At 34.4% G+C, this 144179-nt stretch overlaps 2 protein-coding genes across 5 annotated transcripts; one reads left to right on the top strand and one right to left on the bottom strand.

Annotated features, from left to right (window-relative positions):
• Positions 1-27402: 27402 nt before the first annotated feature.
• On the bottom strand, positions 27403-81865 carry LOC127561578 (uncharacterized). Its single transcript, XM_051996754.1, has 4 exons — positions 81825-81865; positions 80782-81619; positions 48446-48629; positions 27403-28324 (listed from the first exon to the last, which is right to left on the bottom strand). Exons 1-2 carry the CDS (start codon positions 81863-81865, stop codon positions 80914-80916), a joined length of 747 nt encoding a protein of 248 aa, XP_051852714.1. The 3' UTR covers positions 27403-28324; positions 48446-48629; positions 80782-80913.
• RCOR3 (REST corepressor 3) lies at positions 81625-131741 on the top strand. 4 transcript variants are annotated; one of them, XM_051998442.1, is made up of 12 exons: positions 81672-82032; positions 82418-82474; positions 89216-89293; positions 95472-95524; positions 98172-98333; positions 100083-100207; positions 102807-102885; positions 106338-106556; positions 108825-108902; positions 113463-113520; positions 127979-128220; positions 128663-131741. In XM_051998442.1, exons 1-12 carry the CDS (start codon positions 81864-81866, stop codon positions 129005-129007), a joined length of 1665 nt encoding a protein of 554 aa, XP_051854402.1. In that variant the 5' UTR covers positions 81672-81863; the 3' UTR covers positions 129008-131741. The 4 variants fall into 4 exon arrangements, with proteins under 4 accessions (XP_051854405.1, XP_051854402.1, XP_051854403.1 ...); XM_051998443.1 differs by having other exon boundaries at positions 81673-82029; XM_051998445.1 differs by lacking the exon at positions 127979-128220 and having other exon boundaries at positions 81625-82029; positions 128663-128987.
• The last annotated feature ends 12438 nt before the right edge of the window (positions 131742-144179 follow it).

Below are 144179 nucleotides of genomic sequence, written 5' to 3'. Positions count from 1 at the left end.
GGTTTCTTGGGGAACTTCTAGAGGCAGCCTTAGTTTCAGTTCAGAGTAATAATTACCTCAAATGCAACCAGCTGTTAAAGTCCAGATCCTTTATTTTCTCTTTCCTTCACTTAGATCTCGGCTAGCTTTCTGGAGGCCTTTCAGATTTTGGTTTCAGTGTTTCTCCACAGGACAGCCTGCCACCTCTTCTCTGTCTTCCTTCATTCTGCCCAACTGAATCCTGGCTTCTGAATCTCCCTGATTGTTTCCAGTGGGCTTGTCCTTTTACATGCTCTTTTAGAGGTGTGAACTCAAAGGTTGACTCCTCCTCTGAGAGTGGGATTGTGGGCTTCTGATTTGTGAATCTTCTCCACTCCTCTCTGACTTGTGAATCTTGCAGAACTCCAATGAGTACTAAATACATTAGTGAGTTAGAGAACTGTTAAGTACCATGCTAAATTAGATAATTGACAGCACCTTGTAAGAATTCTAACAATTCTCTTTTTTTTTCTTTACTGGTTTAATTTGATTTTTCTTGTGCAGCACAATAATTGCATAAATATGTATGCATATATTGGATTTAACTTTATTTCTAGCATGTTAAAAAAAAAAAAAACTTGCTCTCCCACTACTAGATGAAGTGTCCTCAATTGGGCAAATAATTCCACCGAATTTCAACATGCCATTGGGGATGGGGGAAAAGAGAGGAAAATTCCTTTCAATTCTTAAGTCTAAATTTACCTGAATTTCTGAATTTTTGGACCACTGGGGGGCGCACATTCAAAATGAGTAGCTTTGCTTCTAGATATCATAGTCAATCACCTCCTTGCCTTAAGAGGTAAAGAGCTGGGTTCTTTTTTGAATGAAGCAACTAACTCAAACTGACTAAGCTGTATTTTAATGATCATCTGAGGGTGTAGCCAATCATTATTTATCCAATGGTGTTGCTTTTTTTTTCTTATTCAATCAGAGAGAGGTGTTTCTACCTTCCAAAGGGATAATAGGATAGGAAATCTCTCTCTATTTGATTAAAATTTCTGAGATAACAGGAAAGCAGTCTGGCATAAATTAGGTTTAGGTTAGTATCTTATGCCACATTCTATAATAAATTGAAAATGAATGTTTGACCTTAATATTAAAGATCATACCATTAAAATTAGAAAATAAACAGAATTTATGCCTTTCACAGCTATAAATAAACATATAAGAAACAAAGTAGAACCAATGACAAAATATAAAACATCATTTTTATTGCATGAAATTGAAAAGTTTCTATACAAATAAAACTGATTGACATAAATTAAGAAAGTCAAACGGGAAACATCTATGTATTAAACTTATTAGAGTTTGACATCCTACACATATAGACAACTAACAGCTTTAAATAAGTGCATGTTATGCATAGATTTTAAGTAGTTTGAAGAGAGTGAGGAAAAATAGAAACAATTTGCTAACCCCCTTGCAGGTTAGGTTAATTTTTTCCTTATTAGGAATTAATCTTCCTTCTTCGAGTCTTCAAGACTCGAATGGCTCAAGGGACAAAGGGCTCAGACTGATACTGATATCACTTCTTCAGATCTAAGTACAAAAGGAGGCATGAAGAGTTGAAGGAGCTCACTTGTGTATGACTGATGAACCTCAATGGCACCTTTGCTTAGCTGAATCAAGAAAGTACTTCTCCTTACTGAATGTCTTCTTCTTGCTATGGTTCAGGAAATTCCTTTTGTTAACAGTTCAATGGCCCACAAGTGTCTCTTTTAGTTCTAATGTTAAACCTAAATAGTCAAGGGATTGGCCTGAGTCAGAACAATACTGGTCCAATCTGGAATAAGGGTCTCTCAGTTACTCATGAGATCAGGGAAGATTCCATATAAGATGGCGTATCTGAAGGGACCCTTGAAAGAAGATAAGAGTTCTAAGAGTTAGGGATAAGGACAGAGTATATTCTAATTATAAGGAATAGTCCAGATGAAATCATAGAAATAGAAAATATGTATGAAATACCAAGTTTCAGGAAATAGTCCAATTTGATTAACTATAGAATTCATAAAGGATATAGTAAGTTATATTGGTCTTCTCTGTATATTTAAATGTTTATTTTTTTATTACTGATTAAGTTCTTAATAACAAAAGAAAATGTAATTTTTTTAAAAGTAGAAAAACAATAAGAAGATAGGTTAAAGCCAGGCTGTGAAGAGCTTTAAATTTTAATCTGAAGAGTTTATATTTTATCTTAGAAGCAATAAGGAATCACCAAAAGTTTCTGATCATTAGAATGATAGTCACATCTGTGTTTTTTAAAAAGTTATTTTGGCATGTGGAGAACAAATTGAAAAAGAAAGAGATTCGAATTAAGGAAACCAGTTAGGAGGCTACTGCAATAGTTAAAGCAAGTGGTGATAAATCCCTGAATTAATGTGGTAGTCATTTAAATGGGGAGAAGGGAACAATATGTGGAGGTAGTTACATATGGAGAATGAGGGAGAGAGAGAAAGAGAGACAGACAGACAGAGAAAGAGACAGAGAGAGAGAAAATTTATTAATCACTCAATATCTGCCAGACATTGTGCTAAGAACTGGCAACATAAACATTAGCAGAAAAGATAATCCAAAGTCTTTGAAGGAATTCATGCTAAAAGAGAAGGAGATGGATAATATCCAGGAAAGCTGATCAAGTATAGTAATCACTATGTAGAAAGAGAACCAACAGAGTGAAAAATTATGGAAACCAAGGAAGGAAAATATTCAGGATGGAAGAGGATGTTTTGTCCAATCTCTTCACCTAAAAGTTTTGAGAGTAACTGAAGCCAGAGAAGTAGATTAGTCAAAGTTATATGGGTAGTAAGTAGCAATTTGGGATATGGACCCATAAATCCCAACTTCTTGTATAATGGAATCAACACTGGATTTGGACTCAGAAAACTTCGGTTAAAATCCCATTTCTGATTTTTACTACCTATACAATAAAGGTCAATCACTTAACACGGTTCCTGGAACAAAGTAAATGTTTAATGGTTGTTGACTTGAAATTATCTGCCAAGGTTTCTGTTTCCTCATCTATCAAGTAAAGATATTTGGCTTCAGTGATCTCTAAGATAAATCGGTGGTCCTATAATTCAAAATCCAGTGCTCTTTCTACTACATAATATTACCCTCCAACATATAACAGGTCCCAAATTGTATGATTCAGGTTAAAAATGCTATGAGATTTCAACAAGATTGCAACCAAAAATCTTTGGCAGTTAAAAAATAATAGTGGAGATCAAGTTCTCAGAAACTACTTGAAACATATTCAACTTGAAATTTAAAAAATGAACTAAATAAAAAATAAATTGCAATCTTGACCATAAGTGCTCTGACCATATCTATCAATTAGGATTAGATACAAAAGCAATATATTTCATCTAATATTTTCATGATTTTATACAAAATAAAATTACTAGTATATGATTATCAAAGCAATGAGGATTTTAAGGATGACATTGACCTGGACAGGTCCATATGTTGAAAAAACATAGGTTATAAAAGATATACAATATTTATGAAAAGAGCACTACTCTTCAAGACTACGATTATTGGTTTAAATTCTATTTCTTCTATTTACTGTATATGTGATGCTGGATAAGTAGCTTCACTTCTTTGTGATTCAATTTCCTCATCTGCAATATAAAGAGATTGAACTAAATGTTTTCTAAGGCTCCTTCTGAATCTAAAGTTTTATGTTTCTATGAAAAGAAACAGAAAAAACAATGTTATTTTTTTAAAGTCAGAAGATGGATTTTTTTTCATTTTTTAGTTTCAAGTTAAGATAATACAATAAAATCCTTTAGATAATGTACCTTTTAATTTTTAAATTACCTTTAAACTGTAATACTTAATTAAAAACAAGAAATAGTAAATTATTAATCTATAGTCAAGTCACAACTTGTCCTGACAACCAGTTAATTTTTTATTAAAATTGCTTAATTTAATTTTGAATTTATTATTTTCTTAAATGGTGTTTAATTTAAAGAATAAAAACTATAAATACATGCTTGTTCACTGCCACATGAATTCAGTTATTTCTAAATCAGAAAGCATTAGCAGCCGAGGATATCTGTCAACAGCTGAATCTCTGGCAGAATATCAAAAGAGGCAGGGCTAACAACCTTAAAAGAGAATCATTGTGTTTATAGAGCCAAATGGGTCAAATTGGGAAGTCTTCATTTTGGATGAGCACACAGTTTGGATAACCACACCTACTAGTCTTGTCCCTTCAAATCCCAAAGCTCCCAAATTGCTAACATATATTTACAGATCATGGATATACTTTCTTTCATCTGGTCCTTACCTAATTGTGTGGATAATCAATTCTTGGCCTCTTGTAACCTGTAGTTATTTCTTAACACATAATATCTATGACCATTAGAACCCTGCTTCACAGAGTGTTTCTGGACTAGTCCCTGGTTCATCTTAACCCTGATTTCATTTCTGAATGAAACCAATTGAATCCCTACTGTTTTATGGGGAGGCAAAATTTGCAAGTGATATGGGACAATTAATAAGCCCTAAGGGAAAGAGAACATTTTTGAAGGAAAAAAAGAGATGGTTCAAGTGATGACTTGAGAGGATAAATAGAAAGTTGTGTATATTGCTGATCCAAACTAGAATCTATAGGGTAAACAAACCCTGGGGACAACGTACATGCAGGATAGTTTCCCTGGTAGGTGACTACCCCAGGTTCAAGGTACACTTGATAATATCATGGGGTATTCATTATGTTATAATTCATAAACTCCCCAACCCCCTAGATCTGTTTACCTTGACTCTAGTCAGCCATAAGATACAAATAATTCAAAGAAAAGACATTTACTGAAATGGTACAGTAAAAACAGTAGTAGCAAAATTGCTTTCCCATAAACATAGGATTCACATTCTTACAAAAACACATCATGGCAGTGAAAAGAGTGGGCACATATAATTCACTAATAGAGAGTTATATAGAATTCCAACAGTCTCCTGGTGATGCTATATATGGCTGCAAATTGTAGAACACCAGGATGTCAAAAGAATAATTTCAGATTACCCAAAAGGAAATGTAAATATGGTGAATTTAAATAGACTACCACATATTATCAATGATAACTCGTAAGTAAGAAGAAGCATGAACATATCATTAAGATCACATACAATTGGAAAAGGAAATAAAATTATTTGACAAGAGTAAAAAATAACAGATAGGCTCCCAAGTATTCCCAAAACATTAAAAAAAGCCAAAAGAAATTTTCAGCTAATTATTGCTTCACATTTCTTCTGCTTTTTAATGGCTAAACTTCCTGAGAAGGTCATCTACAATGAGGTTATCCATTTTCTTTCCTCATTCTTCTTAAACTTTTATGATCTACCTTCTGACTTCATCATTCCACCAAAATTGCTCTGTCATAGGCCCTACTGTCTCTTGTTCCTTTATGCTACTTCACTTGGTGATATCATCAGTTTTCATGGATTCAATTATCATCTCTATGTAGATGATTCTCAAATCTACTTATCTAGCCCTAATTACAATGCTGACCTCCAGTCTAGCATCTCCAACTGCCCAATGGACCTCTAGAACTATATATCCTGTGAATATTTTAGACTTAACATATCCAAACTGAGTTCCTTTATCTTTTCTCCAAAATTCTCCCTCCTTCTAAAGATATTTATTACTCTCAAGAATACCACCATCCTTCCCAGTCAGCCAGGCTTACAAACTGCTATTCCTTGACTCTTCATTCACTTTCATCCCTTATATCCAATATGTTGCCAAAGTCTGTCGATTTTACTTTCATGGTATCTCCCACAAGTTCCCCTCTTTTTTCATCTAAACTACCTCCACCTTCATGCAGGTCCTCAGTATTTCATACTTGGATTATTGTAATGACTTTTGTGTTTCTCTCTCTGCCACAAGTATCTCCCCACTCTAGCCCTTCTTCCATTCAACTAGCTGTCAAAGTAATCTTTCTAAATTCCATGTCTGATCATGTCACTCCTGCTCTCAATAAAACTCACTGGATCCTGATTGCCTCCAGGATCATATATAAACTCCTGTTAGATATTCAAAGAGCTTCATAAGATGCCTCCTCTATCTTTCCAGACTTCTCCCACCTTATATCTCTTCCCACCTATTCTGTGATCCAATGATCTTACTTCCTGTTCTTTGAGCAAAACACTTCATTTTCTGACTCTGGCAGTCCTTTGTGCATGGAATGATTTCTTCTTCATCTCTGAAAAAAGGTAGAGAAGTCTAGTTCTTGACTTCTCTGGCCTCAGTCAAGTCTCAACTAAATCTTACTTTCTATAAGAAATCTTTCCTGATTCCCCTTAATGTTGATTCCCCTTATGTTGATTATTTTCCACTTATTTTGAATAGCTTGTTTGTTCACTTTGTCTCCCCCATTGGACTATAAGCTTCTTGAGAACAGAAGCTGTCTTTCATTTTTCTCCATATCCCCAGCACTTAGCACAGTGCCTGGCATATGGTAGGCACTTAAGTGTTTACTGACTGGCTGACTGGAGACAATAACCTCACACAGAAACATTGTGTAAATTTCTTTGGAATAATTAATTATCTCAAAAGAAGCAAAATCTCTAGCTTTCATATAGAAGATGAATGGTTAATTTTAAGTGGAAGTATAAAAATGTAGAGACAAGGAAGAAGGACCAGTTTGGAAACTGCTTAAGGAGAGGCACAAAAAGATAGCATGCATTCCAAGAATCCTATCATATCAAACCATATCAAAAGTCCAGACAGGAGACTGAATTAGGTTATTTTATTTTCATTTTAATTCTTATCATATCTTTAGTTATCCTGCACATTTATCTAGGCTCTCCTAATTATTGATACAAGAAAGAAGTTAGCCAAATTTAGCTTTTGAAATTGGGATCTAAACTTACTTGATTGGACCTCTTACCCAAACTGGAGAATTTACTTCATCCAAAATCTCCAAGTATGCTGTGTATTATAAACTGGATATAGGTTGAATTTTTCCTTGAAAAGGACATAATGGTAGATATGTCCTATGAAATATCCTTTTGATGTGGACCCATTTCTTTTTTCAACATATTAAAATGTTAGGTTAGTTCATTATAGTCATAGAAAATATTAGTAATAGAAAAATAAATATACCCATAAGAAATAAATGTGGATTTTTTGTGAGAGTTATATTTTACTTTCTAGGAAATGGGAAGCCATTGGTAATTATAAGCATTGCTTTAGGGAGATTAATGTGTCAATAGAAAGTATGCTGAATTGAATAGAAAGAGACTTAAAGACTGGAAATTTATAGTCCAGGTAAGAAGAGATAAACTACTGGACAAAGGTTAGTGGAAACAGGAATGGAAAGAAAGAGATGAATTTGTGACCCTTTGCTAAAGATAAATTGGCAATGCTTGGTAAATGACTGTATGTGAGGAAAGAAGAAATAAAACAAGTTAAAATGACACTCAAATTTTAATAATGACTAATGGAAATAATTAGGTCTAGAGGAAGATAAATTTCGGGGAAAATGATGAGTTTGGCTTTAGATATAATTAGTTTGAGGTCATAATGGGACACTGAGATGGAGATATTCAGAAGGAAGTTAGGATATGAAATAAGTTCACAAAAGAATTCAAAGTTCAGGATCATTCGTACAGAGATAATAGTTGGTGGTTTAAAGGGATGAGACATTTAAGAGAGGAAACAGAAAAGAATAAGAGCAAAGAACTAGAGCAGCTTGAGTCTTGGAGAACATTTGTATTTGGGTTTTTTTTTTAAGTAAAGCCAGAGAAGAAGGCAGAAAATAAGTATCTGAGAGGTAGCAGGAGAACTTGGGCTCCAAGAGAGGAAAAAAATATTAAGAAGGGGAAGGAGGTCAGAGAGAAGGGTCAATAGCAGTAAATGTTTCAAAAAGATCAAAAAGAATAAGGATTGATTTTTTAAAAATATAAATATTTACATATAACTTTTACCACTTAGATCCCCACTGTGTCCCCGCACCTTCATCATTTGGAACAAAAAAATTTTTAAAGAAAAAATGTTTGGTACAACAGCAAAACATCAAAAAGTTATATGAAGTATTCTTTCTCCATGATATAATTTTGTGGCATTCAGTTTCAATTTTTGTGGTTGCTGTAATCAGGTGTATACTGTTTTCCTGGTTCTACTTATTATATTTGACATCAGTTCACAGAAATCTTTCCATGGTTCACATATCCTAATTTGTTTGTCTATCCCACAGGTGACGGGCATCTGCTTTGTTTCCAGTTCTATACTACAACAAAAAGAGCCATTATAAATATTTTTATTATATAAGACATTTTTCCCTTTGATCTCCTTGGAGTATATGTCTCACAGTGGAATATTTGGGTCAAAAAGTACTGACATTTTATCCACTCTCTGTATAATTCCAAATTGCTTTCCGGAATGGCTGAGGATTTAGTGCACAGTTTCGTCAATAGCACATTAGCATACCATATTCACAAGATGTGGAAAGCATCTTTCTATAACCTAACATTCACTATTATCATCTTTTGTCACCTTTGCCAATTTGCTGAGGATGAGGTGAAACCTCAGAAGTGTTTTGGAGCATTCTTTCATATGGTTGTTAATAATTGGAAATTGATTGGAGAAATATTTGTTGATATACTTTGACCACTTACCTACTGGGGAATGTTGTGGGGTTTTTTCATCGACAAAATGACATTTTATTATTCAAAGAACAAGAAAGGCTAATAGAAGAAATTGTTGTTCTTTCAATATATAAAGAACAAGAAAGAAGGTCTTCTAAAAACTGTTTAGTATAGTTTTTAATTTTTATTTAATTTTTAATTTATGGAATAAAACAATCATTTCAATAATATGGCACAATTTCTTTTAAAAAATGATTGCACATGAAACTAAAAGGCTATTGTGTACAACTTGCTGTTCCTTTTAAATATATAATAAAGTTATCATGTAAATTTCTTTTTTTCTTCCCTTCCCTCATATTTCCATCCTAAATATGACTATCATTAGATACAGATATGAGGACTTTTAATCTTATATATTTCTCTTAGTTTTCTATATATTTTAGATACCAGATTCTTATCAGATATATTTAACATGAAGTTATTTTCTCAATTATTTCCCTTCTTGTCCCAGTTAAATCAGTTTTATCCATATACAAGTTTTTCAGTTTCATGAAATCATATCACCTATTTTATTTTTTATATATAATTATTATCATATTTTGTAATTGCCTCAATCTCTGGTTTGGCAAGTATTTCACCTTCAAATTATATATATAGGAAAACAGCCTTTCTAATTTTTTATAGTAATGAGTTTTAATATTTAAGTCACATATCTATTTTCAATTTAATTCAGCATGTGATATAAGCTATTAGTCTAAACCCAATTTCTTCCAGACTATTTTCTAGTGTTTCCAATTATTTTTTTTATCAAATATGGATTTTTATTAAGTAATTTATATATTAGGGTTTATGATATTCAATTATTTCAGAATCTTTCTTAACTTTTCAGTTTATCTACTTTTCTATCTTTTAACCATTAGCAAATAGTTTTGATAATTACTTCTTTGTAAAATAAACTGTAATCTGAAGGTGCTAGTCTCCATTCATTCCTACTTTTTAAAAATAATTTTCCTTGACATTTCCAAATAAATTTTAAATATTTTGGGATATGTAAAACAACCCTCTATTAGTATGATATAGCTTTAATTCTGTACATTAATCCCTATAGTGTTGTTATATTTAGTATATTGACATGCCCTAATGATGAGCATTGATTACCTCTCTAGTTAAAGTAGTTATTTAGATTGTGATGGAAAACTATTGTGCTATAAGAAAATATGAGGAGGAGGATTTCAGAAAAACCTGAAAAAACTTACATGAACTGATGAGAAGTGAAGTGAACAGAACCAGAAGAACACTGCACACAGTAACAGCAACATTGTTTGATAATCCATTGCCAATGATTTAGCTTTTCTCAGGAATATAATGATCCAAAACAATCCCAAAGGACTAATGATGAAGTATACTATTCACTTCCAGAGAAAGAACTGATATGCTGATATTGTTGAATACAGACTGAAGCATGCTATTTTTTACTTTTTTCTTTTATTGTATCTTCTTGTACAAAATGATTAATTTGGAAATGGTTTACATAATTGTACATATATAACCTATATCTGATTAGTTACTGACTCAGGGAGAAGAGAAAGAAGGGAAATAGGGATAGAATTTGGAACTGAAAGCTTTAAATAAAAAAAAACTTTAAAGCAAAAAAAAAAAGTAGTTCTTTATTTCTTTAAGGAGGATTTTTGTATTTGCCTCTATCTAGATATTGAATATGATTTGATATATTGATTTTCATGTAATTTATGAATTTTATAGTTATTTTGAATGTGATTTATTGTCTCTTAAGTTTTACTATTAATTATATGAGTTCTGTTGTTTTATAATTAGAAGCTTTATTGAAGTAATTATTTCAATTATTTTTTTTTGCCTTAGATTTTCTAACTAAACCATCATGTCATCAATGAAGAGAGGTTTTTTTCCTCCTCTTTATTCTTTTGTATGCCTTCAGGTTTTTTCTCTTGTCTTATTGCTATTGCTAGAATTTCTGCAATGATGCTAAATAACAATGGGAAAAAGTAGCATCTTTTCTTTACTGTTGTATTTACTGAGGAAGTTTCTAATGTTTACCATGTCATATAATGACAACTTTTGGTTTTAGATAGCTACTTTTTTGCCATACTTTAAAAAGATCCTTCTATATCTACACTTCACAGAATTTTCAACACAAATGAGTGCTATATTTTGTCAAAGACTATTTTTGTTTCTATTGCTATAATTTAAAAATTGAATTTTTCAAGTGGGAGGTAACTGGTGACTTCTAGAAATCAGTTTCAGTAGAATAATATAGATAGAAATCAGATTTAGGGGAATTCCTATCCAGAATGGTATAGTGAATAGAGTCAGGAATACCCAGATTTGAGTCATATCTCTGACTTATTCATTGTGTAACATTCAGCAAGTGACAATCTCTGAGTAGTCCAGGTAATTTTCTAAGACTATAAATTGGTAAGTGAGATGCAATTTGCATAGAAAATGTCAATCTTCTTTGGGAGCAATTTTTCCCATTGGAAGTTCCCAATATCCAATGGAGTAACAGATTCATTCTTATCCGAAGATCAGGTAAAAAAAAGATCATTGAAGAAATTGAGGCTGTGGAACCAAATCTCTCAGAACAGAAAATTCTAACAAAGAAAGTGGAGAATGTGACTAGCCTAGATAATGGCCACTATTTAAGTTTTTCTTGAGTCATTAAAGTTCAAAGTCAAAGGAACTCCTATTTTTGTAGCTAGGTGCAAAGTACAGTACAGAAAGCACCAACCTAGAGTAGGGAAAACCTGAATTCATATCTGGTCTCAGATATCATATTTACATATGACTTTGGGCAAATCACTTAATTTTTATTTGCCTCAGTTTCCTCATCTACAAAATGGGAATAGTAATACATTTATCTTTCCCTCCCCACCCCATGGCATCAACTTTTTAATATGTTTGTGAGGATCAAATGAGATAATATTTGTAAAGCAATTAACAGTCTCTGGCACATAGTAAGGCTATAAAATGTTTATATTTATTATTATTATTATCATAGCAAACCAATAAGATGGTTACAAAAACTACATTGTTACAGCATTTTCTTACCTGTTCTTTCTTTGACAAAGAGATTTCTATAACTGTCTGTTCATGGTTAAAATTCTAAGTGTTAAGACATAAAACATTTTGAAATCAGCATAACTGTTATGAATCAGCAGCAACAAAAAGACTCTAGGGAACTAACAAGAAAAGCTATTTCTGATGCTCAGGCTCCCTTGGTATTTCTAATCCTTGTCATCACACCATGAATTCTACTGCAATCCAAAAACAGATTTATTGCCACTGACTGTGACTAGCATTGAAGATCATATGGTGGGATGTAAATTTCAGAAGTTTTGTGATTAAAATGGTTGCTATTAAGCATATTAGAAGGAAAGTTCAACCAGTATCCAGAACTGGAATTCATAAATTATGAATTTGATACTCATAGTACTCTGAGATTATTTTAAATTTATTTAAAGAATGAGCAAAAAATAAATTAATAAATAAAATTACAAGACAGTTATATCATAAAGTATTTATCACAATTATTGACTAAGAATGTTTTAATCAGCTATGGTACTATATAAATGCTAATTCACAATTACAGCTTGCATATGAATTTTTTTGTAACATATCTTCTACCTCAGTGATAAATGTTAATATCCTTTTAAAAAGTAAAGGAGAGTGATACTGCCTTAGTAACTTCCTGGTAATGCAAACTAATGAGATTCAAGAGTGAGGTTGGGAAAATTCCAGTATGCAATAAGGCAAAACTCTTTCCTAGGAAATTTTTGAACATATAACTATTAAGAATTTTCAAACATACCTTCAACCTAACTTAGAATGGACACAAGTACCCAAATTATGCCTACACTTCACACGGTCTATTTTGTGGTCCTTAGACATTAAAGGACCGATGGCTATAGTTCTCTCATATATTCACTTTCTATTTCCGCTATATGTATTTTTACATGTGCTTATTTTCTCCCCCATTGGAATGCAAATTTCTTAGGAGTAGAGATTATCTCATTCTTTGAGGTTGTCTACCAACACTTGGTACACTTAATAAATACTTGATTGTCTATACTTTAAGCAACTTTCTGCAAAAGCCATGACCTCCCAAGTAAGTTCAAAGACAAGAACAATCTCAGTACCAATAATAAATGTCACAAAGGTCAAAAGACTTAAATTCCTTGAAGACTGAGACTGATTTGTTTGGGCTTTTTACCTTTGTCTAGTGTCTAGATAGTACTTTGTCTAGTGTTTAGTGTCTAGATAGTACTTTGCACATCAGAGTAGCTTAATAATGTTGAAGGACATCCCTTCTCAGGCACAGATCATGTTATAATTAATTTTATACTCCATTCTTTGTTATTCAATTTGCCTTGGCAAGCTTTCTGTAGCAATTTGAAAAGGGATAACAACCTTTTTGTGTGGCGGGGAAGAGAAAATTGAGGAAAAGAGGGCATAGAATTCTCAGCTGAGAGAAGACTGACAAGTGGAGAAGAGAAGCAATTACAAGCAAGAGATAGAGGTACCACCACCTAGAACAGCACAGAACCCCAGAAAAGCCTTATCAGTGTCATTCCTATGGTATGTAAAAGTCCATGAAAAAATTTGAAGGAGGTTCTATCTTTACAAACAATTTGATTTTAAAATGTATAACAGTGACAGGTTCCCACTGCCTGAAGGCCAGATATGTTACATTTTGCCCCTCTTTAAACGTTCTCCAGTACCCTTAAATGAGGCTTATGAGTGTCCCCACCAATCATGTTGCCTAAATTTGAGGAGTCTCTTGCCCCTCACTTTCACTTAATTGCTTAATAGTAAGATTCACTTATGCAAAATATTTATTACAAAGATATAGCAAGAATAGACTTATAAATATCATCCCTCACCCACCAAGGAGCATAATCCTCATCATTACCACTACCACCTCATATTCTAGAAAGAAGAGAGGATTAAGATCACAGTTTAGCTTAGTTCCTGTATAGCAAAGTCTGAATTTCTAAGTCCAAAGTCCCCCTTGGGAACTGGAAATTGAGTGGATACCCATTATTTGAGAAATGGCTGAATGAGTTATGATATATGAAGGTAGTGGGATATTATTGCTTTATAAGAAATAATGAGCAGACTGATATAAGAAAAGCCTAGAAAAACTTCCATGATATGTTACTGAAAGAAATGAGCAGAATCAGGAATACAGTATACACAGTAACAAGAAGATAAACTTGGCTCTTCTTAAAAATGCAATGATTTATGGCAGTTCCAATAAACTTGGGATGGAAAATGCCAATCACATCCAGGAACAAAACTATAGAGACTGAATGTGGATCAAAAAATAGTATTTTCACCTTTTTGTTTCTTTCTTTCTTTCTTGTTTTTTCTTTTGATCTGATTTTTGTGCACTACATGACAAAAATGGAAATATGTTTAAAAGGATTGCACATATTTGACATAAATGAGATTACTTGCTGTCTTGGGGAGGGGGAAAGGAAGGAAACAAATTTTCAAACATAAAGATTTACAAAAATGTAAAATTATCTTTAAGTGTATTCAGAAAAATAAAATATTATTGAAAAAAACAAAACAAAACACCGAAGTCCCCTTTGGACTTGAGTTCCAAGCATCTTTGCTTCTCAGGGCCTGCCTACTAGCTACAAGATTTGATTTGAAATCATGACTCTAAATGTTGCACTGATGTAATTACAATGTGGTGGGATTCCACTGCCTGAACCTAGAACTGGAAAGAACAAATAAAATAGAACTAACCAAAACCCAGAACCTAAAAGAGGGGAGAAAGCCCATATTCAAGTCATTTATGATGCCTAGGCTGTGCATGAACATGACTTTCAACTTTTCTGGACACCAGGAAAAAGACTGTTCCAATATGGCAGTTTTTAAAGACACAATTTATTTCCGTTATCAAGCCACTAGTAGGGAGTTACTTTAATCTATGTGGTAGGGAATTCACACCACAGGGTATGTTCTCTCCTAAGCAGATCCCTGACATCTCTTAGATGGTTGCCTTCATTTTATGTGATCTGTGCATGCATAAAACCAAGTTCCAATTACAAATACATTACAAAATTCCTGGCCTATGTAAGGTATTCCGATTTCTTGATAAAGATTTAAGAAGAAAGGATAAAGAAAAATAATAGGTAGAAAATGATTTAAGAAAAATGGGCACATATGTTTGTTTATTGCCCAATTATACTAATGCATACAAATATTCTTCATAGTGTCCCTATAAGGTAGAGAGGGTTTTAAGCTGTTTTGATTGGGAGACAGGTCAGTCTCATCAGGATATGGTATGATTAGCTGCTGGTTGATCTCACCTTGATATGCCTCTACTAATGGACAGGTAACCCAGCCATAAGAGTCAGATCCCAGGACTGATGTCAGCAAAAAAGAAGATCTATGAGTTCAGGCAGATTACAAGGGTCACCCCTAATGACCCAGGAAAGATGGTGGAAGTTAGTGGTGACCAGATTTTAGATACCTGTCAAAAGCATAACCAATTTTAAAATCAGAAGCTGGTGGTGATGAGGAATAGTGAAACAAGAAGGGCTCCAAGTGACTGGTTAAGAGATTGGTTTCAGATCAGGATCACTGGAGTGCTAAGAAGGTGCTATTAGGGATCAGGATTCTGAGGTTCAAGCCTCTGATGGTCAGGGACAGGGGTCCAAATTAAATTCTCTAACCAGGAGAGGAAAATTATTTGAGGGAAGGCTGATGGAGACATCCATTTTGTTCTATGGTAGACTATTGTAGGGTCCTGAGGTTCCTATGAATAGACGGGAATGATTTAGTGCGGGTGAGAATAGATTTTGCAATAGTTCTCCTCAAGGATGGGGAGGACCTCAAATTTCTCTGAGGGGGACCTATTCTGTCATGGCATGGTATGGAGTGATTAAGAATGGTTGGTAAGGGGAAGCTAGGTGGAATTGTGAATAGAGCACCAACTCTGAAGTCAGGAGGACTTGAGTTCAAATCTGGCTTTGGACACTTAACATTTCTTAGCTGTGTGACCTGGGCAAGTCACTTAACCCAACTGTCTCAGCAAAAAAAAAAAAAAGTTGGTAAGGGTTGCATGGTCTTATGTTCACCTCAATTAGTAAACAAGTCTCCTAACTTCTGTGTCACTCTCCAAGGACTGATGTCAGCAGGTAGGCAGCTCTCCAAGAGGATCAGACAGGGTGCAGGGGGTTGTGACAATGAATAAGTGGTGCTCTTAAAGGCTGCCTAACATCTGCTCACATACCTATTTCCCCCTGTTCCACATCCCCATCTGAGTAAGTTTGCGTACAGCTGTAGAGCCTCTCAGTAAATGTAGTAGGAGTCAGTGAGGACCCTACTCATCACAGTTCAAGCCAGAAGCCCAGGATGAAATATTTAGGGTTTTCCTCTCCTCACCACATGAAAAGTACTGGGGGTACTGAAAGTCAGTCACTTGGACTCCTCCAAAGCAAGGGGAGCCCCTGAAGTTTGACCATACTTACCCAGATTTAAAGGTAAAGTCCTGATCCTTCTACCAAAAACAGTAGCTTACAAGGCTTATAAAAACAAAAGTACAAACTAGAATAATCTGGGGGTTGATATGCAAATCACACATTTTCAATAGCCTTTAAGATTGCAAAAAATAACTAAGTTGAATAATTATAACTGAACAGTCAATAGAATGCTATAGTTTATTCTATATGACGTAGTTTGTCCTTCACTCTGGAAGATGACCACGAGATCAGGGAGATGATGCCATGACATGAAAGTGAATTGTATTTAAGTGAGGGAAGACTGTGCAAAGTCACCTGTCTCACTTTCCCCTCCAGAGCCACAGGAACCCAGTGGCAAGATAAAGAAAAGAATAACTGGAGATGGTCCTGGATAAAATGTCTTCTTCAAGAGGTCTCAACTTAACTGATGCAACACCCATTCAATGAATAGGTCAAAGTAGCAATAGAGACAAAGAATCTCTTCTTTCACCTAGTGCAAAAAAATCTAAATAAATAAATGAATCTGGGAGAGGAAGAACCTCAGGGTTTCTAGCCAAAGCAGAAATGATTGCTATTTACATTCAATCTGAGTCAATCAGGACTCAAACAATGAAAGCAGGACAGTACCAATTGCATTTTAAAAAGATTTCCATCAAAAATCCTTTAAACTAGGGTAGCTAGATGGCACAGTGGATGGAGTACCAGTCCTGAAATCATGAGGATCTGAGTTCAAATCAGTCTTTAGACATTTGCCACTTCTTAGCTATGTAACCCGAGCAAGTAACTTAATCTCAATTGCTTCCCAAAAAAAGTCACTTAAGCTTATAGTGTCTATTCTTAAAGATTAAATTTTAGTTACTGGAAAATGGACTGACTCATAATCCTCTTTACTATAGCTGCCAAATAAAAATAATGGCAACTATATTGGAAAAGATCTTCATCTAATGCCAAAGTGAATTCTTTTTTTCTGATATTCTTTTGCAAGGATGACATGGAAAATTTCCAGAAGGAGCATAGGAAAGAGCTTGTATGTCAGAGCCAGAACTAAGGAGAGGCAAGCTATCCAACATGGGGAGGGGGTAAATAAGAAATCTCTTTTTAATATTTTTATGCAATTTTTAAAAAAACTAGACCTGAGATTTTGTTGATGTAAGGGGATTCTGGGGAAGAATATTTTCTACCAATGTAGATAGGAATGTCTATGCAACTTAAGAGTTTAAGAGAGTTATCCAGGGCAATGAGAACTTAATGTGACCTGCATCAGGGTCACACAAGCAGTATATGTCAGAGGCCAGACTTGAATCCAGGTTTTCCTGACTCCTTCTTCTGTGTGCAATGCTGCCTCCTTTCATAAATTCACTTCTTATAAATTAATCAATAATTATTTATTAAGCACATATTATGTTCTAGACCAGGGATGGGGAAACTTTTTCCTGCCAAAGGCCAGAAAAAATGCCCACAGTCAAGAGACAGAATACTTTGTTTGAGGAAAAGCAAAGAGGTCAGTGTCACTGAATCAAAGAGTATATGATGGGAAATAAAGTGTAAGAAGGCTGGAACTGGAGATGAGAAAGTTATAAAGGGCTTTGAATGCCAAAATGATGATTTTGTATTTAATTCTAGAGACAATAGATAGCCACTAGAGTTTATTGAGTCGGTGGAATGATGTAGACAGATCCAAATTTTAGGAAGATCACTTTGGTGGCTGAATGGAAGATGGATCAGAGTATAGACTTAAGGCAGGCAGACCCATCGACAGGCTGCCACAATAGTACAAGTGTGAGGTGATAGGGGCTGCTGCAGGATAGTAGCAGAAACAAGGACATATTTGAGATGTTGCAAAGGTAAAATGTACAGATTTTGGCAACAGGTTGATGTGGAATGTGAGAGTTAGTGAGGAATCCAGGATGTCTCTCTATGGTGACCTTGGGAGATGAAGAGGGTGGCTGTGCTCTTGAAAGTAGGGAAAGTAGGAGGTGAGGAAGATTTAGAGGGAAAGATGATGCATTTAGTTTTGGGTGTGTTAAATTTAAAATGTTGGCTGGGATATCCATTTCAAGATGTATGAAAGACAATTGAAGATGTGAAAGTAGAGCTCAATGGAGAGGTTAGGGCAGGATAGGCAGATTTGAGAGTCATCAGCATAGAGATAATTAAATCCACTGGAGTGATGAGTGAAGCAAGTGAGGAAGAGAATAAAAGAGTCCAGCAGAGTCTTGTGAGTTCATTTTAATGCCATAAATTTTGGATCTCTGTCTTTTGTGATAAGTCGTTGCAGAAGAGGCAGCTAGGTGGCACAATGAACAGGCACTGGTCCTGAAGTCCAGAGAACTTGAGTGCAAATTTGGCTTCAGACACTTAAGTTTCCTAGCTGCGTGACTCTGAACAAGTCACTTAACCCCAATTGTCTCACCAAAAAAAGAAAAGAAAAATATCTACAACTCAAATCTAATAAACTCCCTGCACTATCCTCTCCCTCGGCCCTGCTTCTCAGTTTATGCATGCTAGAGTCTGAACAGGCCCTTGGACCACGCACAACATGTCAGTGTCTCCTCATTTCCCAGCATATAATCATACACAGGATGCCAGCCTAAATCCCACTATGGGAAGAGGAAAGTGTTGGTTCTCTTCTCTTTCAGAGGGAACTGGTTTTTTTTCCCTCTCAATTAGTTCATTGGACAATGCTGATGCTTGCAGGGAAAGTCAAGCTAAACATGAAGGGAGAATAGAGTAACAGCTGAATATTTGGTGAGTGAGCTGAATGAAATATGATGAATTGAAGTAAGATATCATCAAGCAGAGGAGGCAAAAGAGATGCCAAGAACAATACTGAAGTGACATATTACTTATGGCATGGCTCCGAGTTGCTCTTTGACCACTATATAGCAATTGGAAAGAGAACAGCTCTTCCTGAGCAAACGCTGCATACAGTCTGCAAATTTCAAAGCTGCTGCTGAGTCCTAAGCCTTGGCAACTCTCCCAAATCCAAGGATTTTCATTTGCTATCTCCCATAAAGCTCTCTCCCATCTTATCTACACCCCTATTGTTCCCTGGTTTCCTTCAAATTTCAGGTAAAATTCTGCCTTCTACAAGAAGCCTTTCCCAATCCTCCTTAACATTAGAACTTTCTTTCTGTTGATTATCTTCAAATTATCACATATATATATATATATATATATATGTTTTTAATACACACACATACACACACACACACACACACACACACACACACACACACACACATTTGCACTCAGTTCATTGATTTGCAATGCAGAAATGAAACAACCACACAGGATATATCTTGATTACTGACAGATGGTATGATCTACCCAGAGTCCTATGAATTACTAAGTAACTATTACTAAGTAACTAAGTAACTAACTTCCTCCCTTGGGGTAAGAGGTAATAACTATCAACTAAAGATACTTTATAGATATTTTTTACCCAATAAAAAGAATTCAACCCAATCACCATTTTACTCTAAAAAATCGATCAAAAAAATCCCCTTCATGCATTAACATCATCGTTATTATAGATTGATAAAGCACTTCAAGATTTGCAGAGTTTTTCTCTGAGATATCACTACACACCTGTCAGATTGGCTAAGATGACAGGAAAAAATAATGATGAATGTTGGAGGGGATGCGGGAAAATGGGGACACTGATGCATTGTTGGTGGAATTGTGAACGAATCCAGCCATTCTGGAGAGCAATCTGGAATTATGCCCAAAAAGTTATCAAATTGTGCATACCCTTTGATCCAGCAGTGTTTCTATTGGGCTTATACCCCAAAGAGATACTAAAAAAGGGGAAGGGACCGGTATGTGCCAAAATGTTTGTAGCAGCCCTGTTTGTAGTGGCTAGAAACTGGAAAATGAATGGATGCCCATCAATTGGAGAATGGCTGGGTAAATTGTGGTATATGAATGTTATGGAATATTATTGCTCTGTAAGGAATGACCAGCAGGATGAATACAGAGAGGCTTGGAGAGACCTACATGGACTGATGCTAAGTGAGATGAGCAGAACCAGGAGATCATTATACACTTCGACAACGATATTGTATGAGGATGTATTCTGATGGAAGTGGATTTCTCTGACAAAGAGACTTAACTGAGTTTCATTGGATAAATGATGGACAGAAACAGCTACACCCAAAGAAGGAATACTGGGAAATGAATGTGAACTATTTGATTTTTGATTTTCTTCCCGAGTTATTTTTACTTCTGAATTCAACTCTCCCTGTGCAGTGGGAGAACTGTTCGGTTCTGCAAATATGTATTGTATCTAGGATATACTGCTACATATTTAACATATATAGGACTGCTTGCCATCGAGGGAGGGAGGGGAAAAAAACGAAACATAAGTGATTGCAAGGGATAATGCTGTGTAAAAATTATCCTGGCATGGATTCTGTCAATACAAAGTTATTATTAAATAAAAAAAAAAAGTAAAAAATTAAAAAAAAAGATTTGCAGAGTTTTTTACAAATTATTATCCCCATTTTACAGATAAGGAAACTAAGGCAAACAAAGCCTAAATGATTTGCCCAAGGTTATATAGGTAGCAAGTATCTGAAGCTGCATATGAATTCAGATCTTCCTAACTCCAAGTCCAATGCTCTATCCACTATACCACCTAATAATAGATTAAGCTTCCCAAATAGCAGATTTGCAAAAAGAGACTACTTCTACCAATGACTAAAAAAGAAAACAAACAAAAAAAGCAGAATTCATGTCTCCAGAGTTTTCTATACTGTGGAGTGCAATTAGGCATAAGATCTTTTCAGGAAGGACACAAAGCAAAAGCCAAAATTTTTGCATATATTTGAGTACAACTCCCACACAAATGCATTCACTTTTTTTAGCACAACAAAGTTTTGGTCAAAGTTAACAAAAGCAAAACTGGCAGAATGAATCCACTCAGATGACAGTGAATGCAGAACAGCAATTATCAAATATGGTAGGAACAAATTAGGTCAAATCTGAGTTGGCACATGTAGAACATCAACATGGCATGATCTGTTACCATCAGCTGGCATAGCATCATAGCATAGACACACTGTACTGGGATAACATTTATTGTGTTTATCAAGTGTATCAACTTGAAGTTAAGCAATCTTTGTGTGGAAATTAAAAGTACTGTAATGCCCATTAGATTTCTTAACATTATTTATTTTGATCTCCTTCTATTCCTCACAATAGATACTCCTTTTCAAATCCAGTTAATGTTAGGACCTATTTAGAATTAAATACTTAAATAAAATATTAAATATTAAATATTACTTAGTACCTAGTTCCTATTTTCATTTGCTGTTCCCCCTAAAACTTTCTCCTTCCTTATTTCTATTTCCTAGCTTCCTTGACTAAACTTTCCTAGCCCTCCTCAATGTTAGTGATTTCTTTCTGTTAATTATCTCCAAATTATTACATATATCAGTGTGTAGACACATTTTACACACACACACACACACACACACACACACACACGCACACAAATATGGATAGGCACATAGTTTGTACATAGTTGTTTGCGTTCTGTCTCCTCTGTTAATCTGTGAGCTCCTTGAGAGCAGAAAAGGACTGTCTTTTATCTTTCTTTGTATCCCCAGCACTTAGCACAGTATCTGGCACATAATTGGCACTTGCTAAACACTTATTTGTTGACTGACTAATAAGTATATTATAATAATTGAGATTATATAAAATTCAGCTTAAAAGATGAAACAACGAAATAATAAGCTATATATAATCTCCAAAATTTTCAACAGTTAAATCTAAATTTAATTTATTTAAATTCTTTATTGTAAATACAACAAGCAGTTTAAAAGGAAAATCCATCAGAACAAGTGAACTAAAATAAAGATAAAGGGTATAAATTGAGTAGCAGAAATAGAAAACAAAGTAAAAAACACAAACCTGGAGAACAGTCAACTGCACTTATTAAAAACACAAGTACTGTTACTGATGAAAAGGAAGAGATAACCATGTTTGTTTTATGTAAATGTTTTGGTTGCAGATAGCACAAAATTTAATAAGTTGAAATAACATCCTGAAAGTATACCTAAAGAACACAATGGCAAGATAAATTTCCTATTAAAAAATAGGTATTTTTAATAATAGGAATAAACTTTTTTGAAAACTGTATTTATGGCATCAAAAGATTTCCTCACAGCTCATAAGCTTATTCACAGAATTGCTAAGTGCAAAAAATATCATTCAGAAGAAGAAATATTATTGTTATCTATAGCTATTGATAGAATTCAAATTCTACTTAGGGAACAATATTTTGCTGTTTCTCAGTTTAAAAAATATTTGCCTTGCAAATAAATAAAGAACTGATTATTAATCACTTGATTGATATATAGAAGCAATTCTCAGCTATTTAAAAGACTTAGATATTTCTAAATATGAATGAATAAGGAACTTTTTCCATCAAGAAACATGATGTTTAGAGTTATTTCATCTATACAAGGAAAATGGATGATATACATTTTATAATAATAGGCTTTTGAAAAAAGAGCTTAAACCTGAAAATCTTATATTTTGGCTATATGTGAATAAAGTATTCCCTAGCTTATAAAAGTTGTACAAATTTCACTGTCATAATTCATAACATCTAATTTATGTGAAATGGATTTTCTGCTCTACTGCTGTTACAAAGGAAAAAAATCAGTCAATTAGGGGTTGTATGAATAGCAGTATCAAGAATGACACCATGTTTGGGAAAACTACACTATAAAAAACAAAACTAAACCAATTTTATCACATGAATATGTTATTATTAGGATTGTTTTGTAAATTATAAGTATAAAATTTTAATAAATTTATTAATGAATGAATATAAATTTTAATAAATTCTTGATCTTATTTTAATTAATAATCTAATAAAGATATTTGCATAGATTATTTTGGAGGAAGGGAGGAAAGAGTAATAGTGTTTTTCTAAAAACATTGCATCACTATATAATATTTGGAAACCATTGCCATGATATATATCATAGATGTACGCACCTGGATAAGAAACAATGTCATTCCTTCAAATACAAATTTGGCTAAGATAGAGAGATTTATAGGAGTATAGTATGCATTATAATGCTTTTACATTACCATCTGACACAGTGGAAGTTTAAGATTCAGATTAAAAAATGTTAATGTTTTCATTTAAGAGTTGATGAGAGGAAAGTAATTATTTTAACAAAATAACATGACTGTAGGTGATGAACACAAGCCTTGTACTAATTAGTTCTACTTAGTACCTTGTTTCAGGTTCTGGCCCAAAACATCTTCTTGTAAGATCAGATCAATAATCTATCAACTCTAATGAGTTAGCAGTTTGTAAAGATTCCAACACATGACTACTGATGAAATGCCACTTATTTAAAGAAGGAAGCAGAACAAGCACTTATATGGTGCTTATTATGTGACAGATACTATGCTAAGCATTTTATAAAAATAATAGTAATAGCTAACATTTTTATAATACCTAATTTCCAATTATTAACTCATTTTGATCCTCAAAACAACTCTAAGAAGGAGGTGATGTTTTGATCCCTATTTTAACAAATGAGGAAACAGGCAAATAGAAATTAAGTGATTTGCCCAGGGTCATCCAGATAATAAGCGTCTGAAGCTAGATTTGAACTCAGGTCTTCCTGATTTCAGGCTCAAAATTCTATCCAACACTCTATCCTAGCTGTCACAAACATTTTTGTCAGTAAGTTCAGTAATATCAATGACTAAAGATAGTTCATGGTCCCAAAAGATAAAAAAAAAAAATCTAGTCAAAATTCCATACTGATTTTCAAGCTGAATCAAAACAGGAATTAGTTCTTCTTAGATTTCTACTCTTTATGAGGACATCTCCTATCAGAATTTTACTTAAAAAACATAAAGTATGCTTTTTTTTTGTTTTGTCTTGTCTATTTAATTGTATTTCTGTTTTTTATTTAATTTTTAAAACAAAAATTTCTCTTCCCTATGTTAGCTGGTGTGCTGAGGAAAGCTTCAGATCCGGAGTTAGAGTTCCTAAAGCACAAACTCAACTTACATCTTCTTACTCCTATGAATGTAGACAAAATCTCCATCTCTCTAGATATCCATGCCCTCTTCTCTAAAATGAGAGGGGAATAGGCCAAATAATAGAAAAGGTTCCTTCCAATGTCAAAGCCTGTCATTTTAAGATTAGTTTACCCATAAAAAGGACTCACAGAAAACAGAAATTGGTGATTTTCTTTGAACACTTTAGAGCCTTTCTATGATCCATGACCAATTTGTTGACCATGTAGTCTGAAAAATGCTGATTAAGCTTTAAGTTAGAATTAAACTTGGTAGGGTTAGATGAAATGACCCCAGAGTCTTTGGACTACCAACTAGAAAAAATAAATGTGGATGTAGTTTTCTCATCAAACTATGTAAGAAAGAGCCCTATAAAATATACAGGCAAGCATCATAAACTTGAAAGAACTATATGGGAATACTACGAGCAGAAGGATGATAGAGCTAGCTTTAACTGGCACAAGAGAACCAAGTTTTAAATTTTCAGTGTAAGCATTTACACTTTGGAAATTGGCAAAATGCTACAAATCAGGGCTTGCTTTATTGTCTTTAGATTTTAAGAAAAAGAGAAAATGTTAGCACAGATTAAATTTAAAAATATGTCATACATACAGTTGTTTGTTTTTAGAGATCTGGTTGTTAAACACTTACTAACCTATCCTTGTCCATGGCAACAGGGAATAAAAGGAACAGCAGTGAGACAGAGAACTATGGGACCATAGAGAAGGCTTTTAAAGAGGCTTGACCATAGTGTAATAATTAAATAACTTCAGCAAAAACTCAGCATTTGTTGGTTAAGCTGTGAGTCCTCAGAATTGGATTAGTTTATAAAATGCAATACGGATGTCATGTATGCAATTGTTAATGTCAATGGTGTCTTTCTCTTACTATAACAGGGAAGTAGACAGATAAAAGGAAAATTTGTCTATCACTCTTCTAAAGACTTGGAAGAGGGCATCCATTTTGTACATAGGATCAAAAAATATTTACTATCTTACTTAGTTCTTTACAATTTCCCTTCCCATGACCTATAGACCAAATGCCTTTTTTTCTTTGGAATCATGGTATATACCTAAGATTTGGTTGGGACTAATTAATGATCCAAAATAGGACACTGACAAAAAGATACAGTGTGCAATTAAAATAATTCTTCACTAACTTATTTAAATAAGCAATTAATAATGAAAAATGGGGAATAGATGGCAGAAAGAAAATCTACTCCTATGAAAAATTTCATCCAGAAAATTAAATAATGTAAATCAATTGCCATAATGATGAGTCCCAAAGAGCCTACAAATTGTCTTAGTCATTGTAATGGGGAGATTTAACAATGAGGGCTCAGCCCTCAGAATATATAGTATATTTCAGTCTTTAATTTTCTCCAGTATGCTAATGATCTTATTAATAAAATCATCTTCACTTTCCTTTTGGCAACTGCATATTTTCCATTATGTGCAGGAGAGACAATGTCAGAGTATCAGAGATGTTGTCAAGACCTCTCCCATTTCAGTCTTCTTTGAACAAATGAAGAAGTTGTTGAAGGCAAAACTTGGCTTCCTCTTTTTGTTTCTACCAGCTCAGCCTGAAGCCAAACTCTTCTGGGAGAAGAGGAAAAGAAGAAAGGAAAGAAAAAACATAATTATATGGCCTCAGGTGGTTAGCAAGGAGTGGGGATGCTCTCTCCCTATTGTTTGTCCTTCCTTCTGGAAAAGGGTCATGGCATCAAGGAGGTAGTGCCATGATATGAAAGTAAATTGGATTTTAAGTGAGGGAGGGCTGTACAAAGTCACCCGCTTCACTTTCCCCTCCAGAGCCATCCAGGTTTAAGCTCCTGGTAAGCACTTCCCAGTATTGCTGGAGCACTTAAAAGAGGCTGGAATTGGAGGCCTATGGAACTGGCCATGCTGATGCTGGCCAATAAGACTAATCTAAAGACCTAACAAATTGTACCTTGGTTTTCAGAGGAAGGGCAAGATAGAAAGATTTACATAAGTATAACATACAGTACAATACCTTCACACCACCATTTCATACAGCAGAAGATAAAATTTAGGTTTAAAAAAGTTTTCATTTTAAGAATTTGATTTGCTATACAGTATTTATGGTACTGTAGGTTTCATGTATTATGAAAGGTAAATGTCTAGAATCATTGTGAGTTTTTTTTTTGTTGTTGAGATGTTAGCAAAGAGCACAGAATTCTAGGAAATTACTAGCAAGAAAAAATGTTTTGCATGTTACCGATTTTATTTTGGATACTTTGTTTTAAGAAAAGTGTATACCCTCAAAATTAATGTTTTGTTAAAGAATTATTTTCATTTGTATTTTCCATCTCTGGTGAAAGATTATAGTTTTTGGTTATCACAGGAATCTTCCCCCCTTATTTCATGTATATTCACTGTAAGAATATTCACATTTTTTTACATTTCTTCAGTAAGAACATTTTTCTTTGAAAGTTGAGATTTGACTATACTTGGATTTTCCTTTTCCATTTGGTTTTACACAGAACATATTATATTCCATTTTTGCTTCCAATCAAACAATCTTTGTAACTGATTGGGTGACTGGGATGGTGACAAGGAAGCCTGTGGTTGCCTAATAACTTGGAAGGCATGAAGGATGAGGAGGCAGAGAGCCAAAAATGAGTTTGTGCACACTAAACCTCTGCAGGGGCCCTTTTAGAGCTTCTCTTCTGTGGCCCCTTTTGAGAGAAAATGACTACTGTGAACTGAAGGGGAAGAGAAGGAAGCTGGTTACTTCCCATTCACTGACCCCAAAACTGGCTGCTTTTTCAACCATCTGGCTGCCTTATGTCCCAAAGCACATGGAGGTTCTATTTCTTTATGCTTGTTTTTCCTGATCATAAATGAATGAGTATTCTGAGAAGGGAGTGTCCAGGTGATTAGTGACACTGGGAGATATATGACAGCCATCTGAAGTCCAACCAACACCTGGAGTCAATAGCAGCAGCAACCAAGTATGGTGAGAACAGGGAATAATATGCATTCAACTTACCAGGAGAGGAAAAATTCCAGTATGTTCTAAGAACTAGACCCTTATTGGCCAGGACTGCCATTATATCACTAAACATTTATCTTTCTTGACAGCAGAGATATGGCAGCCAAGGGCAACACAGCTTTAGAGTAGATTAATTTGAAAAATATTACAAAGAAAGATTTGAACAGTACAATGAAGACTTGAATAGTATCATTTCATAAAACAGGGAAGTAAAAGATTTATTCAAATACAGCTTAATAAAAGATACAATTACAATTATCCTGGGGACAGTTAAGGATGAAAGCATAATGCTACCAAGACTACAGAAAAATGAAAGGTATATATTATTTCCCTTCATTTACTTGATGGTCCAAACAAGCTGACTTTCTTTCTGAACTTCATACAGCACATTTTATTTCCTGATTGCATACCTTAGCACTGGCCATCCTTCACATTTGCACACTCTCAAATCCATCTTCTGGAATCACTTTTTTCTTCAGAACTCAGATCCAGCACCACCTCTGCACCTTTACTAATCATTTCTTCACTCCAGATTGCTAGCACTTTCTTCTGAAAAGTTACCTTATATTTATTTTCATGTAATGAGTATTCTGCCCTCACTCCTCCTGAACAAGAAGGTTCTAAGGAGTACTCTTGGGGACAGAAATATCTCTATAATATTATTGGTTCATGCCCCCATTCTGGATCATTTTACTAGCACCTCAGTTCCACTTAAACAAGTAACATCAATTATCTTTTACAAAGGGATATTTATTACAGAGATATAAGAACAGAACCAGAAACATTCCTTCCAACACTTTAGGGGCACATTCTCCCCTATATCACCTCAGTATCCACAGAGTTTGGAAACAGATTTAACATCATTTCTACATAGTACATTGGTCCCACTAAGTTCACCCGGTAGCATATCTTTTGAATCGGTTCTTACTCTGTTAAGACTGGACTGGATCTCAAAGGCCTTTCCTTGATCCTCAGGATATCCATGTTGGGGTAAGAGATAGGAGGAGGGCTAGGGTGGATGTCAGAGCTGGCTGCAAAACTTGGCAGATTTCATGTCCTTCTAGACTTCAGATAGTTCCTTCTTCCTACCTCTCAAAACTCACAAGGCTGTAGTTTCTGATCTTCTTCATCTAAAAGGAAAAAAAAACCTCTGAGACAGAGAATCTAGGCCCAAGAGTATTTAAAAACTATATGTCTGCATCATAAGGGTAAGACCCAAGATATCTCCTCTGGCAGCTCTTCTCTCACAAGAACATCATCAGGCAGAAAAAAATCATTGGAAGACAAGGGGATGATGTCAAGTAGCATATTTCGAAAGCCCTCAGTTCCTGTGTATTACCTTAGTACAACCTCAGTAAATCCTAGAAGCATAATGGAAGCAGGTATGAAGTGTCTAGGTATACTCTAAATGTCTCCAAGATGCCTCTATTATACATCCCCATGATTTTCTGAAAAATAGGCTTCAAGCCTCTTCAAAATGGAGAATTCTGTTTTCACATCTTCATTGGAGGGGGTCACTGTTGGAGTAGTAAGCTCTAATGGAGACCAGGAATTCACTCTGAAGTATGAGCTTTCCACTGGGGAATAGTTCAACCAAAAGGCTGAAAAGGGAAGTTAGAAGTAGCTGGTTGCCCTTTTCCCTTTTTTATCTCAAAGTTCTTCTAACCTTGTGGACCTTATCTTAGCCCTTGACTCTCTTCATTCTTTCTGGTGTTATCTCCCATTTCCCCTGCATCTTATGGATTATTTCATAGATTACTGTGTTAGGAAAGGTATATATTAGCAGAAGTAATGTTTTGTTATAAAGAATCACATGCAGAAAACTGTGCTTTCAATGATTTCTAGAGAAATATATAATTTTGGGTAGTAGCAAAAACTGAATCCCCTATTTCCCAAAGGTTCAATGTAATAGCCTTCATGATTTTTTACTTTCATGCTATTTTCTAGGAATGGAAGCTTTTTAATGGAAGAGACCATTTCACCTTTGTCTTCATAACTGTAACACTTTTCACAATTACCAGCACTTTGAATAAGAACTGGAGTTGTGATTTTATTAGCATAGGGAACTCCTGGGTAAGGAAACACCCTCTACCAATGCAAGTCAGCATCTTCTTTGAAACCTAGAGTTTTAGATCTAGAGCTCTGAGAAGTTAAGTGAATTTTCATGTCACACAGGCATCATATGGCATCCTTCTGATTAGAGTGTTTGGGAAACATATTACAAGCTTGATATAACTTAATATTGATAGGAGACCTGAAGTATATAGAACACTGTTGAAACTTCCTAAAAACAGAACAATTAACAAAGTCATGGTCACAGAGGGATGTTTTGATTTGGGAAGTCACAAGAATAGTGATTGGAGCTGTGAGAATGTTGACTGACAGGCCTCTTCCAGCAGCAATAACAGAATTGACTTAATTATGGTTGTTGAGCAAGAACAGTTCATCTGGAAAAGCTGTGTTAATTTTAGTGGACTACGAGTCAATATGAGTCAAAAATATTCTATGGCAGTCAAGAAAGCTAATGCAATTTTAGATTTCATTAAATATATTTGATGTCCAGGACCAGCAAAGTGATAGTATTATTGTATTCTTCTTAATAATGTGTCCAGTTCAATTTTTGAGGAAGGACATTCATAAACCAGCAAGTATTTAGAAAAGGGTAACTAGAGTCATGAATTTCATATGAAGATTAATTAAAGGAACTGTGGGTGTTAAATCTAAAGGAACAACTGTCTTCAAGTATCTGAAGAGATAGCATGAAGAAAAGAAATTCAACATTTACTGGTGTCAGAGGACAGAAGTCCAATGAGTGGGAGTTAAGAGGGAAAGATTTAGGCATGATATAAGAGAAACTTCCTAAAAATTAAAGCAACCTAAAAGTAATTTGAGCTGCTCCAAGACATTAGAGACATGTCCTACACAGATATGGGCAAGATCTTTTGGCACAGCAGGAACAAAGTCTATGGGTGCCAGGAAGTGTTGGAGGGTCAAGTTAGAGCAAGTGTTAACTTTCTTGACTTCTTCCTCTACTATCTGCACTACAGATCTGCAATGTGGTCATTGATACCATTTGAATGAGTAGGAAATTGCCAACTATATTCATAGTATTATAAATTCAAAGGTGAACTGGACTATACATACATTGAGTCCAATTCCCTGACTCCTCCATTTTACATATAAATAAACTAAGGCACATATGACATGCCCGATGTTAAAGCTAGTAAGTATCTTAATAGGATTTGAAAGAAGATCTTTCTGACTCCATACACTCTATTCACTACTCCATTCACTAATTTATTCTTCCTTCACTGACTATGAAAGCATAGGATCAATGGTCATTATTTGCCCTGTCTCTATACCCTATATATTCCCTAGCCTTGCCATCTTTCCTGCCACAGGACCTTATGAAGCTTTTTCTTCTTCACCTAAACACCTAATTACAGTGAGCTTCTTGGGAGTAGGGATGTTTCTATGCTCAACATGGAACACAATACTTGGCATATAGTAAATGCTTAATCAATTTTTTGTCTCAAGGATGTCTCAGGGTAGAGTCAAGATGGTGGAAAAAAGACACATCTTTTTCTGAGCTCTCCCCAATGTCCTCAAATTGACAGTCAATCAAACCTCTGAACTAGTTTTGGAGTGACAGAGCCCACAAATATTTGGAGTGCAACAAATTTCTAGCAGAAGATAATTTGGAAGAGCTTCATAAAAGGTCAAGCATGGAGGGAGGCAGACTGAACACAGAAAGCCACGCTCAGTTACTTGAAAGCAGGCAGTATAGAGACCCAGGGTGGTGTAGTGTGGGGAATATATCAAGAGAAATCTATAGCAGTATTGGTTACTCTGTCCTGATTGCAAGCCAGATCAGTAGATTAGCTGTAAGACATCCAACAAAAATACAAAAGGCAAATAGCAAGCCCCTGAACCCCAGAATATCACAGGACTTGGTCATGCCAACCAGCACCAGAAGATAGTCAACACTGACCCAGTGCAGCCACTGTCACTTGTGGGGAAGCTTGGACAATCTCCCCTTTTCCCTAAAAGCAGACTTTTTTTAAAAAATGAAAAAAAAAAAAAAAAAAAGAAAGAAAGAAAGAAAAAACCCAGACCATAGATAGTTTTTATGGAGAAAGAGAAGAACATATTCCAAACCCTCAGGACACTACCAGCAGATTATCTCTAGATGAAGTCCCTAAGGGTGATATGAATTGGTTCCCATCTCACAAGACTCTCTTGGAAGAATTCAAAAACGATCTTAACAGGGAGTTAGAAGAAAAATGGAGAAAGGAAATGAGAATTTTGAAAGAGAGTTTGGAAAAAGAAACACAGAAATTATCTTAAGAAAACTCCTTACAAAATAGATTTGACAAAATGGAAAAAGAAAACAACTCCTTAAAAAAACAGAATTTGTGAAATGGGAAAAAATCCATAGAACAAAACAATTCATTTAAAAATTCAATTAGCAAAATATGCAAGGAGCTGAAAAAGATAACTGAAGAAAATAATTCACTAAAAGTTAGGACTGAACAAATGGAAACAAATGACTCAATGAGACATCAAGAATCAGTCAAACAAAACCAAAAAAATGAAAAAACAGAACAAAATGTAAAACCCCTCATTGGAAAAACAACTGACCTGGAAAACAGATCTAGAAGAAATAATCTAAGGATTATTGAACTTCCTGAAAGCCATGATGAAAAAAGAGCCTATACATTATTTTCCAGGAAATCATCAAGGAAAACTGCTCTGATGTCCTAGAACCAGAAGATAAAATAATCATTGAAAGAATTCACTGATCACTTCCTGAAAGAAACCTCCAAAATGAAAATTCCAAGAAATATCATAGCTAAATTCAGAATTACTGGAACAAGGAAAAAATACTGCGAGCAGCCAGAATGAAACAATTCAAATATCAAGGAGCCACAATCAGGATTACCCAGGACCTAGCAGCTTCCACTTTAAAGGCTCTAAGCCTAAGAGACTTACACGAACTGATGTTGAGTGAAATGAGCATGGCCAGGAGATCATTATATACTTCCACAACAATACTATATGATGACAAATTCTGATGGACCAGGCCATCCTCAGCAATGAGATGAACCAAATCAGTTCCAATGGAGCAGTAATGAACTGAACCAACTATGCCCAGCGAAGGAACTCTGGGAGATAACTAAGAGCCATTACATTGAATTCCCAATCCCTATATTTTTGCCCTTCTGCATTTTTTATTTCCTTCACAAGCTAATTGTACAATATTTCAGAATCCAATTCTTTTTGTACAGCAAAATAACAGTTTGGTCATGTATACTTGTTGTATATCTAATTTATACTTTAATATATTTAACATCTACTGGTCATCCTGCCATCTGGAGGAGGGGGTGGGGAGGAGGGGAAAAATTGGAACAAGAGGTTTGGCAATTGTCAATGCTGTAAAGTTACCCATATATAGAACCCGTAAATAAAAGGCTATTAAAATAAATTAAAAAAAAAAAAGGATCTAAGCCTAGAAGCTGATATTACAAATGGCAAAGGAATTTGGATTGCAGCCAAAAATCAACTATCCAGCTAAATTAGCATTATCTTTCAGGGAAGATTCAATGACATTCAATGATACAGGTGAAGTTCATTTATTTCTGATGAAAAGACCAAAGATGAACAAAAAATTTGATCTCCAAATACACAGAATTCAAGAGAAGCACAAAAAAGGTAAAAAAGAAAGAACTCTTGAGAACTATATCTCTGTTATGAATATATCTAGAGAGTACAGGTATAACTTGATTTTACTATGATAATAAAAAAAATAACTAGAGGTAGAAAAGGGATTGTACTGGAAAAAAAGAGGAAAGTGGAGGTAAAATGAGGGAAATTGCATTTCATGAAGAAGCAAAGAAAACTTATTACAATTGAGGGAAAAAAGGAAGGAGGGTGAATATTATGTGAATCATACTTTCATTGGATTTGGCTCAAAGAGAGAATATCAGACATATTTAGTTTCACAGAGAAATTTGTCTCACCTTATGGAGAAGTGGAAAGGGAAAGGGAAAAGAAAAGGGAGAGACAAATAAAAGCGAAAAAAGAAGTGGTAGGGGAAAGGTATAAAAAAGAGGGAGGGGTTGTAAAGGGGGAAGCCTGTTTGAAAAAGGTGGTAGTCAGAAGCAAAATACTCGGGAGAAGGGAAAGAGGGAAAGGAAAGGGAAAAGCATAATTTGGGGTAAATAAGATGATGGGAAATACAGAATTAATCATTTTAACTGTGAATGTGAATGGGATGAATTCTCCCATAAGTAGACTGGATTAAAAGCCAGAATTCTACAACACATTGTTTACAAGAAACATATTTAAAGCAGAGTGATACATTTAGAGTAAAGTTAAAAAGCTGGAGCAGAATCTATTATGCTTCAGGTGAAGTAAAAAAAAAAAAAAAAAAAAAAAAAGCAGGGGTAGCGATCCTGATCTCAGATCAAGCAAAAGCAAAAATAGATCTAATTAAAAGAAATAAGGAAGAAAATTTCATCTTGCTAAAGAGTACCATAGATAATGAAGCAATATTAGTACTAAACACATATGCACCAAGTGGTAGAGCATCCAAATTCCTAGAGGAGAAGTTAAGAAAGCTGAAAGAAGAAATAGACTGCAAAGCTATAATAGTGGGGGATGTTTTCTCAGAACTAGATAAATTGAATCACAAAATAATAGTAAAGAAGTTAAGGAGGTAAATAGAATTTTAGAAAAGTTAGGTATGCTAAATTTTTGGAGAAAACTGAATAGAGACAGAAATGAGTACACTTTTCTCTCAGCGGTTCATGGAACCTATACAAAAATTGATTGTATATTAGGACATAAAGACCTCAAAATCAAATGCCAAAAGGCAGAAATAGTAAATTCAATTTTACAGATCAGGAAAATTACATGCAATAAAAGGCAAGGGGAAAACAGACCAAAAATTAATTGGAAAATAAATAATCTAATCCTAAAGAATAAATGAGTAAAACAACCCAATCAATAATTTCATCCAAGAAAATGACAATAATGAGACAACATACCAAAATTTGTGGGATGCAGCCAAAGTGGTTATTAGGGGAAATTTTATATTTCTAGAGAGAAATTCCATTTAAAATAATTCAATAATATAAAATATTTGGGAGTCTATCTCTCAAGGTAAAGTCAAGAACTATAACAATACAACTACAAAATATTTTCCACACAAATAAAGTCAGATCTAATCATTTGGGAAAATATCAACTGCTCATGGGTAGGCCAACTGAATACAATAAAAATGACAATACTATCTAAATTAATCTATTTATTAAGTGTCATGTCAATCAAACTTCCAAGAAATTGTTTTACAGATCTAGAAAAAATAATAACAAAGTTCATCTGGTGGAACAAAAAGTCAAGAATTTCAAGGGAACTAATGAAAAAATGCCAATGAAGGTGACCTATGCCAGATTTAAAACTATATTATAAAGCAGTGGTCAACAAAACTATTTGGCATTAGCTAAGAAATAGAGTAATCGATCAATGGAATAGTTTAGGTTCACAGGAAAAATAGTCAATGACTATAGTAATCTAGTGTTTGACAATCTAAAGATCCTAGCTTTTAGGATAAGAACTCACTATTTGGCAAAAACTGCTGGAAGAATTGGAAACTAGCATGGCAGAAACTAGGCATTGACCCACACAACACCATATACCAAGATAAAGTTAAAATGGGTTCATGATTTAGATATAAAGAGTGATATTATGAGCAAATTAGAAGAACTGGAGCATATTATTGAACACAAAATAGGTAATTTTGATTATACTAAATTAAAAAGGGTTTGTACAAACAAAACTAATGCATACAAGATTAGAAGGGAAGCAATAAACTGGGAAAAGATTTTTACATTCAAGGGCTCTGATAAAGGCCTCATCTCTAAACTATATAGAGAATTGACTCAAATTTATAAGAATTCAATCCATTCTCCAACTGATAAAGATATGAATAGATAATTTTCAGATGAAGAAATTGAAACCCATTTCTAGTCATATGAAAAGGTTCTCTAAATCACTACTAATCATAGAAATGCAAATTAAGACAACTCTGAGGTACCACTACACACCTCTCAAATGGGCTAAGATGACAGGAAAAGGTAATGACAAATATTAGAGGGGATGTGGGAAAATTGGGGTACTAATACATTGTTGTTGGAACTGTGAACTGATCCAGCCACTCTGGAGAGCAATTTGCAACTATGTTCAAAGGATTATCAAACAGCACATTTTTGATCCAGAAGTGTTTCTACTGGGCTTATATCCCAAAGAGATATTAAAGAAGGGAAAGGGACGCACATGTGCAAAAATGTTTGTGGCAGCCCACTTTGTAGTGGCAAGAAACTGGAAACTGAATGGATGCCCATCAATTGGAGAATGGCTAAATAATCATCGTACATGGCAACAGCAAGATTATGTGATTATGAATTTTGTTGGATGTAGATTTCTCAACAAGGAGATGATTCAGGCCAGTTCCAATGATCTTGTGATGAAGAGAGCCATCTACACCCAAAGAGAGGACTGTGGGAACTGAGTATGGATCACAACATGCAAATTTTAAGCAAATTCAAGCAAATTTTATTTTCTTTCTCATTTTTTCCTTTTTGATATGATTTTTCTTGTGCAGCAAGATAATTGTATAAATATGTATGCCTGTAGTGGATTTACATATGTTTTTATCATGTTTAATATATATTGAGTTACTTGCCATCTAGGGGAGAGGATAGGAGGAAGGGCGGGAAGAAATGAAATACAAGATTTTGTCAGTGTTGAAAAATTATCCTTGCATAGGTTTTGAAAATAAAAAGCTTCAATAAAAATTTTAAAATTAAAAAAAAAATTAAAAAGTGTCTTAGAGATTACTTTTTTTCAGGTATGAGTTGGATTAGATAGGCAATGAATTACCTTTCAATTCTTTTATTCTGTTAAATCTATGACTTTGTTCCACAGAAGGCAAAAGAGTTTAAGATTTCTAGAGTCATTCTTGATGATAGTTAACCTAGTACTAAATTAACCTATGAGGAAAGCAGATTTCATACTATGAAATGAATAGGTCTAGCTTCTTTAAAACTGCATCTACTCCAATCATATTTTATATGCATTGTGAATTCTAAAGTAAAATCTTAACAAAAGTTTAACCACAGATGCCATTTGATCATTTGGTGAAGGCACTCTCTCCTATTAAAGGCTTCATTTCGGCATATGGACTGGATTCAGTGCTTTAAAGAGTCTAGTCCCTTAAACTCAAACTCTTTTTCATTGTTTCTGAGGCTATGGAGCCCCCCCAATCTGGAGGCCCAGGAAAATCATTTGGAAGCACAACTTTGGCTCAAATCCAGGGTTTCCACAGAAGGAATTAGAAGGTACAAGATAGATCTCCCACATAAAATAAACCTAAAACACAAAAGATTCACAAGTATGTATCAACAGACTTAAAACATGACACAGTAACTCATAAATCCTATTGCACTCTCCCAGAAGTTTGATATTTAAAAGATGAATCATTTTGCAGGATTCACTTTTACCTTAGCTCTATGTTTTTTTGGCAAGTACGTCAAGGTTAAAATTTTCTGATAAGCCAGAGCATGTTAAGTTTGGACTTATTTTTCTGCTGGTGATCATTGTCTCCAAAAAGGAGACAAAAAGTTGGAGAAAACTCCTGCTAACAGTTATCCCTGCCTGGGGAAGGTAAGAACTTCTGGACTCCTAGGAGAGTCATTCTCAAAAATGTGGCACAGTAGACAGAGTGCTGGGTTTGGTGTCAGGAAAACTTGACTTGAAATCCTGAATCAGATACATATTCCCTATATAACCCTGAGCAAGTCACTTTTCTTATCTCAATTTCCTCATCTGCAAAATAATAATAGCACCTTTTCCCCAGGATTCTTGTGAGAAGCAAATAAGATAAGATATATCAAGTACTTTGTAAAACTTAAAACACTGTATAAATTTTAGCTGCTATTATTGTTTTTGTTATCATTATTATCATCAAGATTATTATTTAATCATCTGTACTTAGAGAAAGAAACAAAAAGGAGAAGAAAAAGCCAGGGGCCTGAGGTCCAGTCTCAAGTTTGCCTAGAAATGCTTAGTTGACTTGAGTGAGCATCTATCATAATTGCCAGAATAGAGCAAGAAACCATTTTCCCTCCATGTGAGGTTCAAGAGAAACACTTATGGTGTCCCCACATGCTCAAGAGTCAGGAAGAAAAAGAAAAAAGTTGTTGCCTTTCTCTTCAATGTCTACTGAGCAGGCAATCATTTCTGGTTTACTGACCAATTATTTTGAACACAGCCTCCTCCTCTTGCTGACATCACAGGAACCACTTGGGATAGTTTTGTATTAACCCCAAGTCCTTCAACATTAAATTCGCTTGTCCCCAGAAGTTGCCAAGAGGAATTGAATTCATTTTCAGCAACGTTCTATGAACGTTCAAAGGAAAATTCTAAAGCAAAATATCTTTCTAATTTATAATTAATCCTTTTCAGATTTGAATGTTTAAATATCATTCTTAAAATATGGTATAACTACACTGCAGTTTTTTAAATTCATATTTTTTAGTTTTGAAAGAGATTGTATATTTCAAATTTTTTTTTTACATTTTAAAAAACATAATCTATATTTCAATGTTTAGCATTCAAAAGCCCATTCACTAAAAACTTAAAACTTTCTTAATTAAAAAAAGCAATTTAAACAATTTTAAAATATAACTATAAACATTAATTAAGTATCCATTATGTCCAGAGTGCTGTGATAAACCCTAAGCTATCTCAGCTACAATTTTCAGACAAAACAAGCTCCGAGTGGTGCTCTAAGTTTGTGTAATACATTTTTATATACAAATGATTATGCAAATCACTTTACCACAAAATAATACATTCTAAGTCATAACTTCTCTGAGTCTGACTTTGCTCATCTTTAAAATGAAAGGGTTGGCTTTGATAACCACTTCTCAAACTTTAAATCTATAATCTAATGTGCATGAGAAATACTATACAAAGTTCTTTGTGAGATTCTGAGGTAGGAATGGAGACAGTGTTGAGAGTATGTAAGATCATCATCAATTAAGGATGATTTCATGGAGAAAGTGACATATATGATAGGCTTCTAGGAACACTTTAAATAAAAATTGGAATTCGATAGGCAAAAGTGGGGGAGGCATTGTAGGCATACAGAACAACATGAACAAAGAAAGCAGGCAGGAAATGTCAGGACATATACTGGAGAGAGTGAGTAGTTCAACTAGTCTTCAGTTAACTGAGTTCTGCCTCCTCTCCCACTTGCTGTACTATGAAGTGTTCAGTTATATGAAATAGGGTAAAGCAGAAAAACTCAGTCTCAGGATTAAATGGGATTTCAGAAATTACCAAGTTCAACTGGTATATGACTTGGAATTCTCTGTACAAAATTTTTCTTTTTTTAATTCCTTTTTTGTGTGTGAGAGAAGCAATTGGGATTAAGTGACTTGGCCAGAGTCACACAGCTAGTAAATTAAGTGTCTGAGGTTTAGATTTGAATTCAGGTGTTTCTGACTTCAGGATTAGTATTTTATCAACTGTGCCATCCAACTGCCTCCCTCCCCAAATTTTCAACAGGCAGCAATATATAATATTGAAATCTACATGAAAAAGAAAGGGTAGACAAGTAGAGGTAAAGTTGCACATTGGGAAAAAATAAAAACCAAAAAATATGGCTTATACTTTCATATTTTGAAATATTACAACGAAGTCTTCATAAAAACTATCTAATACTAGGGGAAATAGAAAAATATAACAGTAGAACAGAAGAGCAATGTCAGATATCTAACTAAATACATACTAAAATACATAGGATTTGATAAACCTATAGAAAATAAAAACAGAGAAATGGATTCTATATAACAAATCTTACACAGCATTGAGGGTTTTTTTTCCTTTTTAAAAGTATAACTCTCTGCAATATAGCTTCTGAACTTACCATTGATTGAAACTGCTGTATCTAAAAGCAGTCTGATTCTTCTGACCCTGTTGACCATAGCATACCAATATTTTCCATGAGGTTTTCCTAACAAAGACACTGAACTGAATTGTCATTTCCTTCTACAGTAGTAAGGCAAACATAGTTTAAGTCATTTGCTCAGGGTCACACAACTTGTGTCTGAGGCCATATTCAAACTTGGTTCTTCCTTACTCTAGGTCCAGCACTCTTTCCACTGAGCTCTATCTACTTGAAGACATAAAATGCTCTGTAATGAGAGCTCACACTCTAGAAACATGCTATGTGAACTCAAGCTGATGCAATCTCCAAGTGGACTTTGGAAAATGCACAGGTATTATATGATTATTTCTATCAAGAACATGTTAAAGAAATGGTCTTTTGAATAGCTGCTTAACTGGAATTTGGAGTATACATAAAAGACTCCTGTGAAGGATAGTTTGCCTTTTTTCCCCCTTCCCTGGTATTTACTGAGTAGGATGAGATACAGTAGAGTCTCTGGTTCCCTCTCATTTAGAATAGATTTGAAGCCTTATGCCCCTGACCCCATAGATGCTGAAAAAGGTAGAACCATTGCCAGAGGTCTGCTCTGCCCGATCTTAAGTCATGAGCACCAGGCCTTGTTTCTCCTCTTCCTGTTGAGTATATTTTTTCCTGCCAGAGATAAAGGAGTATGGCCAAAAACCACATGGACTCCAAAAGTTTGGGAGAACTACCAAAGGTCCAGAAGCAGAATCTGCACAACAATTTGACCAAAACAGAGCACAAGTAGCCAGCATAGCTCTAATGATGGGATTCAGCTCAAAAGTAGATTAACCTTTCAATCAAGATGCTTTGTCCTACAAACAAGTGGGCAACTTTGTCCAGTAACTAGCAGCTTTATGAATGGAACTTGATGGAATGAATGTCTTATAGCAACTGCTTCCGGGTTAATTCTTCTAAATGGTTAATTCTTTTCAGAGACCAAAGTTCCATAAAGGAAAGTGTGCCTTTGCATGTCAGAGGGAGAAAAAAAGTTTATACTTTTGTTCTTGTTTTTATCTTCTTAGTAAATGTTAATTGATATTAATTAGATGATATTGTGACATTTGATGTAAGAGTGAACATACTTGATTGGGGATTAAATCTGTAGTATTCGAGAAGGTACTCAACAATTTCTTAGGAAAAACCCTAGAACTCTAAAAGAAAAATCTTTTTCTGGAGACTCAACTTGCTTGGGAAAGTGGCAATTGGGTTAAGGACATCCAGAGCTTATAAGGGCTACAAGTGGAAGAAGAAGAAGAAAGAAGAAGAAGAAAAAGAAGAAGGAGGAGGAGGAGGAGGAGGAGGAGGAGGAGGAGGAGTAGAAGGAGGAGGAGGAGAAGGAGGAGGAGAAAGGAAAAAGAAGAAGAAGAAGAAGAAGAAGAAGAAGAAGAAGAAGAAGAAAAGAATGAATGCTAATTATGACTAGTAGAAAAGTGAAAAAAAATGAATGGGAATGAATGGACAAAAGAATCCTCATAGAGGAAAAGAGAATGACTGAAAAATTGTACTTATTCTATCCTGAAACACATTTACTTAAATGTGGTTGAAAAAACAAATTTAATTAGTTATATTGATGTTTAACGATTCATTTAACTTTCAGAAAAATTATCAGAATATATTTAAATTCATCACATTGAAACAATATGAAAAATAACTCTATATCATTATTGGTTAGAGAAATGCAAATTAAAACAACTCTTAGTTACCACCTCACACCTATCAGACTGACTAAAATGACAGAAAAAGACGATAAATGTTGGAGGCAGAGCCAAGATGGCGGAGAGGAAACACATCTTTATCTGATCTTTATCTTTATATTCTCTCTAATATCTCTCAGATCAACACCAAATCAAGCCTCTGAACTGGTTTTGGAGTGACAGAACCCACAAGTATTTGGAGTGTAACAAATTTCCAGCAGAAGATAATTTAGAAGATCTTCATAAAAGGTCTGTTTCAATCAGGCATAGAGGGATGGTCTAAGTGCAGGCACAGTCTGGAAAACCCAGGGTGGTGTAGCATCTACCACACCCCAGGCTGGAGGAATCTACAGCAGTGTTGGCTACTCTATCCTAATTGCAAGCCAGTAAATCAGCAGACTAGTGATAAGACATCCAACACAAATACAAAAGGCAAATAGTGAGCCCCTGAACCCCAGAATATCACAGGACCTGGCCATGCTCACGCAGCACCAGAAGTTGGTTAACACTGACCCAGTGCAGCCACTGTAGCCTATAGAGGAAGCTTGGACAATTTCTCCTTTGCCCTAAAAATAGACCTCAACTTTAAAAAAAAATGAGCAAAAAAGCAAAAAGAACTCTGACCATAGAAAGTTTTTATGGAGAAAGAGAAGAACAGATTTCAAACCCTGAGAAAACTAAAAGCAGATCATCTCCATATGAAGCCCCAAAGGGTGATATGAATTGGTCCCCATCTCACAAGACTCTCTTGAAAGAGTTCAAAAAGGATTTTAAAAGCAAGTTAGAAGAAAAATGGAGAAAGGAAATGAGAACTTTGCAAGAGGGTTTGGAAAAGGAAACACAGAAATTATCTGAAGAAAATTCCCTAAAAATAATTGATTTAGTGAAATGGAAAAAGCAAATAACTCACTAAAAATAGACTCGATAAAATGGAAAAAGCAAATGACTCCTTACAAAATAGATTTGACAAAATGGAAAAAAATGATAAATGTTGGAGAGGATGTGGGAAAATTGGAACATGAATGCATTGTTGGTGGATCTGCAAATTGATCTAACCATAAAACTATTGATCCAATAATATCACTATTAGGTTTTCATCCTAAAGAGATTATAAAATATAGAAAAGGTCCCACATTTACAAAAATGTTCATAACAGTTCTTTTTATAGTGGCAAAAATTGGAAATTAAGAGGATGCCCATCAATTGGGGAATGACTAAACAAATTGTGGTATATGAATGTAACAGAATATTATTGTTCTATAAGAAATAATGAACAGGTGGATTTCAGAAAAACCTGGAAAGACTTAACATGAATTAATGCTGAGTAAAATTAGCAGAACCAGGAAAACATTTACACCATAACAGCAACATTATGTGATAATCAGCTTTGACAGACACAACCCTTAGCAGCAATACGATGATCTAAGAAAACTCCAAAAGACACATAATTGAAAATGCTATCCACAGAAAAAATTATGGGGTTGAAATGCAGACTGAAGCACACTATTTTCATTTTTTTTTCCTTTCTTTATTTTTCTTTCACAACATGACTAATGTGGAAATAGTTTTAATATGATTGTACATGTACAACCTATATCATATTAGTTGACACTTTGGGGGTGGAGGAAGGGAAATAAGAATAATATTGTGGACCTCAAAAATCTTATAATAAATGAATGCTGAAAACTATCTTTACATTTAATTGAAAAAAATTGAAAAAAAATTCCATTAAGTGAGTAGAGAGATAACTAAAAAAAAAAAAAACAAAAAAAAAAAACTAAGCAACAAAGAATTATCCAAAATCACAATTCCCAAGAAACATAACAAGCCAGAATGAAGATAATATGTTAAAATTTTTAAAATAAATAAAATAATATTATTTTATTATACATTATCTTATATAATATATATATATGGAGGGCACAGCAACTCAATATATATAAATATAAATAAATATATTATTTTAAAAAATAAATAAAAATAAAATTAGAAATCCAAACAAGTTACATCTCCTTTTAAAACAGGAACCACACGAAGATATAAACTTACTCTGATGCTACCATTGCTGAATATAAGTATTTTTAGAACTCCAGTTTCAACATTATTTTCTGAATCTATGTCATGTTCTTTAAAAGCTCCTTAATATGGCAACAAATCTGTCTTTTGTGATTGAATTTAATTGAAATAGCCAAGTCTAGTAAATAAAGTCAAATAGGGAGCTAAATAGTATATAGATAGAACACAGGCTCTGGATTTGTTCAAATCCAATCTCAGATACTGACTAGCTGTGTAAACTTAGGCAAATTACTTAACTTGCTTCAGCTTTCCATCTGTAAAATGGGGATAATAATTACCTGTCTTCAAAAATGTGATAATATTTGCAAAAAAAGTTTGGAAATCTGAAAGCCCTATATAGAAATGATATCAGAGGAACATTATTTTAGTTAAAAATGAAATGTGACTGACTTTAATAAAACCAGTTTTCTTTTCTAATTCATTAAGCATTTAATATGTGCTAGATAAAATGCTTCATATCTTAACAGTAGCTTTCAATTAAGTATATAGTTTCATCTAGACATATACTTTTATGGAAGAATCATAAAATGTTGGCAATGATATGATATAGTGGAGAGAATCCTGAACTCAGAACCAGGCAGAGCTAGGATCACATCTGAAATTTGAAAACTGTGTAGCAAGTCCACAAAGTCTTTCTGAACTTCATTTTCCTCACATTTAAAATGAGGGGGAGAGGAAAAGAGAGAAAAGAGAGGAAGAGAAAGAATGCACTGTGCTAAGCTCTTTACAAATACTATTTCATTTCATCCTCACAATAACTCTGGGAGGTAGATGCTATTATTATCCCTATTTTACAGATCAGGAAACTGAGACAAACAGGGGTAAGTGACTTGTCCAGTGTCTAGTAAGTAGCTAAATCCAGATTTTAACTTAGGCCTTCCTGATTCCAGACTCAAAACTCTATCTATTCCAAAAGCACCTAACTGCCTTTAGGGTGCAATGAAGTACCATTCCAGGCACTATAGAGAATGCAAGCATGAACAAACCACAATTTTTGCTCTTAAGGAACTTAATATAAAATAAACATATAAATAAGCATGATTAATAAATGCCATAAAAATGGCATGTTCTCTTTGAATGTGCCACATGAGTACAGAGTATGTGTACTAGAAGGAGGAGGGAGAGGCCTCTGTGGGAACTACCCAGTGCTAAGAAGGAAAATGACCTTAGATTCAGCAGAACATGAAGGAAGCCCAGAGAGATTGATGCTAGACTTCAAATTTCCACTGATCTGGAAATGATGAGAGAGAGGAAAGCTACATGACTTTTTGGCCCAACAGATGGAGAGGAAGGTTAAAGAGCCTCTCTGGTGATCACTGGCAAAATAAATCAATAGATTTTTAAACAAATATTCAGGAAGTCTTACGTGAATTCCAAATAGTAATTAGTAAAGATTCATAGTTATTAGGATATAGTCAATTAAAAGCTAAAATATTAAATATTATTATAGAATGATAGCATTTAAAGGGTGGTTATAAAAATGAAGTAAAAGTAAGATATGTCTTATTCCTTTTCTGGGAGAGATTAGCAAGGAGTGGAAAAGGGAACAATAAACATAATTCTACACAATCAAGAGAATTCATGTGGCAATAAATAGGGGCAGATATGAGGAAAGAAACTTAAGCTTCTACTGGTCACACACATGAGAGGAGGAAGGACTAGGGAGGACCACAGCAACTCAATCAGACTATTGATTTCAGTTGCCCCCTTAAATCTGCCTCTCTGCCTCACCCTCAGAGAACCTTGTCTTCTTGGAGAGTGATCTCTACTGATTGATTTTTTAGGAGAGAGATAACTGCTGCCATCGTTACAAACACTGGAAAGTCTTGGCTTTGAAGAAATCATGGTCATAATACAACCGAGACCTTATGAACACATCTATTTTTATATAAGTGGTAGGGTAGATAGTAAACAGGGTCTTTCAACCATTCCTATTTTCCCCTTTCATCTTCTTCCTGGTTCAATATCTAAATGGATGTATCAAAGTGAACCACTTCTCTACTCTGGAAATTCTATCAAAGGATCTATTTTTACTACCAAAACAACAACAACAACCTAGTCAGACACAAAACTCTGGCAAAATATCTGTGTTAGAACTTCTTTCTCTGGAGATGCTCCTTATCCCCACCATATCCCAATCCTAACTTCCTCTTCTGATTTCTGATCATTACATTCAGAGGAGCAAAGTCTTGTAGTTAATATTATCTCTAAAGACAAAGTAAACATTTAAAACAAACAAAAAAAAAAGTAAACAGTCTTTCCCAATGACCCAAGGAAGAGATTTGGGCTTAAGAAAGGAAATACAAAAGAAAATTTAAGGGGAGTGGGAAGGATGTGGTCAGTTTCAGCAATACAGCATCTGTCTTGACATTTCTTAGAATGGAAGCCCACACATGCAATCTCCCTCCTCATGTAAGAATTACTCCTCTTGGAAGCTACCTCTCTCTGCACTTGATGACAAACATTGGAGGGGATGTGAGAAAACTGGGGCACTAGTACATTGTTGATGGAGTTGTGAACTGATCCAGCCATTCTGGAGAGCAATTTGAAACTGTGCTCAAAAAGTTATCAAACTGTGCATACCCTTGGATCCAGCAGTGCTACTACTGGGCTTATACCCCAAAGAAATCTTAAAGAAGGAAAAGGGACCAACACATGCAAAAATGTTTGTGCAGCTCTCATTGTAATGGCAAGAAACTGTAAACTGAGTGGCTGACCATCAGTTGAAGAAGGGCTGAATAAATTGTGGCATATGAATGTTATGGAATATTATTGTTCTGTAAGAAAGATCAGGAGGATAATTTCAGAGAGACCTGGAAAGACTTACATGAACTGAGGCTGAGTGAAATGAGCAGAACCAGGAGATCGTTATGAATGGCAACAACACAATTATACAATGATCAATTTTGGTGAACATGACTCTTTCTAACAATGACATGACTGAGACCAATTCCAATGATCTTGTGATGAAGAGAGCCATCTACACCCAGAGAGAGGACTGTGAGAACTGAATGTAGACCACAACATAACATTCTCACTCTTTTTGTTGTTTGCTTGCATTTTTTCTTACTCATTTACTTGTGCAGCAAGAGAATTGTATAAATATGTTTACACATATTGGGTTTAACATATTTTAATATATTTAACATATATTTAATTGCTTGCCATCTAGGGGAGGGAGTGGGGGGGGGGGAAGAGGAGAAAATCTGAAACATAAGGCTATGCAAGGGTCAGTGTTGTCAAATTATCCATGCCTATGTTTTGAGAATAAAAAGCTTAAAAAAAAAAAAAAGGAACATCAATTTGAGAGCAGATAGAGAGACCAGTCACTAGGCCACTGCAATAATCTAGGTGTGAGATGATAAGGGCTTGCACCAGGGTGTTGGAAATGGAGAGAAAAGAATGGAAGTGCATAAGAGAGTTATTTGAAATACAGAAATGTTAGGACCTGGCAAATGATTGAATATGAGGGAGAACAGGATGGGAATTCCTTCAATAATTTACTGCATACATTTAGGAAAATAAAATTTTGACTTTTCTATACCTTAGCATGTTTGTCTTTAAAACTGAAATAACATGTTTTTCTTTTGAAAATTTTGTAGACCCTTCCAGAAATCAACTTCATAAATATGAAGTACAATACTAAAAGTACAGATTGTCTCTTTTTAAAGATTAAATAAGCCAGTGAACTCTTTAAAGACTTTAAAAGAAGAAATCTTCTCTGCACCTAGAATAAATAAGGGTTATGATAAGCTTCAGGTGGAGAGGTAATTTTCACAAACTTATCACTGGTAAAGAGACAATTGACAAAGTGGCTAGAAAAACATACGTTGAGATCTGGATCCAAGTGCTACTTCTGATAAATACTGGCTAAAGACTTCAAAATGAGATTGAATGTTGTTCTCTTGTGAAGAATCAAATATTAGATTATAAAACTTCTAGAATGAGGTTAAAATGCAGATTGAAGACTTGAAATTTCAATGTAAGCAAACTCAAATAGGTTGGAAGAATCCTTCATAGATAAATGCATAAAGGTTCTTTGAAGAAAACTTTTTGTCTATTGAAATGCATAAAGGTTCTTTGAAGAAAACTTTTTGTCTATTGAAATGCAATTAAGTATTTTATGGGATTGGTTAGAGGGGGACAACTAAAATATATGCTTTCTTGCAAGTAAAATTGTCCATTTTAAGAGATACCAAATAGTCTGTTAGGTAAAAGTAATTAACCTCAGCTGGATGCATTTTACAAAGGTAACATAATGTTTTACTGATCTCTAGTCTAATGCAGGATTAGGCCTTTTTATATATTAAGGGATTTGGAATTTTATCATTTAGAGCTTTGTTATCTGAAATTTTACTATTGTCATGAAACATATTTTTGAAGTCCATTCCATTTTATACATATAATATATAGGGTTGTTGTAATAATAATAATAATAATAATACCTTAAGGTTACATATAGGTGCACTTCATTATTATCATTTGGTTTTCTTAGTATTTACCCCATAGGAGTGTTAGATTTTTGTATCTTTTGGAGCACCAGGTTTTTCATCTTCTATTTGAGTTCATTCCACTATAGAGTGAAACAGCTAAATTGTCTAGCAAAAAGAACTCTAGAATTGGTTGTCAGGAAGACCTAAGTTCAAGTTTTGATTCAGCCTTTGTCAAATTGAAGGATAAACAACGATATGATCCTAAGCAAATTATGTAAGCTCTTAATGCCTGTAGCAAATGCTCTAAGACACTAAGCTACCTAGCAGTTGCCAATCTGCTTTGGTAGGTTTTTTTCTCAATATGGGTTCCCTATACCAATAAAGTCACAGGAACAGATAAAAAAATATAAATCACTCGTAAAGAAACATTTAATTGACTACACCAAAACCAGTTGTCCCCCATGCTTTCAATGCACTTCCTCTTCATTTATGCCTTTCATAACCCTTATTTTTCTTCAGGCAGTAGCCATATCCTCTGTGATTATGATTTTCTCAATTATTTGAGTCCTTTTTAAAAAAAATTAATTTACATGCATTTACAAACTATTCCTCCTACATCTGTCCCCCTCATTAAACAACCAAAAGGAAAATTATCATAATAAACATTTTAATTCAGCAAATTAAATTCCTGCAATTTGGGCATGTCCCAAAATATATGTTTCTTTCTCTATCTTAAGTTCATCATTCCTTTGTCAGGAAGTGAATGGCATGTTCCAGATTATATTTTCTGAAGGACTCATGCTTTATCATTGAATTGATCAGAGTTCTAAAGTCATTCAAAACTGTTTTTCTTTATAATTGTGCTGTCATCTATAAATTACTCTTCTGTTCTAGTTGCTCTGCATTAGTTTATAAAAGTCTTACAAATTTCCTCTGAAACTGCATTTTTTCCATTTTAACAGCATAATATTCTGCCACATTCCTTTAAAATAATGTTAAGCCACTCACCAACAAGAAACCTCCTTAGTTTCCACTTGGGAGATAATATGAAAAGAGATGCTTATATGCATAAGCCTTTTCTTCTTTTATTTCTCTGGAATAGGTGTTACACAATTTAGTAAGTTTGGAGGTTGTTCCAAATTGCTTCACAAACTTCTATATATTATTTTCTTCTTTTGTCATCTTTGTCAGTCTGTTGGATATGAGAAAGAACCTCAAAGTTACTTTAATTTGAATTTCTTTAATTGTTGATTTAGAGCATTTTTTCAAATAGTTTTTGATAACCTGGATTTCTTCCTTTGAAGACTGCCTGTTCATATCTTTTGACCATTTATCTACTGGAAAATACTTCTTAGTTTTATCCATTTGAATCTTGATATATAGTGTTATGTGAGCTAAATCTTATTTCTGTGAGACTGCTGCCCAATTTTCCCTGCAATTTTTGTCAGATAGTGAGTTCTTTCCCCAGTAACTAGCGTCTTTAGGTTTACTGTACACTATACTACTATATTTGTTTCCTTCTGCATGTCATATACCCAATCTGTTCTACTTATCTATTGCTTTTTCAATTGTTTTGCACCTAATCTGATCAGCTTTTCTGTTTTTTTGGTATCTTTTAATGACTGAATCATGCTTTCTTCAAAATTTTTGAGTACTTTGATTTCTCTTGTCCCTATCATACTCTATCTTGTAGTTATTTCTTTATATATATTTTGTGCTCACATTATAGAGGATGTAATAAAATCCAAATTCCTTAAAGACAGGGTCTATATCTTTTGTCATCATATTTTTTATCATCTTACACACCTACATGTATATAGTAGATACTCAAATATACATTTTTTGACTTTATGATGCATACTTGCCATCTTTTTTGATACTCTACAATATACCATGTACCCTATTTGGGGCAACCTCATAACCACAATTATTTTTTGAAACTCAGAAGCAATTAGTGAACCTTTCAAAAAATTCCCATTAGAAACTTTTCAAAGCATGGTTCATACCTCTGAAATAAACCTCAAATGTCCAGTTCCAGGATTAAAAATAATCAGATTCTAGAAAACTAAAAATAATTTTCAAATTAATACTACTGGCAATCAAAGTTTGCTCTGTTTATTATATTTAGCATCACCAATTGCAGTACCATCTCTACACAAGAAAAACAATGATATGCAGCTAGATCTGTAACTAGGGGTTAAATACTTTCTATCATTGCCTCATTGTTATCCTACCCACAAAGCCTAAAATCCAAGGAGAACAGAAGGAATGAAAGGGAGTGAAAAGGGATGTGACATACTCCTAAGAGACCAAAGACCTGAACTCAAGTTCAAAGAGGAAAGGGCAGAATGTCAGCAGCAGATTCTCCTTGGTAGGGTTTGAAATGGAATTCATTCTTCCTGTTCCATGACTTATGAGCTAGCAATGAAGAAAATCAATCAGAGGTCCCTACCAGTGACAGGACATTGAATAAAAAAGCACTGCCTTTAGGATTTCTATATCTGAGTTTATGCCCCGTGAAGTAAAGAGGTGCTGAAACCTGGAATGGATTCATGAGTCCTTCATCTAATACTTGACATTTCTAGATGCTGGGAGCTAAATATAAATTGACAGCTGTGCTATCTTTCCTACTTTTACTTACTCAAGAAAAGAGTGGCTATTGGGATGCTCAACAAAATGAAAGGTTTTTTTTTTGTTTGTTTGTTTGGTTTTTTTTTTGCTTTTTTCTGGCAACTCTTGAGTTCAGCATATAAAGTAAATTCTATATACTGCTTAAAAGAAATCTGAATGTAGAGGAGCTATGAGATCACAAGATGTTCTGTTTTGTATCATTTATTTCAATTATTGATTCTATGTTAAAAGTAAAATACTGTATTACAGTATCCAGAGATTTGTTCATATAGGGGCCGATTCCCTTACGTCAAGGTCATAAAATAAGATCTCAGAGAAATATAGCAGATACAAGGAAAAAGTAGAATTCTGGGAAGGGGGGGGAGTTATTCTGATTAAATAAATCTATAATAAATATAACTCATTCTAACAAAGGAGAGCAGTAACACAATGAGAGATGGATCTGAGGAATAGATCACTTACCATGTCCCTTAGTACCTATATTTTGGATACACACTGCAAAAGAACAATGAGCTAGGCCCAGAATTAGAAAAAGAGAACAGGCTCATGTAGGAATATTGTATAGGAAATTGTGCAATGATTCTGACGATAACAAGTAGCTCCCTGAAAATAAAAACCTGTGTTTGACACTAATTTTCTTCCAGTATGCTATATGGCTGTAAAAAATGAAATGCCATAATTGCCTAAGAATCAAATATCAGGTAATTCAAATGTCAACTGAGAGATTTCTGGTAGGTATAAGTAGATTGCTAAATATTACTAATAACATATTCAAAAGGTTCTTTAAGAATATGATTATGCAGATGATATGATGGTATACCTAGAGAACCCCAGAGATTCTACCAAAAAGCTATTGGAAATAATTCATAATTTTAGCAAAGTAGCTGGCTACAAAATAAATCCCCATAAATCCTCAGCATTTTTATACATCACCAACAAAACCCAACAGCAAGAGATACAAAGAGAAATTCCATTCAGAATAACTGTTGATACCATAAAATATTTGGGAATCTATCTACCAAAGGAAAGTCAGGAACTATATGAGCAAAATTATAAAAAAGTCTCCACACAAATAAAGTCAGACTTAAATAATTGGAAAAATATTAAGTGTTCTTGGATCGGCCGAGCGAACATAATAAAGATGACAATACTCCCTAAACTAATCTATTTATTTAGTGCTATACCAATCAGACTTCCAAGAAAATATTTTATTGATCTAGAAAAAATAACAACAAAATTCATATGGAACAATAAAAAGTCGAGAATCTCAAGGGAATTAATGAAAAAAAAATCAAATGAAGGTGGCCTAGCTGTACCTGATCTAAAATTATATTATAAAGCAGCAATCACCAAAACCATTTGGTATTGGCTAAGAAATAGATTAGTGGATCAGTGGAAAAGGCTAGGCTCACAAGACAGAATAGTCAATTATAGCAATCTAGTGTTTGACAAACCCAAAGCCCCTAACTTCTGGGAAAAGAATTCATTATTTGATAAAAACTGCTGGGATAATTGGAAATTAGTATGGCAGAAATTAGGCATGGACCCACACTTAACACCATATACCAAGATAAGATCAAAATGGGTCTATGACCTAGGCATAAAGAACGAGACTATAAATAAATTAGAGGAACATAGAATAGTTTATCTCTCAGACTTGTGGAGGAGAAAGAAATTTGTGACCAAAGATGAACTAGAGACCATTACTGATCACAGAATAGAAAATTTCGATTACATCAAATTAAAAAGCTTTTGTACAAATAAAACTAATGCAAACAAGATTAGAAGGGAAGCAACAAACTGGGAAAACATTTTTACAGTTAAAGGTTCTGATAAAGGCCTCATTTCCAAAATATATAGAGAACTGACTCAAATTTATAAGAAATCAAGCCATTCTCCAATTGATAAATGGTCAAAGGATATGAACAGACAATTTTCAGAGGATGAGATTGAAACTATTACCACTCATATGAAAGAGTGTTCCAAATCATTATTGATCAGAGAAATGCAAATTAAGACAACTCTGAGATACCACTACACACCTGTCAGATTGGCTAAGATGACAGGAAAAAATAATGATGAATGTTGGAGGGGATGCGGGAAAACTGGGACACTAATGCATTGTTGGTGGAGTTGTGAACGAATCCAACCATTCTGGAGAGCAATCTGGAATTATGCCCAAAAAATTATCAAATTGTGCATACCCTTTGATCCAGCAGTGTTTCTATTGGGCTTATATCCCAAAGAAATACTAAAGAAGGGAAAGGGACCTGTATGTGCCAAAATGTTTGTAGCAGCCCTGTTGTAGTGGCTAGAAACTGGAAAATGAATGGATGCCCATCAATTGGAGAATGGCTGGGTAAATTGTGGTATATGAATGTTATGGAATATTATTGTTCTGTAAGAAATGACCAGCAGGATGAATACAGAGAGGTCTGGCGAGACTTACATGAACTGATGCTAAGTGAAATGAGCAGAACCAGGAGATCATCATACACTTCGACAACGATATTGTATGAGGACATATTTTGATGGAAGTGGATTTCTTTGACAAAGAGACCTGAGTTTCAATTGATAAATGACGGACAAAAGCAGCTACACCCAAAGAAAGAACACTGGGAAACGAATGTAAACTATCTGCATTTTTGTTTTTCTTCCCGGATTATTTATACCTTCTGAATCCAATTCTCCCTACGCAACAAGAGAACTGTTCGGTTCTGCAAACATATATTGTATCTAGGATATACTGCAACATATCCAACATATAAAGGACTGCTTGCCATCTAGGGGAGGGGGTGGAGGGAGGGAGGGGGAAAAAAATCGGAACAGAAACAAGTGTCAATATAATGTAATTATTAAATAAAAAAAAATTAAAAAAAAAAAAAGAATATGATTATAAGAGGTAGGCTTGTCATGTAGAGAAAATTAGGGATAGCAACAAATGGACAGCCTGAATGCTATAATGTTAAAATGTAATGTTAGAAGATCTAGATCTAGAGAAACAAATACATTGACCTGATCTCCTGTAGGGGATTTATTGGAGGCTATGGAAAAGAATCTGAAAGGATTTTAATACATGAATGGGGCTGGAAGAAATGTGCCAACATTGGTGAAATCACAGCTCTACTGAAATACTGAAAAAGTATCCTATATACTTGGTCCACAACTTGAGTTTTGCTACTAGAATGACACTGGATTTGAAGGAGAAAGATCTGGTATTTTAGGATCATTCTAGATTAACATCTCATCAAAGCACTTAAAGTTATCATAATAAACAGTGCTTTGGAATAGGAAAAAGAAAGGAAGAGCCTATTCATGTTTCAAAATAACATTTTGTATTGCAAAGATGCTTTCTTACTTCTAATGATCCTAAGTTGAATGGATGACAAAGGTTTACTAACATTTGAAATTGACTATTCTTAAATTTTGTGAATATTTTATAATACTCTCCTAGCCTCGATTTAAAAAAAACAAAAGTACATCATGTATCAACTTTTTAGTCACTGGAAAAATATCTCTCATTTACAGAATTTAAAAACTAAAATAATGTTTATAAACTGCCTAAAATCTATGTGACTAAACATGTTTTGCCTGGCTTTCTGCCATTCCAGACTTAATGGCTTCAAGAAAAGTTTGATTACTACAAATAGACATACAAGACTGAGAGTCATTTGAAAGTTTCTTTCATATGTTTCATAAATTGACATGGTCAAAAAATTCATCATTTAATAGTTAATTTTCTAATAAAGTTTGTATGTCCATATTCAGTTAGTCTATGCTTGGATAGCAATATCTAAAATTTGTGCTATTTTTGTATTTGTATTTGAACCTCCATAATCACTTCCATGTCACAATGAAAATTTGAATTAAAAGTTTAATAAACACAAACTTGTTTCACAAAATTAATTACATATGTTTGCAGGAGAATAATTTATGAAATATATATGCATTTTCTTTTACCATTTCTCCCTTTTTTGGTGATGAATAACAATAAGAGGTAACAATTACATACTGCTTTACAGTTTTCACTTTATCTCATTTGATGCTCACTACAAACTTGTAAGGTAAATGCAAGTATTATCTCCATTTTATAGAAGAAGGAACTGAGGCTGAGAGAAGTAAAATTAATTGCCCAGCATCACACAGGGTAATGTCTGAGGCAGGATTTCAATTCAGGATTTACTGATTCCTATTCCAGCACTGTATGTAGCCATTAGCTAACAAAGAAAATATTGTTCTAACAAAACTTGCAAAAAAAATTTCCAAAATATTCATAACAATAGTAATTCATATATATATATGTACATGTATATATATTAAGTATTTTCCTTAAAACAGCCTTTTAAAGTAGATAATGAAATATTATCCCCATTTTACAGATGAAGAAATTAAGGCTCAGAGGCTTAGCGACTTATTCATAGTCAACCAGTGAAGCCTCTGAGATCTACTGGAACCAAGTCCTATGTTCTTTCCAAATTACCTACCTCCCATGCTCAACTTATTGAATATTCCAATAGTTGTTTCCCAGCTTTGATATAAATTATCATAGCATTTTCAATCAATAGTATTGATTAGATTAAAATTTAATTAGAAAAGAATAAAGATAACATTATTTCAAAGCATATAATATGCACTTTTTAACACACATCTCTCTCTCTCAACATTATAGTTATATCAAATGAATGTATTTTGAGGGGAAGACAAAGAACTAAATTAAGTCTTCACAACCAGTGATTTTGTCATAATTTAAGTAAATTTTATTTAAGTCAAATCTCTCTCTAATCACACTGAAATACTAAAAAGGGAAAAACACAAACAGCAATGTAGTATATGAAAGATGGAAGTAAAAAAAAAATTTAAACACTTGGTGTAGTTACTATGCAGATCTGCAGAATCTTTCCCTAAAAGACTTAAAAATAGGACAACTTTTATCTGTATGAGATAATTTCTGTGTAATCCTACTTAAAAGCAAAGAGATATGATAAATAATATATGTTTCATCCACTCTCATTTTCCTTATAGTTAACTTCACTAAATTCTATAACCTCCTATGTGATTTCTGTCACTGGGTACAAAAAGTGTAATTCCTATCAGTTTCTTTGTCTGAGTTTCATAGAATGTCAAATAAAATGCACAAGTCAAAGATTTCTGGTCAATAAATTCAGTTTTAATGTTTTATTTGCTACATAAAATACATAGGACCCAAATAAGTTACATAATTAGAATTGATGTAAATATGAAAAATCTTACTCTAAAATAAAAACAATGCAAATAGTTTAATCAATCAATACAACCAAAGAATTCAGTCAAGAAACATGTATCATGTCCCTATAATGTGCTAAACACTAGAGATGCAAAGAAAGGCCAAAAAAAAAAATGCTTTCAGGAAGTTCACAGACTAACAGGAGGGAAAACCTCAATATTATACAAGCAAGATATATACAGCATAAATTGAAGATAATCTCAGAGGAAAAGCATTAAGATTAAGGAATAGGAAAGTTGTAGAAGCTGAAATTTTAGCTGAGATTTGATTGGTTGTTCCTTCATACTTGAAGAGGACCAAAATGACATCACTGCATTAGGGTCAAGGTATAATTGTGGCTATCATACCAACAAGAACTCAGAAGGCTCTGCCACAGATGAGGCACAAATAGTTCATGTGAGCATCTGGAGAGGGACTGTCTCTAAATTTGTGCATTTCATGTTTCTTTTTCTGCTTGCTCCCAGAGTATACACCCCTTATGATACAAGTGGACTAGGGGTTCTGGGCTAGTGTCTCCCAGATCTCCCAGTTGATTCCAACATTCTTCAGAGAGAGCTTGAGAATGTCTTTGTATCTTTCTTTTGACCTCGATGTGAGTGCCCTCCTTGTGAGTTCGCTGTAAAAATAGACTTTCAGGCAAATGCTTGTTTTGGTATGCAAACAACACGGTCAGCCCATGGGAGCTGTACTCTCTGAGGTACAGTTGGAATATTTAGCAGTTCAGCTCAAGAAAGGACCCCAGTGTCTGGTAACTGATCTTGCCAGGCAGTCTTCTGAGCCTTCCTGAGGCAATTCAGATGGGAGTAATTTCATTTCCTGGCATGGCATTGGAAAACTGTCCAGATCTCATAGCATACAACAACCCATTGCCTCTGTACAGTTTGGTAATCAGACTGATACCTCTTCTCTCCCACACCTTCCTTCGAGCTTTCCTACCCTGAGCTAGTTATGGCATTGTGTGCATCACCTGTGTGTCCATTTTGGAAGGTGTACTGCGGAGTTAAGTGAGCTGATTCACAGCATTCAAACCTTCTCCATTCTCTGTAACTGATGGTTCCACGTATGGGATGATGCTGACTGGGAGAACTTCTGTTTTCTTGGTGTTGTTAAGCCCAAAGTAACACAGCCTCAGAAGCTGCACTGAGTGCACAATCATTTAAGAACAAAAAGTCACACAACTCTCTCCCCTTAAATCTTGGTGTGTAGCCTTTTCTAGTTAAACTATTTACCATGAGTACAGCAGCTGTCCTTGAAGCCATTTTCATACTTTTTGAAGGAATCTAATAACATCACCAAAAACTTTATGTTAAAAAGCATGGAAGAAAGCCTGGAGTCCTGTTTCACTCCACTGGTGATTGTATCAAAGACTGAGATGTGAAGCAAGCCAGTGAAGGTGGGAAATGGAAATAAGGAAGGAGAATATTCCAGGTATGAGAAATAGCCAGAAGAATGTCTTCTTTAAGGAACAAAGAGAAAGTCAGCGTTGTTGGATTGCAAAGTACATGGGAGAGAATAAGATGTAATTTATTACCAAAGTGTTTGATTTGGAGTCAAAGAACCTGAGTTTGAATCTTGGTTCTGCCATATTCAACCTTTGTGAGTTTGAACATTTGAGCCTCATACTTCTTGTTTATAAATTCAAGGAACTGTACAAGATGACCTTTAGGGTCTCTTCCAGTTCAGAATGAATAATACTATATTTCCAGAAAGAAGCTTCTTAATACTTAGCTAAGTTGCTATTCATATGGAATAAAATCTATTTAAGGATCTTTCCTAAGATCCTGGAAAAAAACAATATAACTAATATAATATTGTAAATATAGGATTTATTTTTAAAAAAAAACTAAAACAAATGGAGGTTTTGCTCTGATGGAATTCTAGAAAAAGGAAAGTCAAAGACCTTAGTATTATCTGAAGGGAAAGAATGTTCTGATTCTATCCAACTAGTTCTGGTTATTTTAATTAAATTTTACACATTTAAGATGATGCTCTATACAAACTACCATGCTGCATTTAAAATCCAAAACTGAATAGCTCCTATCTTCAAGAAGTTTAGTAGGTAATGTTATATATAACAAAATAAATATGTGACTAAAGACAGCAGAAACATATGTAAGATGTACATATTACTAGGAGAGTTTATAAGATAGAGAGATCACTTCTAATTCAATAGCAAAGGTAAAATAGATGGATGAAGTAGCATTTAGGTGGACCTTAAAGTTGGGCAGAATTTTGAATAGTGAACATATAGGAGGAAGGGTAATCCAGATACACATATACATGCATATTTATGTGGTATTTAAGCAAAGGTATAGTAGTAGAGTTTAGGGCATGGGAAGAAGAATAGTATAAGACTATAGAATAAATTGGTACCAGATTATTCAGGATTCTAAATGTTAACCTAAGAAGTTTGGACATTATATCTTAGGCAATGGGCAATGGAAAGATACCAGAGGGTTTTGAGAAAAGGAAGGATATAATTAGAAATATACAGAGACTAGAGGCAGAGAGATGAAAGAAGACCAAAGCAAGAGTACATTAAGAGGAAAAAAGAATACATTAAGGGAAAGAGGGTGAAGTACATTATGATAAAATTGGGCTTATACTAGAGTAATGACAATGTGAATGAAGAAAAGAGAAACTATGAATTTAGACAATCACATCTTGATGACTAATTAAATATGGGAGAGGGAGAAAGAGAGAAAGAACTTAAATATTCCCAAATGGGAAAACAAGAGTGACATCAAAAGAAAACTTTTGCAATATAGTGACATATAAGTTGTAATATTCAGTAGGCAGTTATAAATGTGGGTCTAGACTTAAGCTAAGGAAAAATAGAGATATGTATGTCGCTTTGGTATGGAAGGAAATGAATCCCATTAGGGTAGATGAGCTCACTAAAAAAAAAAAAAAAAAAGTGTATGGAATATATTTAAGTCTTAGATAAAATATGGGGAATTAACATTTTCACCAATACTTCCAAACCATAACGAGAGCCTTGTGTTTAATTCTAGGTGATTTTAAAGGTCATTTACACATTTTTCCTCCATTAAATGAAACACTTTGTTATTTTTCGCTTTTTTGAATATTTCAGTTTTCCCAAATATGTGTAAAAATTTTTTTTATTTTTAAAAATTTTTGCATTCCAAATTCTCTCCCTTCTTTTGTCCTTCCTTTTCTCCATCTCTGAAATAGGAAGATACACACACACATACACAAACTTTTGATATAGATATACATGTGCAATCATGCAAAATGTATTTTCATATTAGTCATGTGAAAGAAGACACAGACCAAAAAAAAAAAAAACTTGAAAAATAGTACATTTTAATTTGCATTCAGACTCTTATTAGTTCTTCCTCTGGAAGTAGATAGCATTTTTCATCATGAGTCCTTTGGAATTATCTTAGATTATTATATTGCTGAGAATAGCTAAGATCATGATGTATGATCATCATAGAATATTGCTATTTTTGTGTCCAATGTTCTCCTCATTCTGCTCATCATTTCTTAGAGCACAATAGTATTCCCATTACAGCCACAATTTGTTCAGCCATTCCCCAATTGATGAGCATCCCCTCAATTCCTAATTCTTTGCCACCAGAGATTCTTTTACCTTAAAAAAAAAATCTCTTTGAGATTCAGACGTAGAAGTAGTATCACTGGATCAAAGGGAATGTTTAGTTTTAGAGCCTTTCGTGCATAGTTCCAAATTATTCTCCAGATTGATCAGGTCAGGTCACAACTCCATCAACAACGATTTGTGTCCCAGTTTTTCCACACTTTTATTTCAACATTTATCATTTTCCTTTTTTGTCACAGTAGTCAATCTGATAGGTATGAGATGGTACTTCAGACTTATTTTAATTAGTATTTCTCTAATCAACAGTGATAATAATCAATTACTAAATTGTAAAGTACTTGAAGATAAGAGTTACAACCTAGTCAGTTCTGGGTTTTTAAAAACATAGCATGGTGGCTTTTATACAGCATCAACTTAATAAATATATAAAATTGAATTAAAATAACCAGGACTAGTTGGATGTTTTATGTGATTTAGAGATATCTTTGATTTCTTCATCTGAAAACTGCCTGTTAAATTCTTTGACTATTTATCAATTGAGAAATAGCTTTTAAGTATGAAAATTATCCATTGTACATTTTATAATGCTCTCTATCTCTTATTTGGTCCTAACGTCTCTTCACCATAAATCTGATTGGTAAACTATTCCTTGCTCTCCTAAGTTGTTTATGATATCACTCTTTGTTTAAATCATGTATCCATTTTCACCTTATCTTGTTATATGATGTAAGATGTTGGTCTATACCTAGTTTCCACCATACTGTTTTCCAGTTTTCCTAGCAGTTTTTGTCAAATAGTGAGTTCTTCCAAAAGCTTGGATCTTTGGGTTTTTTAAACATAAGATTACGATGATCATTTACTACAGTGTATTGTGTAGCTAATGTATTCACCTTATCTACTATTCTATTTCTTAGTCAATACCAGATTGTTTTGATGACGGCTATACAATGGTTTGCTATATGGTACAAATAAGCTACCTTTTTTCACATTTGTAGTCATTAATTTCCTTGATACTCTTGACCTTTTGACCTTTTATTCTTCCAGGTAACTTTTCTAGCTCTATGAAATAATTTTTCAAGTAGTTTGATTGGTATGGCACTAAATCAGTAAATTAACTTGGGTATAGCTGTCATTTTTATTACATTGGTTTGGTCTACTCATGAGCAATTGATATTTTTCCAATTGTTTTTATGTGACTTTATGTGAAAAGCTAACATTTCTAGTACAATTCTGATAATAGTGGTGATAATGGGTATCCTTGTTTTACTCTGATCTTATTCTGAAGGCTTCTAACTTAATCTCATTACATATAATGCTTGTTGATAGTTTTAGATAAAAAGTACCTAACATTTTAAAGAAAATTCCATTTATTCCTGTATTTCTAGTGTTTTTAAAGAAATAGGCGCTGTATTTGTCAAAAGCTTTTCTGCTTCTATTGAGATAATAAGATTTCTATTGGCTTTGTTATTGAGATGTTCAATTGCGTTTGTCATTTTCCTAATATTGAATCAAATTTGCATTCCTGATATAAATTTCATGAAGTCATAGTAGATGATCCTTGACACACTTTTATCAGTAAGAAAGATAGTGAAGAGTCTAGAAACCATGAAATCAGAAATAACTGAATAAAGCAAGGCTATTCATTTTGAAACAGGAAAAAAAGCAAAACACTAAAACTAGCACAAAGAGTGACTTCAAAAAGAGACTAAATTTTTTTTTTTACAAAGTTAAAAGAAGAAAAACTAAGACTGATATGTAGAACTAACTATAAGATATTCCACCTATTCATCCAACTTACTGTCTGACTTTGGACTCTTATAGTAGGGTCAGTCTACTCATTTCTGAAGGGAGACTCAGATGTTGATATTGCTACTTTCTGGAATTATTCAGTGTTGTTTTATTCCAAGTTCTCAAGGACAGATTAGGCTAAAAACTTGCAAACTTTTAGTGCTGTCAAGGTAGTCTGATCCAGGGAAAAGTTTGTGTCTGAGGTCTACAAGTTCCTGACTTGGGTTTGAAAGAATTGTAGACTTCACTTTCGTCTGGGATTCCTGTTTCATTTACATTTCTGTAGGCTTCAGATTGAGATGTAAGATGGAGATGAATGTTGGAGGGGATGCAGGAAAACTGGGACACTAATGCATTGTTGGTGGAGTTGTGAACGAATCCAACCATTCTGGAGAGCAATCTGGAATTATGCCCAAAAAATTATCAAATTGTGCATACCCTTTGATCCAGCAGTGTTTCTATTGGGCTTATATCCCAAAGAGATACTAAAGAAGGGAAAGGGACCTGTATGTGCCAAAATGTTTGTAGCAGCCCTATTTGTAGTGGCTAGAAACTGGAAAATGAATGGATGCCCATCAATTGGAGAATGGCTGGGTAAATTGTGGTATATGAATGTTATGGAATATTATTGTTCTGTAAGAAATGACCAGCAGGATGAATACAGAGAGGACTGGCGAGACTTACATGAACTGATGCTAAGTGAAATGAGCAGAACCAGGAGATCATTATACACTTCGACAACGATATTGTATGAGGACATATTTTGATGGAAGTGGATTTCTTCGACAAAGAGACCTAACAAAGTTTCAATTGATAAATGACGGACAAAAGCAGCTACACCCAAAGAACGAACACTGGGAAACGAATGTGAACTATCTGCATTTTAGTTTTTCTTCCCGGGTTATTTATACCTTCTGAATCCAATTCTCCCTATGCAACAAGAGAACTGTTCGGTTCTGCAAACATATATTGTATCTAGGATATACTGCAACATATCCAACATATAAAGGACTGCTTGCCATCTAGGGGAGGGGGTGGAGGGAGGGAGGAGGAAAAAAATTCGGAAAAGAAACGAGTGCAAGGAATAATGTTGTCATTATAAAGTAATCATTAAATAAAAAAATTAAAAAAAAAAAAGATGTAAGATGGAACTAAGAACCCACTCTGATCCTAGATTTCAAGACCCAAAACTGTTGCTTGCTCCTTGCTCAGTTCACTGGCTAGAACCTGCAACTGCTCCTCAGCTCTGGGCCTAAGTCCTTTCCTTAGGATATGCTGGACCTATGACCCAGACTTGGGTAGTAAGCATCAGATGCCAATTAGTACTAATTGTACTGTATTAGATCTCATTACTCTGGTATGGTTCTGGGACTTCATTTTGCTCTTGGGCACAGCCCCAGGGCATCAGAATACTCTTCATGGAACATTCCTAATCAGAACAGTATCTACAAACCTATGCGGCCCCCCTGCTAATCTGAACTGAATAAGTAGCTGATTTTTTTTTCTTGGATTTCCCCATTGGCATTTGGACTGATAAACTGTCTAGAAATATTTGAAGGAGTTTGAGGGAAGAGCTCTGTTGTACTTCCTCCTGCTACTCTATTCTTTGATTCCACTAGCATCTCTCCTTCCCCTTCCACTTCTTCAAATCACTTCTCTGTCCTCACTAGTACTTCTTGGAATCCTGAATTTCCTTTAAGATACTGCCTCATATAAAAGACCTCTCCTAATTCCTTCAATTGTTACACTTTTAATTTCTTGAAATTGCTTTTTCCCCTTTTTTGAATTTATGAGAAGCAATCTGGTATCATAAAGAGCTAGTTTTGGAACCAAGAAAATTTGCAACCATACATATTAAGGGTGTGACCCTGAGCAAGTCACTTAGTCTTTCAAAACAAAACAAAACTCTCCAAGCTATAAATTGAAAAGAAGGTGCCACCCTGTTCTGGTCAAGGGACATTTCCCACAGGGAGCATCCTCCACCATTGAAATGACCGGTCCAGCCTCTATGTACATGCTGTTTCCTTCTCCTCTCAGCCAGCATTAATCTCTCTGAAGGCAGGTATTTTTTTTTCTTTCAAACTCCAGCACTTAGCATAGCTGTTTATAGGCAGCAGTCATTTATTGAGGAATTAATTCAACTAAATTTATAAGAGTAAAGAATAATTTAAGGACGTACTTTCCGACAATTAAAGCTGCTCAGATTTAAAACTGGGTTGCTTTGGAGGGTCCTAAACTCTCTACATTACTAAAAGTATTTAAGTAGAGAACATTTATCCATGTGCCAAAGATACCATGGAAGGTACATCTAGATTGGGTGAGAAGTTGCTCTAAATCAGTAGACTGTAAATTTTTTTCTCTTCTCTTCTTCCACTACAAGATTTTGTCTGGTAATCTCCTCAGCTTCCTACAATATATTCAATTATCTCTATGCAGATAATTGTAAGATCTATTTATCCAGCTTGTCTCTTGCCTTTACAGCTTTAGTTTCCAGAGCCCCTAAAGCAGCCCAGTTTAATATCTGAGCAGCTTTAATTGTCAAAAAGTACTTCCTTAAATTATTCCTTACTCTTATAAATTTAGTTGAATTAATTCAGATATAAAATATATATTTATTCAGATATAAAAGGTAATTGAATATATTGTAGGAAGCTGTAGAGATGTGTCACACATACTCACTCTCTCTCTCAATTCATTCTCTCTAATGCGGACCCCTCCCCATTTAGTCTGCACACCTCTTGTTTATACATAGTTATATGTTATTGCCTTAGATTTTGAGCTTTTGAGGACAGGTACTATTTTTTGTCTTTGTATCCCTAGTGCTTAATACAGTGCCTGGCACATTGTAGGGACTTAATAAATGTTTGACTTGGTTCTATACAGTCTGATTTCTCCCTTGATTCTTCATGCAGTCACAAAATGATTCTGTTGCTGTGTAGTCTCACAACTTTTCTCATATTCATCATCTTATTCCTCCAAGATCAAATATAAAATCCTATCTGGTTTCTGAAGCCCTTTATAACTTAGTCCCTTCCTATCTTTTCTGACTCCTGTCATTTCCATCCCCTCTATAATCTGGTGACAATCTTTCTGTTCTATTTCCAGAATCCATTTTTTTCCCACTGGCTTTGCCTCAGGACCCTCCTCTCCTCTGCTAAGGTTCTAGACTCAGCTCAGATCCTACCTTCTAAAAGAGGCATTTTCTGGGAAAGAGGGAGAGAGGGAAAGAGAAAGAAAGGGAAGGAGGGAAAAAATTCTTGGAAATGTATCAGTATTTAAGTCTTTTTTAAAATTTCCTGTTGATTTCTACATGTATTTCATTCAAAAGACAAAATGTTATGGTTAATTAAAGATTTTCCTTTTACTTAAGAGTAGAATGGTATTAAATCACTTAATTGCTAGGGGGTTATTCCTATTTCTACTGTTATACACTAACAAAAAGGTCCTTCCTCCCCCCTTCATGTTTCCCTTGGGGGACTATGATCCTCTAGTAATATTGCTGAATCAAAGGATATGCAGAGTTTTATAGCCCTTTGACCAAAGTTCCAAATTGTTCTCCAGAATAGTTGGATTAGGTCATAATTGTACCAATAGCATATTTAGTATTTAAGATCTCTTCCAAATAAGAGTCTTTTTTAAAATCAGTAACTCAAAAAAATTTTTTTCACTCATTCTAAAAACCCTATTTGGGGAAAGCCCTACTCTTTAATGGAGAAAATTCTTAAAAGTTGAAAACTTTTATAATATAGACAATATTCAATTTAGAATATATACTGCAGGTGAGAGTAGATTATGACAAGGAAGGAAAAGTATTTTGAAAAAGTCTGAGCACAAAATTTACTGTATAGGGACAGCTAGGTGATGCAGCGAATAGAGCACAAACCATGAAGTCAGGAGGCCTGATTTCAAATCTGGCCTTAGACACTTAACACTTCCTACCTGTATGGGACCTGAGCAAGTCACTTAAACCCAATTGCCTCAACAACAACAAAAAAAAATTTACTGTATAGCATCACTTGTTTCATGTAGACCGACAAGAATATTAAATTCAAACTGAATATACCTCAAAAAGCATTTGTTCCTCAAAGGTGCCACACAATCTAGTACTGGCTACATACGGTTTTCATGAAAATGTAATTACACAAATCCAAGAGTATCATTTTGCTTTAAGGTCATATTATATTACCATGCCCACAGCCTTTTTGGTGAATGCCTCAGATGGAAAGATATTTTAAAATTTTAGCTAAAAGGGTTTTCCCCCACTTTGAAAGAAAAATTTATCACCCAGAGGTTAATTTGGTAGTGAGCCTCCATGGACTTAGCTATACTAATCCTTAGAAAACATATATAAATTAATTAATCCATGTTCAGTCATTTTTTATGCAAATAGATGTTACTGTCAATAGTACTGAAGCTGTAGTAAAGAAAGATCTAAGTTCAAATCTTTCACCTCAGATACTTACTAGCTTTCTGAACCTAAGCAAGCCATTTAACTTTTCCCAGCCTCAGTTTCATCATCTGTAAAAAAGATAACATTTACCTCACAGAGTTGTTAAAGATCAAATAAGATAAAATCTGTTAAGCTCTTAGCAAACTTTAAAATACTATATAAATATTAACTATTACTTCTATAACCTAATTCTGGCAGAGGTTTCTTGAATGCCAGCTTAAATAGAAACCAAATGCTGGCAGATATCATATGAATGGTAATGTGACATGGTCCTTAGGATAACTGAAACTCACTATATTTGTTCCTCTGTCCCTATGCAAACCTGTCTTCCTTCCAATACACATGGCAATTTAGGAAGGAAGGGGAATTCTTGTCACATTGATAAGATGTCTGATTGATCATTATATACTTTTTCTAAAGTTTCACTGTCTATCCCCTTCTAATCCTCCCAATTTATTAGGGAACAGTTCAGATTCTATTTACTTCATGAACCTGCCTTCTGCAAGTATTCCTGACCAATGATTTGCCCTTCTCTCAACTCTCTTGGCATTTATGCTTAATAACACAAAATTTGGTTCTTGTTTTCCTAATACCCTGCACTGTTTTGTTTTGTTTTTTGCTTATGCTTCTGTCTTATCCTTTAAAAATTGTAATTTTATTTAAATAAACATATAAACAGGAACATTTACTACATCATTTTCACAGCATTTAGCTCAGTATTGTTCATATAACAGGTGCAAAATTCCTTACTAGTTGCTTGTTTATAAAGCTGATTCAGAGTTTCTCTTGAAAACATCAGTATAAGTTTTATTATATTTTGCATTTTGTATTCATTAGAAAAAAAATTTAGAACAGTATTTCTTAGTAAATAGCTTGGTTCAGTAGAAAGTCTGAGGACAGAATCCAGAAATTCAAAGATGGAAAGGACATCAACAGCTAATTGATCCAACTCACACACAAATGGATCCCATCAACATAATCAACAAATGACTCTCAAGCATCTGCCTGAAAATCTACAAGAAAGAGAAAATCATCAGTGTACTTTTGGAAAGCTCTTGTTAGGTAGCTCAATGGGTTGAGTTCTGAGTCAGGAAAATCTAAGTTCAAATCTAGCCTCAGACACTTACTAGCTATGTGATCCTAAATAAGTAACTTAATCTCTGTTTTCCAATGGCAAGATAGAGATGCAATAGTACCTACTTCCTAGAATTGTGAGAATCAATTGAAATAACATTTGTAAAGCACTTAGCATAGTGCCTGGCACATAGCAGGTTCTGAATAAATGGTTGTTTACTTCCTTCTTTAATAAGGTTTTCTGGAGGAGACAGAATGGCATAGTAAAGGCAAAAAATCTTCCCAGCTCACCCTTAAAACCTTCCAAATGACATTAAATAATGACCCTAATCAAATTCTAGGCAGAACCCACAAAAAGATGGAGTGAAACAGTTTTTCCAGCCCAAGACAACTTAGAAGGTCAGCAGGAAAGGTCTGTTGCACTAGGGTGAGAGAGGAATGCAATCCAGCACAGCTATACCAGGGCAAACCAGGCCCAGAAACAAACCTTGAGGCAACTGAATCAGTGGCAGCAGGGACAGTTTCCAGACTTAGCCCACAGATGGTAAAGGGATCAGACTACAGGCTAAAAGATTTACAGGGGTCCCTTTGCTGGCACCAGGGGCCGGACTCCTATGTTTGGATCTGGGTCACCGTCCTGATACTTAGTCACAGCTTGAGGAGGAGCACAAGCACAGCAGAGTTTGCAACAGCAGTGAAGCAAGGACCCTGCTCACAACTCAAAGGTTAAAAAGAGTGCTTAGGGGTGCTCATAAACTAGTGTACAATACAGAGAGTAGTAAACACCCCTCTCCCTTGTTCATATCACCTTGGAAAAGCCAAAAACTTATAGGTCCCCAAAATTACCTCTGAAAACAGCTGCACAAAAAACCCGAAGTTTGGGCTAGTTCCTTTTCCACTTGAGAAGCTGAGACCCACTTTAGCATAAGAAATAAACTGGAAAATGAGCAAAGAACAGAAAAAATTCTGACTAGAAAGGTACAATGGTAACAAGAAAGATCAAAACACACACTGAGAAGACGACAAAAAAGTCAAAATTCCTGCATCCAAACCTTCAAAGAAAAATTTGAATTGCTCTCAGACCAATGAAGAGTTCAAAAAGGATTTTTAAAATAAAAGTAGAGTAAAAATTGGAAAGAGAAATGAGAGTGAAGACAATCATGAAAAATGAATCAACATTTTAATAGAGACACAAAAAAAATTGAAGAAAATATCTAAAAAAAACTCAGAGTAGGCCAAATATTACAAGAAGTACAAAAAGCCAATGAGGAGAAGCATGTCTTAAGAAGCAAACAAAAAAAAATTGAACAACAAAAACTCTTTAAAAAGCAGAATTGACCTAATAGAAAAGGCACAAACACTCACTGAAGAAAATTCCTTAAAAATCAAAATCAAGCAAGTGGAAGCTAATGATTTTATGAGGAAACAAAAAACAACAAAACAGAATGAAAAAAAAATAGAAGACAATGTAAAATATCTCATTAGAAAAACAATTGACCTGGAACATAGATCCAGAAGAGATCACTTAAAAATTACTGAAATGCCTAAAATCTGTGATAATAAAAGTAACCTAAACAAAATCTTTCCAGAAATTATCAAAGAAAACTGCCAATATCCTAGAACCAGGGGATAAATTAGAAATTGAAAAAATCTACTGATCATCTCCTAAAAGAAGAATGCATTGAGAGATGGGGAAAGGGAGAGATAGAATAGGATAAATTATTTGCCATGAGACACCAGAAAGAGAGTTTTACAGCAGAGAAGAAAATGGGAGAAGCAGGGAGGGGAGCACATGAATTAGCTCAAAAAGGGAATAATATACACATTTAGTTAAGTGTAGAAATCTTTCTTACAAAACAGGTAAACAAGAAGAAAAGGGGATAAGGACAGAGGAAGGGCCAAAGGAGGATGGGTAGGTAGGCATTGCCAATAGAAAGGAATAGAAAATTGTCAGTTTGGGGAAAGTAAAAGTCAGAAGCAAAATACTTTTGAGAATGGACAATGTAAAAGGAGAGGAAAAATAGGATAAATGGGGAAGAGGGGAATAGAATGGGGGGAAATACATAATTGGTAATCACTACTATGAAAAAAGATTACAATGAGTTTTTCTGATAAAGACTTCATTTCTCAAACCTAGAGGAAATGGAGTCAGATTAATATTAATAAAAACTGATCCTCAACTGATAGCTAACAGATGTGAAAAGGCAGTTTTCAGACAAAGCAATCAAGGTTATTCAGTCACATTTTAAAAATATTCTAAATCACTATTGATGAAATGCAAAGTAAAACAACTCTGATCTATTAATGTGATAAAAAAGGGAAGTGACAGATGTTAGAGGGGATGTGGGAAAATTAAAATACTAATATACTACTAGTTAAGTTGTATTCTGATTCAACCATTCTGGAGAGCAATTTGGAACCATGACCAAAAGGCTATAAAACCATGCATACCCTTTGACCAAGTAATATCACTACTGGGTTTATATTCCAAAAGTTCAAAAAGAGAAAGGACTTACATATGCTAAAAATATTCATAGAAGCTCTTTTTGGTAGCAAAGAATTGGAAATCAAGGGGATGCTAATCAATTTGAGAATGGCTGAACAAGTTGCATATAATTGTGATGGAATCCTATTGTGCTTTAATAAATAATAAGCAGTGGGCTTTTTGTCTTTTTTTTCCTTTTTTGATTTGATTTTTTCTTGTACAACAGCATGTTAAATGTGAAAATATGTTTAGAAGAATTGCACATATTTAATCTATACTGGATTACTTGTTATCTAGAGGAGGTGGGGGAGGAGGAAAGAGAGGGAGAAAAATATGGAACACAAGGTTTCCAAGAATGAATGGTGAAAATTGTTTTGCATATATTTTGAAAAATAAAAAATATTAGAAATAAGCAGGAATGTTATATTTTAAAAATGGAGAAGGCTGATTTCAGAAAAGCCTGGAAATGCTGAGTGAAGTAAGCAGAATCAGGAGAACACTGCACACAGTAAAAAGATTACGCGATGATCAACTGTGATAGACATGTCTTTTCTCAGCAATGTGATGATTCCAATAGACTTAAGATGAAAAATGCCATTCACATCCAAAGGGAGAATTATGGAGACTGAAAGTTGATCAGATCTTAACATTTTCACCTTTTTTTTTCTTTGCTTTTTTTTCCTCATATCTTTTTTGGTCTGATTTTTCTTTTATTATATAATTTATTTTATTTAAAGAAACAGAAAAGGAAAAAAACAGAAAAGTAATGCAAAATAAAATGAAACAAAACAAAGGAGAACAATGTCGTGTGCCCAGAAGAACATCAGGGAGAATTCAAAATATATAACAATACCAGTTCAAGAAAGTGTGTGTGTGTGTGTATTAGTAGGAAAAATTATATTCATGAGTGTCCATATTTTCTTTTCTTTATTGTAAATTGGTCTTTTGTTCCCTGCTCTGTACCTTTTAAATTTTTTTCCCCATCACCCCCAAGAAGGCTTAACTATAGTTAAGGATATAGATATGTATGTAGATATATACATACTCATATATAAACACACACACACCTTTCCTATCCCTGATGACTCACTGCTTTAATTCTGCTTCTATCTTGTCTTACCCCCCCTCATCATGTATCCCTCGTTTTCTTCCCATAGCCTTTGCTTTCCCATCCACTCATCCCTCCCCTGCCATTTTTTTAAATAGATTTTAGAGAATATCTCCTTCATAGTAAATGTGTAGTGTTGCCTATTTAACCCATTCCCATGTGAATAGGTTTTCAGAATTACAAGCCCTCCTCTGCCCTCCACTGCTTCTGAGTCTATTCTTCTTCTGCACCTCATCTGTATGACATGATTACTATTTTTACCTTAACTCTACCTCAATCTTTCTTTTTAGATGCCCTGTTGATGTCAATCTTAAACATATGCTATACATTTCCCATGTAAAAAAAAAATTGTCCATATTGAGTTCCTTGAAATTGATCTTTGATATTGGCTCATATATTAATTTTTCTATTAAGCTATGGTTTGGTTGATAAATAGTACTGAAAATCTGCAAGTTCATTGAATATCCATTTTTTTCTCATTCAACATAATTTTACTGCATATGATATTTTTTGGTCACACGCCAAGTTCTTTTGTCAGTAGATATGATTCTAGGACCTGTGGTCTTTCATTGTGGCTGCTGCTAAGTCCTATACAATTCTAATTGTAGCTCCAGTGTATTTGAATTGTATTTTCTTGTTTCTTGAAAAATTTTCTCTTTGATGTGGGGATTTCAAAATTTGATAATAGCATGCCTATGTGTTTTCCACAAAGGATCTCGTTGAGATAGTGATAGGTGGATTTTTTATATTTCTACCCCTTATTTTCTTGGATTATTTCCTTTATTATGTCAAGGTTCTTTTTTCATCACAACTTTCTTTTTTTTATTTATTTTTTATTTTTTTTAAATAATTTTTTATTGATAGAACGCATGCCAGGGTAATTTTTACAGCATTATCCCTTGCATTCATTTCTGTTCCAATTTTACCCCTCCCTCCCTCCACCCCTTCCCCGAGATGGCAAGAGTCCTTTACATGTTGAATGGGTTGCAGTATATGCTAGATACAATATATGTGTGCAGAACCAAACAGTTCTCTTGTTGCACAGGGAGAATTGGATTCAGAAGGTATAAATAACCCGGGAGGAAAAACATAAATGCAAGCAGTTTATATTCATTTCCAGTGTTCTTTCTCTGGGTGTAGCTGCTTCTGTCCATCTTTGATCAATTAAGGCTCTCTTTATCGAAGAGGTCCACTTCCATCAGAATACATCCTCAAACAGTATCATTGTTGAGGTATATAATGATCTCCTGGTTCTGCTCATTTCACTCAGCATCAGTTCATGTAAGTCTCGCCAGTCCTCTCTGTATTCATCCTGCTGGTTGTTCCTTACAGAACAATAATATTCCATAACATTCATATACCACAATTTACTCAACCATTCTCCAATTGATGGGCATCCATTCATTTTCCAGCTTCTAGCCACTACAAACAGGGCTGCCACAAACATTTTGGCACATACAGGTCCTTTTCCTTTCTTTTGTATCTCTTTGGGGTATAAGCCCAGTAGAAACACTGTTGGATCAAAGGGTATGCACAGCTTGATAACTTTTTGAGCATAGTTCCAAATTGCTCTCCAGAATGGCTGGATGTGTTCACAATTCCACCAACAATGTATCAGTGTCCCTGTTTTCCCACATCCCCTCCAACATTCCCCATTATCTTTCCCTGTCATTCTAGCTAATCTGACAGGTGTATAGTGGTATCTCAGAGTTGTCTTAATTTGCATTTCTCTTCATCACAACTTTCAATCCAATTATTCTTGTATTTTCTCTTCTTAACCTGTTCTCCAGATCTCTCATTTTTCTTATGTTTCATATTATGTTCCATTTTTTTCATTCTTTATATTGTTTTATTTCTTGATCTCTCATACATTCATTGGCTTCCCCTTGCCCAACTAATTTCAAAATTTTGTTTTTGAGACTCATCTCCTTTTCCAGTTGTTTTTTTTAAAACAATCTTATTTTTCTTGGATGGTTTTTATTTAGTTAGTTTTTCCTCAATGTCCCTCATTTTTAATTTTTTTTGTAGTAGTTCTCTCAGGAGAGGAAGCTATTTCACATTATTCTTTGGGGTAGCAGCTTTTTTTACTTCAGTGTCTTCCTCTAAAGATGAACCCTCCATTTTCCCTGTCCCCAGAGTTTCTATGGTGGGGTTCTTTTTTGCAGGTTCAATTTTTACTTTTTTAAGAAGAAGTATTAGTGTAATAATCTCTAATCATGGGGTGGGGGAATGGTGTCTCTAGCTTTACTTCAGCTCTCCTCTCTGATCAAAACTCCCAAATTAAGAGCTCTCCACTTCAGCAAGTCCTAGCTGCCAGCAATTTCCCTGCCCCACTGCCTCTGTACTCAACATGGTTCCTTCTTGCTCAGGGCCCTTTCTCAGCAGCACAGCAAGGCCTGGCATTGCTAATCAGCCAAGCTTCCCTCAATCTTCTGGAACTCAGACCCCAACTCCACAAACAATCCAGAAAGTGAAAGTTGCTATAGTTCCTGCTGAGGCTCCAGCTATATCCAGCTAGCCCCAGGATTCCCCACTTGGTATTTCCAGGAAGCTAGCTTGGAGGTGTTTGCACCTCACATGAGTTAATTCTACCCTGGATCTTTATTTTGATTTTCTCAGGTTGTATCAGGAGGACCCCAGTTCTGCCCCAAGTCTTCTTGATTTTTCACCAGTCTATGTTCACCCTGAGGCACAAATTTGTTCAATTTATAAGGAAAATCCAGAGAGTTAGAAATTTACCAATCTACTCCACCATCTTCCCAGAATTCTCTTCTTGCACAGCATGACAAATATAGAAATATGTTTTAAAAGATTGCTTTAACCTATTTATCAAATTGTTTGCTGCCTTGAGGAGGGGAAAGGTGAGGGAGGAAGGAAAAACTTGGAACACAAAAATGAATGTTGAAAATTATACAAGTATTTGGAAAAATACTGTTTTTTTTTTTAACAATCAATTAACATTTATTAAACACTTGTTATGTGCCATGAACTGTGTCAAGCACTAAGGGTACAAAAAGAGGCAAAAGATGGTGTCTGCCCTTAAGAAATGTACAATCTAAGGGGGAGCCTTGTGAACCATATAGAAAAGTATACATGTTTACATGTTTCTTTTTTTAAAAATTAATATATCAATGCTTTTAAACCAGAGAGGAACTACATTTTGATTTGATTTGGACAGTATTTTGGAGTTTCATGAAGCACTCAGATTACATGTTTGATCAATCTGTAGACCATTCAATGCTTGATAAAAGGGATTTTATTTAATCATGGCATGGAGAGGATATTTAGCAAGTATCCAACATTAATCCAAATTCCTTACCTCTGTGTTGATCATGCTGACACACTGATCAACCCTGATGGAGGAGCTCCTGATTCCTTGCATACTGCTCTTGTGCTTAGGTTATCAGAAAACTATCCCTTAGTCACTAGAACCTCTAGGACTTTTAAGAAGGTTTCAGTATTAATCCAACACATACTGGGTAGGGCCCTAGGAAATTATTGCTTCTAGAACTTAGGAAGTTCCAAATGATAGCTACTTTTCTTTTTGACCATTAATATTTCACCTGATGACCTGTGATTTTCCTTCACTATTCTTTTCAGCAAAAGAAGCTTCATCTTCTAATGAAGCTTCATCCTCATCTTCTCTCTATAGAAAGAGTGTGAAATTTATAATATACCTCCAAATCTTCTTTTCCATCTTTTTATCACACTCTGCCACCTTCCAGTTTCCTAATTTCTCCTCTGCTTCTTCACATCCTCTCTCTTCTTTGACTTCTGCTTGAATTATTTTTTCCTATTCCTTCAAGGGAAACTTCATTTTCCCTGACAACCTTTTTAGATTTCTCAAGTCCTATATTTGGAGATCAAACTTTTTATTTCCGGTTTTTTTCATCAGAAATAGATGAAATTCACCTATGTCATTGAATGTCCATCTAATTCCCTGGGAAAAAAATGCTCATTTTGGCTGGTAAGTTATTTTTGGCTGCATACCAAGTTTCTTATTCTTTCAGAATATCAGATTCCAGGCCCTTCAATCCTTTAATGTGGACGCTGATCCTGAGTAATCCTTATTGTGGTTCCTCTATATTTGAATTTTTTTCCCTAGCAGCTTGTATTTTTTTCCTTAGTCAGATAGTTCTGGAATTTAGCCACAATAGTTCTTGGAATTTTGATTTTAGGGTCCCTTTCAGTAAGTGATTGATGAATTCTTTCAATGTCTATTTTACCCTCTATTTCTCTAACACATGGGAAGTTCTCTTTGATAATTTCCTGGAAAATAGTGTCCAGGCTCTTTTTTTCAGCATATTTTTCAGCAAGTCCAATAATTCTCAGATTATCTCTCCTAGATCTATTTTCCAGGTCTGTTGTTTTTACCAAGAAGGTATTTTCCTTGAATGATTCTTGGTGTTTGCTCGAGTCATTAAATTCTTCTCAGTAAAGAGGGAGGGAATGGTGAGAGGGAGAGAATTTGGAACTCAAAATCTGAAAAACAAATGTTAAAACTGTTTTTACAGGTAACTAGCGGAAAATAAAATATTAAATAAGATTTTAAAAATAAGTTTTTCCTGACATCAAGACTAAATTTGTCACTTTGCCAATTTTACCCATTGCTCCTGACTTCTTCTTCTGAAGACAAACATCAATATAATTTCTCTTCCACAAAAGAGCCACCTAAAACTTTATAAAGATAGGTATCATGTCTTCCCATAACTATATCTCCCCATCTTTTCCGTGCCTAACATTCCCAGTTGGTCAACTGCCTGTGACATGGACTCTACTCCCTTCATCCTTCTTGTCGTCATCTAGATGCTCTCCAGTTTAAACTTAAACTGTGGTGCTTAGAAGTGAATATGATATTCCAGATGCAGTCTGGAATACAGAGTATGAGGAACTATGAGCTCCTAATTCCTGGAAACTAGGTCTCTCTAAAAATTGCCCAAGATTACATTTATGTTTGGTTGTCATGTAACATTACTGATTCACTAAAATTGGAGTACGCTAAAAAATACATTTTTAAAAAAGAAAAACTGCAAAATATGTCTCCCATCTTGTATTTCTACAGCTGATTCTTTTAACCTACATTTTATATTTATACCTATCTTATATTTATACCAACTGAATTTCGTAATTTGATTCTACAAACACTAAGTACCTATGTAGAAAACCCTATCTTCATTAGAAAAGAAGTAAACAAATATATTTATTCAAAGCAGAAATACAGAGATTTTTCTTCAAAGGTTGGCTAAGGTTAAATTACACCTAGCAATTTCAAAAAGTAAACAGATACTATACTTTATCTATATGAAAAGAAATCCCTTGTAATATTACTTTATACCTTTCAAGAAAACAAAAGCAAAATAAACTAAAAAAAAAAAAAAAAAAAAACTAGAGCACTGCTATCTATTATGGGCCATGTGAAGCAGGACCAAAACATTATAATTGCAGTAATATTCAAGTCAGGGGATGAGGAATCCTCTCTAGGATGAGAAAGCTGAAGCTGGAGACTGGAAGAGAAGGACTGAATCCAAAGAACAGTGAGTAAAGTACATTATCAGAAATATCAGTCCCCAAGGGGTTGAGATGAAGAATGAGTCAGTTGCAAATCAGAGATGGAAGCCAAGGGAATCTGATGAAGATCAGGAAGCTGATACACAAGGAATGAAAGTCAACAATTTGTCAATTCAAGTTACAAGAAGCTTAGAGACTTTTTTTTTTAAATTATGGAGATATCCATACCCTCTTTGATGGTCCCTTGGTGTACTCTCTACTGTGGCAGCTCCTTAATCTAAGAATCTAAAACAGATACAGGAGAGAACATCTGCATCCATCCCATCCACTCTTGTCAGTTTCTAGAAAAGGCATTATACAATATAAGGGATTTCAAGGAAATATTTTCTATAGTCCAAAATAGCAATAGTAGTAGTAGTAGTAGTAGCAATAGCATAGGTACAGCTATCTTTCTCTGTCCATGTTTGAATTTAAAACTTAAACCTAAACCTAAAAGCTTCAATCTCCATCAAGCAAGTATTTCCTATATTTTGGATACTGGGAATACAAAGTAGTCTGCCAAACTGATATTCTTAAAACTAAAGTCTAACCTTGTCATTCCCCTGGTCTAGTAGTTCCATACTACCTCTAAGATAAAATACAAATTCCTGTTTGACATTTAAATAATCCCATACCTTCTGGCTCCAGTCTTCCTTTCCATGTTCACTGCACATTACTCTCACATTTTGGCTCAAACTGGCCTTGTTGCTTCTCACTATGTTCCATCTCCCATCTTTGTACTAGCACACAGATACCTGTGTCAAAATCTCTATCTCAAAGAATCTCTAGGTTCCTACATTGTTTAACTGAGGTCCTATAGAAAACAGATTTAGATTTCTCCACATACTTGGACCCTACCTCAAGAAGTTACTTTGTAACTACTTTAAATGTATGTATATATGTGTATATATAGGGCATTTTCTGTGAAGTTTTTCCAAATAAAATGTAAGTTCTTTGAGAATCAATTAACAAGCATTTATTAAGTTCCTATTAAAGGTTAAGCATTATACTATTCAAAGATAAAAGTCCTTGTTCTCAAGGAGTTTACATTCTATGTATGTATGTGTACATACATGTGTGTAACAAATACATCTATAACAATACAAAATACATGCAAAATAAATGCTTTTGTAGACAAGCAAGTATTAGATTTATAGTTGAATTCTGAGTCAGGAATCCAAGTTCAAAGACAATAGAGGCTGTTAACCTTGAACAAATCACAAGTTTTTAGTGCTCCTGGACCACTCAGTCCACAAATTACCAGTATCACCTTGTAGTATTGAAGTTCTTCAATGCAAGTATCCTATTATAGAAGCAGCTAAGTGGTGCAATGGATAGAGCAATGGATCTAGAGTCAGGAAGTCATTGTTATTCTATCATGTCCAGCTCTTCATGACTCCTGTTGGGGGTTATCTTGGCAAAGATACTGGAGTGGTTTGCCCTGCTCTTTTCCAGTTCATTTTCTAGATGTGGAAACTGAAACAAACAAGATGATAAAGTGACTTGCCCAGGGTCACACAGCTAGTTAGGTGTCTGAGGGCACATTTGAATCCAGAACTTCTTGACATCATGCCTAGCATTTTATCCACTGTGCCACAGGACTGCTCTAGGCAATCAGCAAAACTTGAATTCAAATATGGCTTTAAAACCTTTCTAGTTGTATGACCATGGACAAATCAGCTAATCTTTGCCTGCCTCAGTTTCCTCACTTGTAAAATACAGTAATAGCATTACCTCACAGAGTATGAGACTCAAATGAGACAAATATTTATAAAGTATTTACCATTAACATGTAATAGTACTCATTAAATGCTAATTCTTTTCCCTAGATCAATGAAATCCTATATTCCCCCCCCAAAAAAAAGAAAAACCCAAACCCCACAATGTAAATTCAAGGGAATATATGGGAACAGGAAAAAGAATGTAAAGAGTGATGCATTAAACTAAGTTTTGGGGAAAAAAATTCAGGAATTCAAATAGATGGAGATAAATATATCCTAGGCATTGAAAGAAATTGATGCAATGGAATGGAAATAAAAAATGGAATTCTATGTATGAGCAACAAATATTAAGTAAACCAGTGTAGCTAGTGCATAGAAGGTATGAACAGCAGTAATATGTAGTAAATCAGAGGTGGGGGAGGTGGAACCAAATTATGAAGGGCTTTAAATGCCAAATAGATTTGAATTTGACCTGCTAGTCATTCTTTTTTCATGCCATTGGGTGTGATGTGTTTACTTAAGAATTGTAATCAAGTGAGGTAAAGCTGCCCAAATTTGTCAACCTATTTTCTTACAGAATCATTGTAGTCCAACAGCACAGGATGCAGCAGATGACCTTGACATCTTTGATGCCTAATCAATCTCTAAATGCTCCACAGTACCTGCTTCAATCATCTTCATAGCTACTGGAACAAAATGTTCTCATCCACTCATTCCACAGTCTTCACATACTTGAGGTAGACATCTCCCTAACTCACTAATAGGTTTGAGATCCACTGGTTAACCTTAACCTGGTTTAGACCCTCTGCTGAAGGGTTTTACTGCAGTGTGACTGCTGTGAATGCGACAGTTTTTTTGGAGCCACAATGAGGAGTTGGGTAAAAGGTAGACACCAAAGGTAGATGAATAGCTCTGAAAAAGGTTCAGCAAGCCCCTCATACCAGAGATGCTAATTCTCCCTGAACATCCCATACACCCCAGAAGTACATTTGAAATCTATTTGACCCTAAAGGCAAAAGGAAGCTACTTGTACTTTCTTAAATAACATATTTGGACCCAACTTTAGGGGGGAAATACTTTGCTAATTGTGTAGAGATAGATTAAGGAGGAGGTAGGAAGATCAACAGGAGACTATTGATATATTTCAGGAGCTAGTGAGGGTCTAACCTAGGATGGCAGCTGTGAGTGGAATAGGGGGTAAATATGAACTGTGGACAATTAAATGGATATGGGAGAATGGATGAGCAAGAAGGCCATCAAGTATGAATCTACTTGTCCCAAATGTACTATCGGGAAATTAGGAGGATTAGTTTGGAGAAAATGATGGACTGCTTCAAAAATGAATGAAATTGAGATGCTAACAGGACATTCAGTTGGAAATGTCCAATAGATATTTGGGTAGAACTCAACACAAAATAGGGCATTGTTTTTGTCTGGAGTCCAGCATCTATGTGCTTGTTAAATGAATAAAGACACTATATGTTTTTTTCAAGAAGTTTTTAATTTAGCTGGCATGTAAGATGTTAATTGCCCAGAAAACTAATGCTACAGGGTTTTAGAAGAGAGAAAGATTGTTTCTAAGTGTAGCACAATGAAGATGCAGTTACCAGACTAATTCTGAATATCTTGCGTCTAGTCCTAGTTCTACCACAAACTCATAGCTTATGGTTTCTAAGATCTCTAGTTCCTGGATCCTTTACTTCAGCCTAAAAGTTACTAAGTGATACTCAAAACTATAGTTGCCTAGAAGGGCTTGATTTGGATAATGTAATATAAGACTTCATTGTCTTTAAGACATTTTCTTTAATTTCTTGTTAGTAATTTTATTTCTTACTATTCTTTTGTACATTCATGTACACTAACCCCTAAACTGGACTAAAGCTGTTCCTGAAATTTGTTCTTTTTGTCTCACTAACTTTCCTCCACTTGGCATGGTGTTCACAGTAAAAATCCTGCAAGGCACACCCCAAATATCATCTTCATCTCTTCAGCTCTTCCTGATCCCCCTTCCAAATGTGACATTTAGTTTCTCTAGCTTCCTACCAGTTTGAGTCTCATATAACACATTATATGTTCTCCCTTCTATTATAGTTGCTGTGCTGTCTTATTTCTCTTTTTAAACAATAAATCCCTTAAGGATAAGGACCATGATTTATACATCTTGGAGTGGCACATTGCCTTCCACATAACCACTTAATATTTGTTTGAATTTAAAGTCCCCACTGGATAAGAGGGACAAAATAATTTATACATAATGATCAATAAATATTTACTGTTGAATGTATTCATATATATTAAAGATCTTTCCTAGGAAGCAAGATCCTTGTAATGTAAAACTTGGATAGAATTGTTAAGAACCACTTGGAATCTTTTTTGTGGCATATACTTATGGGTGGCACAGTAAAACACTTGAAACATATTATGTTTAAAGAATCTTCGTAAGAGCACCTGTTCTACTTTGTCTGAAGACAAAGGTTATGGGAGTGCCCAGTCCAACAAGACTGGGCAAGCTATGTCATGGTACCTTTTTAGCTGAGACTCTATACCATCTGACTGTTGAAAGGTCTCTCTTTGAAAACTTAGCTCAACTATATTCTTCATGAAATCTATCTTTTTTTTCATACTTCACTCAGCATTTTTATTTAGCACTGTATTAAAATGCAACAGATTAATGTTTTAGCTCCCTTAAGTATTATGAATGAAATTAAAGGTGATGTCTTATTTCCAAGTAAAATGTTACTCCACTAAGCGTAGGAACTGTTTTCGTTTTTCTTTGTATCCTCAGTCTCAGTGTCTTAGAAATAAATGCCTTACAACTTATCTTTGTTGAATTGAATCTTTGTATCTTCCATAAACCCTAGAACGTACCACATTTAGCAGATGTTTAATAAAAAACAAAACAAAACAAAACAAAAAAAACCTTCTTGTATTAATTTAGGCTTCCTGTACGAAAAGGGACATTTTCCATTAGAATTCAAAACAATTATAAATAAAATTACCTTTCCAGGAAATATCTAAATTAAAAAACTAAACCTCTTTTATAAACTATTCTTAGTTTTCAGTAAGTTCCAGTGTAATCAGTGTGCGCCAATTTTCCCAAGGTCTTATTAAAAATTAGTGTCAAGATGCTAGACTAGCAGAGCTTTTATTCCAAAGCCTGGAGACCAGAAAGAGCAAAAACTTTGTAATATTCATCTTCACCTCTGACCCTACCTAAGAAAAAACCTAAGTCCCAGCACTGAAAATGCTCACGTGAATCCTTTCCTTCTCACCTACTCTACGAAGTCGGGGAGCAGGGGTTGAGGAGTGGGGACGGACCACATTGACGGGCATTCTTTCACGGTGTTTCTTTTGCCTGGCCTAACTTCTCTTTTTTTCCCCCGCTTTGAGCAGATACTTTAAAGGGTGATTTCAGAATGGGAAAACGCCTCCAGAAAACTGCTCTTTCTTCATTTCTGGATCAGGGCTACACCCTGACTTCTCTCTCACTGTCTTCCACCGACTGGCTCATCTGTGAAGGACTGACTGAGCCAACAGGGCTGGGACCCTTTCCAAATCTTATCTTCCCCTTTCTCTGTCACTTCATAAATGTTAAATAACAAGAACAAAAAACGAAAGGAGAGGAGGAAAAGAGAAGAGGAAATCCTTCAGACAACACACAGCTGAGTAACCCAGCCCAAAAATACCTTCTCACCTTCCTCGGCCTCCAAGGATTCCGCCCCCAGGTGCCACAGGGCAACGGACTTTAACAAATGATCAAGATCTCATTTTGGGGGTAGTTGTTGTGGGCTTAAGGGGAGAGCAAACGGAAGGAAGACTATCCTTCTCAGGGGCTGACGCTCAATCCAGACCCAGACCCCATGGGGAGCAAACGGAAGCCGAAGGGCTGCGACCGAGAAAACCATGGAGTCGGGAATTGGAGCCCACGGCATCCATCCAAGAACGGAGGCGGCTGTACGAGACTCCCTCCTAGCGCCCCCTCCAACCCCGACCCAGCCTCCGGCTCCTCCGAGGCAGCCCCCTCCACCTCCTCTTCCAGACTGAAGGCGGTCGCCTCACGGACCTCCCTTCCCTTCGACTGACCCGAGTTCCTTCCGCCCCAGCGACTGCAAAGAGTCCCGCCCCCGCCCCAGCTCCCCAACTCCACCTTCAACTCGGGTGGCAAACGCGATCCCCCCAGCGCGCCTCCTTCTCCATGTAAGGGCGCCGGAGCAGCCGCCTCGCCTAGCCCCGCCCCGCCTGTGGCTTTGCCCAGCCTGGACTGGGGGTTGGCCAGAGCCTTTCTCAGGAGCTGGGCTTTCCCTTTCCTACCTTCCTTTCCTAGTTCTAGCCACCCGTCCGCCCCCTCCCCCCGCCAGTAGCCGGATCCTCCCCACGGGGCGGAGTGATACCAGCCGTGGTGGCGGCGAGGAGGGAGGCCGAGGAGCGAGGCCGAGGAGCGAGGCCAGCCCGGGGGCCCCGGGGGCGGAGGCAGGGGAGGAGAAGCGAAAGGAGGCGGGACAGGGGCGGGTTGTTGTGAGGCGACTGCGCTACTGCCTGACCGGGGCGGTTATGGCGGCTCCACATTAACACCCTCCTCCTCCTCTTCTTCCTCCTCCTCCTTCTCCTCCCCCTCCTCCTCCTTCCTCCTCCTCCTCCACCACCTCCCCCTCCTCATCCTCTTTTCACTCCTCCTCCTCCTTCCTCCTCCTCCTCCCTCTCCTAGGAGCCCTCTCCCCCCTTCTCCCAGACGCCTACCTCTCCCCCCTCACCTCCTCCCCCCTCCCCCTTTCTACCATGCCCGGCATGATGGAGAAAGGGCCTGAGTTCCTGGGGAAGAACCGCACGGCCAACGGCAGTACCAAGAACCCGGCCGGCAGTGGCGGCGGCGGCACTTCGTCCACCAACGGCGGACTCCACTACTCGGAGCCCGAGAGCGGCTGCAGCAGCGACGACGAGCACGGTGGTAGCCTCGAACTCCTCCCCGCCAGCCCTCCCGCTCTCCCCTCCCCTCCCCCTTCTTCATTCCCCTCCCCCAACCCCCTCCCCCCTCCCTATTCCCTCCCCTCCGAGCCCGGGCGCTGCGGTAGCCTCGAACTCCCGGTGCAGTGCAGCCGCAGCAGCAGCACCCACCGCGACCCCCTCTTCCACTCCTCTCCCCCCATTAGTCTTTCCTCCCCACCCCAGGCCCCCTCATTTACATCTATTTCTTATGGGGCTTGGAGTTAATATTTTCCCACCCACCACATTCTTTTTCCAGTCTTCTACAATTTAAATTTTTTTATTAAGTGTTTTTTTTCTTTTTCTTTTTAAAAAAAAATTTTATTTATTTATTTTGTATTGCTTTGCAGATGTTGGGATGAGAGTCGGCGCCGAATACCAAGCTCGGATCCCTGAATTTGATCCTGGTAAATATCTCAGTATTTGCTTTAAAAAAAAAAAAAAATCCTGGCTCCTTTTTTTTTTTCCCTCCTGTTATATTGACTTTGGGATGGAATAGATGTGAGTGGGAGGGGGGCGTCTGTGGGATAGCTGGCTAAAGTGGATGTTGTAGGAGGGTGGGGATGGGATGGATTAGGCGTTTTATGTCTGGAAGGCTGTCAGGGTTGGAGGGGTTGTGACATAGAAGGCTTATAGGCAGAGGGGTGTGAAAGCTGTGCCTTGCAAGGTTAACATGGTTACCATTGGAGGCCACTTGAAGGATCTCTGCTCCACCCAAGGAGCCCACTCAGGTCTGGGCGAAAGGAAGGAGAAACATCTTTTACCCACTAGAGAAACATCTGAATTGGTGGGAAAAAAGATGTTTGGGGCAAAGCCCCTAAATGTGCTTTGGGGAGGAGGTGCTGCAAAGCGGAGAGAGTATGAGGAATTAGTATAGGAAAAAGAAAAATACAAATGGATTTCTTGCTTAATAACCTGCCACTGGCAATGAAAGGGATGTGTTCTGCAAGGGCGGTGAATTACTGCTTGGCTACTGTCACCCTGCTGAGTCGGAAGGCTAGCTCTGAGCTGAGTGCAGACAGGATTTTTTTTTTTTTTTTTTTTTTTTTTTTTTTGCAAGGTGGAGTAGCCTCGGTAGAGGCGCCTCTGCAGACTCTTAAGAGCTGCCGAGAGGAGGGGAAAGGGGGGTGGGGAGACGCCAGAGGCACACCTCGTCTGCTAGTCAGCCCTAGGAAGTCAGACCACAGGACGGTGGCTGCAGCTGCCAAGGAGACATTTTCTCAGTAAGCAGCCAGGTTCTAGCGCCCTTTGCCAGCCCAGCTTGCGGGCTCCCAGTCTACTTTTCTCCAAATAAGCTCCATAGTGGTCACGGGATGTCAGCTGGGAAGGGGATTGGATGAGAGTTCCTCATGTGGAGACTCCCTTGTGGGAGCCTCTTGATGGGGATCACATTTTTTCTCTCGACCCCATGTAGTTTAAGGCTGAGGACAGATTATTAAGAGGTCATTTAATTGCAGTTTTATCACTTTTCTTCTCAACTCACAGCTTTTAACTTGTTTTAAGTCAGGATGACATTCTTTTAAGTTATTATTTTGTTCCTATACAAATCATGTTCATTTTCTTGGTGAAATAGTGTATTTTTACTTGGTACAAATACAAGAAGGATGTTTGGGACTATGTTTGTGGTTGTTCTTTACCTCCTTCCACCACAAACATTCCCCAGCCCTTTCCTATACTAGAACACTGTAAAATGACTAGCTCCCATTTAAATTGATAAGGTCATTGAAGGTCACTCAGTTTTTCTTAAAGCAAATAGAAAAAGAGATGTATCATATTTGTAATAGAAAAACCTCAATGAAAAGGTGTATTTATTTTCTACATACAGCTGCAAAATAGTTGAGCTACAGTGCTGTTAGTTTCTGTTGTCATATAAGTGACAACAAAACTATCAAATACTATTTGATCTACATATATACAAATGTATACCATTTATGGTAAGTCTTCTGAAACCATGTAAGTGCTTTGTCAAAGGGTAACCTTCTTTACTGTTATCTGTGCAACTGGTAGCAGTACATTTAACATTAATGCCTGATAAGTCTAGCTTGCACCCACTAAGCATACTTCATATTCTGTCCATCAGAATGCCCTTGGAGAGGTTAGAGAATTTGTTTATCTTCTTTTACAGACTTAGCAGATTTTAATGCCTTCTGCTTTCTTTAAATGCATAGAGGGGTAGTCTTTAAGGTAACTTATCCCCTGAAACCAGAATTATTCCATTAATTCTTTAATGTGGATATCTATTAACCAAATGATTTTTGACTTATAAACCCACCTAAATAATTTTGTTCTCCTTTCTGATCAGGTTTATGAGGCGTCATCTCTTTGAAAGCCACACTTCATGCCGGAACAAAACCGTGCATGCCAAGGACTGATTACTGTAAATAATTTTTTTTTAAAATAGAAAAAGAAATCTTAACTGCATTTCAAAATAAGCCTAATTATTTGAGGGTGTAAACTTATTGAGTTGTGTTTTTTGGAAAACATAATTATAAAATCATAGGCAGTATAAAACATTCTTATTTAGATTATCCAACTTTTTAGTAGTCTTGATTATCATATATTGTTTGTTTTAATTTGAACAAAAATTTCTGAAAAATCACTGCATTTCCATATTTAAATCACCCCAGTTAGATACTATTTCTTCATTGTATAGATTAAAATTTGTCTTGCCTCCCTTGACATAGATAAATGTTACAATAGCTCCCTATTAATCAAGTTCCATATAGTTTATTTCCCTATCTCTTAATGGTCCTATATGAAGAATATTAAGGTAGTATCCATAACAACCCAACACTAAAATTTATGTGAGGTCAACTGTCACCTAAAGATTAATTATCAGGCACCTGCCATGTCTCTTCGATTTTGACAGGTACTGTCAAATGCTGTTTGAACATAGTCCTATCACCTAATTTTACTCTAGTAAGTACTATGTTTTTATTCAACTATACTTCATCTCAACATAAAGAAGTCAAAATTACAACGTATTTTAATAAAAAATAGAATAATACTTTATTGGTTAACATTTAGAGATTATTTCTACTACTTTAATCGTAGTCCTGGTTCCTTTTTTCAGTTTTCATATGTCTTTCAATATCCTTGGTTATCATCAAGATGGTGATATTTGCTTATGTTCGTATCTTAATAAATCATTTAGGACTGAGTTTTTGAAACCCATAATTGTTGGATTAGAAGCTATATGGTTTTTAGCAAAAAATAGGGAGTTTGAAAGATGAGATTTGAAATATAAGAGGTGATGAGGGGTAAAATTCTTGAAGGAAAAAGAACAGAATGAGTGTATACTTAAAAGTAATGAGAAGGATTAAGGTAAATAATGAAAGAGAAATTTTAAAGATAGCCTTAGTAAATAAAGTTACCATAACTATAGTCTTCATAATTCACTAGCTGGTGATTTCTGATTTTCATTCTCTTATTTTGATCCTTTCTCAATTTGGTAAGATTTTGAGTTTATGCTAAATGTACAGAGAACTTTTAGGAAATGTTAATATTTAAGCTTTTTTTCATTTAATGTATTGTTTATGTCTTCATTATATGTTCAGAAAACAAAATCTTAAGGATTAACAAAGGTTTTCATTTTACTTGATAAGAGGAATGCTGCTAACTCACTTGTTGGGAAATTCTTCTGATTCCCTTTATATCCTATTATATGCTTAGGAGAGAACAGTGGATTTGAATTTAGGATGATCTGGGTTCAAATGCTGCTGCTGACATGTTTATTTGTGATAGATGGGTAAATACCATCTGCTTATCCTCCTTAACCTTCAGATTCCTCAAAATAAACTCAGTATGGTAATATCTGTGGTATCTACCTCATAGTGTTAATCTCAAAGGAGATAATGTTTGTAAACTATTTTGCACGCCTTAAATCACTATAGAAATGTCAGTTTGTTATAATCATAACTTCCTGAGCAAGTTATTGTTAAGAGGACCTTAAAAATTTCAAGTAGAAACTGAAATATTAAAAGTTACATTTTTAAAATTAGTTCACATAAATTTTTCTGAATTATATATATTTCATGGTGATGTTTGAAAAATTACTTAATTTTGCATACATTTAGTAGTATTATCTCATATGTTTTGCATGATACTCAGTTATCATTAGTTTATCTGTGCAGTAGCTAGGTATAAGTTCTACAATAAGAAAACTAACATGAAGTTTAGAAGTCAAAAGCAAACACTGGGTTTAGGGCCTCTTATTTTCCTTATCATTTTAGCTCCTGAAAGGAGAAGGGAGGTACCTGGTAGGGTACCAGGCTTCTAATGATATAAGCATATAATATTTCAAATTCTTTTTTATTAGCTCTTGTTTTCTTTACTGTTTTCTGAAAGGGAAATGTAGTCATTTAAAAGTAGACAGAAAGGACAAAAGGTCATTTTTCTATTCATTTTCTCTCATTTTCACTGAATTGGTTAGGGTGAACATCATTCCTTTGGGGCAGTAGTCTCATCACTTTTTCCTCAGTTGACCAACAAGGAGAAAAGGACCCTTATTGGAGATATAAAATTACTATAGATCATTTTTGAATAAACTTAGTAAAATGCCTGAGAACATCAATATCATCTTCCTGGCTTGGTTGCCACATGTAGCAATTGAAAACTGTAGAGTCTGACTTGGGGCTGGGCAAAGGACAATATGAAATGTCTAATTAGGCATTCCACTGCTACTAAATGGGATTTTTCCCTATTAGAATAGCTATTAGTTCTCACAGCTGTAGAGCTGAAGAAGCTTGTCGTGCTTCAGTGGAACAGCTGCTGTGGATGCCAGCTTCTGTTGGATCAGACCCTTAATTACAATGGTAAGACTTTGCAGGGAAAACTGTCATCATTCTTACAACCTGTAATAATAAACCAGCATATATCTGTTTAGGAAAAGAAATTTAATGAGGACACTTCTATTTTAGACTTTTTTTTTGGACTATTTAAAGTAGTAATAAAATAGAAGCTACATGTGAAGAGTGTAATGTGCCTTTTTAAGATTTTCGATTACTCTGCTTTTAGATGATAATTGAATCATTCCTTTAGAATTCCCAGTTCATTGTGCAAAAAAATCCAATCACACTTTCAAATCTTAAAATTTATTGTAATCATAGAGCTGTAGCAACAGTATATTTGGTTAAAGTTTTATAACATTTTTTAGACAGGAATCTAGTTGGAAGCTATATTTTACTTAGAGGATTAATCAAGTATTTATTAACTATTAATTTAGGGAAACACTTTGAAACTGAATTGAGTAAAATTTTTTAACTTGCCTCTTCCAAAAATTTTAAGAAAGGGCAACCTTAAAAAAGAATTCTGTATAAATTGTAGTAACAGTTTAATTATTTTAAAAGTAATTGATTTTCCAATATGTTTAGGTGTGGATCTATAATAATTTGTGGGTTTCCTCAATTTTCTTTTCTTATCTCTTAATTTTTCCTTACATGTTACTATAGTTATACTTTGTAACAATTAGTTTCACATTTAATCACAATATAACAATATATAGCTATACAAAATTTGCCCATAATATTTATCCTAACACTTTAAAATAATCAATGATAGATATTAAAATGTCATTTTGTGGGGAGAGGAATGGAAGAGCAAAAAAAACTTTAGATGATAAGTACATTTTCAAAAAATAGCACTGTTTTCAGAGCAATAGTTTTATGTCCCACTCTGCAAGGTTTTTTATTCTAAACATGTTACAATTTTATTATTTACGTCAATTTTCCAAATCCCCTGTCAAGAGGGCAGCATGCTATAATACAGCACTGGACTTGGAATGAGGAGAAAGTTGGGTTCAAATCCGGTTTGTGATACTTCCTAGCTATGATGTGCCATGGACAAATCTTTTACCCTCTCTAAGAATGCTGCTTTATCTGTAAAATAAAGGCATTAGTAATAAATGGCTACCTCACAGGATTATCATGAGAATAAAATAAGATAGTGTATGTTTAAGTATTTTGTAACCTTTAAAGTACTATATAAATATTAGTCACTAACATTAGATAATTTTTTAATTCTTTTCATTACTTGGAGTAGCTTTTAAATTTTTCATCTTCAAAGGTGCTACAACATTATATTCTGTAGGTAACTTTATAAAATAGTATAGTATCAATTCACCTAAAATCTTTAACTATTCAAAACGTTCTAGGAATCATAGGATCATAGATTTAGAGCTAGAAAGGACTTTCGAAAGCCACTGAATTCAGCACCCTCATTTTACAGATACAGAGGAACTGAGGTACAGAGAGGTTAAGTGACTTATCCAAAGTCACACAACTAGTAAGTAAGGATTTGAATTCAGGTCTTCCTGACTTCAAGTCTGGCATTCTGAATTCTGTGGTAGGTGATAGGTGAGGGTGGAAGGAAGGGAAATAAATCTTTTTTGTCACAAAATTCATATGCTGAATACAGGCTGATGACTTGACAGGTCGATCTTATAGTATTTTTTTTTACTTATATGCTTTTCTAACAAGTTTGATTATCTGACCTTTTACCTCACAAATGCCATATTAAAAGTAGTAAACTGGAACGCACACTTAATCATAGCAAGAATTAGCAAAAGAGAAAAAAATTATAAAAAGCAAAAACTACAACTTAAAGTATAGTAGTTTAGGAGCCCATTTGATGTAGAAAACAGCAAGGATAACCTACAATTCAAAGTTATTGCAGCACAGTGTAATAGAGCAATCAGTAAACATTTTTAACTGTGCCCAGCATTCTGCTAGGTATTAACAACAAAAAAAAAAACAGTTCTTACCCTTGAAGAGGGCATACATTCTGATGAGAAAAACAGACGTGTAAATAGATATGTAAATACCAAATATTACATACATAATAAACCTCAGTCATCATTAAAAGGGCAAACTATTTAAAAAGAAAAGAATATCATTTATTTTAGAAAGATTTCCGGCAAAAAAAAAAAAAGGCTTTAAAAGGGGGTTAAGTTTTAGTTTTATGGACAATTGATTAATAAAAATTCCCCAATAAGGTGGGAACATATTTAATATTTAGTAGGTTCTTTAAATTTACAGCTTTGTTCTTTTGTACATACTTGACTAAAGTAGAACTAAAACTTAAATTTTTTTACTCTTCTTAAAAATGTTAATGTGAACTGAAGAACTCAAAATGATTTCTTTTCCTTCCAGGTGCTACAAAGTACACAGATAAAGACAATGGAGGAATGCTTGTCTGGTCCCCATATCATAGCATTCCAGATGCAAAATGTAAGTCAGTATCTAAATTTGACCCTTTTTTTTTTTTTTTTACATAAAATCTAAGCTGTGAAATGACATTAAGTATATTCTGAAAACATTTAAGCATCATGTAATGTAAATGATTGCATAGAGATAGTTAGGTGACATTGTGAATGGAGCATTGGCCTTAAGAGTTAGGTGCAACCCTCAGACACTTACTAGTTGTGTAACTAGGGCAAGATACTTAACCCCTGTTTGCCCCACTTTCTTCAAATGTAAAATGGAATAATTTATTGCATACCTTATAGATAAGGTTGTTGAGAGAGAATTGTGAGAATCAAATGAAATAAATACTTATACAGTGCCTAGCAAATAATCAGCACTGTATAAATACGTATTCCTTTCCCTGTATTGTGATGTAACAATATTACAAACTTGTCAAAATGTAGTTCATATTTGGAGTCAAAAGAGTTGGTCATAAGGAAACTAGTCTTTCTCCCTTATGCATTTAGGGTGTTAAAACTCTTATGACTTGACTATATCGTTGCTAAAATCTTTTGAGTAGAGGAAAGCAATACCATGTAATTATCTACAATGACTTTTCCTCAGTAGATAAATGACATAACTCTTTAGGAATTCATGACCATTACCATCCTTTAAGATTAAAAGTAAGGAAGTCAACTAAAACAATCATTGGGTTATTTCTGTGTAGTATGTATGGCAAATAACCAATTAAGTCATTAACCATCTAAAATTGGTAAGATTCTATTTATACTTGAATATTCCCTGATTTATGGTGAGATGAGACCACAGCGTAGTATAACAGACATGATTGTTTGCTTTTCATAAAATATAAGAAGCATAGAATCATCTATGTATGTATGTAATACATAGTACTGAGATTTCTACAATGTTTCTATGGAATTTTTGCAAAAATGTTGAATAAAACCATTGATCAAGGTTGGACAACTATTGAAACATTTTGTCTTGCTTTAGCATCCACCAGTATCCCAAGGATATTGTAATATTCTGGAATATGTAGTTGGCCATGTCAAAATTAATGGTATTTCCTATGTTTAAGTCATGGTTTTTTGATAGACACAAACATACTTCTAGATGACTTGGAAATTGGCATCTGACAGTACTTTGATACCATGATTTTATTGGTTTAGGCATATCTTTCTTGCAGTCCTTTGTTTTCTCAGTCTGAGTCTTGTCCATAGAGCTTCATAAATCCTCTGAGAATGATCCACCCAACAGACTAGAAAAACCTTCATCTGTGGGTTGTTGTTTTTTTTGTTGTTGTTGTTGTTTTTTAATATCTTGAGTATTTTGCATACAACTCTGCTAGTCATCTGGTGTCTCTCATTTTCAGTACTCCAAAAGAGATGAGTTATTCATTTTTTTCCGATCTTTATGGTACTTTTCCTACATAGGTAATAATTAATGACATTCAGCCTATTATGACTTCTCATACAGCTATCCACTGTGATTTTGGCTGCTTATAATGTTAGTTCTTTACATATATATAGCTTTTTATTTACAAGTTATATGCATGGGTAATTTTTTAGCATTGACAATTGCAAGACCTTGTGTTCCAACTTTTCCCCTCCTTCCCCCCAACCCTTCCCCCAGATGGCAGGTTGACCAATACATGTTAAATATGTTAAAGTATAAGTTAGATATGTATACATTTCCATACAGTTATTATAATGTTAGTTCTACAGATAGTTTTGCATTCTATTGCCAGAAGAATATTAGTGAACACTTCTTTCCAATTCTGGGCCATTTAGATGTATGTCTGCTATTCAAAGTCTAGGCAGTAGATGATCTCTTTCTTTTCTAGAAGAGATGGCTATACCATTTGATCTCCTTTTGGAGCTTTGGATTTCTTTGAGAAGATATTAAAAGTGTTTAGGAGCTTAATGCGAGTAAAACAATGTCACCTGCAAATAGGAAACTTGCCATCTCTGGGAAATCCTTTTGCACATGACATCTGTCATCCATGACATTGGTGAGCTCATCTCTGTTGTACAACTTGCTTGCTAAAAAGTACAGAGCAAATTATTGGGGAAAATTATTTCCATTGTTGAATCTGTCAGTCTCATCTAATTTTAATGCCAACGGAAGAGCCATATTATGTTCAAAAAGAACCTCCAGATGAAATCATAAACTATCTGGCATTAAACAAAACTCTCCATTTCTACTTTATCATTGTACATTAGGTACTGAGATGGTAAGATCCAAATGTAGTGATTCTGTCCTCATTATCAGTGAAAACATCACTACATATGTGCTGGTCAGTCTTTTTTTTAATGTAGTATCTTTTTTTTCTACTTCTGATTTCATTTATGAATGCTCTCAATCATTCTTAGCTAGATTTCATACCAATTTATCTTCATGTTTGTTTTTTCTTCAGATATTTGTTGCTATTTTATCTTCTCCCTTTCCTCTTCCATAATGTTTTACAAAGGAACTTGTGTTCTGAATTAGCATTGCCTTCAAGTTTCCATATCTTTCCACTTGGTGAGAAAATCAAGAAACTGGCTCCCGTTTTCTACACATTCTTTTTGCTTCTTTTTTATGACAGTAGGTCAAATTCTTTAAGAAATGATATGACTCTTAACACCTCCTAGCTGTATAACTGTGGGCAAGTCACTTAACCCCAATTGCCTCAGCAGAAAAAAAGAAAAAGAAAAAAAGAAATGGTATGACTGAAGATAAGAACATGTTAATTCCCATTTTTTACTTCATGGGTGTGATGACACTGCTATAGTTGTACACAATTTCATCATGTTTTTATCCTTTTTTTTCTAATTTGGTATTTACTTTTGCCTTTTATATATTGATCTAAGTATATAGAGGTGAGTTAGGCTGCTGAATTCACAACTAATCTTTTCATGTCTGTTAAGGTGTAGGTAAATTAATTCTTTTATAAAGTACTCACTAAATCTAGCCTTAAAGAAGAACTTTTTTGTGATATACTGGTTCAGGGCTACAAAGTGGTCTACAAATCTAATTTGGCTTCTTTGATCTTAATCTGAAACTGTATTTTCTAATGTAATTTTTTTTTCTTTCCTATACATGTTTTTTCACTGAAGTCATTAAGTATCAAATGATCACTTAGTTTTGAAGGAACATTCATTTGTTCACATAGTTTCAAAGACTTTTGTGTATTCATAGAATTTCTTCACTACATTTTCAAAAGATTTGTGCACATAAATTGCATTTGTCTTTGTGTTAATGTTTGCTTATGTTCATTGTGAATCTTGAAAGTCATCTTGAGATGACCCAGTTCACTTGAATTGATGTCTCATATAGACTTTAGGGAAACAACGATTTAAATTCCTTCTTTTATGTTGATAAGAATTTTAAAGCCATTTTTTCATTTAGTTGCAATTTCTTTGTGAATTTGGTTTTCACTTAATAGTGAGAGTGTTAAAAATGAATATGCCTTAGTTCCACCAACTTATTGGTTGTTATACAAAGACCCCTTGTTAAACTTAGCAAAAATGCAATGTTTACAGTTTCTCTAAGGATTATATGTGTGTGTGTGTGTGTGTGTGTGTATGTGTGTGTGTGTATAATATATATAAATGTTTTAGCATACCAGAATATTGCTGCCTACATTACTGTAGAACTAGAAAGGGGTTACTTAGGATTGTAAGCTACCTTGTGTTTTTGTTTAGTCCATGGCTCAAAGTGGTTAAAACCCAAAAAGTGTTGTACATAAAAATTAGTTCACTTGGAGATCTGCATAACAGTCCAGTTATCCCACATCTGTGTGAAAGCCCATACAGATGAAATCAAAGATCCATCAGAATTTAAGCTTCTAGTGATATCTGGCTATGCTTTATGTTTTTCTGACTCAGGAAATTAAGAATAGCACAAAAGATTTTTAGTATTCTAAGAATTTTTATGTATGTCTTGATAGGTGTACATTTAAAATACATGTAGAAGAAAAGATGTGGTTTCATTAATGATTTTAGAGTTGGTCTGTGGCAGTAAACCAATAATTATAATTTTGAGATCACTTACTAGTTTGGACCAGATGGCCAGAGATTTACATCTGCAATAGAGGACTGAAATTTTGCCTATGGCAGAATAGTGTATAAAGATACATTAACAACATAAGAAAACCAATTCTTAGAAGTCTGTGTGTGTTAGTGGAGTGTATTCAAGTTGCATACCGAACTTAAGGCCTTGAAAGCCTTTTTATAATGCTGCAAGACATGAAACTACATTGGATAGCACACCAGTCATATCATGAAAATCTTACATATCCATCATTATACTGAACTGTGAACACTAAAGGCATACTATATGTTTCCAAGAGGTTTGAGGTCTAGTTGAAGGATAAGATATGCAGTATATGAAACCATAGTGGACAAGATTTCCTTATAATATATACTTTGTAGATCTTTGATTTCATCTTTATGGACTCTTTTCTCACCGACATATACAGACAGTTCTCACTTTATTATGTATTTGGACTATTATGCAGACCTCTAAGTAAAACGATTTTTATGTAAAGCATACTTGCCCACAGAAATAGGAAAAGGAAGGTGGCTAAGAGCCTGCAGTGGAGACTGGCATATGATCCCAGGGACAGAGAAGTGAGAGCAGAAGGTAGAGGTCCCAATCAGAACCAAGAGAAAGAACATGAAAGGTGTTCTTTCTTGAGGGCCAGACAAGGACACAAAGAGAAGAGGAGGATAAACAGACAGGGTGACATGTGAAGTCTGAGACAGACACTGGTACCCCAGCACAGACAAAAGAGGACGTGTGTATGGCCAACCACAGGGGTGGGTGGGTAGAACTGAACAAAAATCTCCTTTCTCCATTCTGAAAGTCTCAAGCCAAGCCCCTCTCTCTCGCAGTTGTTCTGCTTTCACTGGGAGGGGTTTGGGGGAGGCTAAGGAAAGGGATTCAAAAGATAGGAAGCGGCTGAGTATGGAGCCAAAGGTTATGAGAAAGAGAGAATACACAGTATTGTAAAGTTACCGTAGGTGTTTGTTAAGAATGTGGAGTCCTTTACATAAAGCTGAATTTTGTAAAGTGAGAATTGTCTGTGTTATAACCCATCTACGTAATAGTAGATTGTTTTTGAGAATTGCTATAGTTTAAAAACTATATTTGATGTCCAGTTTGGTGAAGTCTCACACAACTTTTGGGCTTAGATTAACCCTTAAAAAATAAAGAACCTTAATTTTCACTCAGATGTTCTGACACCTGTATATCTTAGGAATGATTGCCTGGATCTTGTCAGAATTGGCATAATCTGAACTTGGGGTCACCTCCGTACCAAATGAAGAATCATAGTAGAATCTGAATGAAGGAACAGTATTATATATTCCTATTAAAATAGTAAAATTTGCTTTGTAGCTAATTAGAAAATAAGATAACACATAGGGTGTTCATTTTAGAAGAGAGAGATCAGTGCAATCTGGCATCACAGAAAGTTTCACTTAATCCTGATCACCAACTGAGAGGCTCTGGAACATTGCCACTGAAACTGTCCTCAAACACAACCTTAAATTTGTGTATAAAATGAATGAAAATAAAATATTGGAACAGCTTCTCAAATGGCAGGTTGAAGTGGGGATACGGAGAGCAAGAAGGCAGAAGAAAGGTATTGAGGAAGCATTTAAGCACAGCTTCAGACATTGTGGCATGCTTGTGGACCAGAAAACAACAGACTAGTGAGGTATGGATTGATCAAAGTGGGTTGGTTTTTTTCAGCAAAGGCTTTGGACCAACATTTCTATGAAATAATTAAAAACAGCTATCAGCTCTGTACAAGAAGTGCTGCAGCTTAAAATCAAAAGAAAATGTCCATCATATAGTTACAGCATTAAAAAGAATTCTTGCCTGTAAGTTAGTGTTTGTAGCCACACTTATGAGTATATCTAAATATAGTATCAATTGGAACACAAAAATAGCTTTATGTCTTCTATACATTCGTAGATATTGCAATATAATTTTAAAGATGACTTCCCTTCACCCTCTTTAAATAAAAAAGGTCAAAAAAGGGTTTTTGTTTGTAAAAGATAGCTAACATTGCTTTTATTACTGGAATATAAATTGCTTGAGGGGAGAATACAGTTAGGTTTGGACAGATTCATATATTTTAAGTAAGATATTCTACTGGGTTTGGGTTTTTTAATTCTGTTTTTGTTTTTTGATGTCATTTTTGTTGTTGTTGTAGTGGATGAATATATTGCAATTGCAAAAGAGAAACATGGCTACAATGTTGAACAGGTATGTAAGTTTCAGAATTTTTCCAAGCATTTATATGGTGTATAAATGTTTCAAGTACATGTTTTTAATAAATAACAATAGATACTTAGGTTTCAACTTTGAAAGTTATTCACTCACACCAATGATTTGAACTATTTTCTTAATTATCTATTATTTTAAATAATATTCTGTGCTCAAATATACTATGATAATTTGCTAAGAGTTTGTCAGAAGATGTCATTATTGGCATAAAGAGAATTCTAAATAAAATGAGATGTCTTGACCTATCCTTGAGAAAAGTTGATCACTTTGAATGGATCCCTCATTCTTTAAAAAAAAAAAAATCTTTATGTCTTCATGTATAGTATAGTCCTTTGGTATTTATTTCTTTTATATTTTGATTTGATTCCTTTTAAAAAATATTATCTACTTCTTTTTTCCAATTATATGTAAATCATTTTTAACATTCATTTTTTAAAACATTTTCTCCCTTCCTCACCTTACCTCCTGCCTTAAAATTTAAACAATTTGATAATAGATGATATGTGTAATCATGTATTTCCATATGAGTTATGTAGTAAAAGAAGAAACAGATCAAAAGGAAAAAAACATACAGTAAAAATAGTATGCTTCAATCTTCAGATTCCATTAGTTCTTTCTCTGATGATGTATAATATTTTTTATCATGAGTCCTTTGGAGTTGACTTTGACACATAATTCTTTTATTTAAATTAAAGCTTTTTATTTTCAAAATATATACATGAATAATTTTCAACATTCACTGTTACAAAATCTTGTGTTCTAAATTTTTTCCCTCCCTTCCCCTCACCCCCTCCTCTACATGGCAAGTATGACACATACTTCTTAAAAGAAAACTCAATTTGTTACTTTTTAAAACTTTTGCTGAAATATTTAACAAAAAGCTTTTGACATTAGATGTCTTAAAATAATATCTAAAATGTTTATATGCACTTAATAAACATTAAAAATAACCCAAGGCACTCTACTCTTGATTATCTATTATGAAAGGAGTAAGTAAAGCATAAATTATCACTAAAGATTTTTTAAGCTCTCTTCTACTAAGGTTCAGTTTTCTCTTACAGCAAATCTTTTGTTATTAACAAGTAATAAAAATTTGCTTCTTTTAGTACTTATCCCCTTCTTTTTTTGTATAATAAAAGATTAAATAATGGGAAAGAGAAGCAAGAAAGGATTATCCACAAACTTATTAACCACCTCTGAAAATATTAGGAATTGATTATGGAGACACTATATAGTGACACTATAAAATCATTTTAACTTGTCATGGATCTTGTCAGAATTGGCATAATCTGAACTTGGGGTCACCTCTATACCAAATGAGGAATCATAGAGATTTAAATAGAGATTTCTCAAGTATATCTATCTATCTATACTCAAGTATATGTATCCACTAGTAAAATATCTACTTAAATGCCTTTGAAGTTGAAACTTCAATATAATATGTATGCAGTATATATGTTCAATTTTTTTTATTGGAAACTTTTTAAAATGTGTAATTCTATAGCTATTGTCTTTTAAACCTTTAATTGAATTGCAGGATTGTTTGAAAAGTGCAGCTTTAGAAAAAAGTTGCCACATAATTTTAAGTAACTTATTTTTATTTTGAAGACATATAACTAAGGTCCAGAAATGCAACTTCTCAAATTTAACTGCCTATAAAGTTGATATGTCTGGTTTTTGTGTTTCTTTCCAAACTATATTTCATTGCTCTTTCAATAAAGATCAGGGCCAGCTATGCAGTGCTCAGAAGCAACTCCTCAAAAACACATGAGGCCTACAGTAGAGGGGGAAAGTGTTGGCAAGGGAAGTTTTCCATTTCAAGCTTCCAAAGGGTTATAGTAAAACAGTGAGTAAAGCAATTTTAATTTAAACATTCCAAATGGAGCCTCCCTCTTTTTGTCTATTCGTGGACAAAATACTGTGAAGAATCTCATATGGTCTATTGGAAGTCTTAACTATTGTTTCATATTAAGATGAGCTTTAAAATGTAAAACAACAAATATTGAAAAATTTCAAAAGTTTACTCAATGCATTCTTACTCATTGGGACTTTTTAAGATCATGGAGTGCTTTTAAAAGTTGTAACTGAAATCTTTCCTTACTGAATCCCCACCTTGCTGTTCTATTTTTGTACTGTGGCTAGTGGTGTGGTGTTAAGTTTCTTTTCAAGTCTTTACTTATTTAAATAATTTCTTTTAATATTTATTTCCTTCATTTAAAATTTTTTTCCCAATTAACAATATTTACAAACATTAAAGACATAATCTAAAATAGGATTAAAGTCTAGTTTTTTAGCCTAAAAATCTAATTTATTAATTGTGTAAACAATATATTCTCAACTCACTGTTTGCCTAGTTATTACAGCACATATGGTATATAAGACACCCACTGTTATGAGGCCTGGATTTTTTTTTTTTTTTGCAGGCCCATGAAACCATATGAGCTATAATACATAGGCACCCCACATTAAAAAAACCTAAAACTATTAATTTCTTTTTTGTTTTTCAGTTTAAAAAGTTGACCCTTAGTATTTTAACTTAATTTGTGTTTAACTTTCTTAAAGTGTGATAAGTCATACTTGAGTCATAAGTCAGCTAAAACCAAAAAGGGATGATTTCTCTTCAAAGGCACTTGGCATGTTATTCTGGCATAAACATAACATTGAGAAGTCCCTTGCTGATCTCCCTAATTTCACTCCCTTCCCTGATGAGTGGACCGTGGAAGATAAAGTCCTCTTTGAACAAGCCTTTAGTTTTCATGGGAAGAGTTTCCACAGGATTCAGCAAATGGTAAGGTAACATTTTTTATTTTACTGTAACATCTTATGATATTTAACTTTTTTCTTCATTACTTTGCCATGATTAAGTACAAAGAGCATGCAATGGTTACATGTTGAATTTTAGATTTCTGGACAATAGTTTTAATGGCTAGGGTTTTCATATCTATAAATATGTGGAAATTTCTATTATTACTCTGTAGGATGAAAATGCTTTTTTATATTATGAAAGTCTAAGTTAATCATTTCACTTTTCTCAGCTTCATTATTTGTTGGTAGTCAATAATTTTCTTATATTTATATTTAAGCTACTTGTAGGTTCAAGAAAATATTTAGTAATGTTGAATAAATATTGGATTGGTTGTAATTACTAGCATCTTTGTTTCTATTTTGAAATTTTTCTAGAGATGAAACCACATTTTAAAAATATCCTAGTTATTTGAGTGTTGTCCTTTTTTTTTCTTTTTTTTTAAGTGTTATATATGAATTTATTGATACCTTTGATTCTTAAACTTCTAAGATATCTCACCCAAAATAGTATAAAACTGATAAGTCTCCGCAGGACATACTTTAAAATTAGAATGGTTAGAAATTTGTATTAGTAGTAGGCTATCTGTTATTAGTTTATTAGCATTTGAATCTGCAAAAGGACATTGGTAATGATAGTTTTCTTATAGCCAGGTATGTTGTCATAAATAGGAAATCTTTTCATAGTACATATCTATGATTTTGTGATTAGAGCCACTTTGAAAGTCTATCATTTAAATAAAATTGGCATAAGTAACTTGCTTTCTAGCTTTGAAAATACTTTTAAGAAAAGCCTTGAGCATTGAATACCATTATTATTTCATTCAAAACAGCTTGGGACCATGGTACTTCTGCTACCCTTACTATATTAGTATTCAAGGTAAAAAGTAGACAAAAGTACTTTATCACATTCATTCAGTCTGTCAGTTCAGTAAATTCCCATGAATTCAATCGTGTTTAAAATGTGCCAGAAAATAGTTAGCTGGTGCAGTGGACAGAGAACCAAGTTTGGAGTTATTAGGAAGACTCATCTTCCTAAGTTCAAATCTGGCCTCAGAGACCTACTTCAGTTCTTCATCTGTAAAGTCAGCTGGAGAAGAAAATGGCAAACAATTCCAGTATCTTTGCCAAGAAAACACCAAAAGAAGTCACGAAGAGTTGGACGCAACTGAAAGAACTTAACAACAACAAAAAAGATGTGCTAAGGACTAGAAGTACAAAGAAAAAGCAAAATCCATTCTTTAATCTAGGGTTTATATTCTAATAGGGGAGATGCCATGCAAATAGTAACATACATAAGAGATAAATTACACAGAGTAGATGAAAAGTAATCTTAGGAAGTTAGACATTAGCAGTTTGTACCAGAAAAGTCCTCCCATAGGATATTGTATTTGAGCTGTATATTTAAGGAAGCCAGGGATTCTACAAAGCAAAATTAAGGAGGGAGGGCATTGATTATATACTTTTTTGATTTCCTACTATATGTAAAACCGTACATATTAATTAAATAAGAGGGTCATATCCAAAGATGAAGGTGACATAATAGTTATTAGCACCTTTCTTCATCCTATTACATGGAATAGCTTATGACTTTATCAAGTACTTTAGTTTACTATCATCAAATTAATTAAAACTATTGTATCTACAGTTGCTATTTATGGAAAATATCTTAAAGCTGCTACTAAAAGTATTAATAAATTCATTCTGCACATATTAATAACGCAAATTATTTTAGCTTCCAGATAAGACTATTGCAAGTCTTGTAAAATACTACTATTCTTGGAAAAAAACTCGGTCTCGGACAAGTTTGATGGATCGCCAGGCTCGAAAATTAGCCAACAGACATAATCAGGGTGACAGGTAGGTTTAATGCTTTTAACATTAAGAACTTAAGACAGAAAAAATTAACTTTGAAATAAAAATTACTTTTATAAATCTAATCTTATTGTTGATATTCTCTCCAGTGATGTAGAACTCTCTCCATGCCCTCTCATCCTTTTCAATACTTGTCTATATCTTTCCATAAATCCTCTACAGGGTGTCCATTAAATGTTCTAGGAGTCTTAACACTGATTCCTGTAACATTGTACAAATACCAGTGAAGCATATGGATTGTCTATCAGTTATATCCCTGTCTCCTCACACAGACGTGCCCTTTTTTTTCCCCCCAGTCCTATACCCTGCTTGATGACATCCTTTCCTAAACTTCTTAAGCAGTTAAACTTCTTAAGCAGTTTTTCTTTGATAATGCATTATGGCCTATTAATTCCTATAATTCTCTACATTTATATTTGGGTGATAGTCAGCCTTAATTCTATACACAGTGTGGTATTCCTTAGCTCATAGCCACGTAATATAACTGTAAAAGTATTGATGTTTTAAAAAAAAAAAAAAAAAGATGGGCTTTGGTTTAAAACAGCAACAGGGTCTGGTTCACAAAGTACTAGATACTAAATTCTGCCTCTGACACTTAAGTAGCTGTGTTTTTGGCCTATCACAACCTCTCAATTCTGTTTCTCTCCCCATTAGTACCATCTACTTTATGGAGAGATACACACATCTTAAATGTTTAATGAGTGGTTTATTCAGTTGCATGGCATAATGTGGACAATCAGCAGTTTTCATCTCTGTTTTTTCCATTGTCAATTGCACTGAACTCTTTTATCTTGGATTTCATTAGGAATCTCCATAGTATCTTAATTAAGATGTGATGCATTCAACACAGCATTATTGTTCACATGCAGGAGTATCTGAAGCACTTCCCAATTTTTAGAGACCGTCTTCCATTTTAATTGGAAATCTTTGGCAATTGCATATACCTTTAGCAAGAATTATCCTTAATCAATGCTTTGCTTAATAGGATTAATCAGAATTATTGAATGAAATCATATCTGTTACATCTTTCAAGGAATCATATGACTTTGACATAGCCAGGGAAGTTATTTTCTCAACGGAGAATCTAAAGGTGACATTTTTCTCTATCAAACCAAATGCTTTTTAAAATAATCAACTAGTAGAAGGACTATTTTTGACAATTTTCATTCAATTGTGTAACTATAAAGATGTCTGCTTAAGAATATTATTCTAGAAAAATCTTACTATTTCCCTTTATATATGTTTCATTAAAGGCATCCGGACATGTTTAAATTGTCAGGAAAAACCATAGAATGGGAAATGTTGGCAATATAGGTCATTAGTTGTTATTGTTTTCTTGTTCACCTTTTATATAGGGATATCAGTAAAGTTCAAAAATTTTCCAAGCTTTTGGAATCCCTCTCATCTTCAGAATTGATCCCCTAATACCCTTAAATTTTTGCTTCCAACACAGATCTTTTCTAAATATACTTGGTCTAATCGAGCTGATCTTCTTATCTTTGTTTTTAGTGCATTTTTATTTCCTCATTTGATATATTTGGCAAATCTGATATTAGAGTCTTCTCTGTCTTTCCATCTGTTGTTCTCCTATTTTCATCTTTAAATGCCCTAGAGATGATTTGTTTAGTTAGGCATCTCACCTAGCACTTTTCAGACTTGCATTTTCCTCCATTGCTTCTTATCTCCTTATGATATTACATTGCTCATAGTCTTCTTCCATCCTCTATTAGAGGATCTTACAGAAAGGTTTATATGGAAAAGTTAACAAACCCTTGTCTGGCATTATCACTTGGCAAGATGAAGTGTTTGCTGATTGAGATGGTTTATCTCAATTTGTGATTGATTTACATTGCTTAAACTTCCTTAGGAAATATCAGAGTTTTTCCCTAGCTTTTCTCTATTTTTTCATATTCAGCAACATGTATTAGCAAGTAAATTACAGAGATTTTCATTTTTCATCTAATAAAGAGCAAATTCTTTATTATGGATTATTATGGATACAACAAAAAATTAAGTGTCCCATGAAATTATTTTTCTTGTCCTTAGTTGCACAGTAAAACCAATTAACTTCTTCATTTACTTCTTTAAAGAGAGAGCTTGAGAGCTATATTTCCATTTATATGTGACTTCTCTTTTCTTCTTGTTTTTTTAATGTCATCAACACAGATATATTTCATTTCCTTCAGCAGTATGTCTCTGTTAGTTTATGGATAAATATCTTATTTAGGTTAAGAACAGCTAAGTTATTTGTAAATAATCTAAATTCCATGTAATCTTTTGCATTTTCTTCCCTGCCATTGTCACAATCATGTGGAATAGGAACCTCATAGAACTGTGGGCCATTCTGAGTCTCTTTTTTCATTTTAATGATATGTAGAAGGACTGAACAAAAGTCTAATATTTTAAACACTATAAAAAATTAAATTATGATATCATGTAGTAAAGGCAGTTTTCTCAGAAAAGGTAGCCCTGTTCTACTAAATAGTATCTAGCATCTGTTAAAACTGTAAGTGAATAAACACTGTTAAGATTATTGAAGTAGAGGGAAAGGGCCAAGTTTACTAATTTTGATGTTTGTTCTCAGTGATGATGATGTGGAAGAAGCACACCCGATGGATGGGAATGATAGTGATTATGATCCCAAAAAAGAAGCCAAAAAAGAGGTAATAATGTTCATTAGTCACAGAAGATATTAGAAATTTATTCTAATTCTCTACCAAGAGAAATTAAAAGAATAGAATTTCATATTAAGAAAAAATTTGCTTTGTGATATAAATTTATATTTTTTAAATGGTTATGAATAACAGCTTAAAGAAAGGATTTTTTTTTTTTTTTTTTTGCTGATGGGAAGCAATATATCATAACCGGCTTTTAGTCCCACTCCCCTACTAACTAGTTATGTGATCTTAGGAAATCACTGAACTTCTCTGGGCCATAAATTCCACATCTGCAAAATGGAAGTAAAATTAAATGATGCCATGGTTTCTTCTATATACAAAACTGTCTGTTTTTTGTTTAGTCATTTTTCAGGTTTGTCTGACTTTGCAATCCCTGTTGGTGGCTTTCTTGGCAAAGATAAAGGAGCATTTTGCCATTTTCTTCTCTGATTAATTTTAAAGATGAGGAAACTGAGGCAAACAATGTGTTGTTGCCCAGAGTCACACAACTATTAAGTGTCTGAAGCCAGATTTGAACTCAGAAAGATGAGTCTTCCTTAATCCAGGCTTAACACTCTTAGCTACTGTGTTGCTTAGCTGTCCCCTGTACATGAGTAGAAGATTTTTTTTTTTTTAAACATAATAAAGTGACACTTCTCTAATGGGCAGACTTCTGCCATCTCAGTCAACCAAAATATAAGTACATACTCAAAAGTAAGTGGAAAAACCTTGTTAACAAAGTTAACTTTTAACATTCAGCTTAGCATTATGTATAAAGATAAAGCAACTGATTTAACCAGCTTAGTTATTTGGCTTCCATTGGAAATTATTAGTTCTTTCCTAAATAACAGCCGATCAGAAGGTGATCTTTCCTAGAAACAGACACTGCAATGGAAAGTGCCAGATGACAACGAGGAGACAAAAGAAAACACCAACTGGTAAAAATCATCATCCAAAGCAGTATGGTATTGAACAATTAAGCTTATATATACTCAAGTAGTTCTTGAAGACATTACTTCAAATATAGTGTATATTGCTAGAATATTCATGATGATAATAAGCCTGTCTTCAAGAAAAGACTAAATAGTTTATCAAAGAAGAAAAATACATTTTCAAAAGTTTCCAACAAAAAATACTCAAAATTAGTGAATAATGCCTGTTTTAAGTGCCAATTTTTTTTTAAATAAAATGGAGAAAAATTTTCTATAAATGACCTTTAACAATGTTCATTTGTCATGGAGCTTTTTTTGTGTGCTTGGAGTCTAGAAAGGGTCATGGGAAAAGGGAAGACTATCTTCAAGGGTAATAATACTTCATTCATTTTTCAACTGCTTCAAGAAGGAATAGACAGCTATCATTAGGAAAAATATCTGATGCTTTGTGTCCCTGGCACAAGTATTGAACATCTGTATTTGCCTTTATGAGCTTTTTAGATAGTTTTTACATAAAAAATCAGTGTAGAGTATCAGAAAGATGATTTGTTTCTTAACCAGAAGACCCATTTTCATGTCCCTTCTCTTACAGTAGCTATGTGACAGTGAGCAAATCAACTTATTTGAATCTGTTTTCCCAATTGTAAAATATGAATTAATACTTATATTGCTTTCTTCAAAGCATTGTTATGAAGAAAAAACTTTTTGAAAGCATTGTGGTAATTGTGAGCTGCTACTGAGATTTGTATCTTTTTGAATTGATTATATATTCAGTTATATATTAGAAAAATCTTTCTAGATTTACTTAGATAACTTGAAACTTCTTTCTTTTCCATTAGTTAGGACTTGGCATCATAATTTCATTTGTTTATTAATTTGACTAGGTCTAAATTATGGGTACTACAACTCTCTTAGCATCTGAAATGTGTTCACCATAACTTATCTTTGGCTGGTGCCCCAAATCCTAAAGCATCTTTTAGAGATATTTGTCAAAGAATGAAATATTTGATATAAGAACATATTAAATTAAACCAGATTTTTCCTATTATCAAATTTGTGAGAGGTTAAATGAAGTCAAATATTCTCTCAGATCAGCTTCCTTTCTTTAAGAAGATAACCTGATAATTTATATGCATATTTGAAAGTTTTTAAATTTTCTAAAATAAAAGCCTAAATAACTTTTCCTATTTAATTAATTTTGCATCAGTAAGGAAATAATATACCATTGGTTCAGCCAATCAAGCATGGATAAATAAGTATTAAACATGTATTTGAAAATTCAAATTTTTGTTGAGTACCTTCAGTAGTCAAGACTTTGGACTGATAATTCAAACTCAGTTTGTCAGAACTTGAAGTTATCTTCTTTAATCCCTTGTCAAAAACCTTATTTTTCTCGACTTCTATATCTTTACTTAATGGTACTTTCCTGTTACCCAGATTCACAACTATAATATCTCTGACTTCTCCCTCATTCTCCATATCCAGTGAGTCACCGAATCCTGTGATTCTACTTACACAATACCTCTTGCACCTACTACCCTTTTTCTGATAGCACTATTAAAGTCCTAATTCAGGCTTTACTTACCTCTCACCTGGACTATTGTAACAGTCTTTTTGTTCTCTCTTCTTTTACTCTATATTCTACTGCTACATTAATTATCTTAAAGCAAAATTTTGAATACTACAAATTCTCACTCAAAAGCCTTCAACAGTGATGGTTTCTTGTTGCCTATAGAATAAGCTCCAATCTTTTGTTTGGCATATAAGACTTTCTGTGGTTTGATTCCAGCCTAACATAGAACCTGAATTCTGATTATTGTCCTTTTCCATAGTTCATGCTCCAACCCAGTTAGATTTCTCACCATTCACAAGTCTTCTTCAAATCTTAATGTGTACCCATCTCCATAAATTTATACTACTTTCCTCCCTCCCTCTCTTTCTTTGTACATGTACTTTCTTTTATCTAGAATACACATTTCCCATTCTTTCTATCCAGTTCTTTGCATTTTTAAGACCCAGGTAAATTATCATCTCTTCCATAAAATCTGGTTTTTCCCAGTTCCCAGACAGAAATGATTTATATAATGTTTTATAGATTTTATTTACAACTTTTATTTTGAACTTTTGCAGTGTGTGTGTGTGTGTGTGTGTATGTGTATACCTGCCCCAGGCTTTCTCTCTTCTGCCACTGCCTTACTAAAGTATAAGTTTCATAAGACCAGGCACCAGCAATAGTTGGATAAAATAGATTAATTTCTGTTTTAAGGTAAATGCTATATATGCATTTAGATATTAAATGGAATAATTTTAATTGATAAAAGGCACTGATACCTTGCTTCTAAAACATTACAACTTTTATAGAGCTGAAATAATTTTTTTTCTGGATACTATGGATATAATACAGTTGCTTAAAGCTATATTTTGTTTGGTAAAGGGTTAGAGCAACTAAGAAAAATGGGTACCTGTCTACCAACACAAATTACATTCATTTTTTCCTTCTCTTTATTTTCCTTTTTTAAAATTTAGGGTAATGCTGAGCAGCCTGTCCAAACTAGCAAGATTGGACTGGGTAGGAGAGAGTATCAGAGTTTACAACACCGACATCATTCTCAGCGTTCTAAGTGCCGTCCACCCAAGGGCATGTATCTGACTCAGGAAGATGTGGTCGCAGTTTCTTGTAGTCCCAATGCAGCCAACACTATTCTCAGACAACTAGATATGGAGTTAATCTCCCTAAAACGTCAGGTATCTCATGTTCTCTACAATTATTTACAGTTCATCTTGATTTAAGTTACTCTTGTGGATGCTGCTTTAGCTGTTGTAGATTGTCAATTAAGTTTTTTCCAGGGGTTGTGAAGGGATAAAAATCAAATCAATCTTGGTTATTCTTTATTCTTGGGGGGAAAAAACTACACTTACTCTCTAAATGTGACTTTTTTAGATTATGTGTGTTAACTTTTCATAACCTTACCCTTAATATAAGCATAGATAAATTAGGCTCTGGTTATCATTTCCAGTGATAAAATTGTTACATTCATCTATATCTTTCAAACAAATTTGGAGTTGATGGTAATATACCACATTTTATTTAAAAATTTATATCTTCTGTCAGAATTTTTTGATTGCTATACTTAAGCTGTAATCATTATATCAATAATTTTAAAATTGCATATTATGTTAAAAGTTTTCAAATTTACATACTTGTGCAAATAAATTTATTTAAATATGATGCTATTCTTAACTTTAAATGTTTAAGGATTTACTACAAATTTTTTAAATAATAGTTTCAGTTACATTTTCTATACCTGAAGTTTTTTTTCTGTTAAGAGCCATATTAAATGAAATATTTCAAATTAAAATAGAACCAACTCTGAATTATCCATTTGCTTATAACTACATTGTAGATAATCCATGCTGCTTTAATACTTTAAAAATCTCAGACCAGTTCTCCTGTGTTCATAATACCATTCTCCCAGTATTTATAGTAATCAAGAATGGAAGTCAATTTCCGTATAAATTCAATATTATATAGATATTGAATATATGTATTCAATATAAATTGAAATTGACTTCCATTCCTGATTTACTATGAATTAGAGATATGCTATTCATTTTAATAATTAAGCAATAATTCCCCAAACAAAATATAAGTGGTTTAAATTTTGTTTTTACTGTTCTGAATAATTCACATCCTTCCCCTTTATGAGTATGAAATCAACTCTTGATTATTTATCTCTTTATATTGTCAATATTTTGTCTGGATAGACCTGCCACATGCTCAACCACTTATCTGTGTGTGTGAGAATCTTTTTGCTTCTCTTTTCCACACATTTGTTTTCCCATTTCTAAATACATTTTAAAAAATCCTATTTCCTTCTTTTATTTTTATCCTCTATACCTGAGTATTTTATATTCAGTAAAGCCATTTCTGTAACAAGATTTTAAAAAGAAAAAGTAAACAGTTCATCAAAAGTTACCAATAAATTAACCATGTCTGATAGCATATTTAGTATCTCTACTTCTGTCCCTTTTGACATCTGCAGAGAAGAAAGGAAGGTTTTCTAAATTAATTCCTTGAAAAAAAAATTCATGTATTATTTTAAGAATAACATTATGGAGTAAACATAATTTATTTTTACAGAAATTTTTTTTGAGATTATAATTAGCATGTGTGATCTTGATCATCTTTGAAACTGTACAGAAATTTTCCCAAGTTTTGGTGTAAATTATATTTGAAGCAAAAATTGTCTTTTCTAATGTAGCTAGCTCTTTTTCCACTATAATGAAAGGAAAATGGAGGTATATATAAGTGTGTATGTGCATGTGTGTATAATGTGTTTATTTGAAAATGTCAAATTATATATAAAACTATTTAGGCAGAAATTATAATATTAAAACAGTAGTAGTAAACTATTGAATAAGTGCTAAAGATTGAAGAAGTTTTAGTAAAGGAAATGGGTTTTCTTTGGCTTATAATTTTAAAAATCAGAAACAGTGTGTTTTTGGAAATGGAAAGTACTGCATATATTTAGGATTTTTTTAAATAAAGCATCAGCATCAAAAGTGGAAACATAGATTTGTTTGCAATTGAAAGATTCCCAGGCTTATGATTCTAAACAATGATTATCTTTTAGCGTTTCTTTGAGCTTTTATTAAAATTTAATACTAGAATTTCCTTTTATTATCATAAACATATGCTTGCTTATAATCATCAAAGGTACCAGGTGAGAGTATGAATAGACCACCAAAAATTCATCTTCACTGCTAGAAAATTTGCTTCACTGACTTTTATCTGTAAGCAACAACAGGTTGATCATCTGAATATGATGCTGTATATGTGTAATCTTGACAGAGATTCCTGCCTCTCCTTCAAAGAATTCGTAAACAATAAAGATTCTGGCTACATAAGTGATTCATGTAGTCTTTTCACATTTTGGGTGCTCAGATGTTCAGCTAATTGTCAGGTAGCCAATTAATATAATTTTTTTGTGTGTGTGTGTGTGTGTATTCAAGGTTCAAAATGCTAAGCAAGTAAACAGTGCACTTAAACAGAAAATGGAAGGGGGAATTGAAGAATTCAAGCCTCCTGAGGTATGTTGATTTAAAAAAAAATGAGGGTCAACAACATCTTTAATATAGTGAACCCTTGTTGCTTTCAATTAGTTGTTTGTCATATGATCAGGTTAATGTTTTATAGGCCATGGATATTTTGAAATGATGTTTTTTATCCATTATCTATCTTCTGAGTCATAAAATGTGGATATTAACTTAAAATGAATCAAACCATCCTTTTAGTTGGATTATACTTTAAGTAGAATCCCTTTTTTTCCTCTCTGTTCTTATCAACCAAGAAATCTAGAGGGAAAGTTGCAACAAAGAAAGACATATATTGGGCAGGAGAAATGTAAGAAGGGCATTAGGAATATGAATAATGTTTTCTTGGTTCTCACTATCTGCCTACTTCTTGTATGGATTTATAATATAGAAAAGGAAAAAGAAGCCTAATTTGTTTAATTGAGGGAAGGAAGCCCTACATTATTGTGCAGATCTTGATTGGGGGATATAACTAAAAATTATAGATACTTTTGCTGGATTTTTTCTTCCCCTCCCTCCCCTTTTTTTTAAAGAGCCCTTTTGGATTCTTTTAAAGGAAAATTTTAAAGTGTGAAGCCACATTTTGGGGGAACAACATAGAGATATTAGAGGTAAAATTAGTTGGCATTTTGAATATTTAAGGCTCCTAATTCTTTTTCAAACCTAGATTCTTATTTTTTTCACCAGAAACAGTCTTTAAATGGGATTTTTTTTTTATTTTGTAAAATGGAAATGTGAGTGTTTTTTGTCATAATCTTCCTAGAGAAGACAGTATTAATGAGTATTTAAGAAACTCATGTGCATCTGAAACTAATATGCTTGTTCATCTCATTCTAATAAGATTTTTCTAGACTCCAGAGTTAAAAATAAAGAGTATTTGGATGAGAGTTGCAGAATTCAGTGCTTCAGAATTATGTCTCATCAAACTATTTCAGGGAGAAAGGGTCTTTAGGTTTTGTTTATGGACTAGCTCTATGATTTCATTGATATAGGACTCACTTAGTAAGGAAACACCTACCAACAAAGATCATCTCCTTCTGCCACTTAAAAGTTTTATTGACAGTTGAAAAATGTACTGTCTTCCCAACACTTAAGTTCTCTCTTTACTCCATCATAGTGGAGGGAAAATATCCAGAGTATATAATAAGATTAACTTTAATATACGACATAAAATCATTCTTGTTACTCAAAAAAAAGTACAATGATTTGTCCTAAGTCACATAGCTAGATAATGGTCAAATTAATAATAATTAGTAAATAGTACTTACTACATGCCAGGCATTGTGCTAAATATTTATTAATTATTATCTCATTTGATCCTCACAACAACCTGCATGGGGGAAATGGATGTGGGAATGGAGAGTTATTATTTATCCCCATTTTACAGTTGGGGAAATTGAAGCAAACAGAGGTTAAATGACTTCCCAAACCTAATAAGTGTTTGATCCCAGGTCTTCTTGACTTCAGGTCTAGGGCTTTATCCTTTGCACCATCCACCATAATCATAATCAAAACCTTAAATAGAAGCTCTGTGGGAATAGACCCTTGCAAGACTGGAGCTGATAGGTTATAAAGGCTTTGAGGGGAAGGGAGTGTCAGAGCTATGCTTTAAAGTCAGGAATAATTCAGAAACAAAGGAAGAGCCAACTTGTATGGGGTGGGCATGAAGTAGATGAACCTGACTGATCAAAGAAGAGAAAGTTGGAAAGATGCAGAAACAGACTTTTAGGGAGGAAAGACAGTTTTGTGAACATGAGAGTGACCTCCTAAAGGAGTGTTTTAGGAAGATTAAAATGATAACATTTTTTAGCTGTGCGACCTTGGGCATAAAGCTCTTCTGTTCTTTTAGTTTTTTCATGGTCCTTACGCTTTTCCCTTCAGTGTTGTGATAGATATCCCATAAATTTTCTAAGTATCTGTTAACATTATTGATGTCATAGAACCAAGATAGCAGTATTGTAGAATGGAGAAAAGGGGACTCCAGAGGCATTTTAGAGGAAAAATAAGTAAGATTTCAAATTCAGCAGATATTAAATGCCTGCCATGCATTTATTTAGTTCTGTATGAGGTGTTGGAAGTGTATGGATATCTGGGAAGGAGCATTTTTGCTCTTGGTCTGCTAACTCCTTCTGCCTGAGGAGATCCCAGACTATCTGTGACTTAGAAAATAAGTCCTAGGGAGTTAATGGAAGCATACAGAGGTGGTGACTTAGCAAAGGTCAAGTAGCTAGTAAGTATTAGAGATTGGATTTGAGCCCGCGTCACCCTGACTTGATGCCCACTGCAAGCTTTGTGGATAGAAAGACTCCAAAAAACTGGTTGTCTCTGACTTCAAAGACTGTCGACTACCGGATTCTAATGACTTTGTAAACAGATTGGGATCTAATAGATGAGGAGGAAGAAAGAGGAAGGAAGCAAATGATGATCAAAATAATTTATCCTGATAGATTTAGGAAATGGTGATACCACAGAAGGAATAAGCAAAAGCAAGTTATTGGGGGGATAGAAGGAGGTGGAAAGGACAGAGAAAATAAATGTCATAGTGCATAGTACATAGTTTTATAGACTCTTTCAATGAAAAGTATGTTTGGTTGAAAAAATTTTGAAACATAGCACGGCATAATTGATAGAGAACTAACCTTAAAGCCAAGAAGACCTGGATTTAAGTCCTACCTTTGGCACATCCTGGGTGTGTGATTTTAGGTAAGGCACCCAATATCTCAGTCTTCAGGCAACTCTCAAAAGGTGCCAACCTGCAATAATAGAGTTAGTTTCTTCATACCAGTGAAATGGCAAGTTGAATGCCTATCTCTGGTGAAATCATCATTTTAAAAATGCTAGTATTTCAAAGAATGATTCATTATTTAAGAACCTATTTCTGATGGGAATACCAAGCTAAGGATAAAAAAAGTTTCAGATTTGAAAAACTAGACCCTTGTATTATTTTGAATTAAATTTCAAAACTATACAAAAATAATATTAATAATAATATATTAACTTCCAGGAAACCTCTGGTTGTTCTGTAAATCACTTGTTAGTTTTTCTCCTCAACCATTCTCCTTTCTTCCCTAGTTATATTGTTTCCCCTTGATCTACTACAGGATCACTCCCTCCTGCTCCCAAATAGTATTACCTCCCGTTTCCTTTCTAAACACTCTTCTTTTTAACTGGTGCCATTGTGCAACCTTCTAACTTCTTCCCCATGCCTTCTTTTTTTTCCTTCTCCTTCATTTAGTTTTCTTCCCTTTCCTCTGCCTCAATTTTCTATCACTTTAACTGCTGCACTTATCTTATCTTCCTTTCTCCTATTTTATTCCACTTTCTGCCTTTTGTCCCTTCTATTCTTCTGAACCCTAATTACTTAGCCTTGAGCTTAATGACTTTTACCGTTTGACATGATTTGGTTTCTACTCCTTTTCCCCTTTCTGCCCAAAATCAATCTTGTCTCTTGTTTGAGGATTTTACTTTTTCCCACAAGACTTCCCCCTTTTTCTTATTTTTCTCCTCTTATCTCCTCTATTTTTCCTTCCTTTACCATCCTTAGAATTGTTTAAATTGCTTCTTGTGAAGGGTTATACCAACCTTGAAATTAATCTGTACTAAAGTATCAAGTTGGCATGAACTTATCTTATTGACTCCCTCCAGAGGTTCTTGGTGCTAGGCAGAAGGTGGTAAAGGGTGTGAACACTGTCCATCTATTCTTTTCAGAGAAAGTTTCTCTTGCTGCTTTGGCAGAAAAGGACCAGACAGTGGTACAGCAAGGACCTCTTGGAATTCTTAGTGCTTAGGAATTCTCAGTGCTACCTCAGGACTTCTTTCTGCCCTGGTGAATACCATCAAAGCTCCTTTAGCTAGTCAGCAGACATTCACTAATTAAGTATATGTTGTATTGCTGAGTAAATTAAAGACCACATATAGGTGAAATATACATACACATATATAAAACCATAAGGAAGCCATTCAAAAATGTTTACTATCTTGAAAAAAAATCTGTTCTTAACTTTGGGTAATGCATGATGTATTCCGGAATTAAAGAAATAATTAGGACTTAGAAGTTTAATTTTTTTTTTTTTTTTTACTTCCTATAGTCCTGTTAAATCTGGTCTATAGGATTATGCTGATTTTCTTGACTAATATGGAACATTATTTCCATTAGGTAAAGATAAGTTTAGAATAAATATCAGGAAAACCTATTTGACTGACACTTGATAAGTCTAAGAATCCAACACTTGAGACATTTTAAAAATAGGTTAAAAATAATTTTTGAACTATATAATGGAAAACTAGTAACTAGTAAATAGGGTAACCTAATAGATTTTCTCAAGCTTTAATGTCAATTATTGCTACACAGATATTGACTCAGAATCTTCAAGTTAGCACATTTCCCTTTGAGGGTGGGTAAAAAGTAACTTAAAAAGTATCTTAATTCCTTTTATAAGGAATATCTTAAAATTAAGACTTATAGAAATCTTATGTCTATGATAAAAGTTAAAAATAAGCACTTTGGAAATGTCTTTCTTCATGTCCTCATTAGGAAACTTCTCTTTAATTTTGTAGTCAAATCAGAAAATTAATGCCCGTTGGACCACAGAGGAGCAGCTTCTAGCAGTGCAAGGTATATTAAAGATAAGCAGTTATTGTTATTCATAATTATTATTTTTAACTTGTCATGAAAGATAACCACTACAGTCTTTCCCTTTCTTCAGAATGGATCAAAAGGGCTTTTGTGTTTATATAATGCAGATCTGATGACCAGAAGTTCTGTATTCTACTTCTGGATGTTCCTCTGACTCATATACTAAGCCTGTGTGCCTCTTTTTGCCCAGAACACTATGTAGCACACTTTCAGCATACAACATAAAAATAAAACTTTAGTGATGGCAGTCAGGGGCCAGTTATTCCACATGTCCTATATCCTGCTTCTTTCTTCCTACAACTGAGTTCATTCATTTTGCATTCATTTTTTAAAAAAGTACAGTGAAAGTACATTTGAACTGTGATATGTTGCCTATTTCTCTAAGTTATTTATATGTTAGTATTTCTTCATTTTATAAAAAAAAATAATAATTTATGTACTAAAATGTTTAATATACATATATATGTATACTTTGTTTAATAGATAAGTTACTGGAAAGTTATTTTTAAACTGATTTTTAAAATCCATATTACAACAAAGCAAAATAATTTAGGTACTAAAATGTTTACTGTACATATATATGTGTATACTTTGTTTAATAGAAATGTTACTAGAAAGTTATTTTTTAACTGATTTCTAAAATCCATATTACAATTTTAAGTACCATAAGGTAGATGATTGTCAAAAGAATCATTTCAGATTCTTTCATAAAACAGTATGTTTTGTATTCTGAATAATCCCAGATAAATTAGAAGCTATTATCTCTGGATTTTAAATATAAATTTTTCTAAAAGTGTTATTTATTCAGTGATTTTGTGTGTCACCAGAACATGCTAACCACAATGTTTTATCTAAGTCTAATTTAGGTGAAGGATATTGTCTGTTCATAATTTTATCTTACTTTACTACTTAGAGTCAATCTAGCATATGCACACACATCTCTGGCAATGCCTGCTTATGAGCACATCTTTTAGTATTTCCTAAGATTCATTAGAGAATTTAATAGGGTTTTTGCAAGCATTTCTCAGATTTTAAAAAAGGTAACTGAAGATTTACTGTTTGATGATCATGGACTTGGATTAGGGAGAGCTGGAACAGGCCAGTGTGGTGACACAATGGGAATCTCTGTCACATGGAGGTGTCAGTCATTCCACTGACCCACCCAGCTATTTCTTAGCCAAAAATAACTTGAACCACTATCTCTGAGGTCTTGGTTGATGTAGAAGGATTTCCTAAGAATGTCTTTCATCTCTACCCAGTCAGAGTTAAGAGCTGGTTACTATGCTTGTGAATAGCAGTTGTTCCTAGGCCAAATTCAGGCTTTTGACTAGCGATCCCAGTGTATTTGTCACATACAATTGGAATATATTTAAAAAAAAAAAAAAAAAAAAAAAAAGGTACCAACATTTACAAGTTAAATTAATTACACAAATAAACTTTATGCATTCATCTTCCAAAACTGTTAGAATCCTTTTAGAGAAAACTGAGCACACATGTTAAATAGCTGTTGTATTTGTGTTTTGTTTTGTTTGGAATTTGGAATTTGGTCATTTGTCTTAATAAGTCTCACCATTTACAGTGGCTATCTTTATTTCAAATCATGATAATATCTAACTTTATCAAAGAAATTATTTTGAATAGGTGTTGTTATTTATGGTAAAGCTTGTTTTTTTTCCCCATAAATCATAATTTAAAGCATCTTAAGAATTGAATCCTGGCCCTTTAGAATTCATTTACTAAAAATCACTATATTGACCTGGTCCCTAATGAAGAAGGGAACAAGTAGAAGTCACTGGATAAGAGCCCTTAGCACAGACTAGTACTAAATTTCATTTTATGTCTTTTATTCTGATTATCCTTTTTGAAATCTTCCTTCCACATCTTATTTGTGATAGTATCCACTGAATTTTGTACAAAGTCCTGATTTGCTCAAAGTTGGCTGCTGTGACCAAAAGAAAAAAAAATCAATCTAAGTATGTATACCAGGCATAATCCTAAAGTTGATGTATTCAAAGAAAAAAATAAATGATTCACATAATTTAATGTCACTTGATATTAACATTTTATTAGTCAGATATTTTTACCTCATTGAGTTGTAAGAATCATGAGAAGTCTGAAGTGTTTTGCAAACCTTAAAACATCATATAAATAAATAGTAGGTAAAATTTTTATTATTATCAACTATACATGAGGTCATCGTGTATTTTATGAGCACCTTGAATCCTTTTAATTTCAGCTTTTAAATAACCCTTAACTTAGCATAAAGTACAACAGCAGTTTGCCAAAGGTTGTTAATGTTTTTAAGATTTGCATGTCCTTGTAAATCATGTAAAACAGCAGGTAAACTAATTGTGTGTTGAACAGCAATTTTGGAGAGAGACAAAAATGACATTTTTTTTCCTTCCTTCTGAAATACCTAAAATATCCATGTAATCTACAAGACGTTTTTTCCTGCTAACTGCCTAGTTTAATAATGGTGTCATCTGTACCTAGCTCATGTCCCTGGTGATAAGTAGTGTGAATATCTTTGTATGTAGAATGTGCTACCCACTATTACCCTCTATGAAAAGACAACAGATATTAAAGTTATGTTACTGTTTTAATAACCAGGTGAATCGATTGTTATAGAATTAAGGAAAAGATTTACAACTTTATTCTAAATAGTTTTCTTAAAAATAAGTTTTGTACCTAGTAATATGCTGTTGAAGTCACATCCAAGACCTTTAATATGTCTTCATTTTATTTTCTTAGAAGAGACAGAAACTATCTAAAGTGACTGTTTCTTAAGAAATGAAACCAATTTAACCTGTTATTATTTTTCATGATACCACAAAATTTAGAAGCTATTTGGGTTGAGATTCTTTTGTTTGTTTCGTGGAAGTACAGTAAATTACTCTTTATTTATAATCTGGTTCAAAAATAACTACACTAATCATTTAAACCATACTGTTTGATCATTTGTTTGCTTGTGTACATCTGAAATAAATTTTGCTTTCAAATATTTGTTAATATTAGAGTATAATAGAGTTTTGGAAGTATTTGCATATAGTTTACTTTCTCCATGTTACCTAAAAAGGCCAGACTACTTAAACTCAAATGTAAAATTACTTTTCTTAGCCCAGAAAATTTGTGAGCCAGATATTCAGGAAATTTACAAAGAGGACAGCTGTATTTATTTCAATATTCCTGTTAGCCATGATACATACTTAAAATGGATACCAAAGGAGTCCCAAGGTAAAGCTAGGAAAAGGAAGGTGATTTAGCAGTGAAAATCCAGACAACCTTTCCAAGACAGTTATTTACCATTTAATTAAATTATCTTATTTAAAAGATAACTCCTAGGTGATCTACACACCTATAGTTAAAAACTATTATTAAAATATATTCTAAAGCCAGATGTACATATTTGGTTTATTCATGCCATAACTTGTTATGAAGATCATCAAGATTTGATTATATAGATTATAATTAATATTAAGAAGCTTAAAAAGATTTCATTAGAAAACATCAATAGGTACTTATTCTGTTAAGCATTAAATTTAAATACAAAGATTATAAAATAGAAATAAGCTTTTATTTTTCCTAAAATTATTTAATTAATCCTTGCATATTCCTTATAACTATCTCAAAATTGATATTTATTCAAGAACAAAAAATAGCAATTTTACAACTTTATTATAATAAACATTTTTAAATTGTTAAGATTATTTTATGCTGTAATTAATTTTTGTTTTAAGAGATGAAAATTGAGGAAGAGGAGACAGATCTGTGTATATTTATGCCCATCCTTAGAAATCTTCATTTTCAAAGCAAGCATATATTTCTTAAATTCATAGATACTTTAGAGATAAAGTGTTCATTGAGTGTGTGTGTGTGTGTGTGTGTGTGTGTGTGTGTGTGTACGTACTAAGTCTATGATTCCATTAATATAGGGAACTCTTAATGAGGATACTCCTCTTACCAGTAGAAAGTGATACCTGCTCTGCAGCCTAAGTCTTAAAAAGTGCTAGTGACATTGTGACAGGCCCAGATTCAAACAGCTAATCGATGCAGGGCTTGAACCCAATTCTTCCTGTGACTGCAGCACAGAATTTGAGATCTGAGCAGCCATCTAATCCCACCTGTACCCCTAAGGAATCTTCACTGTCAGGTAATCAGCTTCTACATGAAGATTTTCAAGGAGAGAGAATTGTCTGCCTTTGGAGGTAGGCCATGTACTTTGGATGGTTCTAATCATTAAGAAGTTTTTCCTGACTTCAAGCCAAAATTGGCCTCCTTGTACCTTCTACCAGAAGAACTAATTCTTCCTTCACCAGACAGCCCCAAAGACAACTATCATTCCACGCTCCACATCTTTTCTTCGACAAGCTAAACATACCTATTCCTTTCAGTTATTCCTTTTGTGAAATGGACTTGATGTCCTTCACTATCCTGGTGGCCCTTCTGTGGACACTTTCCAGCTTGTCAATGTTCTCCTTAAAGTGATGAGGTTTAAGTAAGACAGATGGAAGTGGGACCATTATTTCTGTATTCCTGGAAACTATGCCTCTCTTCATACAGTTCAAGATTACATTACCTTTTTTGGCTAAAATCATCCTGCAGACTCACTGAACTTTCAGTCCCTTAAAACTCCCAGTTCTTTTTTCAAAACATTTTCTTTTTAAACAATCCTTCCCACATCTTGTACTGGTAATGTTGATTTTTTTTTTTATACTTGTGTTAAGACTTTCTTTACACTTAATACATATCATATTTCATTTTTAATTTGCCCCAATGAACTAGCCTGTCAAGATCACTTTGGATACTGATATTTGTTATCCAGGATGCTAGCTGTTTCTTCCAATTTAGTAATCTCTCAAAGTTATTGAGCATATCTTATATCCTTTTGTTCATGTCATTGATGAAATAAGACTGAGCAGAGATCCCTGTGGTATTGGGAGACTCTCTGCTACATTCATATAAAAGAGTGCTTTAATAATTACGGTTTGATTTCAGCCATTCTACCAGTTCTGTCAATTTAATCTCATAATCTTTTAGACCATATCTTTTATCCACCAAATATAATGGTCTCTACTCTCCACCAAAATAATGAAGTCCTTTGCCAAAAGCTTTGGAACATTCCAGTGATGGAATTGAGTGAGTCAGTTCAGATCTTGGCTCTGAGTAAGCTTGAACTTGTCACTTAAATGGTCTGGGTCTCAGTTTCATTATCTGTACTTGGAAGAAGTTGGTCTATATGACCTCTGAAGTCTCCTCTGGCTTTAAATCTGAAGTATATGATCTAGGTCCATAGTTGTCCAGGAGAGGCCCCTGGCCAACCCTGAACCTTTTCAGGTGGTCCTTGAGGTTAAAACTATTAATAATACTGAGATGTTTTAATTTCTAATATGGCAAATATTGAAAGGTATAACCCTCGTTTAGGTGAAGTTTGGGAGCATGGTTCTATGAGTTTACAAGTAGAAAGGAGTCCTGAGACCAACAAGTTCCTCTCATTTGTCTTAGTGATTCCATCTGAAAAGAAAATGAAGCCTGTTCTTGATGAAAACTTGGTGGCTCTTGTAATTACTCCTTCCTTCTGTACTTATTCACCAGTGATCTCTTCAATGATTTGTTCTGTAATTTTCCCAGAAATCTCAGGAAAAGTCATGTTCATTAACTCATATTCTATCCTCTTTTCTGAAAATCTGGACATTTGCCCTTCAATCTTGCAATATCTTCCCTCATTTTCTAAGATTTTTCAAATAATAGAGTGGTTTAGCCATCACCCAGTTTTTAAGTACTCAAGGATGTACTTCAACTTTGTCAAGTGACTGCAGTACTTTAAGGGCATGAATTATCAACTCTTTCTTCATCTTGTATATCCATTATTAATCATTTTGTTTGTCATTTCCAATAAAAAGAAACTATAAGTTGTAAAGTTCTCTTTGGTTCGGTTTCCTAGAGCAGCCTTTCTGGGAGCAGCCTTTGTTTCAGTTCAGAGTAATCACCACACAAACAGCCAGGTGTTGCAAAGTCCAAATCCTTTATTGTCTCCTTGCCTGGGGCTCAGGCCAGCTTCTTGAGGTCCTCATGAATGTGTCTTGGTTTCTGTGGGAGAGGCAGGAGGACTGACACCACGGTCTCTGTCTTCCCTAGTTCTTATTCTGGCTGAGTTTGTCTGAATCTTGTAGAACTATAGTTAGTATCTAAGTACGTGTACTGAACTAGAGAACTGTTAAGCACCCTGCTAAACAACCATTGTCTCTTATCAATTCCACTGAGTTAGCACCTTGTTTCGAGTTCTGGCCCATAACAGTAAGTAAGGTCTCTGAATTATCTCTGATGTTCATTATCATTCCATTTGTCCCATAGGAAGAGAATATCCCAGATGGTCTCTCCACATTTACTCCTATAGTATGTGAGAATGTTTATCTTAGTCTGTGGCAATTAAGCTTTTTTTTTTCTTCACATAGTAGGTTCTCACAGTCTAGTCAGTATCCGATTAAGAACCAACCCTCTGTCATCTCACCAAGTGGTCTTTAACCACTAGCAAAGAAAAATCCTAGCCAACTTCCCAATCAACTCTTTCCACTTATAGATAACTCTGTTTGGCAGTCTTTCATACATTGAGCTAAAATCTGTCTCTCTGCAGTTTAATTCAGTGCTCTTGATTCTGACCCTTGGATTCAAGTAGAACAAACCAAATCTTTTTCCCGCATGACAACTCTGCAGCTATCTTTGTTCTGCTGGTTTTCTTTTCTCTTAGTATTCTCCAGCCCTTTCACCAGTGGTCATAGATATGGTCTAAGAGAATCTTTTCACCATTTTGATCATCTTCAGATGACTCACTGCAGCTTCGAATACTGATTGGGTAGTATGTATATCAAGTTATCAGAATAATATTTTATAGAATTAGATAAAATAGAAGTTAGATCAGTAGCATCTTCCTTATTCCAAGATAAATTCTAACTGGATAGATATCAGTATTATAAAATCATACCACATAAAGACATTAGAATGAAAAGTTAAAATTTTCATGATTTTGAAGGGAGGGAACTTATAACCAGACAAGGAGTAGGAGAGAAGATTAATAATATTTTATGTTAAAATTTTAAAAGATTTTGCACAAATAAAATCAAAGCAGATTGCTTTCTGTTTAATATTTTTATATCCCTTTATCATAATTTCAAGAACAAATCTGGGAATTCAAGGATTCTTTAATTATAATTTATGATTGTAATAAATTAAAAGGTTGAAACAACCATAAAATATCTGCCTAAGATACTAACAATATTTTCAAGTCATTACCAGTCACAAAGTGTACAATCTTAAAAGTAGAAAATTCAGTCGGGTTAATGATATTTCCAAGAATAAATATTCCCTAGCCTGTGTAATTTATTCCAGTGTCTAGGCCTCCTTTAAATGTTTATTTTTTTCTGAAACATAAAGCTGTTTTCCTTGTAGTTGATGCACTCCATTTGGGAGATAAAATACTACTCTCTTGCAGTTCTTTTTTATCAGTTGTACAAAGCTTTTGAAGCTAACTCTTGAGTCTGAAATTTATATTTAAATAATAAAAATTTCATATACCTTCTCAATTTTAAACTTTTAAGTTGAAATCTCTTTTGGGAGTAATGTAAATTTAAGTATAAATATTTTTATTTCTATAAAAATAATAGTATCTTTAGTGAAGTCATAAATTGTTAATCCTGAAATGGAAAAACATTAAAATGTAACCTATTATGCTCTTAAGTGAGACCAGATGATAAATCCTGGTGTTTCCTGATGGTTTTAACTTCCTAAAGAAATGAGATTGAAAAAACACAGGGAGATAAGACTGCCCATGTGCAGCACTTAGCACAGTGCTTTTTCAGGAGCATTCTGAAAACTGTCTCTCTTTGCATGTCAGTTGTTACTTAATGAGCTCTGTCATCCAGCCTGAAATTGGAGAGCACATATACAGTTAATTATACCTGTCTTTCTCTTGGGAGGCTGTGTTTTCTAGCCCTCCTTCCCAACTAATATTTTTTATAGTATAACTTGAAATTGAACCCCAACAATATTTTTCTGTTCCATGAAGAGATCATCATTAATTTTTAATACTTTCTCTCCTGTATACTCCCAATAAAATGCATAGGGCAAAGTAGTCAACCCTGTTCCAGAGGCAAATGACTTGTGTTAAATGTTATTTTTTGAGCTTTTCAAAGGAAATTGTCACTGTTCCTTTCCGTTTACTGTGACCTTGAACCCAGTAGTACTGTTGTCTTAAAAAAAAAAAAAAAAAAAAAAAAAAAAATGTACTCCAGTACAAACAAAAAAGGAGATAGTTTTGATGGTGGTAAGAGAGAAATTTAGAAACAATATATAAAAAGAGCAGAAGGAAGACAGAAAGGTACAACTATCTAAAGAGGCTGCAGACTTGTCTAAGATAGATTACCAGATAAAACATAATGTAGAAGATCTCTATACAACTAGTGCTTTTTCATATGTTTTTTAGGAGCATGAGATTTAGAGCCAGAATGAGACTATAATATGTTTGCCAACCCATTTATTGTAGAAATAAGGAAATGAGACCCAGAGATGGGAACAAAGTTTGCCCAAAGTCACACAAGCAAAAAGTATTAGCACAGGTGTGATACCACTTCTTCTGACTCCAAATCCAGGTCTCTTGCTCCGCTACACTTCTCTCTCTCACTCACTTTCTCTCTTAAATTGTTCTTGATTTAACAAAGCTATCCTTAAAAGAGGGACCAAGAACTTTGACGTTTTTGTAATAGAATATGGAAAGGGTTAACACCCAGATCAAAAGGATCAGGCCTTCAAGAATGTTAGGTTATTTTTCACAAAACAGACATCATTGTTAAGAGTTATATATCAATATTGACAACTTCAAGATCCAGTAGCCCTGCAAATTTGCTATTAGGTGACAGAAAGTTAAAGGGGAAAAAAGTTCTCTCATATATATGTATTTTAAATCTTTATTAAAATAAGAATTCATGAAATGTGTTTTTAAAACACTACTGAAGGGCATAATGAAATGAAATGTTATATCATTAAAAAAAAAAATCTTACTGCCTTGAAAACATTCTGTGTATGTATGTGTGTGGGTATGATTTTATCAAAGATTATTTTGTGTACCTCTGACCCATTCATTCATTCATAGGAAAGGTTAGACATTTGATGTCTTTTTCTTGACGTCATTTTTCCACTTCAAGAATGAAGCACAACCAGTAGCAGCAATATGATTTTATATAGGGCAGCAAGGCAAGGAGTACAGAGAGCGCTGGTCTTAGAATCGAGAGAGTTTGGGTTCAATACCTGCCTTTGGCAAATACTGGCTGTATGACCCTGAGCAAATCATATGATCATTTGGTATCCCAAAGCAATTATTTAAAGCTTTGACTAGTAAAAATCATTGCAGCTCTGTAGTAGGATAAAATTTCTTCATCACTGGTCTAGATCAAAGCAAATTTTTTTTTAAGAACCAAATGTATACCTTTTGAGTTGCTTTATTAGTACAAGGGATATTTTCACCTTAAGTAATTTATACTGTGATTTTTATTAATCAATGATATTTTGTTGATTAATGATAGCATAAAAATATAGATGTGGGTTTTATCATCTTCATCTTTCAAGAGAACCTCTTCATCCCTACAAAAGGTGAATGTTTTAAATTCAAAGATGGAAAACAAACACTTAATCCTATTAGCCCTTGACATGCATATAATTTGTTTTAGTGTTCTATACATTTTTTTCCAGTAGCTATAGATAGTATATCTGTTTGCTCTATAAGTGGCAAGTTGAACTGAGAAACCATGTCAGCCAAATTGGTAGAAGTTTTATGCTTATAATGTGAAAATCTTGTTAATTAAAACATTTTGTTTGTTTAATTTCCTGTGCAGATAGAGAGATCATACACGCTGATCAATAATTTGACATTAAAGGGTGGCTCCTTGACCAGTACAAACTAAGAGCTGAGTTGCTACAGCTTTTTGTTCCTAATATCCTATTTGGCTTGCCCTACTAACCAGAGTAGCACATTCTATTTAATTTTGCACTATGTTAGAAACAGGGAATAGAAAAACAAAAATTGAAATACTTGGCTTTACTCAACAAATTTATATTCTCTTGGTGAAGACACATGGTGACTTTTTATACCTGAACAGCCTGTCCTAATAGGGATGGAAAAGCCAGAAACACTTAGGAAAAGATTGGTCCTTGAGATATGAGACTAGAAGTAATTTATAGTCTAATCCCACTTAGACATTATTGAACCTGGAATCTTCAGGTTTCTTCTAAATGTAAGTTCAGAGTTCAGTTTCATTTTGTGAATAAAACCTGCTACGGAGCATGCATGGTGAAAACTATAAAGTCATTTCCATTTTAGTTCATTAATGATTTAGCAGAGTCTGGGAAGGGAAACAGAAAGAAGCCTTACGTAAGAAGTTTATTTGACTCATTTTTTTCCTTTGCTAAAAGGTAGTCAAGTGTTAACATTGCTCACTACAGACTCGGCCATAATAAGACATTTTAAAAAACTGTTATATCATTAGAATTTACCATGAAAGTAGGGAGAGACTAATATGTAGGGGAGGGGGGGACACACGCAAATTCTTAACCTTGTACCTGGGGAAATTTATCCCCCTTAAACCCAGTTTACTGATAAACATAAGATGTTGTGAGAATCTCGAACTACTAATGTGAACAAGCAGCTCTGTCTTTGGGCTTTGAAAGCTTGAAGAAGTTGTTTAAAGGGAAAGAAATAAAAAAGTTAAGCAGTGGTTTAGTGAAATTTGACTCTGGTATATACTCAAGTTTGGTTTTGTGTATGAATAGTTGATATTTTGGTAGTGGTATTATCCAGGCTGATATAGTCAGCAGACCTTGGTTATAGTCCTGAATTCATGAAACTGTTCTTAAAATACAGAAAGAGTTTTTGCCTGGTTAAGGCTCTCAAAATTCTGACAATTAGTATATTCTCTTGTCAGGAATCTTGACCTCCCCTCTATTGGTGATTAGGACTACCTAGTAGCATAGTTACAAATTCAGGAAAATGTAACTAACTTCTAATTGGTGGCTACTTTTATATAACTACCTCTATGTTTACTTGTAAAAGTGGCACTGATACATAACCTTTATTAAAATACATTGAAGAAATGAGAATATGCACCTACCTTCTTTGCAGAAGGTAGGAAAGATCTAATAGTAAAACACTATCAGACTCAGTTGCATTTTTTTTGGTTAGAAGAAATAGGTGAAGGAAGGAGAGAGATATATTTGTAAATAGTGATGTAAAAACAAAAGCCATCAACCATTTTTTGAAATAAATGCTTTGCATGGCCGTTAAGTGGTAGCAGTATATATACATGTACAATAATCATTCACTCCATGATTTCATTCACTGAATAAAACACTAGTGGAGACTACATTATGCCAGATCTGTATAGTCAAGGGATTCTAACAAATCAGTTGAGGGAAATTAAGGGGAACTTAAATCTTATTTTAACAAAAAGTTAAAGCAATGTGATAAATAGCAACTTTTTATTATGTATTTTCTCCTGTTTCTATTTTAGAAATTCCTAAAATGTATAGTTCTCAAACCCTAAATTATAATATATATACTGACACATTTACATGTGTAGTTATATATATGTGAGAATATGCATATGTGTGTGTGTGTGTGTATACACATGCCATGTACAATAAGGAAGTACATAATAAGGAATGAAGCCACAAAGTTCAGTTCTTTCAAGTTGTATTTTATGCCACTGCTGTTGAGAACAATGTGACAACACTACAGTCTTAAGAATCTGGGTAATTAAGTGGCATAGTGTTTAGAGTACTGGATGTGGGACATGAGTTCAAATTTGACCTCTGATGTTTATTAGCTGTGTGATCCTAGGCTCACTTGACCCCTGTTTGCCTTAATTCATTGGGGAAGGAAATGACAAACCACTCGTTTCTTTGCCAAGTAAACCACCACGGACAGTGTGATCCACAGAGTCACAAAAAGTCAGATGTGACTAAAAGATAAACAGACAACACATCAAGAGCTTATTTTATTCTCTTTTATTCATAATGAACTTAGTTTCATTTTTCACTTATGCCCAATTTTTGCTTATGTTGGATTAATAAGTCCTTGCAGCTTGATTTTTATGGCTTCCATTCTTGCCTCTTTTATTACTGAAGTTCTGACTCCCTATCATAGTGGCTACCAACTAAGGAGACCAAAATATCTGATTTCACATACACACACACACACACACACACACACACACTTGAACTAAATGCCCTTCTTCATGAAGCTTCCATCTTTAAAATGATGTAGTGATGTGAGGTCTTTATCCCAAAGAGATCATAAAAAAGGGAGGGGATCTGCATATGCAAAATATGTATAGCAGTCTTTTTCATGGTGGCAAAACAATGTAAATTAAGGGGAGATCAGTTGGGGAATGGCTAAAAAAGATGTAGTCTATGAATGTAATGACATACTACTTTGCAATAAGAAATGATGAACAGGAAGACGTGTACAAACTAATGCAAAGTGAAATGAGTGGAACTAGGAAAACATTGTAGATAGTATCAGCAACATTGTGGAATGATCCACTATGAATGACTCTGTTCTTTTCAGCAATACAATGATCTGAGTACAAAGGATTCAGGAAGGAAAATACTGTCTACATCCAGATAAATAACTGATGGAGTCTAAATGCAGATCAAATCATTTTTTTCTACTTTATTCTTTTTCATAGGTTTTTTCCCCCCATTTTGATCTGTTTCTGATTTTACAACTGTGACTAGTATGATATGTTTTACATAGCACATATTTAATCTATATCACATTGCCTACCATTTTGATAGAAGGGGAGAGAGAAGGGAAGGAGAAAAATTTGGAACTTAAAATTTTGTAAAAATGAAACTTAAATATTGTCATAATGTGTAATTGAGAAAAAAATAATATAATGAACTTATTCTTTTAAATATTATTTAAAGTTTTGAGTTCCAAATGCTATTCTTTCTTACCTTAACCTTCCCCCTTCATTAGATGGTAAGCAGATATAAGTTACATATGTGCAATTATGTATAATATTTCCATCTTAGTCAATTTATACAAGAAAACCCAAAAAAAAGAAAAAAATAAGAAAGTGAAATTATCATGCTTTAGTCTGTATTCCAACAACATCAGTTCTTTTTCTGGAGGCAGATAATAAACTTCATTAGTCCTTTGGGAATATCTTGGATCATATTTTTGAGAATAGCCAAGTTATTCACAGTTCTTCATTGAATATTGCTATTGCTGTGTACAATGTTCTCCTGGTTCTCTGAACTTTAAAAAATGAAGTTTCCTCCAAGGCAATCCCAATAAACTTTGGATAGAAAACGTCATCTGCATCCAGAAAAAGAACTATGGAGATTGAATGTAAATCAAAACATACTATTATGTTCACTTCTTTTTTCTTTTTTTTTTCTTTTCCCTTATTTTCTGATTTCTCTCTCCCAACATGATTCATAAAAAAAATAATAATAATATAAAAAAGATAAAGTTCCTTAGCAGTAGATAATGCTAGAAAAATAATTGATTGAGAATCCAGCAAAATATTTTTAAATGGATAAATTTTAATTTTTCTTTGATGGAAAATACACTTTGCTATACACATGTAGCAGCCTATTTTTAAAAAAATCTGTTGGTGGCATTCCCATGTATAATTGCAAAGACCACAAAGTGAGCAGTAATCAAAATTAGTATCTTAAATTTTATACCTAGGAATCCTTTATGCACAGTCTACAGATTTGTTTGGATGTTTGTGTTACCTTCAATATTGTGGTTTTTGACATTGTTCATAATTTAGCACAATGATGTAATTAAATGCTTTTTATTATAACAACAAGCCTTCACATTTTACATTTAAATTCTTACACATACACTTTTTTCTTTTTTCTCATAATATCCCAATGGTACCAGCAAATACTAGTGTACAATAAAGTAAAATACCAAAAAAAATTAGTGTACAATAAAATAAAAACATATTTTCTAGGAGGAAAATTCTAGCTAGCTGTTCAGTTTTCTTTTAAGTAAGATGAAGTGGCCTGTTCCTATCCAAGTTTGTCTATGATGTTGCTTACATTTAGCTGACTGTCCAGGCCATTAAGGATAAAAGTGAATGTGACATTGACAATGGAGCAAAGAATTCAGTGTTTTATGGTAAATGGACTGCAATTGGAAGCTCAAGGGAGAGGATTGGATAAAATATTTAAAGACTGGTAAGTTGTGAATGTTTAGTAGAAGGCAAGTAGCTGGCTCAAAGTTAAGTAACAAAAATGTTCATTCTGTGACCCTGGCTTAACAAATCAGATGTATCAACCCTGGTATCTTGTATGTGTGCATGATGTGTATAGTACACAAAGCTTTCCTTATCGATTGTTCCTTCACAGGTGTATTATTTACTTTGCCTTCCAGGTGTCCGCAAATATGGTAAAGATTTTCAAGCTATTGCAGATGTAATTGGCAACAAGACTGTTGGCCAAGTGAAGAACTTCTTTGTAAACTACAGGCGTCGGTTTAACTTAGAGGAGGTATTGCAGGAGTGGGAAGCAGAACAAGGAACCCAGGCTTCTAATGGTGATGCTTCTACCTTAGGGGAGGAGACAAAAGGTGCTTCTAATGGGCCCTCAGGAAAGAGCACTGATGAAGAAGAGGAGGTGTGTTTGTCTATGAGATCTGAGCTAATATGAGTTGAGGAATAGCATTTCGTGTGGTGTATCATAAGGTTAATTTATCAGGGGACTGGCAAATGAGCATGAAAGGATGACAATACACTTACTCAGTGGTACATTTCTCATGACTGTTGAGTCATAACATGCAGAGAGCTGATTCTGGAAGATTGGAGAGTGTATTGTTCTTTCATAGTCTTATTTTTATTTCCTCTGTTAAAATTGTTTACTAATAAAGATGCTTGCCTGGTAGCTTCATTGCTTTTGTTTGTTTGTTTTTAATTTATTTTAAAAATAAATACATAAAACTTGCGCTTCCAACAAATGCAGGTATTATGTTTTTTGTATTCTCTGTGACAACCCAAACTATATTTCATTGAGCTCTGCAGGGTCCAGCATCTCATGAAGGTATTTGTTTCCTTTCCTGTAGGCACAGACCATTCAGGCCACCCAGTCTCTGGGCCCATCACCTCCTGCCCCAGCTTCCACTCCAACTCCAGCAGCCCCCATTGCCACTCTGAACCAGCCTCCACCACTGCTTCGTCCAACACTTCCTGCTGCCCCAGCTCTCCATCGGCAGCCTCCACCACTCCAGCAGCAGGCCCGCTTCATTCAACCTCGGCCAACTCTCAATCAGCCACCCCCACCTCTCATTCGCCCTGCTAATTCCATGCCTCCCCGTCTAAACCCAAGACCAGTTTTGTCGACAGTTGGTGGCCAACAACCACCTTCACTGATTGGGATTCAGACAGACTCACAGTCTTCAATGCATTAAGGAAATGAAGTTGGACAGAGCTGCAGTAACTTCTAGTCCCACCAGAATGCCAGCATTCATCTGGCTGTTGAAAAAGAGAGAAAGGGGAAAACCTTTCTAGATATTGAAGCAGAGAGTTTCAGAGTGAGGCTGCAAGTCAATATATGTTGTAATGAAACAACATAAGTGAACGTCTACATAATTTTTCAGTGCACCAGACTAAAATAATACACAACATGAAGCCTCCAATTAGCCCTTTTTTCTATGAATATTTGTTCAAGGAAATTTCCCACAAAAGGAAAAAAAAAAAAAAGATTGTGTTCTGTGCACCGAGGTTGTTTAATTTTTACTGTATTTATTTTACTGGAGTTCTTTATATTCCAATCTCTTTATATTCAAAGTTCATAGTACAAGAATATGTCTATTTAGAAATTGTGAAAACTCCATAGACTTTGAAATTAATGTGGAGTTTGGCTTTTTTGTTTGCTTTCTCAGTTTAATTTTTAAAAAAATATTTTCCTATGTTAGGAGTGAAAGAATAAATAGCCTGCATTTCAGTTTTTGGCAAATGTTCTATAAGAAATAGTACAATTCAATGCACCTTTTAAAAAATGCAGCAGCTTGACCTTTTTTTTTTTTCCTCCAAAAAACATTGCATTCTTTCTAATGGAAATTTAGGATATATATGTGTGTGTGTCTATATGTATATATCTATGCATTCCTTTGAAAGAAAGCAATTTAATCAATTGCAAAGCAATTACATGAAGCCACAAAGAATGTACTGAATTTATCCCTCTTAAGTGATGTTGGGTCTTAATACAAAGTTGAATTCCTCATATAAAGGTTATTGGCCCATCATCTACAGTAAGAGAGCTTACTACCAGTATTGAACTGATTCTTTTTACTTTTCATTTAAGAATGAGGGTGTAATCTGTTAAAGTATACTGTCTTTGTTTAATTCCTTTTAAGACAAATTCTTTTAAGAACATTTTTTTCCTAAATTGTTAAATACTACATGCTTTAAACCAATAGTTGCATGTAACAGCTACTATTTGGAAGCTATAGAAGAGAGTGTCATTTTATTAATTATGTGAAGGTGGTGGCTATGAAAAGTTATCTTTTTGAAATTTGGGTTTTCTGAACTAAAAATCGCCCCCCTCTCATTTCATATGTTTTATCTTTAATGTTTTATTGATCAATCTCCAATGTGCTATTTGGATGCATTTGTGAGTGTTCTTGCAGCACATGAGCTTTGTCTAGGATTTAATCATCAAAATTATTTGTTTAAAAATTAAGAATTTGATATATGATATCTAAAGATATATCGAGTATGTTCATTAATTGTGCTGTTAACTAAAATAGAAGTGCTGAGATGAGAGCCTTTGTTAAGGCACCACTATCTGTAACCTTTTCCAATCATTATGTAATTATCAAGTACCTGCTAAGTGCTCTGTAGCACCATGTGATGAAAGATAGTGTTTCAGCAGTCACAGTTTTGATACAGAAATTTTGAATTCATTATTGGAATCATGACATTGAAAAGGGATGGCTTTGTGGATATAGTGCAATTTAAGGTTAAATTCCTAATTTTTTAGCCTTAAGTGCATTCTCATAGCAGAATTTCTTTAGCTGATCCAAAAACAATTCCTAATAACCCTTATATTATAGAGAGCTGATTTTTCCTGACATATTGGAAAATTAACCCGTTGGGTTCTTCAATGCCTTGAAGCCAGTCTAAATTTTCCTGATTGGTTTTGATGCTAAAAGGTACTACCACCTTTAACATGGGTCTTTAAAGTTTACTTAGAAGCAGTTTTCCCAAATACTATAACTTTTTCAAGTAGTGCCAGTTTTTGACTATTGGAATAACTAAATATATTCCTGACTTCTTAGAGAAACCAGATGAAATCTAACCCGTCTCCAAATTTTCAAAAATCCACTTAGAGCATTTTGAATTTAAAATAACTATTGGAGACAGTTACAGTATCTTAAGGAAAGGTATCTAAAGTATTTTTTTTAAGTATTTAGATTGACTCTCACAAATGTGCACACTATACCTTTGCAACCTTTTTTGTCTTGTCTCTTGTCAATAGAACTTCAGTATACAGTATGTGGGGTGTGTCAGTAAAGTTGGTCAACACCAGCATCTATCAAGCTTTTAGTACTTCGTGATTCAGTTAAAATCTGTTCTTTCCCAGACGTGGGCCAAGGTGCTGTATCTGAGGGATGTGCTACAATTTGATTTACATACATTAGAGCACATAGTAGGGAAATCTTAGCTTCAGTAGAAACATAACAAATGTATATAGTGAAATGTCTTTTTTATCGTGTGCTTTGCATATTATGTAAATACTTTGCACGTCTTCCCCCACTCCCATCCTTTTTTTTTCTTCTCTTTTTTCTTATTTTTTTCTTTTCTCTCTCTCTCTCTCTTTTTTTTTTTTTTTTTTTTTGGTTAAAGCAGTGTTTGGCCTAAAAGAGTGATATGCTTGCTGCTTAATCAAAGGATTAAAAATTTAAAGAAGTCTGTGTCTTCTATTTTTATATAATTTAGCACCATGTGAACAAATTAGAATCTTTTTACTGTGAAATTTTATATTAAGGAAAGACATCAAAATACCTAAAATTGCCATTTTTGTTCATTTCAGGGTAAAACATTTTGAAAACTAAATAACTTTGGTAACTTCTAAGAAATCACCAAAGTATTTTTCTGCTTATTTAAAAAAATAAATGACATGTTGACACCTCTAATAAATGTAACAAATTGTATGTTCTCCATATATTATCCTCAATGTGATTGGATGAGGAAATTAAACTTTTTTTTTTAGTTATTAAACTGGCAAATACAGGTTTTAAAAATCAAATTGAATAGTCTTAAGGCTAAGATAACAGCAAGCTAAGACAAGGTGATATTTATCCTTGACATTATTATTTATGATTCAGTACCCTAGTAAGCCACCACATATCATGAGGCTTTAATAATGGAATTTATGAAAAAAATTAACTGGTAACATGATTTTCTTTCATCAATCTCCAGTCTTCTACACAGTTTCTGACAAACACTGACACATTTTTGCAGGAGTGCCCAGAAACTCACTCTGGGGAGAAAAATAATCTAACTTTAAAGAAGGAAACTCATCTAACATTTGTGTGCCATGCCTTTGTTGATTTTTGTTAAGGGGTTTTAATCAGTATGTCTGTTATAATTTGCTTAACGTTCAACAAGATTTTATTAAGCACCTACTATGTGCCAAGAACTAGTAGGAGTTGGAGGTATGTGTTCCTTTAATTTTATTTTGTGCCACCAGAAAATAGGTAATGCATTACAATTATAGTATATTTTTTACCTTTATATATTTAATTTTCTAGTTCAAATCAGTAAGCATTTATGAAGTGCTAAGTTCTGAGGGTACCAAAAAAGGTAAAAAAACAAAAAAAACAGTGCCCCTGTTCTTAAGGAGCTCACAATCTGGGAGAAAACATGCAAACAATGATGTATCTCTATATTCAGAGCAAACTGGAAGTAATCAGAGAGAAGCTAGTTTTAAGAGGGTGGACTTAGATTTTTTCCAGAAGGTAAGATTTTAACTAAAATTTGAAGGAAGCCAGGAGGTGAAGGTGAGAAAAGAAAATTTCAGGCTCCAAGAAAAGCCATTAAAACATGCTTAGAGATAGAATGTTTTGTTGGAGGAAAGGCAAGGAGGGTGGAGTCAAGTAAATGAAGCTTGGAAAGGTAAAGGGGCTAGATTACAGAGATTTAAAAGCCAAGAGAATTCTATATTTGATCCTGGAGATAATAGCTAGATGGTAGAATTTATTGAATTGGGAGAGTATTGTGGTCCAACCTTCTCTTAAGAAAAATCACTTTGATAGCTGAGTAGAGGATGTTCTGAGAAGAGGATGTTCAGGCAGGGACACCAAACGGAAGACTCAATATTGAATTGTGAGGTAATGAGGACCTGCATCATATGGTGGCAGTTTGAGAGAGAAAAGGCTCTTTATAAGAGATATTCAAAGGTAGAACTATTAGTTCTTGGCACATAGTAGTTGCTTAATAAAATCTTGTTGAACGTTAAGCAAATTATAACAGACATGCTGATTAAAACCCCGTAACAAAAATAAGCAAAGGCATGGCACACAAATGTTAGATGAGTTCCCTTCTTTAAAGTTAGATTATTTTTTTCCCCAGAGTGAGTTTCTGGGTACTCCTGCAAAAATATGTCAGTGTTTGTCAGAAACTGTGTAGAAGACTGGAGATTGATGAAAGAAAATTACTCACCCAGTAGATAAGAATGCCTAGCACAGAATCATCTTCCTGAGCTCAAATCTGGCTGTGTTACCCTGAGCAAGGGACTTAATCCTGTTACTGCAGTTTCCTCATCTGTAAAATGAATCTGGAGAAAGAACTGATTAAATTGCTCCAGTATCTTGCCAAGAAAATCTCAAATGGAGTCATCAAGAATCGGACATGAAATGATGGGACAACATGGTGCTAAGAACTGGAGATAACAAAAACCAGTTACTACCCCTCAGAAGCTTATAGTCCACTATGGATAGGCAGCAAACAAGAGTGATTACAAAGTAGTTGGAGGTGGGGGGAGCAGTGTGGCAGGAGATAGGGCAGAGTACTATTCATTAAATATGGGAAGGAATTCCAAAGTCAATGATCCTTGGTGATGTGGAACTGGTGGTTATGAGAGAGATGAAAGCTAGACATTTGGGAATTATATACTAGCGTGAAATAGTTCATCTCCCTGGGGCTCACTAAGAAAATAACAAAAAAGGGGAGCCCAGGAGAGTCTTGGGTTACATCCACACATAAGAAATGACTCAAGAAATGAATGCTGAAAAGGAGACAATCAGGAAAGAGCAGTGAATGTCATGAAAACCTGAGTATCCAGGAGGAGGAGATGGTCAATAAGGTCAAATGCTGCAAATGAATCAAGAATATTGAAGATTGAGAAAAAGATTTAACATCATTGGAGGCTTTAAAAAGACTGTGGAGAGCAATTTCGGTTGAGTAGTAGGCTATATGGGCAGGGGCTTCCGAAATAAGTGAAGGTAAGGTGCAGATAATTCTCTAGGAGTTTGGTGGTGAGATCAAGAAGAAGGTAGGTCCAAAAAAAGGTTTTTAAAGATAGCTCTGAATAGGATTATAGAGAGGAAGTAAGAAAGCAATGGATGAGGAAAAATTGGAAACATTTGAGAGGATCAACTATGGCCTCAAGGAAAAACTTAGGCATTCTTCCAAGTTAAAGGAAATGTGATTCATTGTGTTGTGCAAAAAGGTGATAAGAGAAAATACAGTCCTAGAAGCAAGCATGATGGATGATTTTATTATGTGCTAGTAAAGACAGTACTGCTATTGCACTCATTTAACACATTTATTGAGCACCTATTTTGTTCAGTGCTCTATGATAATAAGCACTGGAATGATAAAAAGACAGACCCCTGACCTCAAAGTTTACACTCTAGTAGGGGAGGTAAGGCATGTTCTCAAATAACTAAAATGCAAGGTAGAAGAAGTGCCTATGAAGTGTAATATAGTTCACTGGGGAAAGAGATTGCTTCCCATATTAATCTGGGCCTTAAAAATGAATAAAATTTCAACAGATGAAGATGGAGTTAGGGAAGACAGAACCAGGTATTCTCTATTATTCAGTTTATGAGGAATTGGTATCATGATTCTTTTGAGAATAATAGTATCAATGGGGCAGCTAAATGGCACACTGAGCCTGAAGTTAGAAGGATCTGGATTCAAATTTAACTTCAGACATTTAACACTTAATTGCTATATGAGCCTGGGCAAGTCACTTAAACCCAACTGCTTCACAAAAAAAGAGAGAGAGAGAAAATATTAATATTCAAATAACAATAACCCCCTTCCCCTTCTATCCCCCATCAGCCCTCACTTGCCATGGAAATCTCTATCATCAATAATTTTAGGGATAAGTGAACACAACATCAAGTTTCTTAGCTTCCATCTTCCATATAGCAGATATTCCTGGATTTCTATCTAATTAGGATGGATCCCTGAATGGAAGCAGACCACTCAGATTCCCCACATATACTCCAAGAAAAAAAAAACAACTTCACCAGATATGATTATGAAATCAGGTTTTGGATTTGCCCTGCTGATCTTCGAAAGGAGCTGCAAAATTTTGGCTGAGGGAAGATATGTAATCTGAGTCCCAAAGCACATTAGTAAGGGACTCTCTTCATTGGTAGAAATCATTATCCCTTGTCTGCAAAGGACAGAGAAAGGGAAGGAGGGAAAAAGAAATAACAAATGCTGAAGGGGATCTGCTAACAGAAGTATACTAATGTTCTGTAAATAGAGCTGTGCCCTATTCAGACATTATGGAGAAGAATTTGGAATTATTCTTAAAGGATTATAAAGCTGTGCATATCCTTTGATATCCCAAAGAAAAATAAAAAGGATTCATATGTACAAATATTTATAGCAGCTTATTTTGTGGTGAACAAAGAATTAGAAAGTGAGGGGTGCTCATCAACCGAGAAATGGCTGAACAAGTTATGATATGTGAATATGAATATGGAATGCCCCTGTTCTATAAGAAATGATGAAGGGGATGGTTTCAGAAGAAAAAAAAACTGGGTTGTGATATAAAGTGAGCAGAAATAGGAAAATAATTTGCAGAGTAACAGCAATATTGTAAAGATAATCAACTATGAAATACTTAGTAACTTTGATCCATACAATTATCCACCACAGCCCCAGAGAACTTATTTGAAAAATGCTATCCTTCTCTAGATAAATAGCTGATAAATTCAAGTGCAGAATGAAGCATTTTTTCTGTTTTTTAAAATATATTAATTCAAGAATGTTTATGACTTCATATCTATAATAGATATTGTATTTTCTCTCAAGGGGTGAGAGAAAGGAGGGGGGAGGAAAGGACAGAATTTAGAACTAAGAATAAAATTTAATTTTAAAAATGAAATGGACAAAAAAAAGCTGAACACACACGAACAGTTTGATATAGAAATACATCATACCCAATACAGGGGAACAAGCTGGGATGTTGGAGAAGGGAGCTGTTTGATACCTTTAAGCAAAACAAATTTCCTAATCCTGAAAGGATGAATAAAAGAGGAAAAATGAAAAGAACTAGAATCTAATAGGGAGGCCATCAATTAGGGAATGGCTGAACAAAGTGTACTACATAAAATGAAATATTATTGTACCATAAGAGATGACAAGAATGTTAGTTTCAAAGAATACTGGTAATATAAGCTGAAAGAGTGAAATGAACAGAACCAAAAAAATAATTTATACAAGAACAACATTGTAAGGAAAAACAACTTGAAAGACTTAAAAGATATGATCAAAGCAATAATCAGCTATATCTGCAGAAGACTTATTTTGAAGTATGTTAGCCTCTAAAAGGAGAACTGATGGACTCAAAGTACATAAATAAGACATTCATTTTTGTGCATTGACTTTCTGTGGATTCATTTTGCCTTTGTTTACTTGTGCAAAGGTATTTTTTTTCTTTTTAGGAGTGGAGGAGGAGGTTAATAATAGAGATGCAAAAAAAAAAGAGGACAACTAAAATTTATTTTAATGCACAAAAAATAGAACAAAAGGAAATTCAGAGGTACAAACAAGCAGGGCAGTTTTGAAAGTGATGTGTGGAATTTATTATATGCTATTTGAAAAGGGCAAGCACTATTAAATGAAAATCTGTCATTTTATGTTACACTCTATGTTTTGCTGTCTATATCAAAATGACTTTTTGAAGTACTGAAGCTCAGAACAGAATAATAGTAATAATAAATTAAACCAACTAAAATTTCGCAAAAGGTGGTATTTTTAAAGCACAGATCTGACCATGTCAATAAACCTACTTGAAGAGTCCTGTGACTTACTATTATACTTAGGATCAAATAAAAATTCTTTTGTTTGGTGATTTGCATCATTCAGGAGAATACCCATAGGATGAGATCACAAATTTGAGAAAGTAAGTATAAAGTGCTCTGAGAGTAAGAATTAGAATAATACAGAATGCTCTGAGATTAGGGGAAGAAGTGAGGGGAAATCATTCCCAGTTTAGGGGAAATCCTATTAACACCTGATTTAGTTAATGAATAATAATAATAATAGCCAAATAATAAGAAATCTCTATTTTAGTGTTTTGCAATGACTCTGAAGAGTTAATACATAGAAGAATATTTCTCCAAGTACTGATGGCACACAGCATGCCCAAATCTCATTTAGAAAGCTGTCAAAATGGACAGGACCTATATCTACCCAGCATGCTCATTTTGTTACAGAAAATTTCAGGGCTCTGAAATTAAGACTGCAATAGAGATTTTTTAAAAAGCAACAAAAACCTTCTCTACTCCAAAGGGTGACTTACAGATAATTAAAGCAAATCTTATGGGAAGAGATTGGAAAACAAACAAACAAACAAACATGAGGATAGAGGGACAACATAGATTTGTCTAGTTCATACAGTGTCTTTACCTGAACAGAACCAAAACACAAAGATGTTATGAGGTAACCCAGAACAAGAGAAAATAAAAATCTGTGTTCTAGAGAATCAGACAATAATTTATTGGTTGTTATAAAGACAAATATTAAACAGTCCTTATTCTCAAAAAACTTATATTCTATCAGAGAAAATTACAATGTATATGTATATACACATATGTATGTGTGTGAATATACAGAAATACACACACATATACATATATATGAATACACACATATGTGTGTGTGTGATTAGATGGGGGGTGAAGAAAGTATAGAGTAAGACATTAACAAGTGGGGAAAAGAAAAGAACATTCAACCTGAGATATTGTGCTATGGTGGAACTAAACCAGGAATCAAATCTTGTACCATTTACTCACTGAATGATCTAAGGCAAGTCACTTCCTGGGCAAATTACTTCTCTTACACACACACACACACACACACACACACACACACACACACACACAGTGCTTAGCATATAGTTGGCACTCTAAAATGCTCATTAAATCATACTAAATTCTCTCCTCTGTGGATCAGAGTTTTCTCATTTATAAAAGTAAATTAATATTTATACAACTTATTTCACAGAGACAAAATGTAGAAAGAGCTTAATTGACCACAAAATGCCATATTCTATTAATATTGGAACAGATCTACATTCTCCTATTCAGCCTTTCATGGTAGAGATCTCCTTGAAGCTCTGATTCCTTAGGGGCAGGAACTGTGTTCTAGAGAGATGGGACAAAGATGACTGGGTACAGATAGTGGAACAGTGGCTGTCCCATCAAATGATTGATTGGTCAACCATTAATAGAGACTCCATTAAAAGCATTTTCTAGGAAAAAAAATTATTCATGACTATTTTCTGGTGGGGTCCCCTTGTGACAAAAAAACATACATTTTAGCTAGGCTGGCTTTAGGGGACTGTTTCCTGGGAGAGAGTGGGGGAGAATCCTTTCACTAAGCTAAAAGAAATTGCTCATGACCTTCAATTCAGAAAATCCTTCTTTAGCTAACTGGCTGATCAATCAGTCCTGACTTGGTCTCCCTAACCAGGAAAAATCAGACCAGCATAAGGCTTCAGTAGGTGGCGCTGTAACCTCTAAATAAATAGCAAGATTTCAAGCTAAATTGCCACGATCACCATCAGCTAACAAAAATGAATAAATCCAAAAAAAATAAAAAAATAAAAATAACAGCAAAAAAAAAAAAAAAACATTTATTTCACCTACAAGTCAAATAATGGCAATTCAGGTCATTCTTCAAATCAGTCTGTTGGCTACTTAGTGCAATGACTCACCTGGCTGTTCCACAAACAAGACACTCAATCTCTAACTCTCTCCATGCTTTCCCTCAACTTCAACTATCTCTCTGGCTTCCGTCAAATCTCAACTAAAATTTTACCTTCTACAGGAAGTCTTCCCAAACCCCTCAATTCTAGTGCCTCCCCTCAGTTAATTATATCCTACTTATCCTAAAGATAGCTTGTTTTAATATATGTATTTGCAGTTAGTCTTCCCAAATAGATTGTAAGCTCTTTGAGGGCAGGAATTGTCTTTTATCTTTTTTTGGTGGGGGGGAGGAATTCTCACTGCTTAGCACAGTGACTTAATAAATATTTATTGAATTGAAATTTTTTTTGTAGTTAACACTTCTCTTTGGATTAAAAATTGAATGTTCAGTCCAAATTCTGTCTACTTCTTTTGAAAGCAAATTTAATTTGCTAAACTAATTGTGTTCAAAATAATAAATAAAGCTCAGTGTAATTTTACAGCTTACATAAAATTTTAACATGTTCATGAAATCTAGCCAATAAGTTATGGCCTCTTGAAAACTTGCCTGAAGATTAGTACTAATAATTATCATCTCACCATATTTTCTCTTGTGCAGTAGTATTTTGGGATGTTGTTTTGTATCTCTAACTTGATAGCAGAGACTATTTCTTATTCATCTTTTCATCCCTTCCTCATCTCCCTCAGAGTTCAGTATAGTGTCTTACATACAACAGGTTTGTAGGACAAAACTCCTGATTCACTGGTTCTAATCTTGGCTTCTTTACTACTATGCTGTGTGATTTTGCTATATGTCCTTTGTTCTCAAAGAGGACCATGACATCAGGGAAGTAATACCATGACACAACTTCATAGGATCATAGGCTTATGGAAACACAGAATTGGAAGGAACCAAAGAGGTCATTTTGTCCAGTACATAACTGTACATTCCTTCCACCTTCTTTCTCCACAATAGTTCATTCTACTTTGGGACCAATTTAATTGTTAAGTTTTATCTATAAAATAAAGTTGAAATCTATATCTCTGTGTCATTCTACCTATTCCTTTTTGGAACTAAAAACAACTCTTGAAAATAATTGTCATGTCCTTCCAAAGTCTCTTTTCTAAACTAATATCTTTCTACCTCCTCTATACAAACTTCATATGGTGTGGTTTTAAATTCCCTGCCACATCCTGACATATTGCTTGGATTACCTTCTTACAAAGCTTTTGCATTCTACTCTCTACCTCTGACAAGTATTTCTCTAAACAGTCATTTGGAACATTTTTTTCATACTGCATTGATAAAGTTGATTTCTTTTTCTGAAAACAGCCTGTTTATATCTTTCACAGTTTATTGATTGAGGAATAATTACTATTCCTATAAATCTGAATCAATTTCTTATATATCTTAGAAAGAGGGCCTTTATCAGAGAATCTTGTTGCAAAGATTTTTTTCTGAGTTATTTGCTTCTTTTCTACTTTTAGCTTCATTGGTTTTGTTTATACAAAACAGTTTTCATTTCATGTAATCAAAAGTATCCTTTTAAAAAAAATTCTATGATCTTTTCTATTCCTTGTTTGATCATAAACTCTTCCCCTATTCATAGATCTGAAAGATTTTTTTCCCTTGCTCCTCACATTTCTTTATTGTGCCTAAGTCACATATCCATGTGGAGTTTATTTTGGTGTATAGAGAGATGGAGATCTACATCTAGTCTCTGGCAGACTGCTTTTCACTTCAAACATGACTCAGACACATGACTCCCAGCATTAATTCACTTTGCTTTATATAGGAAACTTCTTCTCCCTACCTTATTCCTGTTTTTTAACTGCCTTTTGTGTCTTATTTCTCCCTATTAGAATGTAAGACCAGGATTTTCTTTTCTTTTCTTTTCTTTCTTTTTTTTTTGCTTGAATTTGTATTATCAATACTTATTATAATTCCTATGACATAATAAATACTCAATAAATGCTGTATCTATCTATCCATCCAACATCCTCCCTCTTAAGATCCTAGACTAAACCCTAACTTGCATACTAATCTTTAGGCAAGGTCAGAGTTCAAGTCTTTATCCCCAAATCCAAGAGGCAGAGGTAGAACCTAGTCTTAGTCAATCAAGTCATTTCCTTTGACTTCTTTATTTTCTTCCATCTTGTCTTTGCACTATCCCAAATGACAAGTACTTTCATTATCAATTAAATTTCTCTTGAAAAGGCAAATTTGCACCCAGATTGGATTAGCTAATTAGTTCCCTCTCTCCAGACTGCCCCATCCTAATTCTGGCTCTTGTTGTGTAGGTTACAGATGAGAGAGTATCACATAGCAAAAACAGGAAAGGATCTCAGAGACCATCTAGTTCAACTTTCTCATTTTATACATGAGGAACCAGAGACTCAAAGAACATTAAATGAGTCACACAGGTAGCGAGGATAAGAGATGGAATTTATGAGAGGAAAGGGCACAAAATACAAGATTGAAAGGACTGGATGGGGGCAGGTTATGAAGGGCTGTGGACACCACGCAAAAGAGGTTTTTTTTTTTTTTTAATATTTGATCCTGAGGGTAATGGAGAATCACCAGAGTTTACTGAGTAGGGAAGTGAGCTTTTAAAAAATCATTTTGAAAATGGACTAGACCAAGGAGAGACTTGCAGTAAAGAGACAAAGTAGCAAGGCTCTTTCAGTAATCAAGGTGGGAGGTGATAAGGATCTGAACCAATTTGGTGACATCAGAGGAGAGAAGGGAACAAATGTGGAAGACATTACAAAAGCAAAACTGATAAGCCTTGGCAAGATATTGGATACAAGAGATAATAGAAAGTGAATCTGGGTAATTGGGAGGCTGGTGTTACCTTCAATAGTAAAACGGAAGTTAGGAAGAAGACAGGGGTGGGGGTGGAGGAAGATAATGAGTCCCATTTTGGACATGTTGAGTTTAAAATGTCTATAGAGCATTCAGTATGAAATGTCACAATAAGTGACTGTGATGTGGGACTGAAGGTCACCAGAGAGATTAGGGTTGGTAAATAGATGTGAGAATTATCAACATAGAAATGACAAATTAATCTATGGGAGCTGATGAGATCACTAAGATAGAGGAAGAAGAGAAGAGCATCCAGGATCAAAACCCTGTGGGACACATTTAAAGACCAATCTTATTAAGATCAGGGAGTTTATCACAAGGAAGCTAACTATCAGGCAATAACTTTTTTAAAAAATCAGAACAACTCACAAAACAATCTAGTAAGATATACAGGAGAGCTATAACCTATCCTGATGAAATTATTTATCTTTTGGAGTTCTCATATTATTATTAGCATGACTTCAAAACACAGCCTCCAAAGGCTCAAAATTAGAAAGCATCCAAAAAGGGAAATGAAAAGATTTGGGGTGGATATAAGTAAGCTGAAGCATATATAACTATTGACAACCTACATGAGAGCAATGACAGGAAAAAACCCAAATCTCAAGATCAAAAGCAACTCGAAAAGGAAGTGAATTTGTCATGAGTCCTATGTTAGTGCATAGTATAGTGAAAAAATTATTGAGAGAGGAAGAAAAAATGTAGGGAGAGAAAATAGGTTTTTGTTAATTGAATTTAATTTTAAAAAGCACTGAGCTTTGAGTCAGGCAGACCTGGGTTCAAATCTTCTCACAGATATTTACTACCTATATCTTCAAGGGAAAGTCACTTAATGTCCCAGAGACTCACTATTAAATAGAGTTGACACTTTTTATATTATCTTTCTCCTAGGGTTGTCTGAGTAATGCAAGTCTAAGGCATTAGAAAAATGTAGCGTGAGTTATTGGTACCAGAGATCCTGCAGGAAGCAGAGGAAGCTCTCCACCATATTTAGTGATTCCTCAAGGATTTATGGAAAGGCATGAATAAGAATCACCTAGAATGAGAAAGATTACAATCTGTAATCTAAAAACATTGGTTGAGATGATTCAAACCAGTTCCAATTGTTCAGTGATGAAGAGAGCCATCTACACCCAGAGAGAGGACTGTGGGAACAGAGTGTGGACCACAACATAGCATTTTCATTCTTTCTGTTGTTGTTTGCTTGCATTTTGTTTTCTTTCCCAGTTTTTTTCCTTCTTGATCCGATTTTTCTTGTCCAGCAAGATAACCGTATAAATATGTATACATATATTGGATTCAACATATTTTAACATATTTAATATGTATTGGACTACCTGTCATCTAGGGGAGGGAGTGAGTGGGGGGAAGGAGGCAAAAATGTGGAATAGAAGATTTTGCAAGGGTCATTGTTGAAAAATTACCCGTGCAAATATTTTGTAAATAAAAAGCTTTAATATATATTTTTAATTGGTTAGTTTTTTAAAGCCAAATGTATAATCAGGTCACTAATTAATTTAGACCAGACCCCAGCCTTGATAAAATGCAGTGTGACCCCACAGAGAAAAGAAAGATGTGTAAAATTAAAACCTATTTAATTCAAACTATTTATTAAATTCATTCTATGTGCCAGGCACTGTGTTGCTATGTACTGGGGCTACAAAAAAAGGAGGAGACAACATGCAAACAACCATATAAAAACAAGCTGTACACAAATATGAATTGGAGATAAGCACTAGAGGGAAGGAGAAGGGGATGGAAGAAGGTATCTGGGTAGCACCTAAGAGCCAGGCACTGTGCTAAGCCCTTTGTATCTTACTTGAAGGCTCCGTGTGCATGACCTTCTGGGAGGTACTAGAGATGGAAGGATGCTAAATTATAACTCATCCTACCTTAACGGGGCTATTAGAGTCTTATTAAAGGGAGGTGGATCTGCACAACTAAAATCCTGTATCAAATCCGGCCTCAGACACTTACCAGCTGTGTAGCCTTGAGCAAGTTTACCTAAGTCTGTTTATCTCAGTTCTTCATCTGTAAAATGAGCTGGAGGAAAAAAAATGGCAAATTACTCCAATATCCTTGCCAAGAAAACTCCAAAATGGGGTCACAAAGAATCGGGATGACCGAAAAAAATGTCTCAATAATGACGTCAAAATACACTGCTTAAATTGAATGAAAGTTCGGTGTCTTGGGGAGGTAAAACAGGGGCAAGCGGAAGCAGGAACGACTTGTAGCGTGTGGAATCAGGTAAGCTTTCACCAAAGATGTGGCTGCCGAGCCGAGTCTTAAAGATGGAACAGGTAAAGTGGGTGGCCAATGCCCTGATTCGGAAAAAGGCAGGCACGAGGGGCCAGAAAGGAATGAAGAAAAGGACAAATAGGTGAGCTCAGCCGGAATTTAGAGTGCAAAGGGATAGACTTCGTTATGGAACCCGATATTTTGTTGACTGATTGGAAACTTTTAAATATTCTAATTTTCAGGAAAAGGTACATATATGGCTTTAGTGGAAGATTACTTTTTCAGCTGCTGAAGCAGCCTCTAAATCGCCTCTCCTTA

The sequence above is a fragment of the Antechinus flavipes genome, chromosome 4, assembly GCF_016432865.1.
Source record: "Antechinus flavipes isolate AdamAnt ecotype Samford, QLD, Australia chromosome 4, AdamAnt_v2, whole genome shotgun sequence".
Taxonomy (NCBI): domain Eukaryota; kingdom Metazoa; phylum Chordata; class Mammalia; order Dasyuromorphia; family Dasyuridae; genus Antechinus; species Antechinus flavipes.
Note: the sequence above shows the minus strand (reverse complement) of the source record. Positions and strands in the feature narration are given on the sequence as shown.

What these genes read in the sequence shown, in the direction of transcription:
- RCOR3 (XM_051998442.1), top strand. Translation starts at nt 81,864, where the DNA reads ATGCCCGGCATGATGGAGAAAGGGCCTGAGTTCCTGGGGAAGAACCGC. An exon ending in GATCCCTGAATTTGATCCTG is followed by an intron (nt 82,475 to 89,215) that starts GTAAATATCTCA and finishes TTTTCCTTCCAG; the next exon opens with GTGCTACAAAGTACACAGAT. An exon ending in ATGGCTACAATGTTGAACAG is followed by an intron (nt 95,525 to 98,171) that starts GTATGTAAGTTT and finishes TTCTCTTCAAAG; the next exon opens with GCACTTGGCATGTTATTCTG.
- LOC127561578 (XM_051996754.1), bottom strand. Translation starts at nt 81,865, where the DNA reads ATGGTAGAAAGGGGGAGGGGGGAGGAGGTGAGGGGGGAGAG. An exon ending in GAGGAGGTGAGGGGGGAGAG is followed by an intron (nt 81,620 to 81,824) that starts GTAGGCGTCTGG and finishes CCGGTCAGGCAG; the next exon opens with TAGCGCAGTCGCCTCACAAC.